At 51.2% G+C, this 113,707-nt stretch overlaps 5 protein-coding genes and 2 long non-coding RNA genes across 11 annotated transcripts; 2 read left to right on the forward strand and 5 right to left on the reverse strand.

Annotated features, from left to right (window-relative positions):
- Nucleotides 1–14,652: 14,652 nt before the first annotated feature.
- Nucleotides 14,653–41,922, reverse strand: EIF3L (eukaryotic translation initiation factor 3 subunit L). The gene is made up of 13 exons (NM_001251940.1): nt 41,861–41,922; nt 41,282–41,330; nt 40,122–40,332; nt 35,890–35,969; nt 34,043–34,104; nt 30,633–30,702; nt 30,156–30,229; nt 24,035–24,206; nt 21,816–21,970; nt 20,935–21,105; nt 19,397–19,894; nt 15,799–15,879; nt 14,653–14,872 (listed from the first exon to the last, which is right to left on the reverse strand). The coding sequence occupies exons 1-13, from the start codon at nt 41,891–41,893 to the stop codon at nt 14,834–14,836; spliced, it is 1,695 nt and encodes a 564-aa protein (NP_001238869.1). The 5' UTR covers nt 41,894–41,922; the 3' UTR covers nt 14,653–14,833.
- A 44-nt stretch (nt 41,923–41,966) lies between these two features.
- Nucleotides 41,967–43,471, forward strand: LOC111097654. The gene is made up of 2 exons (XR_005365601.1): nt 41,967–42,493; nt 43,354–43,471. It is a non-coding gene; the product is annotated as an uncharacterized LOC111097654 (long non-coding RNA).
- A 6,120-nt stretch (nt 43,472–49,591) lies between these two features.
- On the reverse strand, nt 49,592–51,275 carry LOC111097655. The gene is made up of 2 exons (XR_005365602.1): nt 50,157–51,275; nt 49,592–49,815 (listed from the first exon to the last, which is right to left on the reverse strand). It is a non-coding gene; the product is annotated as an uncharacterized LOC111097655 (long non-coding RNA).
- A 22-nt stretch (nt 51,276–51,297) lies between these two features.
- Nucleotides 51,298–62,770, forward strand: ANKRD54 (ankyrin repeat domain 54). Of its 5 annotated transcripts, none has more exons than XM_038550629.1 (8): nt 51,298–51,684; nt 53,271–53,318; nt 58,182–58,280; nt 60,181–60,252; nt 60,732–60,779; nt 60,855–60,979; nt 61,178–61,285; nt 61,649–62,770. In XM_038550629.1, the coding sequence occupies exons 1-8, from the start codon at nt 51,363–51,365 to the stop codon at nt 61,721–61,723; spliced, it is 897 nt and encodes a 298-aa protein (XP_038406557.1). In that variant the 5' UTR covers nt 51,298–51,362; the 3' UTR covers nt 61,724–62,770. The 5 variants fall into 5 exon arrangements, with proteins under 5 accessions (XP_038406557.1, XP_038406561.1, XP_038406556.1 ...); XM_038550633.1 differs by having other exon boundaries at nt 51,302–51,684; nt 58,187–58,280; XM_038550628.1 differs by having other exon boundaries at nt 51,310–51,684; nt 60,732–60,979.
- Nucleotides 62,771–71,602: 8,832 nt separating this feature from the next.
- On the reverse strand, nt 71,603–74,185 carry GALR3 (galanin receptor 3). Its single transcript, XM_038551573.1, has 2 exons — nt 73,030–74,185; nt 71,603–72,356 (listed from the first exon to the last, which is right to left on the reverse strand). The coding sequence occupies exons 1-2, from the start codon at nt 73,386–73,388 to the stop codon at nt 71,603–71,605; spliced, it is 1,113 nt and encodes a 370-aa protein (XP_038407501.1). The 5' UTR covers nt 73,389–74,185.
- A 3,596-nt stretch (nt 74,186–77,781) lies between these two features.
- Nucleotides 77,782–83,990, reverse strand: GCAT (glycine C-acetyltransferase). Its single transcript, XM_038550634.1, has 9 exons — nt 83,768–83,990; nt 81,752–81,882; nt 80,573–80,674; nt 79,987–80,133; nt 79,315–79,469; nt 79,101–79,183; nt 78,739–78,910; nt 78,381–78,502; nt 77,782–78,097 (listed from the first exon to the last, which is right to left on the reverse strand). Exons 1-9 carry the CDS (start codon nt 83,961–83,963, stop codon nt 77,946–77,948), a joined length of 1,260 nt encoding a protein of 419 aa, XP_038406562.1. The 5' UTR covers nt 83,964–83,990; the 3' UTR covers nt 77,782–77,945.
- A 418-nt stretch (nt 83,991–84,408) lies between these two features.
- H1-0 (H1.0 linker histone) lies at nt 84,409–86,618 on the reverse strand. The gene has a single exon (XM_038549524.1). The coding sequence runs from the start codon at nt 86,332–86,334 to the stop codon at nt 85,750–85,752; it is 585 nt and encodes a 194-aa protein (XP_038405452.1). The 5' UTR covers nt 86,335–86,618; the 3' UTR covers nt 84,409–85,749.
- Between the last annotated feature and the right edge of the window lie 27,089 nt (nt 86,619–113,707).

Raw genomic sequence — 113,707 nt, forward strand, 5'->3', positions numbered from 1 at the left:
CGTGGCCCGGCCCGGCCGCCCGCTCGCCGCCGCCGCCCCCTCGCTGTGGGCCGGCCGCGGGCGCCCCGCTGGCCCGGGTCCCCGCCCGCCGCCGCCGCCGCCGCCGCCGCCGCGGGGAGTGGGGTCCTGGCGCCCCACCCAGCCGCGGCTCCGCCCCCCGACGCGCCCCCGCCCGCCCGCGGGCCCGACCCCGCGCAGCCCCTTGCTGGGCGAGCCGGGTCGCCGCTCCTCCTCGGGAGCCCCCGAGAACTCCGGGACGGCCCCTGGAGCCCTGTGACCCACTGCGACCTCGCCGGCCGCGAGGGGCTTCTTCCACCCGACGACCCTCACCACGGTGCCCACCTGGAATCCTTTCTCCGCTCCTGCCCTCTTCCCGCTCCTTGGCCTAAGGACCTGCAGACCCCCCACACCGACTTTCCCTAAACCCACTGAGCCCTCCTGCCTGAAACGTTGGGCAGGCAGTGCCCCTGCTGAGCCCAAAGCACCCCAGATGGCCACCAGCTTCCCTGACCCCGTCTCACCCCTCCAAAACACCCCTGACCTCCACAGTCTGTCACCCTCCCCTCCCCCCATTGCCTGCCAGACTTCAGCCCCCACCCCCATCAGTCCAGGTGTGCACTCAGTGGTGTCTTGAGCCTGACAACTGGTCCTTCGGAGTGCGCTCCCCCTGTGTCGGCCCCTGTGTCGGCTCCTCCCGCCCCAAGAAGTGGTGGGGGGTGGGGCCCCGTGGGCAGAACCCATAGGAAGCAGGCCCTTGTCTGGTGGGGCTCTGGGCCTCAGGGCTTTGGAACCCCCAAGCCTCCTGCTCCCCTCTCCAAGACCTGGGTCAGCGGCTCCTCCCCCCAGAAGTCCCTCCTGACCTCAGATGAATCAGCTTTCCACTCAGCTGCCATGGTGGTGACGTCACTTTGACCAATATAATAGCTGGGATAGGTCTGTCGCTCCACCCCCAAGGGAAGGAGCAGGGTCTTAGTCACCGCTGTCACCCCTTAGCTGTTGGAGGCTGGGAAGAGCAGGGCTCTGGGAGTCCTATCCACCCAGGCTGGAATCCTGGCTTTCCCCAGTCCCTTGGCAGTATGATCTTGTGCGCCCTCGAACCTGTTTCCATAGCTTAAAAATAGGGATAATTCCTGAGTCAGGTATAGAATTGTTGAATCAGTATATTGTACCCCTGGAACTAATGGAACAATGCATGTTAATTATTCTCAAGTAAAGAAAATAGAAATAATTCTAGCTTTACAAAGTGGCTGAGAGGATTCAGATATAACACACCCGACCTTTCAATCACTTGTAAATTGTAATTATTGTTACCTGGTAACCTGGTAAATGTGTGACAAAATGGATTGAAAACATTTTATACCTGGCTTCTCACCTGGGGCCTTTTGGGTGTATTGTGGAGGAGAGAAGCCCCCTTGGGGATTCCCACCTCCTCAAACACCCATTAAGCCCCAGCCTAGAATGCCATTATGACCCCAGCCAGGACCAGCCTCACATCTTAGATCTGTTCAAGGTTAGACAACGTGTTCTTGGTCCAGAGTGTGGACTCTCTCTGGGGCCACCTAGGAAGTGGCTGCTGTAAGTGCCAGGCTGCCTAGTGATCCCCCTTGGACGCTTGGTCCACACCAGCCTGTGCTTGCCACCTCCTACCCTGCCCCCTGTGGGAAAGCAACTCCAGGAATGTTCCTTTCACTAAATCAGAGACTTGGCCTCAGGACCCACCCTGGCCTTCAAAGACCACCAGGACTCTTTCTTTTTTTTTTTTTTTTTAATTTTTATTTATTTATGATAGTCACACACAGAGAGAGAGAGAGAGGCAGAGACATAGGCAGAGGGAGAAGCAGGCTCCATGCACCGGGAGCCCGATGTGGGATTCGATCCTGGGTCTCCAGGATCGTGCCCTGGGCCAAAGGCAGGCGCTAAACCACTGCGCCACCCAGGGATCCCAGGACTCTTTCTTTAAAATCCAGGAAGGGGGGCAGCCCAGGTGGCTCAACGATTTAGCACCGCCTTCAGCCCAAGGCCTGATCCTGGAGACCAGGGATGGAGTCCCACGTCGGGCTCCCTGCATGGAGCCTGCTTCTCCCTCTGCCTGTGTCTCTGGCCTCTCTCTGTGTGTCTCTCATGAATAAATACATAAAATCTTTAAAAAATAATAAAATCCAGGAGGGGAGTGCCTGGGTGGCTCAGTGGTTGAGTGCCTGCCTTTGGCTCAGGTCCTGATCCTAGGATCCTGGGATCAAGTCCCGCTTCAGGCTCCCCTGCAGGGAGCCTGCTTCTCCCTCTATGTCTCTGCCTCTCTCTGGGTGTCTTTCATGAATAAATAAATAAAATCTTGGGATCCCTAGGTGGCGCAGCGGTTTGGCGCCTGCCTTCGGCCTAGGGCGCGATCCTGGAGACCCGGGATCGAATCCCACATCGGGCTCCCAGTGCATGGAGCCTGCTTCTCCCTCTGCCTGTGTCTCTGCCTCTCTCTCTCTCTCTCTCTCTCTGTGACTATCATAAATAAATAAAAATTTAAAAATAAATAAATAAATAAATAAATAAATAAATAAATAAATAAAATCTTTAAAAATAAATAAATAGATAAAACAAAACCCGGAAGAGATTCTATTCCCGTCCTCGCCAGCCTAAGGGGCTCCCTGAAGACAGCTCCAGATCAGACCTTGATCCCGTTGCCATAATAATAACTTATATGGCATAGCCCTCTGGGCCCCCATTAGCCCATTTGTGGGCCTTATAAACTCATTATCTGAGTCAGCTCACCACGAGAGGAAATAAGGACCTGCATGGACACAGCTGTGTGACTGCAGGCCAGACAACTAACCGCTATGAACCCCAATTTCCTACCCTAAAACATGGGGATAATAATCTTTGCCTTGCCTCTGTCCCAGGGGTGTGGGTAATCTGCTGAGACAATGGATAAAAAACTTGTACACAGGACACCTAAATGGCTCAGTCGGTAGAGCACTTGACTCTTGATCTTCAAGTTTGCACATTCAAGCCCCACGTTGGGCATAGAACTTGCTTTGGAAAAAAAAAAAAAAGAAGAAGAAGAAGAAGGGAAAGGAAAAGTGCCATGCAGACTGTAAATCCAGGGTTTAGGTGGGAGTTGGAACTGTGTTTACAGGTGAGGTCAGAAGCCACAGACGGCTAGGCAAGTCAAGTCACTGGCCCCAAATCAACCATAATTTCAGGATTAGGCCTGAGGGATCTGGGCCCTTAATTCAGTGTTTTTCTTTATTTTTTAACTACCAATTAAGTGATCACAGTCTCCTCCTCAAAAATTGAAAAATAAGGGATGCCTGGGTGTCTTAGCAGCTGAGCATCTGCCCTTGCCTCGGGGTGTGATTCAGGGGTCCTAGAGTCCCACATTGGCCTCCCTGCAGGGAGCCTACTTCTTCTGCCTGTGTCTCTGTGTCTCTCATGAATAAATAAATAAAATCTTTTAAAAAATTGAAAAATAAAAGCTAAAGTTCCAAGTTGTCTCATCAATCCCAATCCCCTTCTAAGAAATAGCCACAGTTGTCAGCTTGAAACTTTTCCTTTCAGACCTTGTACCTGAGTTTGAATTCATGCGTGGATTCAACAAATATTTCCTGAGCACCAGCTTCCCAGCATGGGTGTTCTAGGGGAGATAGGAGTAAACAAGACAGGGAATTCCCTCATGGAATTAACTTTCTAGCAGGGAAGACAGGCAGGGAACAAGAAAATGAAGGAAAATAATTTCAGATGGTGAGCGGTGCTGGGGAGAAAAAATATAGAGCAAGATGCTGTGCTAGAGCCATGGAGACAACCAGGGCAGCCAGGGAAGGGAACTTTGAGATGGGGATCTTTGAGTTGAAAAGCATCCATCCCCCAAGAAAGCAAATTCAATGTAAGCCAGTGAGAGATGCCACTGAAAGTAGAGTTTGAATCCTTTCTCATTTATCCCAGGGTAATAGCTGCAGGGGTCCCGGTGGCCGGGCAGGATCCTGGCAGGCAAGGGCTGGCTAGTCTGGTGAGTGAGACAATCTACTGGGTGATCTTTGTCCAGCATGATAAAGGGCAAGGGAAATGAAAGTGTCCAGAGGAGCTCCTGGATTTCTTTGGGAAAGAGCGCCATGCCTTCCGCTGGCCATTCTTCCTGCCAACCTGTTTTGTAGGAGGGCTGCGGAGGAGGCAAAGGCAAAGATAGGATGAAAAAACAGAACCCACTGGGGTAGGGGAAGCTAACATAGAATGAACACTGGTGGGAATGAAAGAGTGAGGAGATGACCAGGAATTAAGGTTTATCCTTGCTCCCCCACCACCCCCCGCCCCACCCCCGCCTCTTCCCCTGCACAGATCTCAAGGTCAGTGTCAGAGAGATGAAAGGAAAGGGATTGAGGGGCGCCTGGCTGGCTCCGTCTGTAGAGCATGTGACTCTTGATCTCTGGCTGAGTTTGAGCTCCATGTTGAGCGTAGAGATTTTTAAAAAAGAGAGAAAGAGAAGGACTGCCCTGGAGGGAACCTGGAGAGGCTGTGGGGAGAAAGAATTTCATTATTGCCACTGGGCACCTCTGGCTGTTGAGTTTCCCTGATTCTGCACCTGCTCAGAGGCCAGTAGACTGCTTCTCTCCCGGAGCCAGAGAGCGTTCCTGGGGGTGGGAGAGGATACCTGGTGGGCCCCATTTCACCCACCCTCTCCGTCAGGGACTTGCTGGAAGATTCTGGACAAAGATGTCATCTACCTAAGTTCAATGTCCACATCTATAAAAGGTGGAATATTCTGTCCTCCAAAATACTATCCCAGAGGCCCCGAGAGGTACACACAAATATGGTCTTTGTTTGCTAACAGCAAAGCAATGGAAACATCCTAAACATTCATTAGTAAGGGACTGGGTAATTACCTTTCAGGACAGCTACACGACAGAAAACCACACAACTGTTAAAAAGAATATCATGGGGATCCCTGGGTGGCGGAGCGGTTTAGCGCCTGCCTTTGGCCCAGGGCGTGATCCTGGTAGACCCGGGATCGAATCCCACGTCGGGCTTCCGGTGCTTGGAGCCTGCTTCTCCCTCTGCCTATGTCTCTGCCTCTCTCTCTCTCTCTCTGTGACTATCATAAAAAAAAAAAAAAAAAAGGGATCCCTGGGTGGCGCAGCGGTTTGGCGCCTGCCTTTGGCCCAGGGCGCGATCCTGGAGACCCGGGATCGAGTCCCACGTCGGGCTCCCGGTGCATGGAGCCTGCTTCTCCCTCTGCCTGTGTCTCTGCCTCTCTCTCTCTCTCTCTCTACCATAAATAAATGAAAATTGAAAAAAAAAATTAAAAAAAAAAAAAGAATATCATGGAAACACATCCTCAAAAGTGAAAAAAGCAAGCTGCAGAATAATAGGTATAAAAGGATCCCATTTTTGCAGAAGAAAATTTATATATATATGATAGATATGTAACATCATATATATTTATGTATCTCAACATTTACATGAACATACAGACGGAAGTTTTTTTAAAAAGATTTTATTTATTTATGCATGAAAGACAGAGAGAGAGAGAGGCAGTGACACAGGCAGAGGGAGAAGCAGGCTTCATGCAGGGAGCCCGACACGGGACTCGATCCTGGAACCCCGGGATCACGCCCTGGGCCAAAGGCAGGCGCTAACCGCTGAGTCACCCAGGCATCCCTACAGATGGAATTTTTAAACATGTGGAAGAAAGGGTACCTGCCTAAATGCTGGGGGTGGTTAACTCTGGGAGTGAGACTGGGCGTATGGCGGACTCCCTTTTTATAAGTTGTAATGGTTTGATTTAATGACAACAGCAGGTATAGCTTTTTAAAATAACAGCTTTGAGATATAATTCACATACCATAAAATCCACTCCTTTCAAATGTACAGTTCAGTGGTTTTTAACATATTCACAGAGCTGTGCAACCATCACCACTATTAAGAACATTTTCATCATTCCCTAAACTCTGTACCCACTGGCACTCCCTCCAAATTTTTCCCCTCCCCCTGCTCCCAGCCCCTGGCAACCACCATTTTACTTTCTGACCCCGTGTATTTTTCTTTAAGATTTTTATTTATTCATGAGAGACACAGAAAGAGAGACAGAGATACGGGCAGAGGGAGAAGCAGGCTCCATGCAGGGAGCCTGACATGGGACTCGATCCTGGGTCTCCAGGATCAGGTCCTGGGCTGAAAGCGGTGCTAAACCACTGAACCACCGGGGCTGCCCTAGTTCATTTTTCAACTCTTGTTCTGATCGCAGTATCAACCAATCACTTGGAAAAAAATCATTTTAACTTTCTTGTGCCGACACAACATTGTTTGCAATGTCGTCCGCACCGCTAGAAGAAAACAGGGCTCCGATTTAAATACAAAACCGGCCCCAAGTGAGCAAGACGAAATCTGTCCACAGGGCCACAGGGGGGCAGATCACTGGAAAGATGAGAAATCTGGGTAGGTCAGGTGGAGCAAGTATAACTTTATAGCGAAAAAAACTAAAATAAGACAAGGGAGTGTGGCCATGGAACTGGGCCATCCCTCCCCGAGTCTGGAGCCTCAGCACCCGTGGTGTTCTCATTCCAAGATTTCCTTCTAAACTTCTCTGCCAGATTCTATGATCCTCCAAGTTCCCTGTAGGTCTGACTGCCTAGGCTGTGCCCCCAGAAATCAGGGCCCTGGCCAGACCCTTGGCTCTGAGCTGCTCCCTGGGGGGAGCCTGGCAGAGCTGTGGACAATGGAAGCATTGTGGGACCTCAGAGCTGGGGCCTGGGAGCAGAAGGAGGCGCGTGGGAGGCTTGGGTGGCAGACGTGTCGGCTGCTTTGCTGCTCTTCGGGCGTGCTGGGCCAAGAAGCATGCCCGGAGCATGCCAGGACAGCATCCTGAGCCCCAAGCCTTGACCTGGGCCTGCCAGAGTGAGCTCGGTCCCCTGGAATCCCAGCTATGTCTGGGGATAGGCAGCTATCCCAAACCTTTTTTCAAAGGCTATGCCTCTCCCCACGCACAGACATTCAGGACAACGATCTGGGACTAGCCATGAGGGCTCATATTCTTACCCTAAAACCAAACAACCTTCCAACTAAACTCTCCAGAACAGAGAAGACCACACGCTGCCTGTCATTTGGAGGGTGCTGAGTGCCGAAGTACTCCTACTTTGCTATCTGGGTCTGTCTCAGGAAGAGAGGCAGGTCAAAGAAGCCACTAAATATCCAAGCTGGCAAGGACCATTAGGGGTTAGCTAGCAAAGCCCCCTCATAATACTGACATGACAGGCTAGAGCCCAGGGAGGGGAGATGTTCGCTCAGGGTGATTGAGACACTTAGGATGGGGACTGAACTCCACCTCTGACCCTCCTCTCTGTGCTACAGGCTGCCACCCTGCCCCGCACCCCTTTCGGCCATCCCTGAAACGCCTATGGCTGCTGTTCTAAATCCTGCAGAGGCTTCAAGGCCCAGCTCAGACATCACCTTCTCCCTGAAGCCTTCCATGATAGGCCCTGGCAGGAGCCACAACTCCAGGCCTTCTCACAGAATTCCACCCTTACAATTAGATGGAACCTAGAGGGGATATCCCTTGCTGATTTCAGGAAGGAATTTCCCCGTGCCTCCCCTGGAGGCAGACCAGTGTGGAAGACAGGTGTGTAAACAATTATAATAAACATTCACAGAAAGACAAGCAATGCGATGGAGAAATGAGGAAAGGGACAACAGGGCTTTCAGAAGGAGCCTCTCATCTCCTGCCTGGGGACTCAGGGTGCATCCCTGAGGGCTGCATGGAGGAGGTGGCATTTGAACAGTTGCTCACATTGTGTGGCATTTATTTGTGCATACACGTCTCCCTCAATGGACTATGAAATCCTTAACGTGTGTGTGTTGCTGTTGTTGTTGTTAAAGGGCATTATCTCTTTGACTCCTCACAGCAACTCTATGGGCTAGGGACTATCACGGGACCCCCAGTTACTGATAAGGTTTTGAGGGGTTAAAGCCTGTTGAAGCCATACTGCCTAGCTCTGACTTCACAAAGAACTTTTACCACAAAGGTGTCACTGGTGTATTGAAGCCGGCAATGTGTCCAGTTCACCACTGCACACCTAGTTTGTACTACAAATTCACTCCTTTTTATCTACCTGTGAGCTTGGTGCCCAAGAACCCTCCCTGGAGCATCAGCTGGAGGTCAGCCCTGGACAGGGAGCCCCTGAAGCCTCCAGCCTTGGTGTTCTTGTGACTTTCTTTTTTTTTTTTTTTTTAATAAGTTGCTCTGGAATTTTTTTTTTTTTTTATGATAGTCACACACACACACACACAGAGGCAGAGACATAGGCAGAGGCAGAAGCAGGCTCCATGCACCGGGAGCCCGACGTGGGATTCGATCCCGGGTCTCCAGGATCGCGCCCTGGGCCAAAGGCAGGCGCCAAACCGCTGCGCCACCCAGGGATCCCAAATCTTTTTTTTTTTTTTTTAAGATTTTATTTATTTATTCATAGAGACAGAGAGAGAGAGAGAGAGGCAGAGACACAGGAGGAAGGAGAAGCAGGCCCCATGCAGGGAAGCCCATGTGGGACTCAATCCCAGGTCTCCAGGATCACACCCCGGGCTGCAGGCGGCCCTAAACCACTGCCCCACCAGGGCTGCCCTCTTGTGACTTTCCACCTCACTTCCAACTGTGATACACATGACTGGTACTGGGATTCTCCTAGCAGCGTCCGTGCCTGGGTGCTGATACAGTATTTAAGACCCTAAATGTCCACAGGAGGGGCGACAGGAAGGAGAAGGAGGGAGACTGGAAGGCCTCAGAGTCGAGTCTGCAGAGCCCGCCCTGCTTGCGCTTTGACTCCTCAGGGATGGCCAGGGGTTATGGTGGAGATCAGGAATGCTGGAGCTCTCCCAACAACACCTCTTTATATAAACTCCCTGGCCAGCTCTGCAGATGAAAAGCAGGCAGAGCGGAAAATGGTTTCAGAGCCTTTCTGACACTGGGAGGTCACCTCTCCTCTGAGGAAAAAGCGACAAGGAAGGGGCTATCAGGCTGAAGAGATTTAGGTTAGCCACAGGCCAGACCACCCGACCAGGCTGTCAGACACTAGAAAAGGACTACTTGTCTCCCATTTACCTATCTACACGGAACTGTGAGCAAGGCAGCTCTTCCTGTCTGAAACAGAAAGTGAGACTTTTCTGTGGAAGCTCTGAGAGGGAGCTGCTTCTTCCTCTAAATACAACAGAGGTTAGAGAGGGGATGCCTCACCTCCAGGTGACACAGCACAAGACGGATGTAACACTCTAGCACATGCTGCAGCTTTGTATGGTAAGGCTAAGAGGGCCCGGGGCTGGGGGCAATTACTCTCTCCACTTGTCTGAGGAGGAAGCTGAGGCTCAGAGAAGTTCAACATCGTGCCAGAAACGTGCCCGCTTGCAAGAGGGCATGTCAGGCCTGGGGCCCAGGCTCCCTGCCGCTTCCTAACCAGGAGAGGAGCCCACCATCGCGGTCACTGGCCTCAGGGGAACACAGGGTAGTGGGGGTGAGGGCAGAAGGGAGGTACCTTGATCTTGATGAGCAGCTGGGACAGGGTGGGGCCAGAAATAAGGAAAGCTGGGATTTTTAGCTACCAGCTTGACAGGAATGTGAGCCACAGGAAGCAAGGATGATTTGCAGCTTCCCAGAGCCTCTGCACTCCCGGAAAACATCAGGAAATTGCTGGTCAGGCTTTGGAGCTTCAGGGTGCCCCTCCCCTGCAGCCTCTTCCTGATGCCCTACCCCCCACACCTGACCCGGAGCAAAGGCTCAGTCCAACCCATCTCCAGGCTGCTGGGCGGGCCAGGGGTGGGGACTAATGGCCACTGGTAGAAGCCGGCACAGTCACAGCCACCGCTTGCACTGGCTGAAGCTTGCAGGATAGTGCATTTATTCATTTTACGCCTCTCCGTTCTAGAAAAGATTTAAGGCACACTCTATCACTTATTCATACACTTATATTGTTTCATTCAATCCTTTCACTCCCTCAGGCACTCATCATTCATTCAGCTCAATTTTTAAAGATTTTATTTATTTATTTGAGAGGGGAGGGGAGAGGGAGCACGAGCAGAGGGAGGGGCAGAGGCCTTGCTAAGCAGGATGCCTGACTGGGACCACATCCCAGGACCCCCAGGGTTAATGACCTGAGCCACCCAGGCACCCTTCAGCTAATTCTCTTTATTGCAAAGGCCACTGCTCCTAAGTGCCACCTCTTTCCTCTAGTGTTCATGGGACTCCTAGGTTACCCAGGATGCTGCACCCTTGGAGCAGCTGGTCTCACTACCTCATTTTGCAGAGGAGGAGCTGATCAGTAGCCACCCAAGGTCAAAGCCCGACTCAGGGGAGAAGCCCCATCTTGGGTTTGCAACCGACCCAGTGTATGAAAAAGCCAGAGAGACACCGTGCAAAGGAAGCCAAGGCCACCAGAGGCTGGTCTATGTACCGAGGAACCAGCTCCAGCCTCGGGGTCTGAAGATCAAGCTTCCAGCCCCAGTTGTGTATTGCCTCTGCCCAAATTCTTACATCCTGGGCATCTCCACCTGGGTGCCCCACAGGACCCTTGAACTCATGTCCAAACCCAGTTCTCTACCCATCTGCACACGCCTCCTGTCCCAAACCTGCTCCACCTACCCCCATCTGAGAGTCTACTATCTCCCCAGCTGCAAAAGCCAGAGGACTCGGCATCTGTCCCCCACTCCCCCTCCTACCAAGTCCTGTACTCTATGACCTTCCCAAACCTCTCTTGAATTATCCCACTTGCCCCCATGCCGCTGCTTCCACTGCAGAGACCCAGCTCCTCTGTGGCCAGGCTATTCCAGACAAGTGCCTTAGCCTTCCTTTGAACTGGTCTTCAGTGTCTCCACACAGACCTGCCTTTGGGGCACCAAGGAACAGGTTGTGGAGAAAGCCCCTGGCTGAATCTGAAGGCTCGAAGTCCCTGTTCCTCCCTGAACTAGCCATGCTGATCTTTTTCTTTTTTTTTTAAGACTTTATTTATTCATGAGAGGCAGAGAGGCAGAGAGAGAGAGAGAGAGAGAGAGAGAGGGGCAGAGACACAGGCAGAGGGAGAAGCACTCCATGCAGGGAGCCTGATGCAGGACTCGATCCTGGGTCTCCAGGATCACGCCCTGGGCCAAAGGTGGGCACTAAACCGCTGGGCCACGGGGGCTGCCTTAGCCATGCTGATCTACACAGGACCTTTCTGCCTGTGTAGTGCCATCTAGTACTTTGACTTCCAAGGTCATGGCTAGCTAATAATGGCCTTCGTTCCCTCAACAAACTATGGCCAGGTGCTAAGTACTTCGTACAACTTCAACAGAGCAGTCCTGAGGCAGGTGCGTGAGACGGTGAGAAGCTAAATAATTTGGCTGTGATTCTACAGCTCATATATGGAGTTGGGACTCAAACCCAGATCTGACTGAGCCCAAGCCCACACACTTGGCTGTGCCGCTTTGTCTTGTCAGTGCAGCACTTTGGTAACGGGTACCACCCCATGGTCCCCATTCCCTAACAAAACTTGCACTGCCTGTATGTATGGGAGGATTATAACCCTGTCGCTTCCATTCTGGGCAAGCTGGGATAAAACCCCTGCAAGTTGGCTGCAGCTGCTGAATGCCCTGCATTCCTCGAGCCGTACCAGGCAGAGTTCAGCTGTGCCTGCCCCCTCCTGAGGGCTGCTGGCTGCCCGGCGCTGCTGCTGGGCCTGGACTGAGCTGCTGGGAAGTGGCCCCAAGCCAGGCGCTCACACACTGGGTCTGTGTGACCTTGAGCTGAAATGGCCTGTCTCCTGGCACAGCAAGAAGAGTGCTGAGAGGCTGTGTCAGACACAACACACCTTGACCTGGCATAGTTTTAATGATGGAGACAAGAGACTGTCATGAGCTATGAGACTCTGGAGCTGAATTCCAACAAGCTAACTCCAGGTGGCTGCTCAGGTGGGTCTGAATTCCTGAGCCATCCTAGCCGAACTTGAGGACTCACTGGGGGAACAGCCGAAGAGACGGTGCTGGATAAGCCGTTCTTTAGGAGGCCAGGGAACCACAGACAGGTGCCACATGGGTAAGGTCTGGTTGGCACTGGTCTGGCAATCAAAATGCGTGGCAGGATCCTGACTCTGCCACTTGTCAGGATCCAGCAAGGTAACAGATGAGTAAGTGTTTGGAAAGCTACCAAAAGCTCTGTGAATGTTCGGACTTATTACATATTACATATTAATGCTTTTGTTTTTTTCCCTTTGGGGAGTGAAGCAAAACTGCAGGATGGTTATCTCAGAGGCAGCAGACTGTAAAACTGGGCTGACCTGGGTTCAAATCCTGACTCCACTCCAGCTCTTAGCCAAGTTCTGTAACCTGCCTGGTGAAAACCTATCTCACTCAGATTTTTTTTTTTTTTTAATTTTTATTTATTTATGATAGTCACACACAGAGAGAGAGAGAGGCAGAGGCACAGGCAGAGGGAGAAGCAGGCTCCATGCACCGGGAGCCCGACGTGGGACTCGATCCCAGATCTCCAGGATCGCGCCCTGGGCCAAAGGCAGGCGCCAAACCACTGCGCCACCCAAGGATCCCTCACTCAGATTTAGTCATAGAACTTGCAGCCTATAGATGACTGGGAGTTTCACTCCACATCTGGCCTCTCCCTATCTCACACCCTAGCTCACTCGGCTTCCACTGGCCATTTCCCTACATTCTCTCAACACACAAAACATGCTCTGGCCTCATGACCTGTGCACCTGCAATTTCCTCTTCCTGGAAATTCCTACTTCTCCCAGGTAGCTCAACGTCTGCCTCCTTGCCCCTTTCAGGTCTCTGCCCAAATGACACCTATCAGTGTGGTCTTTCCTAACTATCTTATTCAAAATGCTAACTCCTACCCTTGACTTGCAAGGAGGGCCTTCTACCCTGAGAGCTGCACTGGTGCCCACCTTGGGGTGGTAGGTCTAGGGCTACCACCCAGATTAAGGAGGAAGCCATTCAGCCCAGCTCCAGGAAATGCCTCCCATCTAAGTCCCCATGATAGCGCCTATAGCAGGCCCAGCTCTGCTGGGGAGCAGGCATTAAGACCTCGCAAGGACACTGCGCATCAGTGGGTAACATGGCACTTCCACATCCACCCCACCTCACATCCTGAAGAGGGACCTCCATTTTCAGACAAGGCTACCAGCTCAGAGGGGCCACAGGGTGTATTAGTGACACAATTCAGACTCTAATACAGGTGTCAGTGGCTCTTTCCACATTATTTTTTAGATTATTTATTTATTCATGAGAGACACAGGGAGGGAGGGGGGGAGAGAGAGAGAGAGGAGAAAGAGAGGCAGAGACACAGGCAGAGGGAGGAGCAGGTTCCATGCAGTGAGCCCAACGTGGGACTCGATCCCGGGTCTCCAGGATCAGGCCCTGGGCTGAAGGCCGCACTAAATTGCTGAGCCACCTGGGCTGCCCTCTTTCCACATTCTTAAGCTCACTCATAATCCAAAAACTCAAACAGAAGCAATCATACATCAGGTGAGCCAAAGTCTAGCTCAAGAATTCCTAGCAACCCTGTCACAAGGACACACCAAGCAGCCTCACCAGCCATGTCCTGCAAAGTTCCAGAAAATGCACCTTCACTTTAAGGCTTATAGACCACACAGATTTTTATGGGCTTATTGCCACTTCGTCTCTTCCTGCCAGTCTTAGGGTAGGACTTTCTAAAGCAAAAGGAGGTTTTCACTACCTACTACCTTGATCTTGGACAAACTATGTGATTATCCCAAGCCTCAATTTCCTCATCAATAAAATCAGGATACCAAGTCTACCTGGCTCCAGAATAAATGAGACAATGCATAAACTTAATGAGACCTCCCTGAGGACTTACTCCTAATACAAAATTTCTGTAGTAACAAGAACATTTGACCATTAATGAATAGGTCCAGTGAGATGCCTGAGGCAATCAGCTTCAGTGAAGTTTTCAACAATCATACATCTGTGTTGTCTGTGCTTTGTTAGAAGATTAGAAATTGGCTCTGACAGTAAATAGTGTAGGCTGCTAGGTTTTGAAGTGGCTCTTCCCAGGGAAGTCCCCAAGATGGCAGAGCCCCACTATGCATTTAAGGAAGGAATGGCAGGAGTGAGAAAAACAGACACAACTCAGTTGTGACTGGCCATGAAGGTGCTGAGAAGCAGCTGTATCAAACTCACTGAGGGTGGGAGAGGCTGCACATAACATAAGTCACGGTTTCCAGCGTGAAGTATTAAAGACATAGGCAGAAGACAGTAGAAAAAAGTGGTCGTTGGGAGCCAAGTCTTGGCTTTTTGAGAACTACAGGACATCGAGCAAGTCACTTTACAACTTGAGTGCACTTCCTCATCTGTGAAGTGGGGATTCTACTGCCACTCCTGCGCTGTGAGGGGTCAGCAGCGTACCCGGCTTCCTCTTAGCACAGTTCATGGCAGCAGGAGGTGGTCCAAGCTTTTGCCCAAGACCCAGCACTTCCGTTAACATGCATGCAAATCATGGTAGGTCACTTACTGCCCACAGGTTTCTTGTGAGGTGCAAATAAGATACTGAAGGTGAGAATGTCCTGCAAACTGCAAATGCAATCGAAATACCAACAACTGATGATCAGGAGAAAAGTGTTAGAGGAAATCACATATTGTCACCCTCAACCAGATTCCCCCCAACAATGATGAGATGACAAATCTGGCTCCAAAGAAGATCTTTTACTGAGACTTATTTAAAATCCAAATAGTCCTTAATCCAAATAAACTTCAACTCAGCTGAATTGCTGATGGCTGATCTAGGCAAAGGCTTCATGGAGACAAAAATAGGCCCCACCTACAAAGACCCTAAAATGAGTTCCTAACAAGAGTGTGAATGTCCTCAGGGTCTCTGTCCCATCTTCTTCAGAGTTCGATTGAGCTAAAAGAAAAAGAAAAGCCAAGTTAGATATAGTTATTTCACCAACCCTTTCCCTCTAGTGTGCATGATCACCAACCAGGACAGACCCCTGGGCTGACCCCCTGAAGTCAGGGAGGGGTGTCTGATACAGGTATGGGTGTCCACTTTGTGTGTATAAAGCCCCAATTAGGTGCTCCACTCCTGATACTCCTATGGCCCTGCACAATTCATGCAGACTATTCTCCTACCTGCCCTTCACACGCCACACACACACACAGACACAGACACACACACACACACACACACACACACCCTATATTGCTCTGGCCATTTTATAGACACAGGGCTCAGAGTGGCTAAACTTGCCAGGACTGCATCATCCTGCAGGAAGAGCCTCATGGCATGGACCAGAAGAGCATAGTAGCGACCTCTGCTGGAGAACTCAAGACACCAGGACAAAGTGGCTCCAGCTATGGCCACAGAGACTAGCACGCACACACCCTGCATCCTTGTAGTGTCTGGCCTGACCCACAAGACCTCTCCTAGGGCAAGAAGTGAAATGCACCAAGTCTGTCAAAACACAGCTTCCTGTCCTCTGCCTTCAGGAACTGGCCAGACCTGTCTTAAGTCAGAGAGTAACTGCCAAATGGGGAGGGATGGGTAAGAGCAGGCAGTGAATCCACCCATATTAGGAAATACCAAGGAGGGAGGGGAGAACTGGCCACCCGCAGAGAGAGATCTTGGAAAGAGATGCTCTAGAGAAGGCTGACACAGCAACTGCTATAACAGGCCCAACCCCATTCCCCAAACCCCAAGCAGCCAGCCAGTCTCAGAAACTTTAAAGGGCCAACTTGGGGCCTTCTAGAAATGAAAAATAAAAAATTTCAAAACTCCCCCACCTAGTTCCTAACCTCTGCCTCCAGCCCACAAACACTGTGACTGCTCACCTCCTCAAATTTGTGAATCTGCCGGATGAAGAAATCCCCATAGCGCCTGGCGACCTTGGTGTCTGCAATGTGGATCATGTCCTGTGGGAAAAGCAGAGTCAGAGAGGAGCAGTGAGGTACAGCCACTTAAAGGACTTTCAAGTAACCATGCTGCTAAGTGCTAGATAAACCCCTACAGTGGTTTACAAAAGCAAACAGGAAAAAAACTCAATGGAAGAGCATTACCAGTTGATAGCAGCTCTTTCTAGATGGTTGATTTTAATTTTGTTAATTCATTTATTTTTATTTGCAAGTCTTTTTCAATGAACAGGAAGCTTTCAGCAATAAACACATTCTTCAAGACAGCATTTTAATCTCATACAATATTTTATGAGTGTAAGGTTGTGAGTCCAGATTCTAAATTTTGTTTTTAGCCCAAATGTGGTTGAATACCATTTTACTTGTAAATTCCTATGTAATCTAAGTTAAGACCCAAGAACTTTCTGCATCTATTTGATGGGATTTTTTTCAAGTCAAGGATAAAAAAAGAAAAGCCAGAAAGACTGAAAGCGGGGATGCCTGACTGGCTCAGTCAACAGAGTGTGTGACATGCTCTTGTTCTCGGGGTCACGAGTTCAAAGGGGGGGTGGGGGGGATGTGGGGGGGGGGAAGAACATACTTTAAAAAAATAAAATATTTATTTATTTATTTTTAAAGATTTTATTTATTTATTCATGAGAGACACACACAGAGAGAGAGGCAGAGACACAGGCAGAGGAAGAAGCAGGCTCCATGCAGGGAGCCCGACGTGGGACTCGATCCCAGGTCTCCAGGATCATGCCCTGGGCCAAAGGCAGGCACTAAACTGCTGAACCATCCAGGGATCCCCCAAGTTACTAATTCTTAGGAGAAGTGTTTTATTTATTTAGAAGTAAACTTTACACCCAACATGAAGCTTGAATTCACGACCCTAAGATCAAGAATCACATGTTCTACCAACGGCACCAGCCAGGCATCCCAGGAGAAGTATTTTAGTAAAGCCCATCCAGGAGCACCTGAGTCGGTTAGGCATCTCCCTTTGGCTCAGGTCATGATCCCGAGGGTCCTGGACTTGGTAGTGAGCCCACTTCTCCCTCTCCCTCTGTCCCAGCCCTGCTCCTGCTCACTCTCAAAAATAAATAAAATTGGGGATCCCTGAGTGGCTCAGCAGTTTAGTGTGTCCCTTCGGCCCGGGCTGTGATCCTGGAGTTCTGCATCAAGCTCCCTGCATGGAGCCGGATTCTCCCTCTGCCTGCCTGCCTGCCTGCCTCCCTCTCTCATGAATAAATAAATAAAATCTTTAAAAATAAATAAATAAATGAAATCTTAAAAAAAAAAAAAAAGACAATCTATGGGACACCTTGGTGGTTCAGCGGTTGAGTATCTGCCTTTGGCTAAAGGTGTGATTTTGGAGTCCCAGGATCAAGTCCCACATCGGGCTCCCTGCATGGAGCCTGCTTCTTCCTCTGCCTGTGTCTCTGCCTCTCTCTCTCTGTGTCTCTCATGAGTAAATAAATTAAAAAAAAAAAAAAAAAAAAAAAAAAAAAAAAGACCATCTAGATAATTGGGGCTAGTCCAGCTGGGTCACAAAGTTATGATAGGAGGATGGAGCAGGTTACCAATACTGCCAAAGAATATATGTCAGGCACCAAGAATAAATTCGAATAGGACTTTAAATAGTTGATGTGAGGGATCCCTGGGTGGCGCAGCGGTTTGGCGTTTGCCTTTGGCCCAGGGCGCGATCCTGGAGACCCGGGATGAATCCCACATCGGGCTCCCGGTGCATGGAGCCTGCTTCTCCCTCTGCCTATGTCTCTGCCTCTCTCTCTCTCTCTCTCTGTGACTATCATAAAAATAAATAAACAAATAAATAAATAGTTGATGTGGGGGGCGGGGACACCTGGGTGGCTCAGTGGTTGAGCGCCTGCCTTTGGGTCAGGGTGTGATCCCGGATTCCTGGGTTCGAGTCCCACATTGGGCTCCTTGCGTGGAGCCTGCTTCTCCCTCTCTCTGTGTCTCTCATGAATAAATAAATAAATAAAACCTATAACTTCTGCATTCATAAGCATCTATAAAATTATTACACACACAAAAAAACCCTTAAGTGGACCACTGACAGCCAGTCTCTAAAACCACATGTACTTTTTGTAATAACCTACACCACTCAAATGTCCATCAGCATTAGAATGGGAAAATCGCAGCCAACTACTGCAGCAGTGAGCACTGATGGACTGTTGTGCATGGCGATGCTCTCAAATGTAACACTGAGCAAAAGAAGCCAGTCACAAAGAAAGAGCACATGCTATGTCAGTCCATTACACCAAGTTCAAAACCAGGCAGCACTAATCTAGGTGCTAACTAATCTAGGGTGGGGACAAGTCAGGAGAATAACTCCGACTTGCTGAGTTACTTCCAAAAATCTGTACCATCCTCTCCTGCTTTCTTCTCCAATCTTCTCTTCTGCCACAATACCCTCTCACAGGCCACTGCAGCCACACTGAAGCTGTCCCTCAAAAATACTGGATTCACTCCTACCCCAGGGCCTTTGCCTTTACCGCTCCCTCTCCTTGGAATGCTGCTCCCCCACATACTTGTTTGGCTAATTTCTTCACCTCCTTCAAGTCTTAGCTACAATTTAACTTCCTGGACAAAGGCTACCTGGAGCACCTTATGTAATAATGCAACCTCTATCTTCTAGCACCATTACCCTTAAATGCATAGCACTTGGCAATTTCTACCTATGAGAAAATAAAGGAAATTTTCAACTTTTCACTGTGGGCCCTGCTCCTCGTAAAACATTTACCCAGGGTCAAAATGTCTTGGCAAAACCTCAAAGCATGGGTTCTGTTCCTGTCCCAAGTACACACTGTACAGCTGCTTCATTAAAAAACAAAAACAAAAAGCAGCATTCCAAACATAAAGAAAAAAACCCTTGCTGATTCCCATTAGACTCCAGTCTTACAGCCTTTCTGGAAAGTCTTTCATCACGACTTATAACTCTTTATGTAAAACAAAAACAAAAACAAAAACGTATATACTCTTGCCCAACTGTTCCTTCCCTGGAGCACTCTCCTCTTTGTGAAGACTGTGTATTTCCAAGCAGCCATCTTAACTTGTGCCCAAATGAAACTTTTTTCTTTAAAAATTTTTAAAAAGAGGGATCCCTGGGTGGCGCAGTGGTTTGGCGCCTGCCTTTGGCCCAGGGCGCGATTCTGGAGACCCGGGATCGAATCCCACATCGGGCTCCCGGTGCATGGAGCCTGCTTCTCCCTCTGCCTGTGTCTCTGCCTCTCTCTCTCTCTGTAACTATCATAAATAAATAAAAATTTAAAAAAAAAATTTAAAAAAAAATTTTTTAAAAAGGTGTGTTCATTTTGCATTGATACCTACCACATGGTCTGCTTCACGATAATGCCTGTTTTTTAACATTAGAATATGGGTGCGAGGGCAGAAATCTTTGCTGATTTTGTTCACTGCTAAGTCCCACCCAAATGCTCAGAATAGCAGGCACCTGGTAAACACTGCCTACTGAATGGATAGACAGAGGGCCCCAGAGGATGAGGCCAGGGGGCAGCCATACCTTATCAATGTAGAAGTCAACTTCGGATGCCGACTGAAATTCACCGTCAAGGGCAGAGATGCCACTGGTCCACACTAGGTTCTTCATCTTATGCTTGAAGACAAGGAGCTGGATCCTGAACTCCTGCTCTGTGAGGTCCAGGAAGCCGGCCAGCTTGGCCACAGGCATGGTAGTGTACAGCTTGAGGAAGCTACGGATGGTGGAGAGCTGGGCCTGCTGCTGCACTTCATCAGAAAACACCTTCAGCTGCTGCAGGAAGGGCTCCTTGTGGTAGTTGGGGTGCACATTATCATAGTTGGGCACCACAGGTGACAGGAATTTGGGGCACGAGTAACTGAAAAGTTCCTCATAGACCTGTGGGTCACCCTTCTGCATGCGTAGCATCTTATCCCCGTATTTCTCCCGCAGCTGCAGGTGAATGCTCTCATCGATTCGCATGGGGTACATGGTGAGGGCGATGGCCAGCAGCGCGTGCATCTGCTCATTTTGCTTGTTAATCTGGGGATGCAAGAGAAATTGGTGCGGGGTCAAATGAGATAGACTTTCTGAGGTCCCACATCCAACGTGGCTCCACCACCCTCCCAAGTACACTACGCTCAGACCTCTGATTTCTCCCTAGTTTACCTCGGTCAGTTAACTTTCCCGAAGTCTCTCCTAATCTGCCCTCTAGATCTACTGAACTTCTGGCCCACTTCCAGAGCCTCTGGAACTGGCTCCTAGATTCCTTTTTTTTTTTTAAGATTTTATTTATTCATGAGACAGAGAGAGAGAGAGGCAGAGACACAGGCAGAGGGAGAAGCAGGCTCCATGCAGGGAGCCCCACATGGGATTCAATCTTGGGTCTCCAAGATCATGCCCTGGCTGAAGATGGCGCTAAACCACTGAGCCACCCAGGCTACCCTGGCTCCTGGATTCTTTAGTAGAGCCTTCTTCTCACTCTCCCTGGCCCACCACACTTCACTGGCACATCAATCCTCCCACATCATTATGACCAAGTCACCCAGAAACTCTGATGGCACCATAATGCCTATAAAGATTAAATACTTCAGCTGGGAGTCTGGGTAGTGAAGGTTACCCAGAACCAAAACCCCAATTTGACTAATCTACGGCCCTCCAACAAAGTAGTTAATTGTGCTGCTACATCACTGTACTACAAGTTTCAGCACCTTTGCTCTGCCTAGATACCTTCCAATTCTATGCATGTCTTGGACCCTCCCTCCTCCATGGCAAACTGCTTGAGGGTTGTACCCCAACTAACTCACTTTAAAACACCCACAGCCCAGTGAACACTCAGCAAATTGTTGCTGAATAAATGTAGGCACTGCTGGGGGACAAAAGTAAAACAAAAGATACTGTCCTTATCGTCAAGGAGTTCATGGTCTGAAAATAATAGGCACAACAAAAGAAACTAAGAGTAGACCAGCCATTAAGAAATCATCCTACTGAAAGGACATATAAAAGGCAAAATTTTGGATAGCATTTACCAAAAACTGTTGGCATAGGTACCAAGACATCAAGCTGGTCAAAGGCTTCCTTACCATCTCATACTTGTATGTAGTCCTTTGGAACATGCTCTTGGTCCTTTGGATGTAGAGGAGGATATTGGCAAATACCCGGATGGCATCCTGGTAGCGACGCATCATCAAATATGCAAAACCGACATAGTAGTATGTGGTGACCTGACACTCAGGCACACGAGAATACATACTCTGTGGAAGGAGGCAGAAGCATCCGTAAGTCCCCAAATCAATACATCCCAGAGAGAGTCTGGAAGTTGGCAGGGTCCAGTGTCAGCTGAAGTAGAAGCCCCCTGTAGAAGCCCTGAACTACCCAGGGGAAGCCCTGGTTCTGGAGTTAGAGGCTCTGAATACAGATTATACCATTTACTAAATCATATGACCTGAGAACTCCATCTTGTTAGATATAATAAAAAGGGACTGGATCAGGTGACCTTAACATTTCTTTCAGCTCCATATCCCTCCACATCTCAGTTATGTATTCTTCCTTGCTTTCTACTCCTTGATTTTCCAGGTAAACCCAATAAAGAAACAGATCAACAAGACTGAATGATACATACACACGTGTCCAGAAAATACCAGTTTTTCTGTGGCTAAGAAAAAACCACCACAGCTAATCATCATTATACTATCCTAGAACTAAGTCTCTCACAAATTCCTTAAATAGTGAAACTGGAGTAATAAAAATCTACGTTATCATTGTTTTGAAAATAGAAAGACCGCTGAACATTTCAAGTATTACTAAGCAACAAAGAGAAAGCACCTTGTCCACATGCAAGTCTCAATTTTCAAATGGCCTGGGGAAGAATCTTCTTTTTGCTCCCTGAAACTTGTCCTTATAGATTCTCTCAAAGCAGAGTCTCTGGCTCTGGGTAGCAGGGCAGGGGGAAACAAGTAATCACCTTCTTATTCAGTTCAATATTCTCCAGCACCTTGATGGCCTGGTAGTAATCCCCTAAAAGGGAGTGCAGACGCAGAAGCCCCACCAGGCTGAAATACCCAAGCATCTTGTAAAGGGAGTGCCGTCCATACTCGCCAGCCACACTCTCGGGGTCACCTGAGAGAAATAGACATGGTGAACATTTCAGCAGGGGCAGGTGAAGGAAGGGAAACCTGAGCCTTGAATATTAATCAACTCTTCACCTACTACTGGCCTCTAAAGCTTCCTGCAACAGGGAATAACTGCCTTCAAAGGAACACCCAGAGGCAACATGCCTGACCTTAAACTAATCTTTTTAAAGTAATCTCTATACCTAATGTGGGGCTCGAACTCATGACCCCAAGATCAAGATCACATGCTCTACTTACTGACTGGCCAGGTGTCCCTGGCCTTATACTAATTTTAAATTTACCAACAGGAGTTGCGTGAGGGGAGTGGCTGTTGTGGTTTTTGGTTATTTTCTTGGTCCCAAGACACCTGAGAATATGGAGATGGCCCCTTTTATCAGGAGCAGTTACTCATCAAGGCAACTACTTTCAATAAGTTCATGGGGTCAAAGCTGTTTTCCTAATAACACTAAGATCCTATTTGTCTTTCTCACTAGAGTGAGATTTGCACTGATGGTGCAAAAACAACAGTGGGTACAAATGACTCACAACTTAGCATAAACCAGGCAGTGGTACCAAACTGCATTAGCAATTACTGTATTCTTTCCCTCACGCAGTAAAAGAACCAGCCACTTTTTTTCACGAAAACCATTTTTACTTAAAAGAATGACTGACAAATTATGGTTACTTAGAGTATCTGGCAGACATTTTCTTATAAATGAATGAGGTGAGCCTGTTACATTTCAGTAAGAACTGACAGTGCCACTGCCAATGAAAATGTGAGCTTTTTTTTTTTTTTTTTTTTTTATGACAGTCACACAGAGAGAGATAGGCAGAGACACAGGCAGAGGGAGAAGCAGGCTCCATGCACCGGGAGCCCGACATGGGATTCGATCCTGGGTCTCCAGGATCGCGCCCTGGGCCAAAGGCAGGCGCCAAACCGCTGCGCCACCCAGGGATCCCGAAAATGTGAGCTTTTAAGCAAAAATCATAGTTTCCCATCCAAGTACTAACCGGGACCGACCCTGCTTAGTCAAAAATCATAGTTTTAAAAACGTTTATCTGCTACCCTGAGTCCAATAGCTTCCAAATATAGATTTATTTGATGAGGCTGATGACCAAAGTATTTTTTTTTTTTTTTTAGGTTGTATAATAAAATATGTCAGCTAGGGCACGTGGGTGGCTCAGTGGTTGAGCGTCTGCCTTTGGCTCAGGTTGTGATCCCAGGGTGCTGGGGTTGAGTTCTGCATCGAGCTCCCTGCAGGGAGCCTGCTTCTCCCTCTGCCTAGGTTTCTGCCTCACTTTGTGTGTCTCTCATGAATAAATAAATAAAATCTTAAAAAAAAAAAAGCATTTAGAAAATCTTTATAACTCAATAAACCAGTATTTTACAAAATTGTGCAGCATAAAAAGATCCTTTCAAGCTGCAGGATAGACCAATACACCTTAACATAACAAAGTAAAAGTTCATTGCTAAGGTTCCAAATTCCTCACTGCAATTCACAAATACAAAACTCCCACTGTCAAGTTTGGATGTGGTAACAAAGAACATCAGAACCACCTGAAAAAGCTGTTAAGATACTCCTCGCTTTCCCAACTCCAGGTCTGAGTGAGGCCAGATATCCCTTATATATTGTACCACATACTGTAATTGCTGAATACAGTAATTGCTGAATATGGAAGTACACTGAGAATCCAGCTTCTTTACAGAGCCAGGCACTAAAGAGATTTCCAAAAATGGCACTCTTCTCACAGGGAAAAAGAAAATGTATATAGATAAATGCTGTGATTCTCACTCTTTAAAGACTGTACAGCAGTTCTGACACCAAAAAGCGTGAGAAGTGCTTGGCTACATAAAGGTCCTGGAGACACAGTAGAAGCGTCGGCAAATCAGACCTCCTGAGTGCTGGTCTGTCAACCCACAGAATGCCAAGCTCAACATTCCTCAACATCAGCACTTGGCTACTGTTCACACCCAACACCAAAGAGAAGCAGCCCACAGCCTAAGCCATGGTGATTCCCCTGGGCTGCATGTGGCCTCTATTCCACTGGACAGATGGCAAGCAGCACTCACCACCACTTGTGTACACCTCCAATTGCCGGTTAATGTTGGATTTGTCGACCAGGGAGTGGAGGACATTGAGGACACTGTGAACATTCCAGATTTTGGGATTGGAGCGAAGGAAGTCAATCTCTTCCTCTGACTTCTTGGCAGTCTTACAGCGGTACTGACTGAATGACTGAAACTGTTGAGGAAGAAGGGAGAGAGGCAGCAGTGGTACACGACAGGAAGTGTGGGGTGGCGCTGGGCGGCACGCGCACTGCATCTCATGCTAAACTGGTCTGTACACTACTTGTTTCTGCAAAATATCTCTGATTAAACTCAATTTGTGGGAAGCCTGAGTGGCTCAGTAGGTTAGGTGTCTGCCTTCGGCTCAGGTCATGATCGGGGGGTGGGTGGGGGGTGAGTCCTGGGATTAAGCCCACATCGGGCTCCCTCCTAAGGGGAGCCTGCTTCTCTCTCTCCTCCCCACTTAATGGTGTCTTAATCTCTCTCAAATAAATAAAATCTTAAAAAAAAACCTTAATTTTATTTAATACTGAATTCTGTCATTTCTCCGCAGCTAAGTAAAATCTCTAAGATGAAAGGTAGTCTGTGAAAAACATACTCAATTTGGGGTCAAGGGCACCTGGGTGGCTCAGTGGTTGAGCATCTCCCTTTGGCTGAGGTCATGATCCCAGGGTCCTGGGATGGAGTCCCGCACTGGGCTCCCCACAGGGAGCCTGCTTCCTCCTCTGCCTGTATGTCTCTCTCTCTGTGTCTCTCATGAATAAATAAAATCTTAAAAAAAAAAAAATTGGAGGTCCAACACAGCCTGGAGCCATGTAATGTCTCTAAGCTTCACAATGCAGTTAGCCTGGCTGTCAGAATGGAGTGGCTTATAACTCGTCTTCCTCAGGACGCCTGGGTGGCTCAGCAGGTTGAGTGTCTGCCTTCAGCTCTGGGTGTGACCTCGCAGTCCCAGGATCGAGTCCCACACTGGGCTCTCTGCATGGAGCCTGCTTCTCCCTCTGCCTGTTTCTCTGCCTCTCTCTCTCTCTCTCTGTGTGTCTCTAATGGATAAGTAAAATATTTAAAAAATGAACAAAAACCCCCTGATCTTCCTCTACATGGCTGGGCTGTGCCTGAATCAGGATTACGAATAATGACATGGTAGAGACAGGGTAGGTCTGTATGTGCATGTCTTGCCTACTGGAGTTGACCATCCATTCACTGGGGACAGGAACCCAGTCTGAGTTACCGCTGTACCAACCACAGAGCTTCGTCAAGTGGAAGGTACATCTCGGGCCCACATCACATGCATTTTTTAAGGCAGTGGTTCTCCATCAGTCACTCAGAAAACAGAGACCTACCCACTCAATCAGTGTTAGTTAGTTAGTTATAAAGATTTTATTTATTTATTCATGAGACACACACAGAGAGAGGGAAAGACACAAGCAGAGGGAGAAGCAGGCTCCATGTAGGTAGCCTGATGCAGGACTCGATCCCGGGACTCCAGGATCACGCCCTGGGCCAAAGGCAGGCGCTAAACCGCTGGGCCACCCAGGGATCCCCATCTCAACCAGTTTTTTTTTTTTTTTTTTTTTTTAAGGATTTTATTTATTCATGAGACACACAGAGAGAAAGAGAGGCAAAGACACAGGCAGAAGAGCAGCAGACTCCATGCAGGGAGCCCGACGTGGAACTCGATCCCAGGTCTCCAGGATCATGCCCTGGGCTGAAGATGGCACTAAACCGCTGAGTCACCTAGGCTGCCCTCAACCAGTTTTTAAAAGCTCTTGGGTAGGGGCACCTGGGTGGCTCAGTGGTTGAGCATCTGCCTTCAGCTCAGGGCATGATCCTGGGGTCCTGGGATTGAGTCCCGCATCAGGCTCCCTCTGGGGAGCTTGCTTCTCCCTCTATGTCTCTGCCTCTCTGTGTCTCTCAAGAATACATAAATAAAATCTTAAAGAAAAAAAAAGAGCTCTTGGGTCGATTCTGGTGTACACCAGGTTTATTTATTATGTATTTATTTTTAAAGATTCTATTTATTTGTTCATGAGAGACACACAAAGAGAGACAGAGATATAATATAGGCAGAGGAAGAAGCAAGCTCCTCGAAGGGAGCCCAATGTGGGACTCAATTCCCAGACCCGGAATCTGAGCCGAAGTCAATCGCCCTGAGTCGAAGTCAATCGCTCAACCACTGAGCCACCCAGGCATCCCATACACCAGGTTTAGAAACCTAGAATATAGGTCTTAGATGACCCAGGAATGCTCTTCAACTCCAAATTACCACTTTCCTCTAAGAACACAAGAAAAGGTTTCAAAAAAAAAAAAAAAAAAAAAAAAGAAAAGGTTTCCAAATTTATAACACAAGAGTAACCAGGATATAGAACAAATTCTCAAAATTCATTAAGCTAATCCAATAGAAAAATGGACAAAGGATCACTTCAAAGAAAACCAAGGTTGGTCAAATAACAGGGAAAATGCCTGATCTCTTACTGTTAGGAGGGAAATGCAAATTAAAATGAGATTACCATTTCTTTCCCAACAAACAAAAATTAGACCAATTACATCCACAGCAGAGAAAAATTCTCAAATGCTGCTGTTAGTTGTGTAATTTGATAAAAACCGTTAACAAGATACTACTATTTATTAAAATCCAAAGTGATTATGTTCTGTATGTTGACTATAGTGGTGTACATATTTGTTAAGTCTCATCAACAGTACATTTAAAACCAGTATTTCACTGTAATCAAGTTTGCTTTATTTTTTAAAGACTTTATTTATTCATGAGAGACACAGAGAGAGAGAGGCATAGACATAGGCAGAGGGAGAAGCAGGCTCCATGCAGGGAGCCCGACATGGGACTCGATCCCAGTTCTCCAGGATCACACCCTGGGCTAAAGGCAGCACTAAACTGCTGAGCCACCTGGACTGCCCTGTAATTAAGTTTTGACTCTATAAAGCTGATTTTAAAAAACTTAAAAAGTAAGGCACCTGGGTGGCTCAGTCAGCTAAGCATCTGACTCCTGATTTTGGCTTCAGGTCATCATCTCAGGGTTGTGAGACTGAGTCCTGCATTGGCTCTACGATGGGCATGGAGCCTGCTGGGATTCACTCTTTCCCTCTGCCCCTACCTGTCTCCTCCCTTGGGCTTATGTGTGTGCGCGCTCGCTCGCTCTCTCAAAAACAAAAAAAAACTTAAAAGCAAAAATCCTTCAACCAACAATTCTACATTTGGTGATGTCAAGATAGACCTATATGTGACACATACAAGGATATCACTGACTATTTATAGTAGTGGAAACTGAACACCCTCACGTTCATCACAAAAAGGGTGGTATATCCATATCGCGTACACGGCAGAAAAGAACAAAGCCATCTCTATGCAGACATGTTAAGTGTTTCAAATCAAAACAAATTACACAATATACCATTTTTAAATGGTGTATTTTATATATACACATTTATATAAATGCCTAAAAAGTGTGAACGTGGTGCCTATCTTTTCACACAGTAACCTATGCCTCTGAAAAGTCAAGGAAGACACTTATAGACAGTTTTCAAACAGTAACGACACATTCATGTTAATACCTGAACTGATAAAAATGAAAGCAGAGCGGTGGGGAAAAGCCACTTAGCCCATGTGACAGCTACCTGGCCTGCACTGGCCAGGTCTTTGTTATGAGTGAGAGCATGTTAAGTTCCTTAACAAGAGAATACCAGCTAAACCGAAGGGATTATGATAATCTTATGAAGGATGAAGAATCTCAGCACAGATGATCCTCCTTTGACTCGCTGTGAGTCTGAGTCGACAGGAACTGCCAACCTTCTAAAATTATGCCAAAGGGGCTAACACAAGCCTAGGAGCCAGAAGACAAAGGCCAGCATGGTTTGTGGTCTTCTCTGCACAAAGGGACTGAAGCCTTATCTTGAGCAGGAAGCCTCTCTCTCAAAGGGCCCTTGGAGGGCTCGCCCAGTGTACCAATCACAACTTACCTGTACTCTGTAAGCCTCTTTGGTCCCCGCAACTCAAATAATGATTTCTTCTGAAATACCCAGTGAGTTATATCATCCCCATAAAACTCATGGAAAACAAGTATTTTTCCAAATCCAATCATTCTTTTTTTTTTTTTTTTTAAGATTTTATGTTTTTATTGGGGGAGGAAGGGGGAGCGGGAGGGAGGAGGGGGAGAGTGCATGCGCACACACACCTGCACCTAAGAGGGGAGAGAGAAGCCTCCCCTCTGAGAATGGAGTGGACATGGGCTCAATCTCGGGACCCCAAGATAAGGACCTGAGCCAAAATTAAGAGTCAGCTGCTCAACTGACTGAGAATCCAGGCGCCCCTCAGTTATTGTTTTTAAGTCTACATTCTATTTCTGCAGAATCAATCTGAGAGGGATCCCTGGGTGGCGCAGCGGTTTGGCGCCTGCCTTTGGCCCAGGGCGCGATCCTGGAGACCCGGGATCGAATCCCACGTCGGGCTCCCGGTGCATGGAGCCTGCTTCTCCCTCTGCCTGTGTCTCTGCCTCTCTGTCTCTCTCTGTGTGACTATCATGAATAAATAAATAAAATCTTTTTTTTTTTTTTAATTTTTATTTATTTATGATAGTCACAGAGAGAGAGAGAGAGAGGCAGAGACACAGGCAGAGGGAGAAGCAGGCTCCATGCACCGGGAGCCCGACGTGGGATTCGATCCCGGGTCTCCAGGATCGCGCCCTGGGCCAAAGGCAGGCGCCAAACCGCTGCGCCACCCAGGGATCCCTAAATAAAATCTTTAAAAAAAAAAAAGAATCAATCTGAGAGATGCCTGGGTTCTCTGTCAGTTGAGCCGCCAAATCTTGATTTCAGCTTGATCCCTATCTTGGGGTCCCAGGATCAAGCTCTGTGTCTGCTCCACTCTGAGGGAAGTCTGCTCCCTCTCCCTCTCCCCAACTGCTCTCTCTCTCTCTCCCCCTCTAAAATAAATAAACCTTGGGATGCCTGGGTGGTTCAGCAGGTTGAGCATCTATCTACTTTCAGCTCAGGTCATGATCCCAGAGTCCTGGGATGGAGCCCCGAATTGGGCTCCGTTTGAATTGGGCTCCCTGTTCGGCAGGGAGCCAGCCTGCTTCTCCCTTTCCCTTGGCATGCTGCTCCCCCTGCTTGTGCTCTCTAGTTCTGTCAAACAAATAAAATCTTTAAAAAAGATTTTTTTTTTATTGAGCTAAAAGAAGGTGGTAAAGAATGATAATATTTATCAGTGTAAAAATAAGGCAATATTTCTTGATTATTCTATGGTAGGCACTGTACTAAGCACCTTTATCCTTTTACTCTATTTGTTTATTTTTTAGGTAGGCTCCACATCCAGTGTGGAGTCCAATGCAAAGCTTGAACTCATGATCCTGAGATTAAGATGTGAGCTAAGATCAAGAATTGGACACTTAACAGACTGAGCCATCCAGGCACTGCTGAACTAAGCAGTTTACATGTCATTTCCAGTAATGTTCCCAATAATCCCTATATTAGAGAAACTGAGGCACAGTGTGGTTAAGTAATTTGCTCGAGGTCCCAGGTTAGTGAACAGCAAGACTTGAAAATTATATCCCTAGGCTACACAGCCACCTGTACTTTACATCCGACACAGTTCTTAGTAGAACCTCAACAACAGCATCCAAGGTAGCTAACATTTCTGTTTTGATTATAATAGTCTTCTTTATTCTGACCTAGTATATACTCAAGTAACCACTACAATCAAGATACAGAACATTTCTGTTTTGTAGGAGAAGAAAATATAAATTGGAGAGCTTAAATAACAAGCCAGTGTTACCAGTGGCAGCCCCCAAACTAGCACCAACTTGCTTCTACCTGACTCCACCTGACTGAGGCTTCTGAAGCCTTTATTTTTCCAATCAAATCAACTCTCAAGATCAGGTTAAGAGCTTAGTCAAAGTCAGTTCAACTCTGCTGACTTCCAAGCTCACATCCAGAGGTCTTAAGCCTGACTCTTCAGAAAACCATGACTTCAAAGACCACCACTATGGGATATTTCCCACAGTGAGGAGACATTTTTATCCCAAGTATGTTTTTAACAATGCAAACAATGTTAACAGCTGCTCCTTTGTTGGACTAGTTATTTCAAATTAGACCAAGGCTGGCCAGATACCTGATAGATGAACTCATCAATGATATCCCAAAGCCACTGGTTAGGTAGTTCAAGGGGAGCAGGACCATCAGCATCTGTGTGGGAGATCACAGAAAAGTCAGAGTCAAAGCAATGACTGCTCACTCAGTAAGCCTACAGAATGCATTTTGTCATTATTCTCTTAAGACAACTCTGAATCACAAGATATTCCCCCTTCCCATTCCTATATTAAAATACTGCTAAAAAGAGCTGGAGGCCAACACTAGGCCTCATCATAGCCTCACATCCTTGGCCAAACGTCAGACTTACTAAGAATGGGGACGCCTGGGTGGCTCAGCGGTTTAGTGTCTGCCTTTGGCCCAGGGTGTGATCCTGGAGTCCCAGGATCAAGTTCTACATCAGGCTTCCTACATACAGCCTGCTTCTCCCTCTGCCTATGTCTCTGCCTCTGTGTCTTTCATGAATAAGTAAAATCTTTAAAAAAAGAAAAAAACTTACTAAGAATGTAGTTGAAGAGATTGCAGTAGTTGTAGTAGGATTCAAACCTCTGCTCCAAGGAGGGGCCCCCCTGTAAAGAGAACAGAAACATCAGGACGGATATTTATTTTTTTATTTTATAAATTTTTATTTATTTATGATAGTCTCACAGAGAGAGAGAGAGAGGCAGAGACACAGGCAGAGGGAGAAGCAGGCTCCATGCACCGGGAGCCCGACGTGGGACTCGATCCCGGGTCTCCAGGATCGCGCCCTGGGCCAAAGGCAGGCGCCAAACCGCTGCGCCACCCAGGGATCCCCGGATATTTAATTTAAATGTGTTTTACTCATGATCTGCCATGACAGCTTAACACACATGAGAACCAATGCCTACTCTTACCTTCTTAGTATACAAAGAGCGCTAAAGTCAGAGGGAAGACTAAGTACTAGAGCATTTCAAAAGGACACTGAGTACCTGACCACAATGATCAGGCCTTATAACAATCTCAACGGACTGTTTCAGAACAAGTACACAGACTTGAAGCAAAAAGATGGAAGTACAGACAAAAGCAAAGAAGTAAAATCACAGTGCTTAAAGGATAGTGAAGAAGAGCAAGTAATGCTACACTAGGCTACACTGGACTACAATAGAGGTCTTTCAGTCCCAACAGGAATCAAGGCCAGGGAGGTTCGGCAAATCCACCTGTTTTGCTCAACTGGAATATAGCCATGTGTACTCAATGTTTATGGCTGCTACAAAGGCAAAGCTGAATAGATTCAACAGAGACCATTATGGCCTCAAAGCCAAAAAACCATCTGGCCTTCACACAGAAGGCTGCTGATTGCCCAGAATCTAGACTTGATGTTGCTGGCAACTGAGAACCACTCCAGATTTCTGAGCTGGGGAACACAACACTATCTGTAATGAACTTAGAAAGAACATGGCCTTGGAATTTTAGTTCTAGTTCTTATTAACTGTGAGCTTCGGACAAGGTATTCCATTTCTCTGTAGCATGAGACTATGAAGTTAAAGTGCCCAATATAGTAAAGGTTCTTTCAATGAACTGCCCCCTCCCCAGGGTGGGGGGTGGGGTGTTTCAAAAATATGTTATATATCAGAGTACCCTGTCCAGTACCTGACAAAAAGAGACCATAGAGTCAATAAACTTCTGCTGAATCTTCCAAAGGGAAGATCAGAGGTGGTAACACCAGCTGTACTACGGGTTCTGATGCCATGGCCTTCCCAAAGAAGCTACGTTATACAGGTTAGCTAGATCCTCAACCTAGCCCACAAGGCACCTGAGCTAGAGTATCAATGATAGAAGGGAATCTTTACTTTCTATCAGATAAGCTAGTCAGAGATCTCACCAGGATGCCAGAAAATGTGGCCCCCTGCATTACTCCGACAATAGGAACTCCTCCAGCTACCACGGACAGTGTCTACTGTGGCAAGGTAGGAGCTCTAGCCAGGTCAAGTGGTCCTCAGGGGGATGAAAGCTGAGTAACTGTGAGAAAGTGGAAACACTCTAAGAAAAGATCATGATGCCGAGTTCCTTCATTTACACAGATACCCTCATGCTCCAACAAGTAACCTGTCACTATCAAGAATTAGGCACCAGATTATAGCAGTGACAACATAAAGTCCATGCACTGGTAGAGTTTTACCCTCTAGTAAGGGTAGCAAACAAAAACCAAGTAAACAATACAATGTTAGCTAGTGACATGTGCTCTCTGAAACACCAGAGTATGGCCAGGAGCCCAAGAAAGGAGGGAAAGTTGCAGGAAATGAAACCGGCAAGGGAGTCAGGGACCAGGTCAGCAGGACTATGACTAAGACCTGGATTTTACTCTAAGTGCGAGATGGGAAGTCATGGTACGATGAGGGCGGTCGTGACTTGATGAGACTCTTTCAAAGGAATCATGTGGTTTTAGGCTAAGAATAAACTCAGAAGAGTGGAAACTGACCCCAGGTAAGCAGCTACACAGTTCAGGCAAGAGATGATAATGCCTTAAACTAGTAGGGTAGTAATAGCGGTGGTGGTGAGAAGCGGGGTAGTTTCAAGAAGTATGTTGAAGATAGAGCTAAACAAGATTTGCTACAAGGTTGGAAGTCAAGTGAGAGAAAAGTCAAGAATGAGGCCAAGGTTTTTAGTCCAAGCCACTTGGCTGAATAGTTATTTATTGAGTTGACTGACATGAAAAAAGTTTAAAAGGAAAATAAGTCTTTAGTTTCAAGTATGTTAAACTTGAAATGGGGTGCCTGAGTGGTTCAGTCGGTTATGCGTCTGACTTTGGCTCAGCTCATGATCTGAGTGTCCTGGAATGGAACCCAACATTGGGCTCCCTCCTCGGTGGAGGAAGTCTATCTGTCCCTCTGTCCCTCTGTCTGCTCATTCTAAGAAATAAGTAAAACCTAAAAAAATAAAAAAGAGCTATACAGCTCTTTTATACAGCTAAGTGGAGATGTGGAGTAGGCAGCTGGATATACAAGTATGGATTTGAAGAGACGGGGATAGAGATTTTCAGTCATTGTGTATATAAATAGTACAAATGGTTACTTTAAGAGATTCAGGCATTCTAAAATTCAGAAATGACAGAAGAATCACACAAGTGCCCAAAGTTGGGAGAGTATGATATAAAGAACACTGGCATCATAGCAACCCAGGCCTGGGTTCAAATAGTTTTGCCACTTACTCCTTACATGAATTTAAGAAAAAGCAACCTCTCTGCACCTCAGTTTGCCTGCTTTGCAGGATTACTTTGAGGATTAGACTATAAATGGTTGCCAAGTGCCTAACATTATACCTGGCACACAGCCATAGTTTCATGTGTGTTTCAGAGAGCAGAAGGCTGGTAGCATTGAAGGTAAATTGCAAGGGCATCACAAGCAGAGGCAACAGAAAGTGTTTGGGAACACACCATTAAGATGGAAGGAATCCTTTTTTTTTTTTTTACATATTTTATTTATTTATTCATGAGAGATACAGAGAGAGAGAGAGAGAGAGAGAGAGAGAGAGAGAGAGAGAGAGAGAGAGGCAGAGACACAGGCAGAGGGAGAAGCAGGCTCCATGCAGGGAGCCTGATGTGGGACTCGATCCCGGGTCTCCAGGATCACACCCTGGGCTGAAGGCGGCGCTAAACCGCTGAGCCACCTGGGCTTGCCCAAGATGGAAGGAATCCTGCAACCAAATCAATGTAATGAATGCTGAGCCAGGAACTGCAGGGATGGAGAAAATTAAGGACAGACAAGCTCTGCCATGCTAGTTTGTTTAAGACAGACACCCAGCTTGCTGGATTCAATAATTCCCTCTGTCATTTCTTAAAAGAACCCTCAGAAAACATGCCAACCACTCTTGGACATTGAACCAATAGAACCTAATGATTGTGTTCTAAAGGCAAAAATGGCTTAGAACCAACAACATTCAGATACTCACACTGACTTTGGCATATATGTGCCTGTAGTATAATTCTTTGTACAAAATCAGGAAGACGGCATCTGAAAGAGATGGCAAAGAGCTGCTTTTAGCAATCCACAAAACGACTAGTCTTCAGGCAGTTTTAGGCCGCCCCCCCCCCCCTTTAAAAAGATTTTATTTATTCATGATAGGCTCAGAGAGAAAAGCACAGATACAGAGGGAGAAGCAGGCTCCCAGCAAGGAGCCCGATGTGGGACCTGATCCTGACCCCAGGGTCACTCCCGGAGCCAAAGGCACATGCCCAACCACTGAGCCACCCAGGCATCCCAAGCCCTTTGAAGGGAACAGAGGCATAAACATGATTTAAGAGACAAAATAACTTCTAAATTCTATACTTACACCCTAAGAATACACGCAACAAGAAAACTCCTCTCTCGCTTTATCTTTCAACCTCATCTTAATCTCATCCAGACCCATTTCCCTTCACCATTTAGAGATTTTTGTCATCCAGTTGCTTAATAAACACATAAATAAATAGTAATACCTTCAAAGATGGCAATGCAACATTATCCAAAGTGCAAATACATGGGTATTTTTGACTCAAATTCTACTTTAAAGAATTTATCCTACTGATATGATACAACCACTAAAAAGGAAGAGGGTAGAAAAAGAAGTTCTTTGGGTATTTTGGGTACTATACAGAAAAGAATTAACAAAGGAGGTCTGAGACTTCTATCTTCTGGCTAGTAAAGTCGGTCCTTGGCTGGCATGTGGAAACCTGGATTTCACGAGGGGGCCCAGCACACTGACAAGGGCAATCTGCTGAGGCTAAACTGTGCAACTCTATGGTTTATGCTGAACTCCTGCCTTCCTTCTGGGAGTGTGGAATTTTGGCACCTTCTAGGCAGAGGTTGTGCCCATATGACCAGCACCCAGTAAAATACTTGAGACACCAAGTGTGTTATAGGCTTCTCTGACAGACAAGTTTTCACACATGTCACAATTCCTTGTGTGAGGAATTAAGCACATCCCATGTAAAGTCACAGGAAAGGACGATTTGTAACATGTACCTGGTTTCCTTTGGATTCCACTGTGCGTGCCCTTTCCCTTTGCTGATTTTGCTTTGTATCCTTTTGCTGTAAACCTTCATACCTATAGGTACAGCTATACCCAGAGTCCTGGGAGGTGTCCTAGCAAATCATCAAACCTGGGAGTGATCTTGGGAATCCTGAAATGAAGAATACTCTCCAAAAATACAATAAACTTTAAAAAGGGAAGAAAACAGGGCAGCCCCGGTGGTGCAGCAGTTTAGCGCTGCCTGCAGCCCAGGGTGTGATCCTGGAGACCAGGGATCAAGTCCCACGTCAGGCTCCCGCATGGAGCCTGCTTCTCCCTCTGCCTGTGTCTCTGCCTCTCTCTCTCTGTGTCTCTCATGAATAAATAAATAAAATCTTAAAAAAATAAATAAAGTAAATTAAAAATAAACTAAAAGGGAAGAAAACGGCATTTGGTCTATGTAAAAAAGAAATAGGGATCCCTGGGTGGCACAGCAATTTAGCGCCTGTCTTTGGCCCAGGGCGCGATCCTGGAGACCCAGGATCAAATCCCACGTCGGGCTCCCGGTGCATGGAGCCTGCTTCTCCCTCTGCCTATGTCTCTGCCTCTCTCTCCCTCTCTCTCTGTGTGACTACCATAAATAAATAATAAAAAAAAAATTAAAAAAAAAAAAAAAAAGAAATAAACAAGTACGTACCAAGCCCTGGGAAGACTAAACAGCGAGCAAAACAGCTTGTCTTGAGCTTCCTCAGGACCCCTCAGTTACAGAATCCCATCCAGCATACAGAACACAAGGAACTCATACCTACCGTTGCCAACCTGTGGAGCTATGGCTTCAGCCTCAGGCCAAGGTGTATTCTTGAAGAACCTTTCAGTCAACTTGGTCCAGCTGAAAACAAAGCAGAAAAACTCTAGAACTCCAAAACATGAAGGACCAGAGAAAAGGCAACCCACACATTTTACAGATAAGGACCCAGGCTCACAAAGAGGAAGACATCATAGAAACAAAGTCAGGGCCAGAGCCTTCAAGTCTACAACTTTCCTCAATTCAACTTTGCACCTCAACTCTTAATACAGTGAATACTCCTTTTTATTGACTAGACAACCACCGTGTTCTTCAGGATCATTTCCTGCCTCTGTATCATGAACTCTCCTCATATTTACCAGCCTGCTGTTCCCTAATCTGGTAACCACTTTTTTTTTTTTTTTATGATAGTCACAGAGAGAGAGAGAGAGAGAGAGAGAGAGAGGCAGAGACATAGGCAGAGGGAGAAGCAGGCTCCATGCACCAGGAGCCCGACGTGGGATTCGATCCAGGGTCTCCAGGATCGCGCCCTGGGCCAAAGGCAGGCACCAAACCACTGCAGCACCCAGGGAGCCCCTGGTAACCACTTTTTAGATACTACCAACCTTCTCCCTTACCAATACTTTCCCTACTTTCCCAGAGCACTGTGCCTCCTCCTCCCCTGCCCAATCTTGGAAAAAAATCAATCTGTTTGTTGCTGTCTGATGCTACAACAGACCCACACCATCCAACCCTAACACTGCTACCCAAGATACCTCACAGCCCTCTAGGAGGTCTCTGTTCAATTTCCCTCCTGATCCCTTGAGGAGCGACTTCAACTTTACCCCACTTTCCTTAAACACCATCTGTCTTCTCCAGATCTTTCAGTTCAGCACAAGTCCCCCCTTCAAGACATGTAGCAAACACAAAGTATCTCGGGATGCCTGAGTGGCTCAGTGGTTGAGCATCTGCCTTCAGCTCAGGGTATGAACCTGGGGTCCTGGGATTGAGTCCCACATGGGACTCCCTGCAGAGAGCCTGCTTCTCCCTCTGTCTCTTCCTCTCTCTCTCTCTCTCTCTCATGAAGAAATAAATAAAATCCTTTTTTTTTTTTTTAAGATTTTATTCATTCATTCATGAGAAACAGAGGGGGGGGGGGTGCAGAGACACACGCAGAGGGAGAAGCAGGCTCCATGCAGGGAACCCAATGCGGGACCTGATCCCAGGAGTCCGGGATCATGCCCCCAGTCAAAGGCAGATGCTCAACCACTGAGCCACCCAGGGATCCCAAAATAAGTAAAGTATAAAAAACAAAACAAACAAACAAAAAAAAAACACCCACATACAATACATCTCAGTAACACTGTATTTTCTTTTTAAGAGATTTTATTAATTTCTTCATGAGAGACACACAGAGAGAAGAGACAGAGGAAGAAGCAGGCTCCCTGTAGGGAGCCCGATGCGGTACTCGATCCCGGGACTGCGGGATCAGGACCTGAGCTGAAGGCAGACACCCAACCGCTGAGCCACCCAGGCATCCCCATATCACTGTACTTTCCAAGGCACCAGCCATTCTTCTCACCACACGTTCTCCTACGAAAAGATCTACCATGTACTTGCCTTCAACTCTGGTCCCTACCTGCCTGTACTGTCCAATACAGTAATCATTTGCCACATGTGATTATTCTGCCTGAAGAATCAAATTTCAAATTTTGGTTAATTTTAACAATCAATCAATCAATCAATCAATTTAATTAAAAAACCAGTACTTAACTCAGTTACTGGAAAGCTTTCAAGTACATTTAGAATCACCCGAATCTGCTTTTTCTATCATAAATGTTATGAAATCTAACCAGAGATCAGGTATTTCCAAAACACATGAATTGAGATGTCGTTTATTTATTTATTTATTTTTTTAAAAGAGTTTATTTATTCATGAGAGACAGAGAGAGAGAGAGAGAGAGAGAGAGACAGGCAGAGGGAGAAATAGGCTTCCTGCAGGGAGCCCGACATGGGACTCGATCCAGGGTCTCCAGGATCACACCCCAGGCGGCAGGCATCACTAAACAACTGCGCCACCAGGGCTGCCCTGAGATGTGGTTTAAATACAAATGATGTGGTTTAAAAGACTTGATTTAAAAAAAAGTAAACTCATTAACAGTCTGATACTAATTATGTGTGGTGTAACATTTAAGATGAAGTAAATCATTAAAATTAATTTTACCTGTTGCTTGTTAGTTGGCTTTTCTAAAAGATTTTATATATTTATGTATGTGACAGTGAGCGAGAGCATGTGCACACACAAGGAGGCAGAGTGGCAGGCAGAGGGAGAGGGAGAAGCAAGCTCTGAGTAGAGAGCCTAACGCAGGGCTCAATCCTGGGACATTGGGATCATGGTCTGAGCCAAAGGCAGACGCTCAACTGACTGAACCACCCAGGTGCTGGTTTTTTTGTTTTGTTTTGTTTTTAAAGATTTTAAGTAATCTCTACACTCAAGTGTGGGGCTTGACCTCACCACCTTGAGATTAAGAGTCACGCTCCAACTGAGCCGGACAAGCACCCCTCTTTTTACATTTTTTAAATGTAGTCAATAAAAAAAATAACACATGTAGCTAGGATTACGTTTTTTTTTTTTTTACGATTTTATTTTATTTTTTTTAAAAGATTTTATTTATTCATGAGAGGCAGAGACACAGGCAGAGGCAGAGGCAGAAGCAGGCTCCATGCAGGGAGCCCGACGTGGGACCCTATCCCAGGTCTCCAGGATCAGGCCCTGGGCTGAAGGCGGCGCTAAACCGCTGAGCCACCCGGGATGCCCAAGATTTTATTTATTTATTTGAGACAGAGAGAGTGTGAGAGCGAGCATGAATGGAGAGAAGAGCAGAAGCAAAGGGAGAAGCAGACTCCTTGCTGAGCCGGGACCCTGACTCGGGGCTCGATCCCAGAACCCTGGGATCCTGACCTGAGTTGGAGGCAGATGCTGAACCAACTGAGCCACTGATGCTCAGTATTATTTCTATGGGACAGCACTGATCAATACACTTCTAACTAGAAAGACCTGAAGATGAAGGAAAAAAACAGTTCAGGGATTAATTCTATTCAATGATCCAGTCTTTGGCCATCTATTTTGTCCACTCTTCCTCCCAGAAAATTAATTTTAACATTAAGTTTATTTTTAAGTAATCTCTACACTGAACATCATGCTCAAACTCATGACCCGAAATCAAGAGTCACATGTTCTTCCAACTGAATCAGCCAGGCACCCCTCCCAGGAATTGTTTAAATTCTGTATCTTTGGTGAAATCTTTACTGACCATCTCAACCCTGACTATCCTGTTTCATCTCTAATGCCAATTACACAGGGCAATCCCCTCAAAACAGAAGCAACCACTCAAAGGTTGGCTCACCCTGCTATGCATTAAGTTGTATAGAATTTAAAAATTAGGCTCTGGGGGCACCTGGGTGGCTCAGTCACTTCAGTATCTGCCTTCGGCTCCGGTCATGATCCCAGAGTCCTAGGATCAAGCCCCACGTCCAGCTCCCTGCTCAGCAGAGAATCTGTTTGTTTCCCTCTGCCCCTCTCCCTGCTCCTTCGCTCTCCTTCTCCCTCTCTCTCTCAAATAAATAGTATCTTGAAAAAACAAAGGGCTCTTATGTCAGACTGTGCAGGTTCAAAATTCAACACAGGGGATCCCTGGGTGGCGCAGCGGTTTGGCACCTGCCTTTGGCCCAGGGTGCGATCCTGGAGACCCGGGATCGAATCCCACGTCGGGCTCCCGGTGCATGGAACCTGCTTCTCCCTCTGCCTGTGTCTCTGCCTCTCTCTCTCGGACTATCATAAATAAATAAAAAAATTAAAAAAAAAAAATTCAACACACGCTCAGCTAGCTATGTGACTTACACTTTCTATGCTTTGTTTCCCTCATCTGTAAGGTAAAGAAAACAATACTACCTACTTCATGGGGTTACTGTGAAGAGTAATGAGTAAATATGGGAAAAGCATTCTGAACACTGCCTAATCTATACTGATCAGACATACTAATACCTGCTATAATTACTGATAGTGATGTTATTATTTTAGGTCCTATAGGAGTTCGGGGAATACAGTCCAACAAAATAACATTTCTCCCTCAAGGAGTCACAGAAACCCCTTGGGCACTCTCTTTACAGAGTAATGATTAAACAGCCCCTTTTAAGGGGCTGCATCAGTAAACCAGCCCCACCCAGGAAGAAGGCATTTCAGTCAGCACTCTGTACCTGTTCTCATAGATGTCCTGGATCTCATATACTTTCTGATCAATGACATCGCTGGATACACGACTAGCCTGCAGCTCATACACCTTCTGGTCAATCAAATCCGAGACGGTTTTGTGAAAATACTGGATGAAGTTTTTGATCACTTCGGGGATCACCTGATAGGTCTGCTGTTCATACTGACGTTCGTAAGCCAGATCCTGCTTTGGGTCTCCTAGAGATCAGATATAATACTTTAACAAGTGTTTTCAAACCCACATGTTACAAAACAAAAGAGTAAGACCATCCCCCAAAGTAAACTCAAGTCTATAAAATCAGGTATAATTCCCTTTTAAACACTCAGTTATAACTGTCCCCAACTCACTCTCAATTCCATTACCCTGTTTCTTCAGAACACTTACCACCATTTACAATTATTTATTTGCTTATTATCGGTTTCTTCCACTAGAACCTAAATCCTATGAGGGCAAGAACCTTTTCTTTCTCGTACTCAGGTATACCCAACACCTAGAACAGTTGTACATATACTGTAAGAGAAGGGAAGACTGCGGGAAAGGGAAGTAAGTAGTAAACACTTTATATAAACACATATTTTAAATATATGTGTAAATAGAAATATATTTTTAAAGGGTTTTTTTTAAAGATTTTATTTATTTATTCATTAGACAGAAAGAGAGAGGGGAGGGGGCAGAGACACAGGCAGAGGGAGAAGCAGGCTCCATGCAGAGAGCCCGACATGGGACTCGATCCCGGGTCTCCAGGGTCACGCCCTGGGCCAAAGGCAGGTGCTTAACCCCTGAGCCACCCGGGCTGCCCTAGAAATATATTTTTAAATAGACATGTATATACACATATACATATTTTTAAGTAGGCTCCACACCCAGTGTAGAGAGCCCAACACAGGGCTTGAACTCAAGACCTGAGATCAAGTCAAGATCAAGTCGTTTAACAGGGAAACCACAGCTAGATGAGACTTTGACATGAACCATGAAAAAGGCCTAATTTATTAGGCTGTACCACCCTCCTTCTGAGAATAACTGACTCCAAACCGAGACCATGGAGAAACAGTGTTTAACAGACGCCCCTTGGGGCTGTTCAGAGGCATTCAACAAAGTGCCAAACCCTAGAAGTACCCAGCGCGCCAGACAAGCCCGTAGTCTCACCTGTGTGCATATCATAGTCGCCTGGGTAAGCATAGGGATCATAAGCAGCCTGTTAACGAAACAGATGGGAACAGTCACCAATTCGTGAATCCAAAGCGCTCGTTCGAGGATCTGTGTGCCAAGCAAGGTACTAAGGATACAAAAGTGGATAAAACACAGTCCCTGGCTCCGAGAAACTCACATGCTTGTGCAGAGGGAAGACTAAGCAGACAACGTTATGGGGCCATAAGGTAGAGCAAAGCACCAGAGGCTGTGGGAACCCACGGGGTTTGACAAGAGTGAGCCAAGCCCACAGGAGCTCAGTTACGGAAACAAGCCCATAACCAGCCCCCGTCTCCGGTCTCGGAAAACTTGAGGACGAGGAGACCGGCCATGCGAAGTGGTTGGGCCGAGAGGGCCGGTGAGGAGCCGCCAGCCATGGGAACAGCGCGAGGGCCGAGCACGCCGGGAGGCAGACTGCAGCGGGCGCGGCCCGCGGGGGCCCCTAGAGAGACCCAGACCCCTTCTCACCGCGGAGCCCAACATCCAGAGGACACTGGCCCGGTCGCGGAGCCCAGAACACGCGCAGGGCCGGCTTACCTCGGACTCGTAATCATCAGCGGGGTAAGACATGGCTTCTGGGCTCACGAGCACCCCCGGAGAGAGCGAGAAGGGCGGCCCGCGCCTGCGTCGTGAGGCCGGAAGTCCAGCCCCGCTCGGGCCTGCCGGGAAGCCGGAAGTCTACAGGAAGCCGCCAGCCATAGGAGACCGCCACGTCGAGAAGGGCGGAGACGACGAATACCTGACTTCTCCTTCCTTCTTCAATTAGAGGCTTTACGAGGAAGGGCGACTCTATAGTGCTTGCGCCAACTCAGAAATAAGGCTGAACCGCTTCGGCATAATAAAGACGGGGCAAAGTTAAGAGACCCTAGAAACGAAGCCACACCAAAGATGGCTGACAGCCTCCTCGGGCGATTTCTCGCGAGAAATAAAATTCGGGTGTCGGGGGCCTGAGGTTGGATTCAGGTCTAAGCAGTTTGCCTGCGGCAAGAAACTTCAAATGATCGGCCTCAGAAGACTAAACGTACCGGTGTAAAAGTTGAGACTTGGTCCCATGCAGCGAGAGGTCATTGAAAAAAGGCGCCTGCCAACTTTGGACACTGAGGCTGGAGCAGGCAGCGTGAAGCCAGCTGTGGTTTGGGGCTCGCCCCTGCAGCATCCACTCTGGCTGAGGTCAGTTTTCAAAACGGACGTTGGGAGGCCTCGAGCTAGGGATCGGGTTATAAAACCAGCCGACACCGGCAGGTGGGTTCAGGGCCTCAGTATGGTCAGCTGCGCATCCGCAACGCCTAATAGAAATCTAGATTCCGGGGGATCCCTGGGTGGCTTAGCGGTTCAGCGCCTGCTTTCGGCCCAGGGCGTGGTCCTGGAGAGCCGGGATCGAGTCCGGAGTCGGGCTCCCTGCGTGGAGCCTGCTTCACTGTGAGCCTGTGTCTCTGCCTCTCTCTCTCTCTCTCTCATGAATGAATAAATAAAATCTTAAAAAAAAAAAAAAAAAAAGAAATGTAGATTCCAGTCCCAGCTCTGCTGCTGAGTTGCTGTGTGACTTGAAGCATGGCTCTCTCACCTTAGGTGAGCCTCCGCTTGCTCTTGTCAAAACAGCTCTTCCTGTTTTTCCCTGTGAGGTACACTCCGCCTTTGGTCTTTCGGTTTCACATTTACCTGGTGTGGATTACCGAATGCAGTCCTCCCAGGTATCTGCAAGGCCGGTTCTGTCACCCTCAGTTCTCTGAGATCCTGTTTAGGATTGGGGTACCCTGCCCCGCCCCCCCTCGTGCCGCGTTTTTGCTTTGCTTTTTTACACCGGAAACTAATCTGACACCGTTAACTACTGAAATTTAAAATACAATAAAAATAATAAGTAATGAATGTTGGTCTAACATGCTAGAGGAACGACTAAATTATTTTTTCATTCTCATTATGGAAAATGATATGAAATTGTTGTCCTCTAAAGAGGCGATCAAAGCATTATTCGGCCTAAAAAAATATTATGGAGGTGTTTAAGAAACTTAACAAATATGTTTGTTTTCCAGATTTAATGACGCTTCTCTTGTCAGCTTTTGGAAGTTACAAATTGCAATATGTGATGGGCTGATTTCTCCCACAATTTGTGTTGTGATTTCTTGTTCTAAATAAATATTCTCTCTCCTACCTGGTTTTGTTTTTGTAATTTCTAATTCTTTTATTCTTCAGGTAAGTTTCAGTCAACAAAAACTTGGATCCCTTGTTTATAACCACCTGAGTGTCTATATATATATGTATTTATAATTTGTATATTCATGTATATATTCATGTACATATGTGTATTTGTTATTTTCTATCTCTTCCAGGATTTACACTCTAACAGAGAATAGTTGGTAAAGGTTTTGAAAGGACCTTCCTCACTGGCTACTCTTGCTCATTTTCTTTTGTTGATCCTCCTCAGCTCTCCAATCACTAATTAGCGGACTGCCTCTTCTCCCTGGGCTTGGTCTCTTTCTCTGTCTTCACCCTCTGGGTGGCTTGTCTGGTCCAGTAGGTTTAAATATCACTCATATGGGACGCCTGGGTGGCTCAGCAGGTTGAGTGTCTGCCTATGGCTCAGGTCATGATCCTGGAGTCCCAGGATCAAGTCCCACATTGGGCTCCCTGAGTGGAGCTTGCTTCTCTCTGCCTGTGTCTCTGCCTCTCTCTTTCTCTCTCTCTCTCTCTGTCTCTCATGAATAAACTAAAATCATAAATAAATAAATATCACTTATATGCTGTTGACTCCCCACATTTATGTCTCCACTCCATCCCAGAAGTGGGCTCATTGGCCCATGTAAATACCTGCATGTCTGAAGGCACTTCAAACTTAACACATCTCTATGGAGCTTCTGATTTTCTGTCTCAAACTTGTTCCTTCCACAGTATTCCCCATCTTAATTAAGGGCAACTTCAACTTGTTCAGTTGAATTGAACCACCCTTGACTTGACTCTCATGCCACACCTTTCAGTACATCTGCATTTTGCTGGCTCCTCCTTCAAAATATTCCCTCTCAAATGTTACCACCTTGTTTCCATCATTCTTGTCCAAACCAATATCATCTCACTGGTAGTGTAATACTACCTCACCCTTCCTGCTTGCAATTCTCAATCCATATTTGGAGAACTGCATTTGAAATGAAATTTAGACCATCACTTGGCAGCATCTTAAGCCCACTAAGAAATGCAACTTTGAGGGGCACCTGGCTGGCATCTGCCTTCGGCTCAAGGCCTGATCCCGTGGTCCTGGGATTGAGTCCAGCCTCGGGCTCCCCGAATGGAGCCTGCTTCTCCCTCTGCCTGTGTCTCTGCGTCTCTCCGTGTCTCTCATAAATAAATAAATAAATAAATAAATAAATAAATAAATAAATAAATAAATAAATAAATAAAATATCTTAGAAATGCAACTTTGAAAAAATAAATAAAGGAATAAAGAATTGCAACCTGACCTGAAAGCAGCCAGAACCCCATTACAGACTATGAAATGTCTGATCACATGGTGTTTGATTTTGAAAGGGTCCCTTGTTAATGGAAAAGCAGTACCTCAAAGGCAAAGAAACTGTGGACAGACCAAAGCCCCTGGGATAATTCTAGCTGGGGGAGCCATCAAGAGGATTCAGCAGCTGAAAAGCCTTCCTACTTCTCTTGATCTTCTTTTGCCTGGGATCTGAGGCAGGAAACTCTGACTCAGAAAAGCCATTAGTTATATTTTACCATCTGCCTGGTCTCTTCAGCTGGGTTCATTCCAAGCTCCACTTCCCAAGAACTCTGCGTCTCTCCATAGCTCACTTACTGTCCTGCTTATTTGGGTCTCTTGAGCATGGTCTCACAAACCCCTGCTACCCCTCATTTACTGCGGTGGGAGGTGGACCTTGGGAGAGCAGGAGCTCAGTCTCTACAAGTCAGAAATAGAGGCTCCTTAAGGGATCATCTGGTACAAGGAGTCAACTAGACAAAAACAAAGAATGGGCGCCTGGGTGGCTCAGTCTGTTAGGGCGTCTGCCTTCAGCTCGGGTCACGATCCCAGGGTCCTGGGATCAAGTCCCGCATTGGGCTCCCTGCTCAGTGGGAAGTCTGCTTCTCCCTCTACCTCTGTATTCTCTCTCCCTCTCTCTCAAATATATAAATAAATCTAAAAAAAAAAAAATCAAAAAACAACAGTGAAGTAGCAGGCTATTTCCTGACCTGCTAAATTCTATCTTCTCTTTCACCATGGACATCAAGACTATTGTTCTTGCCCACTGTTCACAACACACAAGTTGAACTAAGTAAATTTAAGGATCAAATTGGCTTTATTCAACAATTCATGTAGCCCATCTAGTGATAGAAAAGAGCTCCATTCACCTGGGTGGCTCCGCAGTTGAGTGTCTGCCATTGGCTCAGGGCATGATCCTGGGGTCTGGTATCAAGCCCTGCATCAGGCTCCTTGTGGGGAGCCTGCTTCTGCCTGTCTCTGCCTCTCTCTGTGTCTCTCATGAATAAATAAATAAATAAAATCTTAAAACAAGAGCTCCACTGAGCTGTAGGCAAGGAAAGGTTTTATTTTTATATTTTTTAAAGATTTTATTTATTTACTCATTAGAGACACAGAGGCAGAGACACAGGCAGAGGGAGAAGCAGGCTCCACGCAGGGAGCCCGACTCAGGACTCCATCCCAGGTGTCCAGGATCGGGCCCTGGACTGAAAGTGGCACTGACCACTGAGCAACCCGGGCTGCCCAAGGAAAGGTTTTAAAAGGCAGAAAGGATGGAGGGGGGGTGATGCTTGGGTGGCTCAGATGGTTAAGCATCTGACTCTTGATTTCGGTTCAGGTCATTATCTTGGGGCCTGGGATTGAGCCCTGCATTGGCTCCCCACTGGGGATTTTGCTTGAGGATTCTCTCTCTCCCTCTGCCCTTCCCCCAATTGTGCTTGTGCACATTCTCTCAAATCTTTTTTAAAAATCTGTTTAAAAAATAAAAGGCAGAAAGGGGGCAGAAAAAGGAAAGTATTTGCAAAGAATGTACACTTGCAGGCAAGATCTGCTTCCTAAGACGAATGGAAAGGCTCTATCTGGCAAATTATCTCACTAGTGCTGCCCATGTAACTCCATGGTGACCGGTTAAAGGCTACATTCCAGGTGGTGAGAGAGAGGTAGACCGGGTGGGTTTGAAGCTGCAATTAGGTTAGGTATTAAGTCGTGGTTTACAGCTGTGGGGCTTAGCGCAAGTGACTCTCTTTGGGGCCTGCTGTCTCTATTTTATTGTTTTTTTTAATATTTTATTTATTTATTCACAGACACACAGCTAGAGAGAGAGGCAGAGACACAGGCAGAGGGAGAAGCAGGCTCCATGCAGGGAGCCTGATGTGGGACTCAATCCCGGGTCTCCAGGACCACGCCCTGGGCTGCAGGCGTTGCTAAACCGCTGCGCCACCCGGGCTGCCCGCTGTCTCTATTTTAATACCACAAATAAATAATCACTTTTAAAAAAAATATTTTATTTATTTATTCATGAGACACACACACAAACACACACAGAGACGCACAGACACAGACAGTGGGAGAAGGAGGCTCCAGGCAGGGAGCCAGACATGGGACTCGATCCCGGGGTCTCAAGGATCACACCCTGGGCTGAAGGCGGCGCTAAACTGCTGAGCCACCCGGGCTGCCCTAAATAATAACTTTTTAAAAAGATTTATTTATTTATTTCAGAGAGAAAGAGCATGAGTGAGAGGGAGGGGCAGAGGGAGAGGGAGAGAGAATCCCCAAGCCGACTTTGACATGGGGCTTGATCCCAGGACCCTGAGATCACAACATGAGCTGAAATCAAGAGTCAGACCTTTAACAAACTGAGCCACCCAGGTACCTCAATAATTATTTTCTTTTCTGAAAACACAGGGCCCTTTCTAGCCTAAAAGAGCAACTCTCTAATTGTTTATATATATATATATAACATTGTCATGTTCTCTATCTTGACTGGGGTGGTTGTTAACCTAAGTATATACATTTGTCAAAAATCATCAACCTTGCGCACTTCAAATGTGGGAATTTTACTATAGGTAATTCATATCTCAATAAATGTGATTTTTAAATTATAATTAACAATAACATAACAAATAACCAAAACAATTTTGGAACTTACACAATGACAAAAGATTAATACCCTTAAGAAATTAAAGATACAATTCTCATACAATAAAGAGGAAGGTTATTTATTTGCTAATGAAGGAACCAACAATATGACAGAGCTGGTTTGGAAAGAATTTGAAGAGTTAAAGAATACACTTGGGTGGCTCAGTGGTTGAGTGCCTTTGGCTCAGGTGGTCTCCCGGGGTCCTGGGATTGAGTCCCACATCGGGCTCCCTAGGGGGAGCCTGCTTCTCCCTCTGCCTATGTCTCTGCCTCTGTGTGTCTCTCATGAATAAATAAGTAAAATCTTAAAAATATGTATAAAAAAGGAATACTGAATTATAATTGCTAATCATACTTCATGCCCTATGGGATAATAAAACTATAATCTTTGGGATTATTTTCTTCATCAGACGTGCAAAAATTATTGCATCTTATCAGTTTCCTACAAGCTAACTTCTAACTTTACAGAGTTGGAAAACGTCACTGGATGCTAATCAATTGCTGTCAAAGTTAGATTTCCCTAGAGAGTCAGATGGCTCTTATGTGGGTTTACAAGCAATTCTCTAGCATGCTATTAAAAAGGCATGCAATCACCATATGACATATTTTCAGATACTAGATCATTTCCCTCCACATTCGTTGCTGTTATTCCACATTTAATGAAGACAAGAAATATATTAATTTCCTATTAGCTCTGCCTAAGAAAAACAACAGCAGAAGTATGGCAATAAATGGCAACTGCCTATAAGGCTCAGGAGGGAGTGGTGGGGACTGTGGCAAACCACAATACTATATCCCATCTAAAGGGGAGAGTTGTCTGCAGGCACCCATGTGCCATGTGGGAGGGCTGGTCCTGTGTTGCTATATCTCCCGTTTTTAAAAGAATCTGAAGATTTGGGCAGCCCCAGTGGCCCAGGGCATGATCTTGGAGACCTGGGATTGAGTCCCACGTCAGGCTCCTTGCATGGAGCCTGCTTCTCTCTCTGCCTGTGTCTCTCACGAATAAATAAATAAAATCTTAAAAAAAGAAAAAGAAAAAGAATCTGGAGATTTTTTTTTTAATGTTCATAAAAGTTCTCCATTTTTAAATGTTGGCATTCAGTTCAGATTGCTCTAAAATACTGTGCAGGCCAACGTAATGAGAGAAAAATGAAAGGAAAGTCCTACTGAATCTGGAACTGAGCCGGTGTCAATATCTGACCTAGAATAATACCTTCCTACAGGAAGACAAGACTGAGGCCTAAAGAAAGGAAACACTTAACTCCAAATCAGGAGGTGAGTTTGGTCCAGACGGGACTTAGAGCCCAAGTCCTGGATTCCCAGGTGGAAGCTTTTCCCACAAGGCAAGCATTATAGGCATTTTCTTTGTCTCCCACCAAGTACTCCATATTTTATTTGCTGATTAGCTGAATAAAAAGGACTAGTATGAATGATTGTCAAGTTCAAGGTCAAGTTCATAGGTCATAGGTCAAGTTCAAGCCAGTGTGATGGGCCTAATGTTGCATAGGATCTGCATGGGCCATAGCTTGCATCCTATCCTTATTTATAAATTTTTTTAAATTTATTTATGATAGTCACACACACACAGAGAGAGAGAGAGAGAGGCAGAGACACAGGCAGAGGGAGAAGCAGGCTCCATGCACCGGGAGCCCCACGTGGGATTCGATCCCGGGTCTCCAGGACCGCGCCCTGGGCCAAAGGCAGGCGCTAAACCGCTGCGCCACCCAGGGATCCCCTATCCTTATTTATTATAATAATGGCAATAGTTACCATTTTTTGAGCACTAACTCTGGGCCAAGCTCTGTGCTTTACTCACAGCATATCACTTAGTCTTGTGATAACCACATGATATAGGTCCTACTAATACCTCCACTGAGGCTCAGAAAGGTAAAGTCATTGCTTGAAGCCATAGCCCCACATTCTTAAGCCTCTAAAGTTGATGGTTTTAACCACTGGGGTATACTATCCTTTCTCATTCAGTCAGTCAATGGGTCAGTCAGCCAAATAGTTACAATGCAGTGGTGCCCATTGCTGAGCCAGGCATTTTGGGGAATACAGCTCAAGTTCCAGTCTAAAGCCTTTAGCATAACTTGATTCACATTCAACACACATCCCATTCTTCTAATCCAAAATAACAAGTGGTTCCTGAAACACACTGGAAGGTTGGGCTATATAATTAATACGCCAACAAAGTTGGTTTTTAAAATGGGAAGTAACAATTAACTCCAAATGTTTAGAGAGTCTGTTCAAATGAAAAGATTGTGACATGTACACATATTTAGTTGACCAGATTGCTCGAAGACCGGACCCACTAGTAGGCGGAAGACAACGGCTGACTGCTAGAATAACGGGTTTGCACTTTAACCTGGGTAGGCAGATCCTACAGACACAAAAAGAATTGTACCTTAGCCAGCATATGCACCTTGAATTCTACAAAGAGAGGCTGGAGGGATGAAGACAACTTTGGAGGTTATTACACGGAATGAATAATAAAGTTATTTCCAGATACATTCAGCAGGAGTAAGGTATAAACACCCAGATGTCCCTTAAGCTTTCTGGAACTAGGTTCCCAGCAGGCTCTTCATTAAAGAAAACAGTATGGTGGAAAGAGAGGACTTTGAGGGGCTCAAATCCCAGTTCTTTCTAATCCTGTACATGGGTTCATATAACATCTCCAGACCTCAATTTCCTGATGAGCAAAGTGGGTATAATAACATCTACCTGCTAAGGTTCTTGTGAGGGAGAAATCATATAAAATACATCAAGCAGTTGGTAAGCGATGCGTGTTCGGTGTTCATTTCTTTCCTCGGTTTCCTTGTAACCACAAGGGGAGTAGGCATACGTGGGGCAGAGATCAAATAAAACAGCGCTTTTCTCCACACAGTATCACGAGAAACCTCACGGTGGTGTTCCGAGAGCACCGCAAATTCTGAAGGTGTTTTTCAACTGTCAGGGGAAAGATTACATTTTTAGTGGGTTGAGGGAGAAGGAAGAACTTTCGCCTGGACCCAGGCCGTGGTCCGGGGCGCGCGGCATCCGCACGCAAGTCGCTGGTGTCCGGCGTCCGCTCCTCCCGCTCCTCGTCCAGCGTATGGACGTCCTGCTGGGCGGCCGGGTGGTGAGAGGGGTCGCGGGGCCGGTCCGCCGCGCGGAGCCCCTGCGTGTCCCGTGGGCTGTGCGCATCACCGCGGGCGGCGCGGGCGGCGGGGCTGAGCCTGCGCCCTGGACACACGGTTCCTGGCTCGGTGACCGGCTCGCCGACTGCGGCGTCGCTGTGGGGCAGTCACGTTGAATTAAAATTCTTCGTAAGTCAGTGACTGGAACCCTCACCAAAGGGATCGTTCCGCTTCAGAAGCTATTACTCCCCCCTTTGCGGAAGAGCCCCAAACGTTGACACATTCTTACTTTCTTACACTACGCACTTCCACCGGGAAGACCCCCCTCTTTCGTTCGCGATTTAAAATGTAGCCCTGTTTATCCCTGGAGGGCGGCTTCTTCGCTTTCCTCAGTGATTGGCTGCAGCTCCCCTGAGGTGATTGGTTAAAGCATCTGCCCGTTATCTTTCGGGAAGTTGGTGAGAGTTTAAAAAAAAAAAAAAAGAGAGAGAGAGAGAGAGAGAGAGAAAAAAAGTGTCCTAAACTCAGCTGTTTTATTGGCTCCGGTGGCGACGTACGGTGAGGGCGTGGGCGGTTAATATTTGCGATTGGTTGTTCTGTCCGTCAATTACGCCGCCGGAAACCAATTCTCTCGCCCGAACCACGCCCGATTGGCTGTTGGCGGCGGGAGCCCGCCCCCTCCCGGTTGCCGTGGTTGCGGGCCCGGCCCGCCCGCTCGCCCGCTGACAGCGAGGCTTAGGGCGGAGGAAGCGGGTCGGTTGGTCGGCCCGGAACGAGGCTCCCGCGGCCAGGCCCGCGCAGAGCCGTTGCCATGGCAGCCGCCGACGGGGGCGCGGACGACGAGCCGCGCTCGGGCCGCTCGAGCTCGGACGGCGAGTGCGCCGTGGCGCCGGAGCCGCTGACGGGCCGCGAGGGCCTCTTCTCCTTCGCAGACTTCGGGTCGGCGCTGGGCGGCGGCGCGGGCCTCTCGGGCCGGGCGTCCGGCGGGGCGCAGTCCCCGCTGCGCTACCTCCACGTCCTGTGGCAGCAGGACGCGGAGCCCCGCGACGAGCTGCGCCGTAAGATCCCCGCCGGGCGGCTGAGGCGCGCCAGGCCCCACCGGCGGCTCGGGCCCACGGGCAAGGAGGTGCACGGTGAGCAGCGCGGCGGGACCGCGGCGGGACCCCGGGGGCCCCGACTGCCGCGGCCGCTCGCGACCGGGTCCGCGGACGGCTGAGCTCCGGGCCCGCGCCGACCGCGAGCACCGAGGACCGCGAACCTGGAGGGGACGGCCTTTAAGCGCTCGGGGATTCCTGAACAGAAACTTTTCAGGACTCCAGGCGTTTCTTAGTAGATTAAAAAAAGAAGGGCGGGGGGGGGGGTGTTGGGGCGAACGCTTTTAGCGTCAAAGAGGGGGGGAGGCCGGAGCCTGTGGCCAAGCTCCGGCAACTCCTTTAACTGCACGGACTGGGATTGGACTCCTCTACCTCGAAGCCTTAGGCAAACTATAGAAACTTCCAGCCTTAGTTTTTCCGTGTGTAAACCACTACAATACTTGCTTTACGGGGATGTTGCCGGAGTTAAGTCAGGGGGTGAATCAGTACAGGTTATCCTGCTTTGGTGGTGTGCCAAACACTGTTGGGCCGGCATGTGTTCATTTCCAGTCCTCACAGTAACTCAGTGAGATCCAGATACTGTTCCCATTATATGGAAGAGGAAACTGAGGCTCGGAGAGATTGCCTTGCTCCAACCCCCGGTAGCTAGAAAGTGGCTGTGCTGGCATCAACCCACATGGGCCAGGTCAAACTCCTGCTCGTGTGTGGGCTCTATTGTCTTTTACATTTGGGGATGACGCGGAAACCAATGCCTTGAAAGATTTAAGAATGGAAATGTTAGTGTCCCTTCTAGGACTATCTGTGATTCCACCCTTATCTAAGTCATGCTGTTAAGATTAAATGAAAATTTGAACGTGCTGTGTAAAGCATAAAGGGCTATACAGAAGTAAGGAATCATTAAATGTATCTGCTTGCAATTTTGACCATCCCTCCGATGACAAAGGCATTGTTCTCTAATACAGAGGTAGCGTCCTTATAGGAGAAAAGCGTTTCTGCTTCGGAATTACCAAATTTAACTCAGTTATTTGGGAATGGCCTCTTTTGGAGAATATAATTGCAACAACTTGGGGCTGTCAGGATAGGGCTCAACCTTTTTTTTTTTTTTTTTTTTTTTTTCCCAGATGATAAACCTGAGGCCCAGGAGGTTTAACTAACTTGCTCAAGGTCACCCAGCTACTTTAAGTGCCAGAGCCAAGATCTGGCTCCAAAGACCTTGAAGGATTTGCTACAGAAAGTGGCTTTTTGCACTGTGTAGCTGTGATACATTTCAAGTTTTTCTTGTTCCCAGGGTAGCGTCTCTTGTATCCTGGTGCCTTTCCTTCCCTTTAGATGTTCTTGTGGGTGAATGGTGGATCAACTAGGAAGCCATCCACTCTCTGCTTCATCATGACTGTTTTATTTATTTTTTTAGATTTTATTTATTTATTCATGAGAGACACACAGAGAGAGAGGCAGGGACACAGGCAGAGGGAGAAGCAGGCTCCCTGCGGGGAGCCCCATATGGGACTCCATCCCAGGACCTGGGGATCACGTCCTGAGCTGAAAGAAGACACTCAACCACTGAGCCACCCAGGTGCTCCTGTTTTATTTTGTTTTTAACTGGAGCTCTCTTGCTCTCTTCACAGCTCTGAAGAGGCTGAGGGACTCAGCCAATGCCAATGACGTGGAAACAGGTGAGTGTGCAAAGCAGGTCTGGCCCCACCGGCTGGTTAGGAAAAGAAAAGAAAAATCCAGGCAACCAATTCCTGGGAAGACAGTGCTTGAATTCAGTATGCCAGCTCACACCCTGGACTAGGCTCACTATATATATCATGTAACTGTATTCATCTTACAAGAGATAAGTCTGGCTTATTTTTTTTTAAGATTTATTTATTTATTCATGAGAGACACAGAGAGAGAGGCAGAGACATAGGCAGAGGGAGAAGCAGGCTCCTTGCAGGGAGCCCAATGTGGGACTTGATCCCTGATCCTGGGATCAGGCTCTGAGCCAAAGGCAGGCGCTAAACCACTGAGCCACCCAGGTGTCCCATTAGTCTTGCTCAGATGCTCACTCTTCCCATGCTTCCCTGTCACTCTGAACTTCCTGATGTCATAGTGTTTTTCAGTCTGTGGGCTCCCTGATGTGGGGACCATGTCTGCTTTTGTATCTCTGGCACCGAGCAGCAGGGTAGGAGCTTTTTAGAAGTTTTGGTTAATGGGAACGAACAGTCAACTTTAACTGCCAGAAGAGCCACCACCCGAACAGAACCACCACCTTCAATGCTCACTGAGGCTTTGCAGTAGTTGGGTCAATGGTTCTCAAACTTGTTTAGTTGACGGAACACCCAAATGGAATGAGAGGGGCTCCTAGCAGGACACCACCCTGGTTTTTTTTTGTGTGCATGGTTGCTCTCCAGTGTCCATTGGCTGATGGGAGTAGCAGCATCAGAGGTACAAGGACAAGTCCTAGGGGAAAGCTTCTCATCATATCCATATATTAGTTTTCTATGTCTGCTGCAACAAATTACCACAAACATGCTGGTTTAAAACAACCCAAATTTCTTTTTGAAGAATTTGTATTATTTTTTTAATAGCACAGATTTCTTTTTTTTTTAATTTAAAAAAAAATTTTTTTTAAATTTATGATAGAGAGAGAGAGAGAGAGAGGCAGAGACATAGGCAGAGGGAGAAGCAGGCTCCATGCACCGGGAGCCCGACGTGGAATTCGATCCCGGGTCTCCAGGATCGCGCCCTGGGCCAAAGGCAGGCGCCAAACCGCTGCGCCACCCAGGGATCCCTAATAGCACAGATTTCTTAGCACATAATTTTGGAGGTCAGAAATCCAACACAGGTCTCACCATGCTGAACGTCAGGTGTCAGCCAGGCTGCATTTCTTTCTGGAAGCTCTAGGGGAGACTCTGTTTCCCTGCCTTCTCTAGTTTCTAGGGGTTACCCACATTCCTTGGCTCATAGTCTTCTCCCTCCATCTTCAGAGTCAGCAACAATGGACTGAGTCCTCACACCGCTGTCTCTCTGGCTCACACAGCAGGGAAAGGGACTATGATTTAAGTACTTATGCGATTAGTGTGATTATCCTAAATAATCCAGAATAATCTTCCTAGTTCAGGTGCCTAACCTTATTCACATCTGCAAAGTCTTCTTTGCTGCATAAGGTAACCTATTCAATAAACTGAGGATTAGGGCATGGACATCTTGGGGGCTGTGATCCTACCTGCCTCAAGTGGCCATCATTCTGTTTTGGTGGTGCTGTGCTGTGGTCAACAGAGAAGTTGTGAGCATCGCTTGAGGGCCATGGGATCAGAGAGCCCATTTACAGCCAGCACAGACAGGAAGTCGTTTACCTCAGGGGGCTGGGTGTTAAACTGTGGGCCTCAAGATGGTTCCCTTACCCCTGGTGTAGCATGGTGAGCAGGCCTGGCAGCTGGAGGGCTAACTCTTTTCACTTTGGTCTTTTTTCCATGAACTTTAACATTTTCGAATATTTGAGCAGCAACCTAGATAGCTTTTTTTTTTTTTTTCAAGGAAAAACGATAAGTGTTCTCTTTTTAATACCTCTTGTGTGTGGCCAGAGATTGTTTGAATTATACTTCCCTTGCACAGAAAGCCTAGTTCATCTTGAATCAAGTACTCACATGGTGGTTTCAGTGTTTTGATAGAAATACTGTAATGTTCCAGTCAGAGTCTCTAACACACCCACGTTCATATCTAAATGGCTGTCAGAATGATCAGGCTTTTGCTGACGGTGACCTTGGCTGTAGGGTTAGCCTCTTTACTCCTTTTCTGTTATGGTTTGCATTTCCTTTTCCTTTGTTACACATTTGTTGGGGTTTTGGTGTGTTCAGCAATTATAGTGGACATAAAACTGATGTTTTGCTATTGTTAAATCATAATATATTTTCATATATATGAAAATCATACACACTTAAAATGTTTGGAAGATGAGAGAAATATGCAAGAAAAACATCCATAATCAGCAAAGGAACTAATTTCTGTATATATATTGGTGACTATCCTTATCCTTTTTCCTATACAGAGAAATTTTCTTTATGGACTTGCAAACTGTGCCGGATACACAATTTTGTAGCCCATATAACTTTTCATAGTCTTTGTAACCATTCGTTTTTTTTCAAAATGGAAACCTCTTTTTTTCCTTACTTACAGAATAAATACATGACTATATGACTTTTTGAAGCTTATAAGGTAAAAAGCAGAAATCATCTCATAATTCCATTCTCCAGTTATAATCACAATTTGTAATGGTTGCCCACTGTCTTCAGAGGAACAAAGTGAGAGTTAGTCATATATTTGCAGAATGATTTTTCTTTTTGGGGTGGGGGAGGGACAGAAGAAGAGGGAGAGAGAGAATCTTAAGCAGGTTGCATGCTCAGCACAGAGCCCGATACAAGACTCGATCTCAGGGACCTTAGATCATGACTTGAGTCGAAATCAAGAGTCAGACGCTTAACCCACTTAACCTGCTTCACCCACCGAGCCCAAGTTTTTCACTGTTAAGATAATTAACCAGGTGTATGGGGTTATCCCATCAAAAGATATGCATATTTCGATGACTTCTGCCAGATGCTGCTTCTAGTGCTTTCCAATAAGACTGTAACTGTACAAATCATGAAAGAGAACTGACTCTTAGTTTTATCTTATCTCTTTGGTATGGTTGTCTTTTGGTGAATGTCCTGAGCTGACTGGAAACTCTTCTTTCTCTTCGACTCTCATAAACCTTTTCCTATCACCTTCATTCATTTCTTCAATTAGTCAATAATGTTCATGGAGCTGAACAAATTCGATCATGGTCCTAGGTATTATTTTTTTTAAGATTTTATTTATTTATTCATGAGAGACAGAGAGAGAGAGAGAGAGGCAGAGACACAGGCAGAGGGAGAAGCAGGCTCCTTGCAGGGAGCCTGACGTGGGACTCGATCCTGGGACTCCAGGATCACACCCTGGGCTGAAGGCAGGCGCCAAATTGGTGAGCCACCCAGGTCCTAGGTATTAAGTAAGATAAAACCAAAAAATCTACAATATAATTGGAGAGAAAGAAAGTGATAGCATTTCTGAAACAAAACCTCCAGAAAAACCAAAGTTATGTATTTCTTGTAAGTTCTGGAGCCGGAGAAGCCAGAGAAGCCTGGGTTTACATCACAGCTTTGCCTCCTGGTAGCTGGGTGAGTGTACCACTCTACAGACCAGGACTCTTCTCCTGGTTTGCTAAATGGACACGACACCTGGCCGGGTTGTCGAGGGGCATAGCAGACAGGTGCCTGGTGCCAGGTAGCTGCTCGGCGTACAGCTCCCATGCTTTAAAATGGCACAGCTTGGGATCCCTGGGTGGTGCAGTGGTTTGGCGCCTGCCTTTGGCCCGGGGCGCGATCCTGGAGACCCGGGATCGAATTCCACATCGGGCTCCCGATGCATGGAGCCTGCTTCTCCCTCTGCCTATGTCTCTGCCTCTCTCTCTCTTTCTCTCTCTGTGACTATCAGAAAGAAAGAAAGAAGGAAGGAAGGAAGGAAGGAAGGAAGGAAGGAAGGAAGGAAGGAAGGAAGGAAAGAAAAGAAAAAGAAAGAAAGAAAGAAAGAAAGAAAGAAAGAAAGAAAGAAAGAAAGAAAGAAAGAAAGAAAGAGAAAGTAAGTCTTTAAAAAAAAAAAAAATGGCACAGCTTGTTAAAGTGAGAGTAGCAGGGTGAACAGGGCACTGAGGAGATGGATTGGTACCTGAGCCTGAGAAGAAAGAGGAGGGGATTCTGGGCTTTGTCTGGAGTCCTTGAGAGGTTTGCTACCAAAGACAAAAATGTTGGTTGCTCCAAAATGATATTTGGCATCAATTTCTACATTTCAGTTGGACATACACATGTGGCAGATAATGCCTCACAATTTATAATGGCTCCACATTTCGCAAAGAAGACATTTCACATCCATTATTCCCATCATAGCAGCTCTGGAGATTGGCAGGGCGATTATTCCCATTTGCTGGTGAATCGGGACCCAAATTCAGGCTTTCCTGCCCCCAACCCAGCTCTTTCCACTGGCCCATGCTGTGGGCAACATCCTCCTTTCTTCCTTACTCAGCTTAGCCTGGGACTTCGCGTGCATGGCCCCAGGCCTGTGCTCTGGGCCACTAAAGGGCTGCCTCCCAGGAGCAAAGGCCCAACAGCTCAGGCCACTGTGTCCAACCAAAATGGGAGTGTATCCAAATGGATATGGGGCCAAAGTCAGCCAGGGATTTTTGTGATTCTAGAATTCCTGGCTCTGGGGGCCAAGATCCTTCTATGATCTATCCCTAGACACAGAGCCAGAGCAGCCAGATTTGGTGGTCCTCAGTTCTGCCCTCAGGAGGACAAGTCCCTTGTCTTGGCATCCCCTGTGAGGCCAGCACCCAGGCGTGACTCGGTCTCCCCTGCCTCATGGATGCCTTACCTGGAAGCTTGCCCAGAAGCACCCCGAGCATCTTTCTTTTCAAGTCCAGGGACTGCCGCTTAGCTAACACTGTCTCTGTCCCCCTGTTATCTGTGTCTTGGTGGTGTCAGTGCAGCAGCTTCTGGAAGATGGCGCGGATCCCTGTGCAGCTGATGACAAGGGCCGCACAGCTCTGCACTTTGCCTCCTGCAATGGCAATGACCAGATCGGTGAGTCCTGGTCAAGGGGGAGGGAGCGGGGCTGGCCAAGCAGCATCTGTCCAGAGGTGCAGGGGGGGAGACCTGCTGTCTGCACAGCCAGGGTGGGGGCCAGTCTTTCAAGACATTTAGGCAACATTTACTTAGTGCCAAGGGCAGCAGCAGGACAATCCCTTCTCTCCCTTTTTAAAGTCCTTTTTTGCATGTGGTATAATGTATAAACAGCTTTCTGTATGTGTCCACTGGTGTTATCACCATCCAGATCAAGTTAAAGAATATTTCCAGGAAAAAAAAAAAAGAATATTTCCAGGGGCACCTGGCTGGCTCAGTTGGTAGAGCATGTGATTTGATCTCAGGGTCATGAGTTCAAGCCCATGAAAAGAAATAGTTTCAGCATCCCAGCAGCCTACCTGATGCCCCATCTAGTCTTTAACCCTTTGTAGACCTTGTTCACCATAGATTTGTTTTCCTGGTTTTGAATGTCACATAAATGGAAGCATAGAGTATGTACTCTTTTGTACTGTCTTTCACTCAAACTTACATCCTTGAGATTCATCCCTGAATGTTGTTGTATCGGGAGCCTTCCCTTTCTTATTGCTGGTTGGTATTTCATCGTGTGATGTCCCACAGTTCATCCATTTTACTGTTGATGGATGTCTGTGTTGTTTGTAGGTTTGGGCTATTATGGATAAAGCTGCTATGAACATTCTTGTACATGTGACTTGGTGGATATAAGCGTTGTAACTGTGTTAGATTAAAATGCAGGAGTGGGGTTGCTGACTTGCTAGGGTACACGTACACTTAGCTTTAGTATGTAGTTCCACACGATTTCCCACCATGTGGCCCAATATACACTCCCTCAGCAGTGTAAGAGTTCCACATTTTTCCACATCCTTGCTGATGCTTGGTATTCTCTTTTTAATTTTAGCCATTCTGGTGTGGTGGCGTCTCACTGTGGTCTGATTTGCATTTCTCTGGTGGCCAATAATGTTGTGCACGTGCTCATGTATATATTGGCCATTCTCGTATCCTCTTTTGTGTTCAAGTCTTTTGTCTGTGTTTTAAATCAAGCTGCCTGTTTTTTTTTTTTTCTTATTGATGTGTAGAAATTCTTTGTATATTCTGAATACAAATCATTTGTCAAATATAAATGACTTAACTTTTCTGATCTTATCTTTTGTTCTCTGAGTGGTATCTTTTGATGAATGTAAGTTCTTAATTTGAATGAATCCAATGTATCAATCTTTTCTTTTTTATGGTTAACATTTCTGTGACCTGTTTAAGATATCTTTGCCTATCCTGAGGTCATGAAGATGATGTCTCATTTTCTTCTATGAGCCTGACTTAGAGCTTTCACATTTAGGTCCATGATACCTCTCACATTAGTTTCTGTATATGGCGTGGGCCTTAGCCTGGGCTCGTCATATGCATTAGTCTGCTAATGATGGGCCCTGGCAATACCACAGCCCACCCTTGAGGTGGCACAGAGACTCTCAGGGAGGAAGGTGCTCAGCATCAGCTTTTGGCCTAATTCCCACTTTGGCACGTGGCTATGGAAAGAGCAGGAAGCCTCCTTGAAAGCCTTTACAAGCAGCCACCACTGTTGAAAGAGCTTTCTTTTTTTTGAAAGAGCTTTCTTTAACCCTTAAAATCCCAGTCCTTTCCAACCTGCATAGGCCAGAAGGCTCTCCCAGAATCCTCAGTCCCTGTCCCTGAGACTCCTGCACATGAACCCTGTAAGTGAACGAATAAATGAACAAATGAATGAACGAAACAATATAGAGAACTGTGTCTGCTTTCAGTGTCCCACACTTTGATTTGAGGAAGCCTCTTTAGTTAGGTTAGGGGTGGGGGCTTGGGTCCAGTCCTTTGAAGTCCTCCAACAACTCTTCGTGGGTTTTCCTGTTTCCAGTACAGCTGCTCCTGGACCATGGGGCTGATCCCAACCAGCGAGATGGGCTGGGGAACACGCCACTGCACCTGGGTGAGTGCCTGAGAAGCTGCCAGGACACCATTCTCCGCAGCACAGACAGGCTCCTTGGATGGCAAGCCTAGGGTCCTGCAAGCTCCCAGCAGGATCTCCTATCAGCCAGGGAGAGCCCGGGCCCCCTGGGGCCTCACTCCCCTTGGTCTGTGTCTCCTGGAATTCTCCTTTGGTCAACCACATGGTCGTGCCCTGAGCATAGCTGTTTTAGTAACCTAAACACCTCAGCAGAGCTTGTTCCTGCCTGTGGCTGACCCACACTGTGGCTCACAGGCAGGTCCCGTCTCCAAGCCTCAGTCTCCCTAGCTGTACAGGGAGGGAGATGGATTGGACCTGCCCCATGGCTGTCTTGGTGATGCCATCTCTGGAAGTGTGACCTAGAGCGGGCACACTTGGGAGTCTCATTCCCCTCCCCCAGCAGGCACACAGGGCCAAGCCTTGGTGTCCTGGACTCTCAAGTCCCTATTCTTCTTCCTCAGCGGCCTGCACCAACCACGTCCCTGTCATCACTACACTGCTACGAGGAGGTATGTGCTCCCTTCCCCTGCGCCCCCCTTTCCTGCCCTCACCCTCCACAGTACTTACTCCACCTGCCCCTTCAGGGGCCCGTGTGGACGCCCTGGACCGAGCTGGCCGCACGCCCCTGCACCTGGCCAAGTCAAAGCTGAACATCCTGCAGGAAGGCCACTCCCAGTGCCTGGAGGCTGTGCGGCTGGAGGTGAAGCAGGTGAGTGTCCCTCATGCTGAGCCCACAGCTGCAAACAAGCACAGGGCAGGTGCTGCCCTAGCCACAGACACACCTGCCTCCAGCACTAGGGCTCCTGGTTGCTTCCCGCCAACCCCGTTTGGCACCTGCTCCACCCCCAGCTCTCTCTGGGCCTCCTGGCTAGAACCCCCAGCAGCTGAGCCCAGCCCCTTGTTCCAGATCATCCAGATGCTGAGGGAATACCTGGAGCGCCTGGGGCGGCACGAGCAGCGGGAGCGGCTGGATGATCTCTGTACCCGCCTCCAGATGACGAGCACCAAAGAGCAGGTGAGCTGCAGCTGCAGGGCTAGGCCCAGGGCCTGGCAGGAGCCTCAGGCCAGTGCCTCTCTGCTGTGACACAGTCACTCCTAGTGGAGAGAGGCCGCGGTCGTGGGGTTATAGCGCACTGTAGACCTCAAAGCCTCTGTCTACTTCCTTTGAAGCTACTTGTGGCCTTCTCTCTGGGGCCGTCTGAGACCACCTGGAGTCAAGGATTATCTGTTGCGTAGTCCCCACAGTGAGGCCACCACGTGCCCTGGGAGGAGAGACAACCCTACCTTCCATGTCTCTGGCACTGGGGTGGAGATCTGGGGGCTGAGACCCCTGGGCCTGGTGTGGCACCTGTGACGGAGCCTTGGTTTGGTCCTACAGGTGGATGAAGTGACCGACCTCCTGGCCAGCTTCACGTCCCTCAGCTTGCAGATGCAGAACATGGAGAAGAGGTAGCAAGAGAGGCTCCCTGCCTTCCCTGCTCTGCCACTGCCCCACCCTTGCCCCCCACTGCTCTCTCATTACAAAAAAAAAAAGCCCAATGCCTGGGACTTCGGAGCCGCACCTCTCTGGTGAGGCCCTTGCCCCCAGATGCTGCCGGGGCAGAGATGCCCTCTCACTGACTTCAGACCCACTCCCAGCCGCGGCCTGTCTCATCTTCATGGGCTGGGACCACAGCTCCAGCTTCCTCCTCTGCTCCCACAGCACCACAGCCACATCTCAGCTCTGGCCAACATGCACTGTCCTAGCAGGCCTCACTTGTCTTGTGGCCTCCTTGGCACCCTCGGCAGGTCCCAGACCTTTCTCTGTGTCTCTTCCTGGCCAGGGGCTCTTTACAGCCAGCAGGGTATGGGCTTTGGGCAGTCATCCTCGGGGGCTTCTTGGCTGGCCCTGCACCCCTCACCAGCACTTAGATTTAGACTTGTCACCTGATGTTCAAGGAGACATTGCAGTGAGTTTCTCTTGGTTGGAAGGGAGGGTCGGTGAGGCCTAGACCTTAGAAATACAAGGTTAGGAAGGATCTCGCGGAACCCAAAGCCTTTCTCTCCCTGGCGCTAAAACACCCGGAGGGCCTTGTGGTCCATTCTGCAGCCTAACTGTAGTAGGCTGAATAGTGTCCCCCACCCCCCCGATGTCCATGTTCTTATCCCATGAACCTGGGAACATTACTCTATCGGGCAAAGGGGACTTTGCAGATGTAATTACATTAATGATTTTTGGACAAGGTGACTCCTGGAATAACCCCGTGGGCTTCATGTAATCCTGGGGATTCCTTCCTTATGGGAGGAAGGCAGGAGGTCAGAGAGGAAGTAGGAGATATAGTGGGAAGGGGTCAGAGCTGTGGAATGCAGGCCGGCGCCCACAGAGGCTAGAAAAGGCAACAAATGGATTCTCCCTTCAGAGCTTCCTGAGGGAACCAGCCCTGCTGACACTTTGACTTTAGCCCAGATCTTAGAATTCTGACTGCCAGAACTATAAGAGAATAAATACGTGTTGTTTTAAGCCGCTGGGTCTGTGGACATTTGTTGCAGCAGCGACAGGAAACTAACGGAGTCATGGAGGTGCAGAGCTTACTGTAAAGGACGCAGCCCACTGCTGCCCCTGCAGGGGCAGACTCTTCCCTCCTTGTGGGCAGTGGACACACCAAAGGCAGGGCCTGGCCTGGCCCTCTCCCAGGCGGTGACTACAGTGTACACACAGACTCTCCCCAGGTCACTGTCCAGTCCTCCCTGGACGCTGTCCAGTCCCACCACTGCCATCTGAGCACACAGGAATCCTGGCTACTTTGCAAGGGGAGCTTGTCCCCCAAAGCCCAGCTTGATCAGATGGGAACTGAACCCATGGAGCCCAGCTGCTCCCCAGACCCTGAAGACAAAAGGGCCGCTGTGGGTCAGAGATACGGGAGCGGGGCGGGGGTGGGGGGGGCTGCCTTTAGCACCCTGTGAAGGGAGTAGACCCACCAGGTCAGCAGGGTTGGCAGCAGGGTTGGGGGGGGGAGTGTGTTGCCAGCCCCAAGACTTGGGAGAGAGGGGGGCGGAGGAAGCAGTCAGGTTTCCACAGAGCCCAAGATGCTGCTGCAGAGAAGTGACTGACTATCTTGTCTACATGGTGGAATGGGGGTTGGAGCACCGTGGGGGAGGGAGGGACTCCTAGGGGGAAGGGTGTCACAAGGGGGTGGGGGGCGCTCTGGGGGAGGGGTTGAGGAGGGAGGTGCTCCTGTGAGGGAGGGGTAGGCTGAGGGGGGATCCGTGAGGTAGGGGTGGGCTGAAGGGAGGGGTGCCATTAGGGCGGGCGGGAGTGGGGGGAAGTACAGAGGTGGGGCGGCTTTTCTCACTCTGAGGAAGCCTGCTTCCCTCAAGTCCAGGAGCACGTTTGAGTTTGCCCTCTCCAGGGGCTCTGCTGGGGCTGAGTCCTGGACAGGGCCCCTTGGCCCATGTCCTGGGGGCGAGGCTGCGTAGGGGAGAGTCACCGCAAAGGAGAGGCAGGGTGGGAGGGAATGGACCTCAAAGTCAGTGGGCCTCTTCCCTTGGGACCTGCCTTCTCTGGGCCTCCCATAACCACACCCCTGGGGCTGATCACCCTAGAGAGAAGTGAAGAGTTTCTCAACCTCAGGTCTAAGGGGTTCAGTGAATGGGCCCTCAGAGAGGTTTGAATCCCCTGAAACCATACACGACTGTGTGGAGAGTGTGCATGTGTTGCTAACAAAAGTGACCACCTCAGCAGGGTCCACACAGAGAGAGTTGGGAACTCTTGCTATAGAACTTTGGGAGCTGATAGGGCAGGGGCCTGCCAAGGGCATCCTGGGGACTGCTTGGGGACTTCTGAGATCAGTTATCCCCTAGGGCAGGCTGCTTTGCACTGGCATAGCCAAGAGGGTGGGCAGTGCTGGGACTTTGTGAAATGGCCTTTAGAGGACTTCCGGTGTTTCTAGAACAGTCTGACAGACACTCACTGGCTAACTCCTAACAAGTCCTTGGCCTGGAGCAAACCAGCCCCACCTGGAAAGCGGGTGGCATCCCTGCAGCATCCTCCGCCCCTGTGGTGCCCCATCCACCCACTTCTGGCCCTGTAACCACATAACCATGAGAATGAGCCATTGGGAACAGCGAAGGGACTATCGTCCACTCCCTCCCAAGCCATATAGGCCAGTCATCAAACACTTGCCAGACAGCCAGGCAGCCAGCCAATCGGCCTCACCCCATTTCCAGCCAGGAAATGTCGGCACCCCCAAATCTGTCTGAAAAGCCAGCCCATTAAAGTCTGCCCCAGACGCTGGAGTGAGTCAGAAAGCACACAAGTGGGCCGTAAGCTGGCTGAGTTGGGCAGGGAGCAGGAGAGAGCACTCATCAGAGGTTGCCTGCTTCAGAGTTAATTCTGTTACTAGCCAGCCTGGGAGTTACTGGGGAGGCAGGGAGGGTAGAGGGAGCAGGAGAAAGGGCAGATGGGGAAAAATCCACCTCTACAGATTTCACCTTCTGGGTAGCAGCCTTTGCTTTATACCTCACATTTCATTCGGGTTAGAAATACTTATTGAACACTGGGCTACACTCTAGGTGGGAATACAGCAGCGAACGGGAGATCGAATCCCTGGCAAACAGTGGTAAGTGCTTAGGGAAAAATATTCACAGGTTCTCACAACCATCCTTCCAGATAACTAGCCTCGGGGTTGCTCTTGATACCGGAGAAAATGCAGGTTTGCGGGGGAGACCCAACTGGGCAACTGGGTGGGAACCACCCCCAAAGCTCATGCTGTTTCCACCATGCCCGAAATTAGAGCCTTCTCAGAAGCAGAGTTTTCTAAAACTAAGGGTGAGGACATTTGCTGAGTTCCCACTAGGTGCCATCAGGCCCTTTATACACAATCCTTTGCTTTCTCGTGCTTGCAAAAAAATGTTAGGTAGGCAACATAGTGCAGCTGCTATCTTATAGATGCAGAAAACTGATGCTCAGCCAGAGAAAGTACATTCCTTGAGGTCAGATAGCCAGCGAGGCCCAGCCCAGGTCTAACATAATTTCTGCTAAGGGTTTCCAAAGTGCAATGTTCACCAGTGTCCCTGGGTCACCATCGGAAGGAACTGACCTACTGAGTGAACATCTCTGTTTCCATGGCCAGTCTCAGGTGCTCAGTCTGACCGAGCACATGACATAGCACACTTGGTAGACGAAGCAGGTACCTGGTCACTAGGGGTCAGAGAAAGGACAGTACGAGGTGGAGAGGCGGGAGTGGCCCTTGCTGACCTTTGGTGGTTGCCTCAACTATTTCAAGCCCTCCGGGGTGGCTGGAGAGCTGGGAAGGTGGAGGGCACACCGTGAGCCAGGCCTGGAGGCTGGAGGACAGGCGTAGGCTGGTTGTGGGACCAGGAGACTGGCGTGGAGAGTGCTAGGGCCAGGAGGGTGAGAGGTTGGCCAGAGAGGGAGTTGGGACGAGCCTGCAGAGATCTTGAGGTCTGAAGATTTGCCCTCGTGGCAGAAACCAGGTGAGGCAGGCTGTCACCTCCACGCTGAGGTCAGGGGCATTCTTACCCAGAGCAGGAATTGAGCTCCCAGGGGATCCCTTGGGTGGCTCAGCGGTTTAGCGCCTGCCTTTGGGCTGGGGCGCGATCCTGGAGTCCCGGGATCGAGTCCCGCGTCCGGCTCCCTGCATGGAGCCTGCTTCTCCCTCCTCCTGTGTCTCTGCCTCTCTCTCTGTGTGTGTCTATCATAAATGAATAAATACATCTTTAAAAAAAAAAAAAAAAGGAACTGAGCTCCCAGAAAAAGCCCCTCTGGGAGGAAGCCACTATCCCTGACAGTGCTGCCTGCATCCCAGGCTGCTTCAGATGCTGAGCCCAAGGCAGGCTTAGGAAGTCAGGAAGCTGATCTGAGGCCTGGGCGATCCCAACAAAGTCCCTGGCTCCCCCCATCTTATGGGTCCCGAAGGGAATTACAGCTCCAACCCCCTGATGCTAGCTCTCAAATGAACACCGAGACTTTGGTGCATCAGGGAGATATGATCAACTCCCTTTACACATAAGGAAACAGGTTCAGGGAAGCAAGAGTCTTTCCCCCAAAGCCCCAGCCCTGGGATCAGAGTGTTCTCTTGTCCCTGGGGCTGGTCCCATGCAGCCTGGTGACTTTCTCCCACTTTGAAAGCCTGGGAGACAGCGTGTACCATGGACACATCCCCCACCATGGACGCCCAGAGGGGCAGAGGTGGGTAAGTCACGCCTCTTCAGCTGGATTGTGAAGGGTTTGCTGGAGACCAGTCTCTGCCCGGGCAGCCCTGGCAACGTCACACACAGGTGGCAGCAGCCAGTGAGCAACCCAAGGTGGCCTGCCTCAACGGGACTCGGCTCTGACAGAGCAAGGGCATAGAGAGGCCAGGGGCATGGGGCACAGAGGCCAGGATTCAAACCCAACATGGGGGCCCAGAGTCCACGCCCTGACCCCTGCACCATGCCACCTCTCTGAGTAGACCTGGCAGGTCTATCAGATGCTGAGGCCAGCACCCTCCCCAGGATCCCAGGTAACCTAAGCTCGCACTCTCGCCCCGCAAGCCCTCCTCACCACCCCTCCTCTGCTTTGGTATCACCCCTGCACTGAGCCTGAGCTACCGATTGGCCCTGAGCAAATGCTTCGATAAATCGGAGTCTGGTTCTCTTACACCAGAAACAATCCCACCCCTGCATGGCTTTTTCCTCTGGCCTCGTGCCTTCTTAGATCCAGCCGGTGGCTCACAAATGAGCCCTGCGTCAGAGCTGAGGAACTGGTGTTCATTAACACGAAGTGTCGGGTGGTTAATTGGGATTTATGTCCCCAGACACACACCTCGTAGTTGATGGATGACGTGGGTCCTGGCAGCCTGAAGCAGGGGGAGGGGTTGAGCAGCTCTGCCAGGGTCCTCACCCCAGTCACCTTGCCCAGGACAGAGCTTGAGCTCCGGCTACAGCTGTTACACAGGGTGGGGTAGGGGGGTGGGGGTCACCTTTGCACATGCCAGTTCCTCCCTCCATGCTTCAACCACTCCTTCCTGCCCCTTCTCCCTAAAGACCATGGAACTGAAATCAGACAGACCCGAGGGGGGCTGTTTGGGGCCAGCTCTGTGATCTTGGGCAAGTGGCACAATCTCTCTGAGCCTCAGTTTTTCCATCTCCAAACTCTAAAGCAGATGAGTCATGTTCCAGGGCCAAGCACAAGGCTTGAGTGCAGCAGGTGCTCCACGGAAACTCCCAGAGAGCCCCCGGGCCCCTCAGTCTCAGCGTGTCCCCCCCAAACCTGTGCCCCCATTATCCCCTCTGCCACCCCCAGTAGCCCCAGCCAGAAGTCTGGGATGTCATCTGGGACACCCCCTGAACATGTAGTCACCAAGTCCCGACGACTGTACCTTGTAAGTGGTTGTCCCGGCGGTCCACACATCCCCAACTGCTATCACCGTCTAGACACTTTCATGTCTCCTAACTGGTCTCCCTACCCCACCCCATCTCATTCTGCCCTCCTCCCCAGGAAACCTGCCTTGCAGCCAGAAAGTTCCCTGTAGAGTGAATCTGGCAAGTTTCCTCTTTTGTTTACAACCTTTCCGTGGCTCCCTCTTGCCCTCAGGACAAAGTCCAGCATCAGTTTCAGAGAGGACCTACAGAATCCTTTGTGACCCTCCCCCCGCCCCGCTCCCACCTCACTTCCTGCTGGGGCTCCCCAGTACCCTGTTGCAGCTCCTCAGCCCACCATGCTGCCCGACTCCAGGTGGCCCATGCCCATGTTATTCCATCTTTCCCTTCCCCATCTGCCCTGATTAACTCCCACCTTAGGACTTGGCGTGGGCACCAGCTCCTCTGGGAAGTCTTCCCTGCCTGCCCAGGGTTAAGGCCTTATGGGCTCCCCAAACCCCCCATGCTTCTGCCTTTTCTTCCTGCAGAAGAACTTTGTACCTAGTAAGTGCCTAGGCGTGAACACTGCAGACCTATCCCTAAGAGGTCTGCACAAATAGGAGGATGAGAGGCCTGCAGGATTCAAACCTCCTTCCACCTAAACTCCTGCCAGGACCCCCCAGGCTGCCCCCAGGCTCACCCAGAGACCCTGCAAGGGGGCTCAGGTTGGGTGGATTCTCCTGGGCCTCAGAAAATGGCCAGGGCTCCCTCAGCCTCTCCTCCAGCCCCCAGTGGCTGCCTGTGGCCCTACAGGACTCACAGCTCTCTCTGAACCAAAGTACTATGACCATCTGCTCTTCCAAGCATTTCATTAGCCCCTGAGCAGGCCCAGGAGCCTCTGAAGCCAAGCCCAAGCCCAAGCCCAACAGCAGGCCATCAATCTTCCTGCCAAATCCAAGGCAAAATAGTTTCCCAGTCCTAGGCCAGGCCCTTGGTGGCAGCTTTCCTGGCCAAAGGCTTGGGGGATGCCTGGGTGGCTCAGCAGTTGGGCATCTGCTTTGGCTCAGGGCATGATCCTGGAGTCCTGGGACCGAGTCCTACATCAGCTCCTTACATGGAGCCTGCTTCTCCCTCTGCCTGTGTCTCTGCCTCTCTCTCTCTGTCCAATCCCTCCATCTCCCATGAATAAATAAATAAAATCTTTAAAAAACAAAAGAAAACAAAGGCTCACAGAGCAGCCTTCAAGTTGGGCTGCTCACTGCCACCCTGGCACCTCCAACCCAGCCTCTACATGGCAATGCTGGGGGCTTTCTAACCACACGTTTGATGGGGCCCATCCTGAAAACCTTCAGTGGCATCACTACCCACCTGAAGGAGGAAGTCCCCACTCCCTGACTGGCCCAGGAGGCTGCCTGATCTCACTGCACTCACCATCCCGGGCTCCCCAGGCCACTGTCACCCCCCTTCCTCCAGCTTGCTTCAACTGCATAAGCCCACAGTTGCTCCTGCCTGAACCCTGCCTTGGCACAGGTTGTTGCTCTACTTGGCAGACCCTTTGCACCTTTTTCAGGAAAAGGCATGGCAAATGTCACCTCCTCTGGGACTCCTGCTTGGACTTCCCAGGAAGGCAGAGGTTAGCTCCCCTATGCCCTTTCAGGACCGGGTGCTCACCCATTATGACCCACCACACGGCCGCTGTCTTTTCATCTTTTGGTGTGTGGCTCTGCAGCTAGACAGAGCTCCTGGAAGGAGCTCACAGCAAAGCTCGAGGCAGGCACTACCATGGCTGGGGAGTAAAGGAAAGAAGGAAGGAAAGGGTCATTTCCGTTTCCATGCATCAAATACCTGCTGTGTGCCTACTGTGGTCCAGAGGCTCCATTAGCCGGAACCCGACGACTCGCTTCAGAAGCAGGCCCTGGAGTCCAGGCAGGGGCTTGAGCTGTACAACTGTCACCTGCCAGGTGAGCAGAGCCCCAGGCCATCGTGGAGGACCCCCCCGGGCCCACCGCCCCTTCCCCAGGCCTGGGGTCTCACGCAGGTTCAAACTGGCCCTGCCACTCCCTGGTGGGGTGATCTGACCTCTCTCCTGTCCTAGACGGAGGCTGTGGTGGGTCAGCCGCTTGTCCACACTCACAAGGCTGACCGGAGGAGCGGCAGCCCCGCTCGTTGGCCGGACCAAGCATAGCATAAGCACACCCGGGAAGATGTTCCCCATTCGGCTTTGAAGGCACTCACCGGTGTCGTGTGGTGAACTTTGTCAGATGGTCTAAGATGTTTCCTTGGGCTGCTGGGCCTGCCACGGGAGCTGTCGGTCGGGCCCAGTTAGGATCCCAACTCTGCCGCGAATTTGCCACTTGGCTTTGGTCAAGCTACCTGTTTCTACTTCTGAAAGTGGAGGTCTCCTGTCTCTGAGGCACAGAGCAGCCAGCGGAGGTGTGAGTGGTGGCAACAGGGAGGTAGAGGCCGTGCTGGGTGCTGTAGAAGCGGGTAGCATCACGCCCCTGCCATCTGAGAAACACTCCCACTGCTGCAGCCTGAGCCAGCCATGGGAACCTTGGCAGACACGTGGTAGAAAGCGCGCCGGACCTGCTGTCAGGCCCTTGTTCTGGGCCCCCCTGTGAAGGGTGACTGACACTCTGACCCCCAGGGTCTATGGCAGGTGGCAGGCAGTGAGAAGGACTCGGCAGCTGCCTACTGTCAGGGAGGGGCCTTCCCAGCGTGCCTAGCAGCCGGGAGGTGTGCCAAGGAGACAAGGAGGCCGAAAGGTCTCAGGCCTCTGCCTGAAGCTAATAAATATATTATTGATGTGTGCGGAGGGGAGAGAGGGAGGGAAGTGGGTAGCTCTGCAACCATCGGGACTGATTTATTGGTTAATTAGGAGGCTTCCAGAGCCACAGACTACCCTGCTGTGTGCATGGACAGGGAGAGAGAGGGCCACAGGGCAGCCAGGGCTGCCAGCTGGGACCCGAGTGTGGCTCAGTGTCTCACCTGAGCCAGGAGCACCAAGTGGCTGAAGGAATAATGCAAGGGGTTTGGGTCAGGCGACGGACCTAGGACTGCGTGGCTGGGGGGGGGGGAGGGGGGAAGCCCACAGGACTTGCTGGCCTGAGTACCTGAACAGAACAATCCTAAGGAAAGGGACTGGGAGCTCTCTGAGGTTTCCACAGCATCCAGTCAAGTCTGGGGAGCTGCCTGTTTAGGGAAGAGTGCTGATGCAGAACCAGAAAGAGCAGAGGAAAACCTTGGAAACGATGCAAACTGACAGCAGAGGCCCCAAAGGTGGAGAAGATGGTTCCATTGAACAGGGAAAGCTAAATTGCAGTGGATCTGAATCCAACTTCTGCTAGACACTAGCTATGTGACCTTGGGCAAATCATTAAACCTTTTTTTTTTTTTTTTAAAGATTTTATTTTTGAATAATCTCTACACTCAGGGGGCTGGAACCCACAACCCCTAGATCAAAAGTCATATGCACCACCTACTAAGCCAGCCAGGTGCCCCCAATCACTAAACCTTTTCTGATCCTTGGTTTCTACGTCTGTAGAAAGGGAACTAATTGAATCTACCTTGCAAAGCTGCTTTGATGCTTAGATTGAAGAACGTAGCACCGCAGAAAATCCACAGTAAATGCTTCATAACTATGCTGCTAGTGCGAAAACGCCCAGGACGCCGTCTGGAAGGGAGAAGGGGCCGGTGAAGGGTAGCGGAGGAAGCCGCGCCTAGAAGGTGCTGACCAAGCCGGAGGCGTGGGCAGAGGCCTGCTCTCAGGCCGGCTGGCTGTGGCCAGACTCCAGCCCCGGGGGCTGTCTGGCCCGGGGGGGGGGGGGGGGGTGCTGCGCTTAGCTGGGGTGACCCAGTGTCACCATCCAGGGGTGTCCGCCGGGCTGGAGCCCCAGCTCGGCCAGGGCGCCTGGGGGGACTGCCGCCATCCGCCCCGGGGGGGTCGTGCGGTCGTGCCCGGGGTCACCGGCACAGCCGAGGCGCACGAGGCTCACTCGGGGCCCAGGGCGGACGGGGCTCGGCCAGCCCCTGCGGCGCGCGCGGCCTCTCCCCCGGGGGCCCCGCCGCGGCCGCCGCCCGCCGCCAGCCTCCCTCGCGGCCGTGCGTCCCCGGGGCGGCCGGCGGGGCCCGCGGTGGCGGGGCGGACGCGGCGGCGGGCGCGGTGGCGGCGGTGGCGGCGGCCGCAGGGCCACAGGCGGCGGAAGCGCGCGCGGAAGTGCCGCGAGGCGAGCGCGTAGACGAGCGGGTTGAGGCAGGAGTTGGCGTAGGCGAGGCAGTGCGAGGCCAGGCGGCAGGCGTAGGTGGCCGGGCTGAAGGCGAAGCGGCCGAACCAGAAGCAGAGGATGAGCGCGTGGTGCGGGCCCCAGCAGAGGGCGTAGAGCGCGGCCACCGCCAGCATGGCGCGCCCCGCGCGGCCCGTGGCCCGTCTCCGGGCCTCCGCCGCCGCGCCCGCGGGGCCCACGGCCGCCCACAGGAAGCGCAGCGTGCGCGCGTAGGCCAGGCTCACCACGGCCACGGGCAGCAGGTAGCCGGCGGCGAAGGTGGCCACGTCCAGGGCGCGCCGGCGCGCGTCCTCCCAGGCGGGCACGCAGAGCTCCAGCGCGCCGTAGCGCACCGTGCCGTAGTAGCTGAGGTAGGGCGCCGAGAAGAGCGCCGCCAGCAGCCACACCAGGCCCACGGCGGCGCGGGCGTTGCGCGGCGTGCGCAGGGCCCGCGAGCGCAGCGGGTGCCGGACGGCCAGGTACCTGCGGGCGGGCGGGCGGGCGGGCGGCGGTCAGCGCGGCGGGGGCCGAGCGCCCCGCGCCCCCGCGCCCCCGCGCCCCCGCCCTGCACCCGCGTGGACGCTGCGCCGGGACCTGGGGCCGCTGGCCTGGCTTTCCGGCTTTCCGGGTCTGGGCAGCAGGGGCGAGAGGGCGCCGCCCGCCTGCAGGGGGCTGCAGGGTGAAGGGCATCGACAGGCCAAGCGCCTAGGGCAGTGCCTGGCACCCAGCAAGGCTGGGTTAGAGGCTCGGAGGGAAGGGACAGTGAGCCTGGCTTGGACCCCAAGTTCGGAACGGCGAAGGCAGGGATGACCGCAGACCGGGTCAGGTGTGGGCAGTAATAAAACACCTGATGAATTCATTCATGTGTTCTTTTTGCCATTCATGCGACACAGGGCATCTACTACGTGTAGGGCTCTGTGCCCACACGTGAGACACAGAGATGTCCCCTGGAGGCTCACAATGGAGTGGGGGGAGGGCAGGATGGTCCCCTCAAGGACACTCTGCTGCCGCCCAGAGACTGGTTGGTGGGGGCCACAGAGCTGACCCTTCTCTCCCTCCCATTTCCTTTTTGGCTCCCTGTTCTCTCCTTCCTAAGGAATCTGTTCAGGTCTTCCCTCCCCAGCCCAGACCCAGCCAGGTCCCGGGCACAGCCCACCTGTCCACCGAGACGGCGGCCAGCGTGAAGCTGCTGGCATACATGGTGAGGTAGATGAGCAGGTGCACAGCCTTACAGACGAGGGCCCCAAAGAGCCAGGCGTCCAGTGTGTAGATGGCGGCCTGGAAGGGCACGCAGCACAGGATGAAGCAGAGGTCGGCCACCGCTAGGTTGAGGATGAATAGGTCCGTAGTGCTGCCGGGCTCCTGCCAGGCGCTCGGGCTGGGCTGCAGCAGCACAGCCAGCACCAGCCCATTGCCCACTGTGCCCAGCAGAAAGATGAGGGCAAACACCACGGGCACTGCCACAGCACCCACGCTCCCTGGGCTGTCTAGCGAGATGTTCTGTGCATCAGCCATCTCCCCATCTGATGGGCACCTGAGGAAAAGAAGCTGGAGTCCTCAGACAGGAGCCCTCCGGCTCTGGTCACTCGACCCAGGGGTCTCAATCCAGGCCCCTGGCCTGGGCCCAGCCAGGTCTCCTGGGCATGGAGCTCATGGGGGTCGGGGATGGGAGTGGGGAGACGGCCAAAAGTTATCACTGAGCTCCCTCCACTTGTGCAAGCCTGGCACAGTTGCATATGCGTCTGAGGTGGGTTTCTCAGTTTCCTAGGGGACACTCCCATGAATTAGGTGATGGACACCTCCAGGCAGGATGGAGGGTGAGGACATAGCAGATGGGAGGGGGGCAAATCCAACCCAAGTTGCTGATATATCTACCTTACTTCTCCATGAGGGTTTGAAGCCCAGGGAAGAGTCTTGGACATGGGTCAAAGTCAGCAAGACTTGGGTGATATCCCCGAGTCATCATAAAGTCCAATTTAGTGAAAGCCCCACAGGGCACAGCAGGGAAATCCATATCAGTCACTACGCCCTTTCTGCATGAGAGGAAATTGAGGCTCAGAGAGGGGACATGGGAGGTTAATATCACACTTTGAGTGGCAGATCCGGGGCTGTTACCACCCTGGTAGCCTGACGCCCAGGCTGGAGCGCTCATCTGACAGCCTGTTAACAGGTGGTACCTCTGACAATGTGCAAGTATGTGTGAGTGCATTTATGCCGGCTGTGCCCCCTCTCACACTTGCTCCACCCCACGGCCCAGATCGGCCACTACCTGTGGATCCCCTTGCATGCCTGGGATCTCTGGGTTGGTGAGACAAATAGAGGGCATGGTGGGGTGGGGGGGGGGACGGGAAGGAAGGAGAGAAAAAAGGTAGTATCTGCGCCCCCAGCCCCCAGCATGCAGCAAGCCCACCCTGCCCCGAAGCTCAGGATGGGCAGCACCCACCTCAACTCTGGGCGCTGGGCCCTGCTTGGTCCTGGGTGAACCGGCCAGACTGGGGCTGCCTCTTGGCTCAGGGGCTGCCCCTAGGCGCCTCCCTGCAGGTGCAGCTCTGCCTCCCAGTTCTCCCTCTTCTCCTTTAAGGCACCTCTTCTGCCTAGCCAGACTTGGGCACTCCCTCCGGAGTAGACACTGGCCACCTCCTGCTCGGTGCCTGATTTCCCTCGGGTGGCATGCTCTTCTGCCTGGTTCTTTTCTACCTCCCTGCGTTGCATCTGCCTCTTTCTGCAGTGAGGAACCCATTGATCTCACTCTGAGATTCGCTTTGCAGTTAACCCCTCCGTGCCCAGGGCCCAGCCCATTCCTGGCACTCTCACCTCCTGCCTACTAACTCCCTCTCCATCTTCCCTCTCCCTGCCCCAAGTAGGGCTCTAATCCAAGCTCAGAAAGGATTCCTCATCTTGAATAGGGTGTCCTAGGCTAGGAAACCAGAATGAGTCTCTTTTCTGGAGACCAGATAGGACTCCTCCCCCCAGGCCCTGAAAATCCTGGGGCCCATCAGCTTTCCGAAGCTTATTTCAGAGGTTCTGTCTGGCTGGAGATGGAATGCTTTGGTGCCAATCCAGAGTTTGGCTTTAGCCTGAGGGCAATAGGAAACTAGTGAAAGTCTTAGAGCAGGGACATGTTCTGCTTATTTAGTTTGTAATTAGTTTATTTTGGCCTGGGGTAAGGATGAAGAGAAGGGGAATGATCTAGTGACTGATCTGTTAGAAGCCTCCTGTCCCCACAAAAGCCAGAGATTAATCGGTCTTGGTGAATGGCTGTGTGGTTTAGCCATGCACAGGGTTCTAGCCTGGAACTTTTGAAGGAGTAGGCCACGTGGCCAAATGCTTCCAGAGGGTTAGAGAGACTAGTCAGGGAGTGGGGTGGGAAGGGTAAGGTACACTGAATTTCATAACAGTGAGGTTGTTGGTAAACTGGACAAGTGTAGTGGGGACAGAACAATCTGCAATGAGTTAAGGGAGAGAAGAGGTAGTAGGGACTGTGTGTAGTCTTTCTAGAAGCTGGGACACTTTCTTGGGACCGATGGGGCCAGAACTTGCATTCAAGACCCAGGATGCTGGGGAAGGGACTCTTCAGGACTAGCTCCTCCCAGGCCCCTGGGATTTTCCCCAGTGCTCAGAGGTATTTCTTGAAAGCCTGATGTCACTCACGCTAGATACAGAACATCCCTGGAATTCTTAGAAATATTCACTAAACGGTAGATATTAGGACTCATACCTACACTGCCCTGAATTCAGAGCTATCAGAATTGAATTAAGGAATTAGAATGGTAGAATGTCATGATCCATGGAGTGCAGAATTGTAGGATTCCAGCCCGAGCACCGGGGTTTTAGAATCCTTGACTGTCAGAGGTCTACCACCACCCTGAACCCTGAAAGCCCCCCAGATCCCTGGCACACTATCCTGTTTTGGGGAGCCTCCGGCCCAACCGGCTCCTGGCCCAGGGCAGGGCTCTGGATGCGCTGCTACAGGAGGGCGAGAACTCCCAGCAGGGCAAGGCTGATAGGATAGCAGAGCCCGAGGGAAGGCGCGGGGACGGGTGGGGCCGGCAGGAAGCACGCGTCAAGGTCGGGCCCCAGCGCGTCCCTGGCGCCCCCTCCTCCTCTTGCTCCGGGCACCGCAGCCTCGAACCTGGGGCCCACGCAGAGGACGCGGAGCGCGCCGTGGGGGCGGCCTCGGGACGAGCTCCGGCCCGCGGGAGGGGGAGGTGCGGCTGATCCGCGGCCCTTCGACTGTCGCGGGCGTCGGGCGGCCACCGGTACACGCGCCCAACGCTGCCGCCGCGCGGGGGAGCTTCCCACCAGCCCTTCCGGAGGGCGGCGGGCGGAGCCGGCACAGGTCGGCACAGGTCGGCACGCTGAGCGGCTATAGCTGACCCATGGGCGTGGCGCCGCCGCCGCAAGGCAGCCTCCCACGCCGGCCGCCAGGGGGCGCAGCGCCAGCGGTGGCGGCCGGGAGCCCCAGGCAGAGCCCCGCTCTGGCTTGTCCTGCGCCTCGGGCGGTGGACCTGGGCCCGGGTTTCTGGCCCCGCAGGGTACGCCACACCTACTACTGGAGCGCGTGGCTGGTGGCTGCTGGTGGCCACCCCGTGTAACCGCCGGCCTACGCAGGTCACGCACGCGTGCATCAAGCCGCTGGCTTGGCCCGGGCCGGTGCTAGGCCTATGCCCTCGCCGCTGCAGCAGTGCGCCTGCGCCAGGCACACTACCCGGTGGCGGCGGCCTGCGCCTATTGAGGCTGCTGATGTGGCCGAAGCAGTCCTCTTCCTTGGGCTGCCATCTCCCAGCACCCGGAGCTCCTGGTCCCAGCTGCAAGCTCCTCCAGACCACAAGCTAGGATTCCCAGAATCCCAGAGTTAGGATCCCCGCAGCTCGCCCAGACCGTTCCAGGCTACAGGCAGGGCTGAGGTTCAAAGGCACGGAGAAGGGGGTCCCAGTTCCTTGTCGTGAATGAGGAAGGGCCTTCTCATCCTCTCTGCTCTACCTTCAGCAAGGTATGAGTTCCCCAAGGCTACACCACGCTGAGGCTGGAGCTGGGGTGAATCTGAGCCTATCCCACCTGGCCTCCCACCCCCAGTCCATAAAACCCAGAGGGGAGGCCACTGAAGAGACAAGGACCAGGGACAGCGACTATGGGAAGGGGGTTCTCATCATGTCCACTAGGGAGCAGCGAGTCCTAGTTGGGGACAAGTGTGGATGGGGCCTTGGTGGCAGCAAATTGCCTATCCTGAGAGCCTTGCCTGCGGGACTGCCCAGTTGAGTCCAAGGCCTGGATTCCGGAGCCTGGACTCACTGCGCTCCCTGGCGCCTGATCAGCCGGCCACTAGACCTGGAGTGAGAAGAATGGAGGGACCCCAGCTGTCTATGTAACATTCATTCTTGGTAAAGTGCGGGAAACTGAGGCACACACAGGTGAAGGGGCTTGCCCAAGGCCACCGAGTCAGGGACAAAGTGGCATAGAATACATGGTTCCAGACTGTCAGGGGCTTTTCCCATAGTGACCCACATGCTTTCCTTTGGGGCCTGAATCCTCTGCCTCTCCTTCCACACATGGGTTTGGGTGCTCAGCTCCTCCTTTATCTGGGTAGCTGTATGCCATCTTTTGAATGGGGAGTAGGAAATGAGGTGTTCTTCGGGGGCTGAAGAATAAATGGGGTGGGAAAAGGCCTGCAGGGTTGGTGCGCAGCTGCCCTCTCCAGCAGCACAGAATCCAGTTGTGCCACATGGGGGCCCCTGCCTGTATTACCGGTGCTGCCTGGGTCTCATCTTCACCTGGGGTTAACCTCAGAGGTGGTCAGCACCGACATCTATCTACTCAGGAGCCTGCCCTCAGAGCCCAGGCTCCTGCCTGGTTCTTCAGCTGGTCACAGGGCTGGGCCTGCCCAGAGAGAATAAAGCACACCGACATGTCAGCCTGTTTCCACATTGTTGCTTGACACTCTTGACTACACACTTGGCCCAGCCCAGCCCGAGGATTTTGAGAGGACTCAGTGCCTCAGGACTGGGCTGACCAAAGGGCCCTTCTGTCAATGTGGAGGGAGGGAGACCTTGGCTCTGCTTGTCACCAGCTGGGTCAGGGTAGTGCCCCATGCAGCCGCCCCACCTCCACGAAGGCCTCCACACAGCGGTCAATGTCCTCCTCGCTGTGCACGGCTGAGATCTGCACCCGGATCCGGGCCTTGTTCTTGGGGACCACTGGATAGCTGAACCCGATGACAAAGATGCCTGGTAAAGTAGAGAGGGTCAACCCGGGGCTCACCAAAGCTAAATAGGCTTTGGGAGACATGACACATGGTGCCTACTCTCCTGAGGGTCACAGAGGGCAAGGGAGGCACCCAAGGTCTCACAGACATGAGACTGAGTCACGGCCTGGGATTTTCGGCTTGGACAGACAGCTGGTCTAAAAGGGGTAGTAGGGTGAGGGTATGGGGGAGCATTCACAGTATAGGGGTTCCCTCCTTTTTCCTCTTAGGACCCATAACTGGTCCTCTTGCCCCAGCTTCCTTACCTCGCTTTAGCATGTCATCTGCCATGCAAGAAGCCAGCCGAGCATCACCCAGCATCACAGGGCAAATGGGGTGACTGGCTCCCAAGACAGTGAAGCCAGCAGCCTCCATCTTACTGCGGAAACTGTAGACACAAGCTGGGTGTCACAGGGAGCCAGGGGGCTGTGGAGTGTTCACATGCACTCCTGATAGGCATGTGATCCAAGATCTGTGCCTGAGTCTGCAGGATGGCCCAACAGAGACAGATGCAGACCCAGAGAGGCAGATGGGGAGCCGGGCAGAGGAACAGGCAGACCAAAATGGGTGATGAAAACACAGCTCCCCCACCCCAGCCTGCCCCACCCCTGCCAGGCACCGCACCGCTTGGTCTTGGCTGCCATAGACTGGACAATGGCATTGCTCTCCATGAGTAGGTCCAGGGCCTTGGAGGCACAGCCTACGACAGCAGGTGGCAGACTGTTGGAGAAGAGGTAGGGCCGGGCGCGCTGCCGTAGCAGGGACACCAGGGGCCCAGGCCCCGTCGTGTAGCCCCCTGAGGACAAGGGGAGAAGGGTGGGAGTCAGAGGCCAGGTGCCAGAGCCTACCCCAGGGCCCTCCTGACAGGACAGTCCCTGCTGCTCTCTTCTGTATGGTCCCAGCTCTCCCTCCCCCACCTTCCCTGAGACTCCTCCAGGGACCTGCAAGTGGATAAGGGGATCCCAGGGGCACAACTCTGCAGGTACCTGAGGCTCCACCCAGTGCCTTCCCCAGTGTTGAGTTGATGATGGTGACCTGGTCCATCACGCCCAGCAGCTCATCTGTGCCTCTGCAGAAGGGAAGCTACCATTGTTACCACCAGCCGCCCAAGTATCATGGGTTAGGTTAGGGGCTGACTTCCTGGTTTCCCACCCACCCTTAGAAGCCCAACCCAAGGCCCTAGGTGACGCATGCTCCCACCGTCCTGTGGCCCCCAGGAAGCCAGTAGCGTGGCATTCATCCACAAAAACCAGGGCACCATATCGAGAGGCAAGGTGGCAGATCTCCTGCAGGGGTGCGATGTCCCCGTCCATGGAAAAGGCCCCGTCAGTGGCCACCAGGCGCAGTCGATGATTCTGCAGGGAAGCCATGGACAGGTGATGGCTCATGTCCCAAGTTGGGCCAAACCACCCATTCTCTATGCTGCTTGGGGCTCTAAGAGCTCACCCTGCCCAGTGTCTGGCACAGAAGCAGACACATAAGCATTACTGTGTTGGGGCTGGCACATCCTGGCCCCCATCTGTGCTTCCCTGAGCCTTGCCCACCTCTTCCAGGGCAGTCCTAGCCAGTGAGAGCAGCTCAGTCTCCCCTCCGAGAGGGAGGGCGTGATGGGGCCATTTCCATCCCTAAGCTCATCCCCCTTTATGCCTAGCAGGCCCTGCCACACATGAGGTGCTTGCTAAAAGTCAAGGCAGCATGGCACAGTGGAATAAAGCCCTGGGGCTGAGGGATTTGGATTCAAGTCTGTTTCCAACTTTCATGTTCTTTGCCGTGAGTGCCAAGTTGGTCCTTCCAAGCCTCAGTTCATTCACCAGTGGCAAGGCTGAGGATAAGCCCAGTTCTCGTCCCTGGAACCCTTGGCCCTTGTCTTACCTGGGCCTCCTGCAGCTTGGCCTCCAAATCAGCCATGTCCAGGTGGCGGTAGCGGTACTTATGGGCCTTGCACAGACGGATGCCATCGATGATGGAGGCATGGTTCAGCTCGTCTGAGAGGACTGCATCCTGTGGGCTCAGCAGGGCCTGGAAGGAAGAAGGCAGTTGGGAGTGGATCAACCACCTAGGGGTTTTCCCTCCCCATGTCTCCTGGTATAAAATTTCACTGCCATCCAGGATCTTCCTCTGGGCAGGGAGGCAAGGAGCCCCTACCTGCCTCTATCTTGGTCCTCAGATTACCCTCCAGGCCTGGGCTGGATCAGGTCCCAGCCCCTATGAGAGCAGGTGAGAACATGTTTGGTAAGTCCCTGATCCCTGCTATCTCCAGCCTTCCCGTTGATATAGATTATCCCCCCAGGGCCCTGGAAGATTCCTCCTGGAGCACCTACCTGGCCTGACCTTAGCCTCCATATGAAATGGGCACTGGAACCTCTAGGCATCCTGCCAGGTTCTCCTGACTGCCCACTACCAAGCCTTCCACAGCCTAGCAGTCCTCACCAACTCCCACCTGAGGCCCCACACACACCTCAAAGAGGCCAGCGTTGGCATCAAAACAGCTAGGATACAGGATGGCATCCTCCCGCTGGTGGAAGCGGGCTATCTTTGCTTCTAGATCCTTGTGGATGCTCTAAAGAAACAGAGTGAAATAGGTGTTGATTCCTGCGGGGTCACATGAAACAAGTCCTGGGGACAGAGGCTTAGAGGGTCACAGACTCAGCACAGAAGGCCTACAGCCTGGGCCTTTCCCTTTCTTCATAACAAGGGTTTCTCCCCCACAGCCGACAGGAACTCAGCAGATGGTTCTCACTGAGGAATCAGGCTTGCTAGGTATCTCTTCCTGGTTGGATCTTCCTTTGTAATGGGGGTCTAATGTGGAATTATGGGTGACAGTGGCCAAGGCATGACATCTTCCTGACATCAGACTAAGTACCTTTTTTGGTTGCTTAATGGCGAAGAAAAGGATTATGTAAGCTCATTTGGGCCTCAAATTCTTGCGTCTGAAAGCTGTTCAGTCCAAGTAAGGGTTTTGTTGGGAAGTGCCCTGGCTGGGAGTTAGAGTTCTGCCTCTGATATTCATTTCATCGTCCCCTTTCTGGGAAGATGTGTAATAATAATCACAAGTGGTCAGGAGCACAGACCGTTGAGCCAAGCCACCTGGGTTAAACTCCTATCATAATAGGCTGTGTGCCCTAGGGTAAGACACTTAACTTCTCTGGGCTTCAGCCTCCTCATCTCTGTAACAGAGACAAGAATATCACCTATCACGACTGTTAGGAGCATTATCTTTTTTTTTTTTTCCTGTTAGGAGCATTATCAAGTTAATATTTGTAATGCTCATAATACATACTTGGTATATAGTAAGCACTAGAAGTTTCACATTTGTATGTTTATTTTGTAACATTTACAAAATAAACTAATCAACATTTCTTGAGCACTGCTATGTGCCAGGCACCGTTCTAAGCACTTTTGCATGCAGCTCGGAAAAGCGATGCCCAGAGAGGTCAGGTTTCTATTGCAACAAAACAGAAGCCTGATCCTGGCCTTTCTGGTGTACAGCTCCAGGCTAAGAGTGGGCCCAGGGCCCCGGGGATGAGCTGAGCTGGCCAAACCAGCCCTGCTGACTGGGGGAAGCAGCCCGTTGGAGTCAGAGCCCAACACTAGGGACGAGGCACCCCCACACTCCCCCGTAGAAGCCACTGTGTACCTGGGTCCCACAGATGAAACGGGTAGAGCTAAGGCCAGCTCCAAATTCCTCCAGGGCCTGCAGACCTGCCTGGATCACCTCAGGGTGGCTGCTCAGGCCCAGGTAGTTGTTTGCGCAGAAATTCAGTATTCCTGAGGTGGAGGATGGTGTGGACACAGAAGCTCAGGGCAAGAAAGGGCCTGGAAAAGCATCAGTGCCAGGCCCTGGGGACTCCGAGAAGAAACAAACCTGGATTCAGCCTTGAGGCGGCAACCACTGCACCATGTGATCCACTCTGGGGCAGAGGCCAGGACAGGGAACTAGGGGCCCCAGGAGGTACCGTATCCGACAACCACAGGAGAGGAAGGTATGGAACGGACACTCAAGGTGGTACTTTGAGGGATAAGAAGTTTAAACCCTGGCTCTGACTCCCATTCCACCCAAAGGGGAACGTAGCCCTACCTCACAGGCTTCTCCTGTCCCCGAAGACTACCAACAGCCCCTCATCTGGGCCTTGGTTCCCTCACAGGTGAAAGAGGGCTCAGGTGCCCACCCTGGTTACCCCAAACTCCACACAGAGGACTCTGCTGCCTGCTACAGAATCATGTGCTTAAAGTCCAAAGTGAACACAGCTGACCTGAGGAGGAAACTAATGCCCATAAAGGGCAAGGTTCACTCAGCGTGGGAGACTCAAAAGTAAGATGAGAACCTGTGTCTCCCATTTTGATCTGCTCCAGGCTTCCCCCAGGCAAGGGCAGGGTGCGTGGGAGGGAGGGAGTGGGGGGTGGGAAGAGGCAGAGATTTTTTAGGACCTTGATTTACAAATGAGTACAATAGCACCAAGGATCCCAGGCCTATTTCCTGAGCACACGGTGGGTTTGGGAGCCTGTTTATAACCAGGACCCACCTGGGGCCTGGCGCAGACAAGATAGGTAGTGACTACAAATTAGATAGAAATGAGGAAGGCCTGGGTGTGCCTGGGTGGCCCCATTGGTGAAGTGTGTGCCTTCAGCTCTGGTCATGATCCCAGGGTCCTGGGATGGAGTCCCATATCTGGTTGCCTGCTCAGGGGGGAGCCTGCTTCTCCCTCTCCCTCTGCCCCTCCACCCTGCTCGTGCACGCTGTCTCTCTAATAAATAAAATCTTAAAAAAAAAAAAAAAAAAAGAAATGAGGAAGGCTCAGTGGTTCAATTCATGGTGTGATTTCTGCAGCAGCCAAGCCTTGCTCCCTGTGACTCTGGCCAGAAAGTTGGTTTCTCTGACACATTAGCTAACCTTCCAGCTCCAGTATGGGGAAGCATGTGGACCAAAGCTCAGCCTGCCGCTAGCAGGGGCCTTTTTTTTTTTTTTTTTTTAAGATTTTAAGATTTATTTATTCATGAGAAACACACAGAGAGAGGCAGAGACAGAGGCAGAGGGAGAAGCAGGCTCCATGCAGGAAGCCCGATGTGGGACTCGATCAAGGGACCCCAGGATCACGCCCTGGGGTGAAGGCAGATGCTCAACCGCCGAGCCACCCAGGCGTCCCTAGCAGGGGCTTTTGGGGAAGCCATTTCACATCTCTGAGCTTCAGCGTCTTTAAAATGGGTTGTTATTCCTCCGTTTGGGGGTTTGCAGGAGTCCACGTGCAGCGGGTAGTGGAGACCCGCACAAAGCAGCAGGTGCAGAAATGCGGGGCTTCTGGCCGCCACCTTGGCACCGCCCTTCCTTGAAGCAGCCCGGTGGGAGCCAGCCGGGTGCCTCTCTTTTTCTCTCACGCTCTCACAGGCCCGGGTTTCACTCCAGCCCTACCCTCTGAGTGGAAAAGGTGCTCAAGGGCAAATCACCGCCCCCCGTGGAAACAGGTTTAGCGAGGTTCCAGTTAACTTTGGGAAGCCGAAAGTCAGCCTGATAGATCGGGAAAGGTGCCAGCGGCCACGCGGGGCCACCCGCCAGGCGCCGCCCCGGCCGCCCCTCCGCCGTCGGTTCCAGCGCAGGCCCCGCAAGGGCCCAGGGACCCCCGGCCCGCTCCGACGACTCCCAGGGGCGGACGGTTACCTCCGGAGACGCCGTCCACGTGGATGCGCGGCCCCTGACGAGACGTAATGACCCGCTCGCTCTTCCAGGTGCCAGCCCCGCGGATGGCGTCCAGCTCCTCCTCCAGGACGCCACGCAGCTGGGTGAGCGCCGACAGCGCGCGGCGGCCGCGGGGGGCCGCGGAGGGAGCAGCGCGGAGCACGCGTCCGGCCCACATGGTGCCCGCTCCGCCCGAGCGCGCCCGCACTGCCCGCGGCCTTGCCGCCGCCGCCGCTCGGTCAGGGCCCGGAGGCCGGGCCGCGGCAGCCAATCGGGGCGCGGGGGCGGAGTCCGAAAGGGGATTGATGGGCGCGCGGCGACTCCCCGTGGGGGAAGGGGAGGCGGCCCCGCCCACCAGCCCCCCGCCCTCTTCCCAGCCCCAGCCTACGCACCCGGCGCTCGCGGGCTAAGGAGGTGCAGCCGGGACCCCAAGGCGAGACCCTAGAAGCAGGCTGAGGCACGCTCTGCACCCTTCAGCGCCGTTTCCTGGTGCCCGTCCCACTCTTGGAGCCGGCTCCACTCTCAGGTGCACACGCCGCCCGGATTCCACCCTAGCTCGCCGGCCCGATTGCTCCGCATTCGCCTCCGGCCATAAAAGTGAGGAAAAAAGGCACCGCTCAGGGTTTCGCTTTTTTTTTCTATTTTATTTTAAAGTTTTAAAATTACAAAGACAGCAAATTCTTCCCGGCACAAATAACACTTGTTTAAAAAAAAGGGGGGTGGGGGGCGGACCACGCGCAAGTGCGCATTTTCCTATATTATTAAAAATAAAAGACGACTGTACAGGTTTTTTTCTCCCAGCTCCCGGGTGTGAGACGAAAGTACTAGCCCTAGATAGGTATATATACATATACACACAGACACACAGACCTAGCTCTGTGAAACTACTTAGCAATTCAAAATCAACTGTAGTATGTCTTACCGTCCACTTCCCGCCCACTCCCCCCTCCCTCATCTACAACTACTTTTATAAAAGACGCAAAAGTAAAGAGGTTGGGAGGTTTTTAAGTGGCAGGTGGCAGGTCTGGTGCCCCACCAGGCCACCAAGCAAAATCACCTCTTTCTTCTACAGGAGGAACCAAAAAACCAGGGGAAAAGGAAAAAGTCCTCCTAGGATACAATCCAATTGTGTGGAAAAACCCAAGTTTTAACAGGGCACACTGAGGCACTTGGCTGAGTCCCCACCCTTCCCCCAAAATTTCCACTCCAGTTTAACAGGAGACTTTCTGAAGCCACAAAGACCCCCCAATGGCTAGTTTCCAGCTTACTGAGAGAAGCCACAGCTTCTGGGACCAGCTGTCACTTCGATCCCCTCCTTCTCTTCCCCAGGACAATAGGGAGGCCACAGGGGCACACTCACAGTGAGAAGGAAACTGGATTTGGACCCCCCACTGCTCACTATTGGAAGGTGGAAGTCAGCCGCCCCCCCCCCCAGGGTTTTTTTTTTTTTTCCCCCCCCACTTCCCTCCTTTGCCATCCAGCTGCTACCACTCCTCCCCTCTCCCCACCAAGGTTCTGGAACTCTCAGGGGTGTGCCACCTAGATTAGGCTGGCTGACCTTAAAGTACTCCTGCAAACCTTACCATTTCCGGGGTCCCCCTCATCTCGTCCCAACAAGCGGCCTTGCCCATTCTCTCCCGCCCCTTTACCTTCATAGTGAACAAATCAACCAAACAAAACACAAGCCCACCCAAGTCCCTAAACCCATTAAGTAGATTAATAACAAGTCAACAAAACAAAATAGAAGTACATTCTCATCCTTAGGGATGAGAGTTGTGGCTGCTGTCCTTGCATGATTGGTTAAGGAGAAATGAATTATTCCCTAATTTCTGAGGAATCCAGATTCTGTCTCTTAGGAAGTCAGAATACAAAGGGGCAAATGAAGATCAAGAGAGAAGAAATGAGAAAAAGTATTTACAGAAAATAGGAGACAGGCAGGAGTGTCCACAAGAAAAGCCTCATTGTCACTTCTTCTTGCCGGTCCTCTTGGCACTGGACTTGGCTTTGGGCTTCACTGGTTTGGCCTTCTTAGGCTTGGATGCCTTGACCGGCTTGGCCTTGACAGTTTTGGGTTTTTTGGTTTTCTTGGGCGTGGCAGCTGGCTTCTTCTTGGCCTTCTTGACTGGGGTGGCTTTGGGCTTCTTGCTTGGGGCTTTGGAGGCAGCCTTCTTGGGCTTGGCTGCCTTCTTTGGCGTGGCCACCTTCTTGACTTCTTTCTTCGTCTTCTTGAAGGCCACTGACCTCTTGGGCTCGTCGCTTTTGGCCAGCCGGAAGGACCCCGAGGCACCCACCCCTTTGGTCTGCTTGAGGACCCCAGTGGTGACCAGGCGCTTGATGGACAACTTGATCTGCGAGTCGGCGTTCTCACCCACCTTGTAGTGGCTCTTGATGTACTTCTGGATGGACTGGCGCGAGGAGCCAGCACGGTTCTTCTCTGCCTGGATGGCAGCCACGATCATGTCTGAATACTTGGGGTGGTCTGTGGACTTCTTGGAGGCCTTGGCCCGCTTGGGCTTGGCCGCAGGCGTGGACGTAGAGTTCTCGGTCATGGTGGCCTGTCTGGTCCTGCTGTCGAAGGAGGCGCCTTCCAAAGGGCCAGCCCTCGTCGGAGGCCGAGGAAAGCCTTACTCGGGATCTGCTCTGGCGCTCCTCCTGACTCCCGGGCCGGTCCGGGCCCGGCTCTCGGGGACCTGCCTCGGGGCGCGGGAGGACTCGCGGGAGGACTCGCCGGGCCGGGTCTGTGCGGCCCAGCCCCGCCGCTCTGTCGGTCGGTCTCGGCGCCCGGCTCGGGCTCGGGCTCGGGCTCGGGCTCGGGCTCGGGCTCCGGCTCGGGCTCGGACTCGGGCTCGGGATCGGGCTCGGGATCGGGCTCTGCCTCTGCCTCTGCCTCCGCCTCCGCCTCCTCTGCCTCCCTATTCCCAGCTCCGCGTCTGGCGCTCGGGCGGCGCATCCGGGTATTTAGCGGCGGCGGGCGGACCGCGGTGAGGACAGGGCTGCTGGCTGCCTGCTCCCGGCCCGGAATGGCGCCGCGCCGCCGCCATCTGTGTTTCTTCCGCCCAGCAAATCCGACCTTTCCCCCCGGCCCGGGCCCTCCCGCTCCCCGCCGCCGCGCGGGACCGCTGCCTGGCTCCCTGGGCTCCCCCGCCGGGCATCCCGCCGGCCCGGCCGCCGCCCCCCGCGCCCGCCACGCGCCCCAAACGGCGCCGAGGACCGCTGGTGCGCCTGCACATTTCCCCTTTGCGGGGGGCTGGCTCTGCGGGGCCGGGGAGCCCCGGTGCGGGAAACCCCTCGTAGCAAAGCTCCCCCCTGGGGCTACCGGGGACCCCGCTTCCGGCCCGCGGCGGGACCCCCCAGCCCGGCGGAGCGGCTGGAAAGCGGCCCCAACTAACACACGCTGCCCCGAGCTGGGCGACTCCCAGCCGGGCCGAGCCGGGACAGGGGGGAGGGGTCGCTCCCCCGGGGTCCGGTCACCTCTCGGGGGGCTCACCCCACCACCGGGCCCCTCGCACCCCTGCCTCTTCTCTGTCCTTGGGGCCCCTGAGCAAACTTTCCCTGGAAGAGTTGGAAGGGCACTTTCAAACTTCGTCCCTTCCCCCTCCTCGGCAGGCTCTCCCCCAGCCTGCCCCCCGACCCCTGCGTGGGGGTTCTCTCCCGGGGCCGAACCCCCGGCACTGCCTGGGACCCCCCAGGGAGTGAGGGCGGGTCTCCGGAGTCCTCTCCTCTCAAAGAGCCCCACATCGCCCGCATATCCTAATCGGGAATGCATTTATATGCCTCTTTCAGCCTAGGAGTTTCGGGGTCTCCGAGGCAGAACCTTGCTGCCCCCACCCCCGAGGCACGGCCTGGGGGGCAAGTCCCCCTCCCAAGGTCCCTTGAAGGCAGTGGGGGGGGGCGGGCTGCAATGCAGGAGCTGTCCCAAAGGCTCCAACCAGACTTGTCCTGGGGGCCCTTGGGATGAAAAGAGGCCCTGGTGCTTTGGGAACTTGGGGAAACGGCGCTGGGGGGGGGGGTCTCGCTCCTGGGGTCCTGACTAATCCTCTGAAAGTGTGCAGTTGCTCAGAGAGCCGTGGCCGGGACCACCGCCATTTTGCTGGGAGGATGGGATGTCTTTGTTAAAATGTATACATCTTTGCCAGGCTGCTGGGCAGGTATAGATGCGGGACAAGGGGCGTCACCCTCTGAAGGGAATCTTGAGGCGGCTCCGAGGGACTTTAGGGGCCAGAGGCCAGCAGAGGGGACCCCAGAGTTCCGGGGACCCCTTGTCTGTGACACACATCCTAATCACGTGCAGAGCCCGCTTGGCAGTGGCCCTGGGTTGAGATTCTGGGATGCTCCGGGCCCCCTCCCGCAGCAAACCGGTGGCTTTTATTCCCTAAGCAAAGAGGCCAGGCACTCCTTATTTAAACAATACCCTGGGAGTGGGGGTTTATAGCTGGTCAAAATGATGAACGTGTCTCTGGTATGGTCCGGGAGCTGTTTGCAGACACTGGCTGTTGGGAAGGGGAGTGGGGGAGGGTTAGGAGGGTTTAGGTGGGGGATGGGGGGGTCGTTGCTGCGGGTGGGAGGAAGGGCTCCTACTGGACTTGGGGCGTCTCTGAGGCCAGAAAAATTAATAGGCTTCCCCCCACATACACCAAGGGATGGATTAATCCAAATGATTGGGGAGGCGAGAGAGAGACAGGCCTGAGACTTGCTATCAGATGCCTTCTCGGGGCTTATCTCGGTGGCACAGGCAGGGGAGGGAAGCCACTAAGGGCCAGGTTAGTTCAAAAGGTCAAGGTTCTTATTTGGATGATGTCAATTACCCGAAAGTTCCCTGATTTGAAAACAGCATTCTGGTGGGCTTGTTTTGGCTATTTATGAAGACAATTCTAATTCCCACCAAGATCTGCACGGGAAAATAGGCAATCCAAATAGCCACCCCACCCCCCGCGGAGATGTGTACACACACCCCCCACCCCCCGCCACGACCCTGGGTGTCTGAAAATAAGGACTAGATGAATCCTTTGGCACGATGATGAAATCATTTTATTTACACAGCGCCGTACAGTTTGCAAAGTGCTTGCTCTCCACTCGGTTCTGGATTCTTTGTGCCTCCAGCCTGGGGAGGCAGCCAACCTGATCACTTCCCCAGTGATCCCCATTTTACCGGGGAGGCCGCGGGATTCGGAAGGATGGATATGGGGGCGCACGTGAGGCTCAGCTCCCGGCGCCCCCAGGCCTTCATTTTGTAGCTCTCACATCCCATATGCCTGCCCATCCCAGAGACCTGTAAATTCTCGCCGGGAACTGAAGCCAAAAGTGGAGGGGAGGGGTCGCCACGGAGCCGCGGGGGGCTTCCCGCCTGCGGACAGCCTACGTCCAGCCGGCGAGATTCACCGCCCCAAACCGCCCCCCCCCCCTCCCAGTACGGGAGAATTGGAGAAGGGACGGGGCCGGGACTTGGGCGCAGAGGCCGACGCCGAGGGGGATACGATGAGGAAAGGCTGCCTCCAGATTGGCTTGGCCTCACCTCTCCTGGCTGACACTGCAGGGCCTGCGGGCTTCTAGACTCCGGCCCGCCGGGTACCTCCGCAGGGCGCTCTCGGGTCCGCACCAAGTGCCGAGCGGCTTTCCGGCCGGTCGACTGCGAAACTCACACCCCCACCCCCGCCCCCTATAACGCGAGCCCTTTAAAAACCCGGGAGCCACAGAGCTGCGGGCAACTCCTCCTGGGAAATGTAGTCCCCGGGCGCCGAGCCCCTGCACTGTTCCCCCATCCCCCGCCCGCCCGGGACCCTCCCGAGCCTCGGAACCGCCGATCAGCCCCCCGCGTGGGGCGGGGGTCAGACCTCATCTGTCCCGTTGCTCGGGGAGGGGCCCTGGCCTCCCCGCTCTTTTTCCATCTGTCAAAAAAAGGCTTCAGTGTTTCCACCTGTAAAAAGGTGAAAGGTGGTCATCTGTCCTACCTACCTCTGGGCTTGTTTTAAGGTGGAATGAAATCCTGTATGGAAAAGCGTCAATTGCGTTAGAATGCCAGCGGTCACGTTTTTCTAATGTTCGTATGTTTGCATGTGTCAGGCTCTATTAAGCCCTTGGTACACACCTAACATCTCCATTTTTCAAGGGGAGGTGTAGAATGACTTGTCCAAGGTGGGTCAGCCCGAAGGAGGGTGGCAGGGCGACACTCCCAAGCCAATGACTCCCACGGCACCACCTGTGGTCTCATGAGACCTTGCAAGACACACACTCATTCTGGGTTTTGGAACCTTAGGGTATTCACTTGATAAATGCCAGGCACTGGGGCAGGCACTGGGATATGGCTGTGAACAAGAGATAAGAGATTCCTGCCCTTGTGGAACTGACATTCTCATTGAAAAGATAGATAAGCAATAGACCAAATAAAGAAGTCAGTTATACAGTGTGTTGGAAGGCCATAATTGCAAAGACAAAATTAGAGCAGGGTAAGGGGGAGGTGGTTTGCAGTTTTCAACGGGGTGGTCAGAGAAGGGCTCAGTAAGAGGCTGATGTGAGCAAAGATTCAAAGGAGGTGAGGGAAGGAGCCATTCTCATTCTTGGAGGAAGAATCTTCCAGGCAAAGGGAACAGCCAGTGCAAAGGTCCTGTGGCAGGAGTGTGCCAGGTGGCTGCATTAAGGAGGACAGCAGAAGAGGAATTTTAAAAAGGTAAGAGTTGGAGAAGTAAACGAGGCACAGGTCAGAGGGGGGTTTTGTGGGACTTTGGCTCTTACTTGAATGAGATGGGAGCCATTGGAGAGTTTTGAGCCGAGGAGGACATGATGGGATCCACAGTCAGTTATCGACCCTAGTTAACTCTGGTTGCTGTGTAGACGCTGCAGAGGGCAAGGACAGAAGCAGGGTTAGGAGGTGATTGTGATAATCCAGGTGAGAGATAATGGTAATTTGGCCCAAGTGGCAGCAGTGGAGGGGGTGGGAAGTGGTCAGGTCTCAGGGGCACCCCAAGGACTTTGGCTTGAACCCTGGCAAATGGCGCTGTCGTGAGCGGAGGTGGGGAAGACCCGAAGGCAGAGCAGGTCAGAGGGGTCTGGCTGGGTTAGGTTTGAGACATCTCCCGGGTGTGTGAGTGGAGATGCTGAGAAGGCAGGTGAAGAGGAGACTCCTAAGTCTGCAGTTCCGGGAGTGTGCAGCCTCAGATGCATATTTGGGAGCTGTCGTAGACAGCTGGCATTTAAAGCCCTGAGCTGCACGTGATTAGAGGGAGAGCAGACAGGAAGAGGACAAAGGACCAGGCCTGGGGACACCGACATTAGGAAGTGGGAGTGAGGAGGAGCCATCAGCAGAGAAAAACAAGAAGGAGCTACCAGAGAGTTGAAAGGCAAACCAGGGGAGGAAGGGTGTCCTGGAGGCCAGTGAGGAAGGAGAGTGTATCAAGGTGGGGAGGGAGAGCCCAACCTGCCCGATGCCACCAGCCAGTCATCTGCCCTCCTGGCACAGGGGTTGCCCTCGTCTGGAGAATGAAGATGTTGACCAGAAGGTCCTCAAGAGCCCTTCCAGGTCTCTGAGACTCAGGTAGGACTGGGGTGGGGGGGCACAGGTTCGTCCCCCAGCTTTTAAACATAACTCCTTTAGGGACAAGGAAATAAAGACCTTGGCAAGAGGCTTGGGATGAGGGAGGATTCCCAGAAGAGAACACAGGAGCGGGGCTTTGAAGGATGAAGGGAATTCCCACAGGTAATGGGGGCAGGTGGCAATGCAAGTCAGATGGAATGGCAGGAGTGAAGGCGTGGCCATGGGAATGTAGGTGACTTCACAGGCAGAAGGGAAGTGACCAAGTGGCTCAAGCCAAGATCCAGCAGGACTAGGATCCAGGCTGGGCAGAGAGGGCATGGAATGTTTTTGTGCAAGGAAAGGAGTGTGCGTGACACGATCAGGCTGGCATTTATGTATGTATATATGTGTATATATGTATGTATGTACATGTAAGTAAGTTACCAAGCTCTGCGCCCAGTGTGGGGCTTGAACTCATGACTCTGAGATCAAGAGTTGTGAGCTCTACCGCTGAGCCAGCCAGGTGCCCCCAAGGTGGACATTTTAGAAGATACGTGGGCTGCAGCGTGATGGTAGGCCTGAAGGCGAGTGTGCCATCAGGTGTGGGGCAGCGTCACCAGCTGTGGGCATGGAGAGGAGGTGCTGGATTTCATTTAAGAGGTCAAACCAATGAGTCTCAGAAGGATGAGGTTGAGCAAGCTGAAGGTGTGAATGGGCTGTCAGTAGGGGAGAGGGCAACTCTGGCCACATAGGGCTTGCAGAGCCTGGAGGGCTCCAGGTAGAGGTGTCTGGAGGCAGCTGGATGAAGAGTCAGGGACTCAGGAGAGAGATTGGGGCTGGAGACCGGGAATTGGAAGGGTTTGCAGCAAAGTGCTGCCATTCCCAAGGGAAGTGTGGAGCGAGAGGTCCATGGTCCCTGAGATCCCAGCATGTTGGCATCAGGTGGCGGAAGAGGAGCCAGCCACAAATACTGGGGACCCCGTCCTCTGGAAATTTTAGCCAGGCTCTAGGCTCAGCCCCTGGAGTGTGTTCTCCATGAGGCTGTGCTGACTTCCCAGCCTCCCCTGCTCTAAGCACTGTCTCCAGAGCCTTCTGTCTTGCCATGTAGCTCAGTGGTTCTCAAAGGGAGGCGGTTTTGTGTCCCCAAGGACATCTGGCAATACCTGGACACATTTTTGATTGTCACAGTGGGGGGTTGCCTCTGGGAGCTAGTGGAAAGAGGCCAGGGATGCTGCTTTAGCATCCAACAAGGCACAGCACAGTGCCACCCGCCCCCACCCCCAACACACTGTCCAGCCCCAAATGTCCATAGTGCCAAGGTGGAGAAAATGTGATATAGTCAGAGAAAATCTGGGAGGTCCAGAGTGCCATGAGGGTGGGAGATCCTACCTCACTTGTCCTGTCCGTCCCCAAACTGAATATAGGGATTTCCTTAGAGGATGTTAAGTGCCACAGTATGAGCTCAGATGCATCCTGCCCCTGGGATGGCCAGCACGTAGCATGTGGTAGTGTGTGCCAAGCACTGGCCTAACTTAAGACTCATTAAGTCCTTCCAGCACTACTGAGGAGTGGACTATCATTACCCCTGACTTCACAGATGGGAAAACAGAGGCAGAGAGGAAGTAGCATGCCCAAGGTCACACAGCCAGTGTGTGGCAGAGCCGGATTTCAAACTGAGGCACATCTGACATCAAGTGCCTACGGCTTTGCTCAGCTGCTTCGTTTTAAAGAGCACACGCAGAAGGAAATGAGCAGTGGATGGGGTCCTCGGGCCAGGCTGATGGCTCAGGGGACAGGGGCCCCGTCACATCACCTGTGGCCATCCTTTCTGCTCTTGCAAGTTCACCAAATGAACAGATTATCACCATTGTCCTTAAGTCAAGGAGCCCTTACTTAATTCCACCGAATGAATGGTGTGTCCCTTCCTTTTAAACAGATTACCTGGGACGCGTGGGTGGCTCAGTGGTTGAGCATCTGCCTTTGGCTCAGGGTGTGATCCCAAGGTCCTGGGATCGAGTCCTGCATTGGGCTTCCTGCTCAGCGGGGAGTTTGCTTCTCCCTCTGCCTATGTCTCTGTGCCTCTCATGAATAAATAAATAAAATCTTTAAAAAAATAAACAGATGATGCATACCACACAGGGAAAGAAAGAAACACCTGCAGATTTTTCTTCCTGGTGAGAAATCCTTCTTCATTTAAGGTGATGCTCACTTCTTTCCACATTTCTCTTGCTTTTATTTTTTTAATTGTGGTAAAAGACACCCAACATGAAACTTCCATCTTAATCATTTTTAAGTGTATGATAGCGTTAAGTATGTTCACACTGTTGTGCAACTGACCTCCAGAGGTCTTTTCATCTTGCGAAATCAAAGCCCTGTCCCCACTGAGCAGCAACCTGTCCCCACTCCCCCAGCCCCCGGCCACCACCATTTTACACACTGTGTCCATGAACTTGACTCTTTCAGGTACCACACATGAGTGGATCATACAGCATTTGTTTTCCATGACTGACCTCCCCCAGCGCCATGTCCTCAAGGTTTATCCATGTTGTAGCATGTATCGGAATTTTCTTCCTTTGAATAATAATCATTATTGATGGCGGGACAATATTCCATTGTATGTATGTATCACATTTTGTTTATCCATTCATCCACTGATGAACTCTTGGGCTGCTTCCACCTTTTGACTATTGTGAATAATGCTGCTATGAATATGGGTGTATGCATGCTGCTTCGAAGAGTAGAGAATATTTTGCCCAGCAGTGCCCCGGATGAGGTCAGAGTTATCCCTGGCTCTCTCACTTGTACCCCGAGGAGAGAGAAGAAAAGAATAAATTACCCAGGGTATAAACTCCTGCTGCTCCTGTAGCAAATTGTCCCAAAGGTGGTGGTTTAAAACAACACAAAGGAGTCAGCAGATGTGTGTTCCTCCTGGAGGCTGGAGGGGAGAATCCGTTTTTTTGTCTTTTTCGGCTTTTATTTATCTATCTATTTATTTTATTTATTTTTTTTTTCTTTTTCAGCTTTTAAAGGCTGCTCACATTCTTTGGCTCGTGGGCTCCCTTCCTTCCTCCCTTCCTTCCTCCCTTCCTTCCTCCCTTCCTTCCTTCCTTCCTTTCTTTTCTTTCTTTCTTTTCTTTCTTGTATTTGTTCATGAGCCCCGCAGAGACATAGGCAGAGGGAGAACAGCTCCCTGTGGGGAGCCCAGTGCGGGACTCGATCCCAGGACCCCGGGATCACGACCTGAGCCAAAGGCAGATGCTCAACCACTGAGCCACCCAGGTGCCCTTCATGGGTTCTTTCTATCTTGAAAGTCAGGTCAAGTCACTTTCATGACATCATCTCTCTGGTTCAGACTCTTCCCTCTCCCTCTTCTCCCATGTAAGGACCTCAGTGATGACACTGGACCACCTGGATGATGCAGGCTCATCCGTCATAGGCATGCAGCATAACATGTCCAATTTGTGGGGATCAGGCCTTGGGTATCTTCGGGAGCCATTAGTCCTCACACACCGTTACCTCACGCATCCCCCATCCATCCACATCTGCCCTGCAGCCCAGCTCTCGTCAGGGCTGTTCTGTGTTCCAAGAAATCTCACGTGGACAGAGAGCTAGAGGCAGGGTGGTGCTACCCGGTCATCTCACAGCAGTGTGACTCGTAGGGAAGGAGGGGACATTTGTAAAAACCCACTGGTTTTTACAGTGTCTCTGTCTCTGTCTCTGTCTCTCTCTGTGTGTGTCTCTCATGAATAAATAAACAAAATATTAAAAAAAAATTTAAGGAGTCTAAGCGACCTCTAGCCCAGGTGGGGGTGAGGAGCATCTCTTATTTCTGGCAGGTCCCCAGGTCCCCAGGCAAAGGGTTACCCCAGAACCTTGTTGACAGGAGAACACCCAGCCCTCTGGGGTGTAGCGGCCAGTCCTGAGTGAAGGGACCACCGTCTGCTGGCCCCTTCTTCCCCCCAAGGCCTTGCTTTCTTTTCTTCTGGAGACCTCGTTTTCCCTTTTGTGTCTACCTGAGTGTGAGCCTTGACTCAGCCAGTACAAGTGAAAGCCCTTCAGACATGGAGGAGGCCAGGCAGTGCTAGGACAGACCCTGCGCTCAGCCTCTTGAGGCTCAGAGCCCAGGGCGCTGACAACACTGCAAGTTGGGGTTGTGTCAGGCTTCAGGCAGGAGAGCAACACGGGCTGTGAAAGGCTGTGACGGGCACGTTCACACCACGGAAGGCTGCGTAGCTGGCTAGAGACCGTGCTGGGGAGTGTGGAGTGAGCCGCCAGCGGAGAGGTGAGCTGCCTGGAGCACGGGGGGTTTGGGGCCTGGATTCGGTTCTGAGTCCACCAAGAAGCCACTGCAGCATTTTGAGCTTAAACTATTTTAAAATCCATCCCAGACTGTGGTCTGTTCCACTAGAGGAAAAAGCCACAGTTGATCTCTGTTCTCCTTGTGATAGAATGTTCCCGAAGATCTCTGTGCCCTAATCCCTGGAACCTTTGGGTGTGTTTGGTTATGGACCAAGGAGGAAGTAAGGCTGCAGATGGAGTTAAGGTTGCTGATCCTAAGATGCAAATTAACCTGGATTATCCCGGTGGTCTAGTGTCATCACAGGGGTTCTTTTTTTTTAATTTTAAGATTTTATTTATTTATTAGAGAGTGAGCGAGAGCATGCATCAGCAGGGGAGAGGGAGAAGCAGATGCCCCACTGAGCAGGGAGCCTGATAAAGGGCTTGATCCCAGGATCCCGGGATCATGACCTGAGGCAAAGGCAGACACTTAACCGACTGGACCACCCAGGTGCCCCATCACAGGGGTCCTTAAGTGGGAGAAGAGGGAGGTGAAGAGTCAGAATGAGAGAGATGGCACCATGAAAGAGACTTGGCCAGCCGTTGCTGGCTTTTAAGATAGAAAGAGTTCACAAGCCTCTGTGTTTGGAACAATATTTTCCTTCCTTCCTTTCTCCCTCCCTCCCTCCTTTTCTCTTTTCCAGAAATGAACATCAATTGAACACTAGGCGCGTACATCTGTTCTCACATACATCTATCTATCTATCTATCTATCTATCTATCTATCTATCTATCTATTTAGATTTTATTTATTTATTCATGAGAGACACAGAGAGAGAGAGAGAGAGGCAGAGACACAGGCAGAGGGAGAAGCAGGCCCCATGCAGGGAGCCGGACATGGGACTCCATCGGGGTCTCCAGGACCAGGGCCTGGGCTGAAGGTGGCGCCAAACCGCTGAGCCACCCGGGCTGCCCTGCTCTCACATTTAATTCTCCCAGAAAACCTCTACGATGGGCATTATCAGTGATTAGTAAAGGGGGGAGTTCAGGTAGGAACTCTGGCCTGTCTGCTTCCCACACGTGTCCCACCTTCAAAATGTTCAATCCTACAGAACACAGGGTGTCTGTGAGCCATGGGACACCCCCTCCCCCGAGCTGCCCCTGTTTGGGTGTTTGGGGGTGTTTGGTTCTAGGAGACCCCCAGAAGCTGGAAGAGGCAAATCCCAGATCCTCCCTGTAGAGTCTCCAAGGAACAGACACGTGCTGACACCTTGGCTTTAAGCCTGGTGACACCCATTCTGGACCTCTGACCTCCGGAGCTGTTAGGTAATAAGCTGTGTCACTTGAAGCCACCAAGTTTGGGACAATTAGCTGAACTCACACTACTGTATTGGCTGCCTGGTTGGGTTGTTTCTAGTTTCTTGTTTCTTGCTTTCCAGACAACACTGCTGTGACTTTTCTACAGCAAGAGTCCTGGGGCAAACAGGAAGGAGCTGCAATATGAGTAGCTCCAGCTTTCCCGGGTCGTGCCAGCTGCCTCCCATGGGCAGCAGTATGGACGGTGGATTGGGGAAGGACAGAATGAGGGTGGCCAGGCCCTGGGGGCCATCTCCACTGTGCGGGCACTGAACCTTCAAAGAGGCGGCCATGGAAGTGGAAAGAAGGGACAAGTGTGTGAGAAATATTTAGAGGAACGAGTCCACAGGGTTTGCTAAAGGGTTTGTTGTTGGGGGTGAGGGAGGAACCAGAGAAACTTCCAGGTTCCTGGAGCAGAAAAGCAAGGGCAGAAGTGGGTCTGGAGATGTGGCGGCTGGGGATTCTGACCCCAGGACCCTTGCTTGGCCGGGCTTCCCCTTCCCTGCTCTGACAGCTCTCCTCATCCCTCCTCATGCTGTGGAAGCTGATCTCTCACCTGCTTCTCCCAAGACATGAAAACAATCACAGTCCCACACGGACTGAGAACCAAATGTTGGAGAGACAGACAACTACTCCCCAGGACAAAGGAATAAGAATGCAAGTGACAGGATGCTTAGCTGGCTCTGGCTCGGTCAGTAGAGCATACGACTCTTTTCTTTTTTCCTTTTCCTTTTCCTTTCTTTTCTCTTCTCTTCTCTTCTCTTCTCTTCTCTTCTCTTCTCTTCTCTTCTCTCTCTTCTCTTCTCTTTTTCTTTTCTTTTCTTCTCTTTTCTTTTCTTTTCTTTTCTTTTCTTTTCTTTTCTTTTCTTTTCTTTTCTTTCTTTTCTTTCTTCACCAGTGGGGAGAGGGAGAGAATCTTAAGCAGGCTTCCCACCGAGCATGGAGCCTGACATGGGGACTTAATGTCATGATCCTGAGATCATGACCTGAAACCAAACCAAGAGTCAGACACTCAACCAACTGAGTCACCCAGGCGCCCAAGAGCCTGCGACTCTTGATCTCTGGATTGTGAGTTCAAGCCCCACAGTGGGCATGGAGTCTACTTAAAAAAAAAAAAATGCAAGTGACAGCTTCACAGTTACACTTTAACTTCCTAAGATTTAATGCGACAGGCAACATCACCAAGGAAAAGACTAAGGTTTTGACCTCACAGAAATGGTTTAATCTGCTTGGTGGACGCCATCCTTTGGAGGGCTATTCGCCTCATATTCGGGAGCAGAAGCTACAGGTGTAGACATGGGAAGTGGATACTTGAGAAAAGCAAGCTAAGAGAAATGTGTGTGTGGGATCTCATGTTTATAAACTAAGGAAATCGGAGAGTTCCCGTATGTATTAGGGAATAAAATAATTGTTTGCATTTATTGAGCAGTTTCTATGTGCCGGGCACTGCTAAGTGCTCTATCCATAGGTCCTGGTGCATTGATCTTCTGCCGTTGTTCTAACTTCCTTTGACAGATGGGGAAGGAACTTGCCTAAAGGGTGTCTGGCCCCGTGCTCTTAACTGTCAAAGCTGACCCTCCTTAATCTGGGAATGAATAGGCAAATTTGTAGCTGGTGTGGGGCAGCCCCAGGCTCTCCTTTGAGCAGGTCAGTGGGTCAGATCAGCTGCCATCTGAATTGGGACAGTCCTGGCCAAGGGCAGCTGGCAAAGAGGACACCTCTGCCTCAAAAGAGGGAATTCGCTTTGTGGGCAAAGCGTATAGACAGGTGACCCAAGGCCAGGGCCAGAGGCTGGGTATTTCACAAGGCCTCACAGGTGGGGGTGGGGAGACGCCCTGTGTGGCTTGGGTCAGAGGCCATGCGGGACCCACCCATTCTGGCATCGTTCCCACTTCAGGGAGCAAGGCCAGAGCTCCTGGTATGAACGGGAGGGCTGTAACCCTGAGAGCCACGGGCAGGACTGAGCCTTGTGGAAGTAAGACTGGCCTCCTCTGGACTGAATGATCCCCTGGGATTCTCAGACTATTCTGGAAGAAACCTCAAGAGGGAGACACTGGGCTTCTTACCAATAAATGCATGCTGATGCATGAGAGATTGGCTAAAAAAAATAACCTCACCACACTGGGACCAGGGGGATTCTCCGAGCTGGGCAAGTGGGCAATGGATGTGTGCGCTCTCCCTCCACATTATATACTGACTGTTTCCTCTGACCAGGGGACCTGGGGCATGGTGGCTCTTATTTTTTACTTTATACAGTTCTATTTTGTTAAACTTTTTTTTTTTTTTAAGATTTTATTTATTCATGAGAGACATAGAGACACAGAGAGAGGTAGAGACACCGGCAGAGGGAGAAGCAGGCTCCCTGCGGGGAGCCTGATGCGGGACTCAATCCCAGGACCCTGGGATCAGGACCTGAGCCAAAAGCAGACACTGAACCACCCAGGTGCCCCTATTTTGTTTGACTTTTAATTTAAGATAGTTCCGTATTGTTTTAATTTGGTAAACAATAAGCACATATTTTGTTACTGAGAAAAGAACCTTCATAATGTCCAAAAACATACATATGATGAAAAGACAACAAAGCATATAGAAAAAACCCTCCAGAGGAAATATGATGAATAGTAAATATCTGTAACATAAAGAATAGTACTTGCAAATCCTTAAGAGGAAAATAATTAACACCCTGGTGGGATAAAGGACATAAACGGATCATTTATAGACAAGTAAGTACCAGCATCTCCTCGACCCCATATGTAAGCAGATACGCACCTTAAATAACAGCAATAATGTTACTGTTGTCATTTTTCAGATTGACTAAGACTTTTATTTATTTTTTTTTATTTATTTATTTTTTTACTTATTTATGATAGTCACAGAGACAGAGACAGAGAGGCAGAGACATAGGCAGAGGGAGAACAGGCTCCATGCACCGGGAGCCCGATGTGGGATTCGATCCCGGGTCTCCAGGATCGCGCCCTGGGCCAAAGGCAGGCGCCAAACCGCTGCGCCACCCAGGGATCCCTGACTAAGACTTTTAGAAATGATGACAGTGCCAGAGTGGGGCGGGTCCCCCTGCCCCAGGCCACAGGCATGGACATTAAGTCACTAGGTCTGGATAACAACGTCCCACTAGGAATTGGGGACCTTACACTGTTCAAAGTCAGCCTGGATTTAATCATGAGCAAAGAACTAGACAAACCCAAACTGAGAGACATATTCCAAGATAAAAGGCCTGGACCTGGGATCCCTGGGTGGCGCAGCGGTTTGGTGCCTGCCTTTGGCCCGGGGCGCGATCCTGGAGACCCGGGATCGAATCCCACGTCGGGCTCCCGGTGCATGGAGCCTGCTTCTCCCTCTGCCTATGTCTCTGCCTCTCTCTCTCTCTCTCTCTCTCTCTGTGTGTGACTATCATAAATAAATAAAAAAAAAAAAGGCCTGGACCTTCCAAAAATGTCATTAAGTCACGAAAGACTGCAAAAGGCAGGAGGCATGTTCCAGACTGAAGAGGCAAAGAAATCTGCCAACTAAATACAACACGTGATCCTTGCTTAGAGCTTGCTTTTTTTTTTTTTTTTTTTTTTTAAGATTTTATTTATTGGGGCATCTGGGTGACTCAGTGGTTGAGCATCTGCCTTCAGCTCAGGGCGTGAGCCTGGGGTCCTGGGATCGAGTCCGGCATCAGCTTCCTTGCAGGGAGCCTGCTTCTCCTTCTGCCTATGTCTCTGCCTCCCTGTGTCTCTCATGAATAAATAAAAATGTTTTAAAAAGATTTGATTCATTTATTTGACAGAGAGAGTGCACAAGGGCAAGCACAAGCTGGGGGAGAGGGAAAAGCAGTCTCCTCACTGAGCAGGGAGCCCGATATAGGGCTTAGCATCTCCGGGCTGGAGACCCGTTGCTGGCCTCTCTGGGGACTCGTGCCAGGGTCACCTCCCCCGCCCCGGGCCCCATTCCAGATCCTTAGGCCAGTCCTTTCTAACCACTCCTCGTCTCACATCAGGCTCAGGATGAGGCCAAGCCCCAGCCCTGGCCCCGATCGGCACTCACACCTGGCTTGCATGGAGGACAACACGTCTCAGTCCCAGCTCTGCCTGCGGTCTTGCCTGAGTACCCCTCAGCCCTGCTCTGGGACCATTTCCTCCCTGGACTTGCCCGACTGTCCTCCTTCCAGGGAGGTCACGGAAGGCTCTGGAGGTGGAGGCCTCCCTGAAGAGGCCGCGGAGCACCCTGTCCTAAGCCTGAGGCCCTGCTTCTGTCACTCAGGGCCCGGACCCAGCCGATGAAGCCCGAGGCCCAGGGAGGGGCCGTGTGTGTGTGTGTGTGTGTGTGTGTGTGTGTGTGTTTTCAAACAGTAACAGGCAACATCAGCACCAGCTGTTTTCCTAACCTCAGGGCACGTGCTCTACTATCAAAGTGGTCAGCCAAGGTTGACCTTGGGGCCCCTCACGTGAGCAAGAGCCTGCCTGGAGGAGGACATAAGGAGGGGTCCCTGGGTGGGGGGTGGGGGTGCCCAGGGCATCTGAAAGCCACACACACACAACCAGACCAGAGGTTCCAGGAAAAGATGGCAAAATACCCAGGTCAGGTCCCTTTTGTCTGAGAGGCCTAAATGCTGTCTCCCACCGCATCAGGGTCCTCCAGGCAGCCCACTTCCAGGAGGCCCGTGGGAAGGAGCCCAGGCCTTCCTTAGCCCCAGCTTTTGGGAATGAAAGACAAAGATTCCTAGAATCCAAGAGTGCTGAATAATCAAATTATGGAAGCTGAGAACTCTGTACTCACTTATATTAGATTTTTTTTAAAAGATTTATTTGTTTATTTATTTATTCATGATAGACACAGAGAGAGGGAGGCAGAGACACAGGAGGAAGGAGAAGCAGGCTCCATGCCGGGAGCCCAATGCGGGACTTGATCTCAGGACTCCAGGATCGTGGCCTGGGCCAAAGGCAGGCGCTAAACCGCTGAGCTACCCAAGGATCCCCTATATTAGATTTTTAACTTGATATTTGAATTCTAAAATGTGGGACGCCTGGGTAGCTCAGCGGTTGAGCATCTGCCTTCGGCTCAGGTCGTGATCCTGGGTCCAGGGATCGAGTCCCACATTGGGCTCCCTGCAGGGAGCCTGCTTCTCCCTCTGTGTCTCTGCCCCTCTCTCTCTCTGTATCTTTCATGAATAAATAAATAAAACCTTAAAAAAAAAAAAAAAAGAGGGACGCCTGGGTGACTCAGCGGTTGAACGTCTGCCTCTGGCTCAGAGCGTAATCCTGGGGTCCAGGGATCGAGTCCCATGTCTGGTTCCCTGCACGGAGCCTGCTTCTCCCTCTGCCTGTGTCTCTGCCTCTCTCTGTGTGTGTCTTTCATGAATAAATAAATAAAATCTTTAAAAAAAAAAAAAAGAGTCTGACACTTAACCAACTGAGCCACAGAGGCGCCCCTCTCCCCTTTAGAAAAAAAGAATTCTAAAATGTAAAATATTAGAATCATGATCTCTGACAGCCAGAAAGTGGTTAGGCAGATAGGAAAACACTATTCTTCTACTCCGTGCACCACACTCAGATACACGAACCGGTGCCCTGACCATCACCAGTGGCCAAAGAGTCCTGGAGCCGAGGCCGGGAAGGCAAGGATGGCAAGGAGGCCCACACACCGGGCCTGGCTGCTAGCTGGCAAGGGCCGTGCCCACCGAGGCCCAGAGGCAACTGGCACCACCTCCTGCAGGTGTTCAAAACATACGTAGGTGCTGACTGGGGTAGAAAGCAAAGCACTGCTTCCAGGGAGGAGTGGGCGTAAGGTCTGGGTAACTGGTGCTTCTTTGGAAAGGCATAGGGTTCATTTCCCATGGGCACTGAGGGGGTTCAAACACTGTGAAAGGCAATTTGGGTGAGCAAAGCACCCAGATCTGCTGTGTGGCCCAAAGTAGCTCTCTAACCCTCTCTGGGCCCATGTGATGGGCAGTTCCATATGGTTTTGCTTAAATTTTTTTAAATGTAGGGATTTCTTATTTCTGAATGTAGTCTGTTAGAGAGACCAAAACTTTTAAAACATGGAAGAGGCCCACGTACAAGAGCTTCGCCTAAGGAAACAACTAGAAATTTTCATGAATGTTTGTGTACCAGGATGTCCACCACTGCATTATTATTTTTTTTAAGATTTTATTTATTTGAGAGAGAAACTGAGTGGGAGGGGGTGGTGAGGAGGGGCAGAGGGAGAGGGAGAAGCAGGCTCCTCACTGAGCAGGGAGCCCAATGTGAGGCTAGCACCCAGGACCCCGGGATCACGACCTGAGCCGAAGGCAGATGCTCAACCCACTCAGCCACCCAGGAACCCCTGGGTGATGCGTTTATTGATGATTCTTTTTTCTTTTAGCTCCTTTGCTCATCCTCACTTTCAAACATTCACGTAGCTCCCTTATATAGTAAATAAGTCTTTTAAATTTAGAGGGGTTGTAATAAAAATGGCAAAAAAGTTGTGTTTTTTTTTTTTTTTGCCATACTCAGAGAACTCCGGGTCCCTTCGTGGCTGAGCCCCACCTCAATTCCCCAAGACTTGCCGGATCAGGGAGCGCCATCCCACTCCCCTCAAGGGTAGTTTTCTGAGGGTCTTCTCGGGGCCTGGTTCTGTGCTAAGAACCTTGCGTTCACGACATCATTGCATCTTCATGACCTTCTTTTGAAGCAGGGAGGACTCTTCCCATTTTATAGATGAGGTAGCGGAGGCTCAGAGAAGGTAAGGGACCCGGCCAAGGTCACACAGGCGGAAGGTGCTGAAGTCAGAACCAAAATATACTGGATTCTAAAGAGCATGCCTTTAACCATTACCTGGTCCTTCTCGCTCTTCCTCTGAGCACTGGGTGGCAGGATTTCCGGCCAGCCCCTCTGCACAGGCCGTACAGGCCGGGCTACCATTAGCGTCCCTACTTTTTTTTTTTTTTTAATTTTAATTTATTTATTCATGAGAGACACACACACACACACACACAGAGAGAGAGAGAGAGAGAGAGAGAGAGGCAGAGACACAGGCAGAGGGAGAAGTAGACTCTATGCAGGGAGCCCGACGTGGGACTTGATCCAGGGACCCTGGGGTCATGTCCTGGCCCGAAGTTGGTGCTAAACCACTGAACCGGGATCCCTGGGTGGCGCAGCGGTTTGGCGCCTGCCTTTGGCCCAGGGCGCGATCCTGGAGAACCGGGATCGAATCCCACGTCGGGCTCCCGATGCATGGAGCCTGCTTCTCCCTCTGCCTGTGTCTCTGCCTCTCTCTCTCTCTCTGTGTGACTATCATAAATAAATAAATTAATTTAAAAAAAAACACTGAACCACGCAGGCTGCCCATCATCCCTCCTTCTTGGAGTACAGCTGATGCGTCTCCAGCCTGACAGGTCCCCAGATGCTCTGCATCTGAGACAGTTGAGTTAGCACATCCTGATAATGGCAGAGCCAGTATCCGTGTCACCCTCGGAGCACAGCGATACAGCCTCTGACGTCTGGCTCGGGGCATGGCCAACTAGAGAGGAGATAGCCTTTCCCAGCGTCTTTGCGGCTAGACGTGGCCATGTGACCAGGTTCTGGCCAAAGGAATATAAGTGGAAGCATTGTGCTGGAGCTTCCTTAAGAGAAAGCTGGCTTGTGGCACCGGGGTGGCTCAGGGGATTGAGTGTCTGCTTCGGCTCAGGATGTGTTCTCGGGGTCCTGAGTCCCGTATCAGGCTCCCTGCTCAGTGAGAAGTCTGCTTCTCCTTCTCCCCCTGCTCATTCTCTCTCTCTCTTGCTCACTCTCAATCAATCAATAAAATCTTTTAAAAAGAGAGAGAAAGCTGGCTTAAGTCCTTTGTCCCTCCTTCATTTCATTTCTCCTACCTGCTGGCTGGGATGCAGATGTGTTGAACGGAGCTAGAGCAGTCATCTTGGACCATGAGGTGCATTTGTGAATGGAGGCTGTGGCTAAGGGAGTCTAGGTCCTAGTTATAAATATATAAGGAGCTCAGGTCCCAGACACTGTGGCTCAGCCTGGGATCCCTCCCTTCAGACTTTTCTGCATAAAATAAATAAATGGCTCTCTTTTTTACTCTCATTGCCACTCACAACTAAATATATCCCAGCTAATACACTCCTGATGACCACTCTGCCAGAAGCTGGTTCTTCGGACAAAGAAGCCACACACAAGCCCCATCTCCATGACACTCACAGCTCAGAGGGGAGCTGAAGATGAAATGGGCAATCCCAAAGCCAATTCTATTTTCAATAGAGTTCTCACCACAATCTGGGCCTTCTGCTCAGCACCCCACACTGTGCTGGGTGCAGGGACACCTGTGCTGGCCCTCAAGGGGCTCCCCTGCTAAGAACACACCCCATGATCCTGGAGCCTTCTTTCTATCCGCAGCAGCTACCTATGACCCAGCAGCTCTCGAATGTGGTCCCTGGACGTCCATCAGTCTGGGTCCACCCTTGTCAGCAGGTCTGAGAAGGCAGACTGGAGCCTGAGGAAACATTGTGGACCCTCTGTCACTGCCCTGTGTGGACGTTCAGCTTGGGAGGAGAGGGCAGAGGCAGCATGGGCATGTGGAGGGTGTGTGTGTGCACCGACACACATGTGTCTGCACGTGCGTGTGCCTGAAAACGTGTGTATGTGTAACAAACATGCATATAAGTGTGCATGAGATGTATGGAGGGTGCATGTAGGCTTTTGTGTGGATCTCTTACATGCGTGCACACTCAGCTTCCGTGTAATAGAACATTAACATTTACTATGAAACATGAACACACAGTGTAGTGATAGTAATATATTATGAAATATTTGAAATGTGCTCGAAATGGGACCAGCAAACAGCTGCTGAACCGTCTCCGCCGAACCGCACGGGAACCGGCTCATGCGCTCCGGAGTCCCCAGGAGGCCGGCGCTGTTGCATTCCCCGGGTTAGAGGGAAGGGAACTGAGGCACAGAGGGGTTAAGTGCCCTGCCCGGGGTCACGCAGGCAACCCGCAGTCTGTCCCCCGCCCACACCCGGACCCCCATGCCACCCTGCCCTCCTCGCGCAGCCAGCTTGCGAGCACCTGGAACCCCCGCAGGCAGGTGCGAGGGCTGGGCGTGCACTCAGGTGCTCACGATCGCCGCCTACTACTCTGTGTGGTGCAGCTACAGTGGGTCCAGCCTGCCCCCCACCCCCACCTCGAGCCCGGAGCGCCCTCCCTCCCCTCTGTCCCCGGATCCTGCCTGCTTGTCTCCAGGGCCTGGGCGCGGGTGTCACCTCTGCCGGCGGCCCATGCTGGCTCCTCCAGCTGGGTCAGGTGCGTCATCAGCCCTCCCCGGTGTTGTTGTCTTCCAGCAGGGTCAGGGCGTGTCCCTTCATGGCTGTGTCACCTGGGTGTGGGGAACAGGCCCGACCGGGACATCCACAGTAACGCCAGTCGCTGTGACTCAGTGGGCGCGGTGGCCGTGAGGCGTGTGCGGCAGTGGCGCCCTCCTCACCTCCTCAAAGCCCATTTATGATTTCATCCCAGGTGAGGCAGAAGAGGCCTCAGAGGGTCACTGACTGGAGCAGGGATGCTCAGAACCAGGCTCTGGCTCTGTCTTCCCCATACCATGCTCCCCTTGGGGCTAGTTATTATTTTTTTTGACATTTATTTATTTATTATTTTTAAAAATTTTATTTATTTGTAAGAGACAGAGAGAGAGAGAGAGGCAGAGACACAGGCAGAGGGAGAAGCAGGCTCCCCGCGGGGACCCTGATATGGGACTTGATCCCTGCATGGGAATCATGCCCTGGGCCTAGGGCAGATGCTCAACCACTGGGCCACCCAGACATCCCAACCTTTATTTTTTAAAAAAGATTTATTGATTTGAGAGAGAGAGAGAGAGAGGGCATCCCCGGTGGCGAAGCAGTGTAGCGCCGCCTGCAGCCTAGGGTGTGATCCTGGAGACCCGGGATCGAGTCCCACGTCGGGCTCCTGCATGGAGCCTGCTTCTCTCTCTGCCTGTGTGTCTGCCTCTCTCTCTCTCTCTCTCTCTCTCCCCCTGTCTCTCATGAATAAATAAATAAAATCTTAAAAAAAGAGAGAGAGAGAGAGAGAGAGAGAGAGAAAACGAGACAGTGAAGGGGGGAGGGGCAAAGGGAGAGAGAGAAACTCAAGCAGACTCCCTGCTGAGCGCGGAGCCCCATGTGGATCTTGATCCCATGACCCTGAGATCATGACCTGAGCCGAAATCAAGTCAGATGCTTAACCGACTGAGCCACACAGATGCCCCAACTTTAACTTATTTTGGAATAGGTCCGCGTGCACCCGAGGAACAGTTCAGGCTCTATGGAAGCCTATAGTCTCGAAATAAGTGTCCCTCTACCTCTGTCCCCTGCCTTCCCGCCCCCTCCCTGAGGCAACCACTGTGCCAGTTTCTGGTATGTCTGGGGCCCCTTCCCACTGGTTTTCTCACCCTGTGTGTGTGTGTGTGTAGATCCCTCCTCCCCCCGCCCCTGAAAGGTTTTAAACAAATATGAACACACATGCGCATCTGTGCCTCCCTGCTTCCCTCCCCGACCGCAAGTAGTGCCACATCCCGCAGCTGGGCCCTTGGAGTCGGCCCCGGCCGGCCGACAGGGCTTCCTCTGCTGTAACCGCGGCCCTGAGGTGGCACTTCCTACTCCGGGCTGCAGTGCGTGTTCTCGTGTAGACACCGACGGTCACTGAATGAAGGGTCAGTGGATGAACGAGGGAATCAGCCACCGAGAGTGTGACGTTGGGGCCTGAGTCATGGGGACCCTGGCACGGGGCCGCGCTCGGGAGGCCAAGCCAGGCCTCGGGCCCAGGGACCAGCTCTGGGATGCAGGCCCCTCCCCTCGCACTGGCGGAGGACGGGGAGCCCCAGGGCCGCCCCGGCCTCAAGGAGCTGCAAGGGGCTTGCAGAAGGCAACCGGCTGCGGCCAGGCGGCCCGAGCGGGGCGGGCTGGCGGGCGGGCGGAGGAGGCCCGGCGGGGACCTGGCACCCTCCATGACACATGGCGAGTCGGGAGCTGCAGGACGGCGTGGGGACGAGGGCCAGCCCATGACGTGGCGACGCCGGACGGCCTCCTGCCCCTGCAGGGCCTCCAGCCTTCCCGGCCCCCCGGGGGGACCCCCTCGCTCTAAGGGAGGCAGAAGCGCAGGGCTCATCGGGGTCAGGCCGGCAGAGGTGCCCCCAGACCTGTCCTCACGCCTACACCCGAGGCGGGACCTGAGGCACCTGCTGTCCAGGCAGCCGCAGTGAGACGACCTTGGTGGGCTCAGGAAGCCGCCTGCACAGTGGGACCCCCAGACCTGACCAGCTCTGTGCCTGGGGGGCTCTGAGCCCCGGGCCCCCCAACTATAAAGTGGGGATAGTTGTGCGCCTCCCTCACTGGGCTGTTCGGGAAATTAAAAGACATCATGAGGGGTGCCTGGGTGGCTCAGGGGTGGAGCGTCTGCCCTCGGCTCAGGGCGTGATCCCAGAGTCCCGTATCCGGCTCCCTTTGAGGAGCCTGCTTCTCCCTCTGCCTGTGTCTCTGCCTCTCTGTGTCTCTCATGAATAGATAGATAAAATCTTAAAAAAAATAAAATAAAAGAGACTGTGAATGCACAATGTTTGTTACGGGGCCTGGCACACAGTGAGTGCTCAACGGAGGGCAGCTATTATTACCGTCAGGGGAGGCGGTGTGAGGGAGGAGGCTTGGGTGCCAGAGACAGATGTGCCAAGATGTCAGTCGTTGAATTATTGACCTGGGTGAGTCATGACCCCTTTCTGAGCCTCAGTTTCCTCTGTAAAATGGGGACAGCAACAGGTACTTCAAAGAGTTATTGTGAGCATCAACAGGGATGCGGTCCAGAATGTTCCCACGGCAGGAGCTGTCAAAGCCGGCCCCTCCCTGCCTGGGCTCTGAGGCTGCAGGGCCCTCATAAAGTCCAGAAGGGACGCTGGGATGACAGGGATGACTCGGGCTTCCACCCTGGCCTTTGAGGTACCAGAAGCTACCATCAGCTCCCAGGCCCCTAGGCTGGCTGCCAGGCTTCCCAGATGGTTTATGAGGAGACCCAGCCCATGGCAACTTGGGGTGCTGGAGAGGGGGCTGAGGCTGTGGCTGCACCCTGGCTAGAGGGCGCCTGGCTGCCTGCGTGGTCACCTGCTTCTGGTCAGTCGGTCAGCCAGTCAGTCAACACACACACACACATCCAGCTGAGACTCCACGTGCTCTGCGCTGGGCCCTGGCCTCAGGGGTCTCACAGTCTGAGAGAGCCGAACGGAAAGAACACGGCGAGCGGAGGAGCTGTGGGAGCCAGAGCCGTTGTCCAGCCCCATCGGGGGCATCTGGGAGGGCTTCCCGGGGGTGGCAGATGATGACTGATCTGAGTTCTGACTCTCCCAGGGGAGGTGCGGGCAGGGGGCAGGTGTGTGTGGAGGAGAGCCGTGAGGACAGCGAGTGTGGCTGGGCACCCCGGGGAGATGTAGGCGGCCTCGTGGGGACGGCCCGAGCCCAGGGAGCCCAGAGGGGCAGAGAAAGGTGCGGGCCGGCTGGGGGGCTCATGTGCCAACATCTGGGGGATCGGGCAGACCTTCGTGAAGAGAAACAATGGCCAGCTCTGTTCTAGAAAGCCCATGCTGGGGGTGTGTGGATTGGATGGGAGGGGAAGAAGCCAGGCTGGGGACGGGGACAGGGAGGAGGCAGACAAGGGGGGGGCTCAGCGGGAGGAGCTGTCGTCCTCCCGACCGGGTGCTGCACCTGCCGGCAGGTGAGATGCGCAGGGAGCTGCCGTGAGCTCCTTAAGCAGACCCTGCTGGAGGCGGATTCTGCCCCAAGGGTCTGGCCTTGAACCTGGCAACACATCCTGCCTGAGAGAAAGGAAGTCTCAGGAAATCCTGAAAAGCAACAGGTGGGAACCGGCCAGAAGGGAAGGAAGAGGCCTGGATCCTGATGGGCCTTGGAATTGGGGTTTGGACCAAGTGTAACCAGACCTCCTGGGGAGGGCGGGGCAGGGGCGGGGTGGGGGGGGCAGGGCAGGGGCAAGGGGAGGGGCAGGGGCACCCAGCTGACTCCTGACAAATAACCAGTAATAACAGCTGCTGCTTCCCTAAGTACCTTAGAACATGACATTCACCTGACCTGGAACACGCTCTCTGCCCTCCTAGCCTGGCTAGTTCCTGCTCAGCTCCAGCACCCCCTCCTCCAAGAAGCCTCCCCTGACTTCTCAGGCCAGGTCTGCTGCAGGCTCTGTGCTGACTGTGGCTCCTTGCAACTAACTGAAGAGCAGCAGGTTGGAGGGAAGACCAAGCCTTGACAGTGGCCTTGAGACTGAGGCCGCTCAGGTCTGGGGTTCCTGAGCAAGGTCTGGGCTGGAGACACACAAAAGCCAAACATGAGCAATCAAGGTTGTCACAGAATACATAGAAGGCTGGGCAGGAGAGCTGGGGACAGACCCCAGGAAGCTCCAAAATTACAGGGCTGGTGGGAAGAACAGAACTGCACAATGGAGGCCGAGAAGCAGGAGCTGGAGAGAGACGGGAGAAGCAGGAGTGGGGAAGAAAGATGGCGCCCAAGGAACCACTTCGAGCATTCAGGCCCCAGTGGCATCCCCTTCCCTTGAATCAGGACTGACCCTGCGACTTGTTTCTGACTAATGTGATAGAAGTGATTCCACAGCACTTCCAAGCCTCAGTCATAAGAAGTGTGAAGATTGCACCTGGGTCTCTTGGAACTCTCCCTCAGGGAAGTCAATCACCACAGAAGAAGTCGGACTACAGACTCCCTGAGGCCGCCATGCTGCGAGGAAGCCCAAGCTAGCCACATGAAGCGGCCACGTGGAGAAAGGGAGAGAGCTGTCCAGTGCCGCCCACCCCCGATGTCACAGCCACCCCAGCTGAGGCAGCAGACATATGTGTAAAGAAGCCATCTTGGGGCAGCCCTGGTGGTGCAGCAGTTTGGTGCTGCCTGCAGCCCGGGGTGTGATCCTGGAGACCCCGGATCGAGTCCCGCGTCGGGCTCCCTGCATGGAGCCTGCTTCTCCCTCTGTCTGTGTCTCTGCCTCTCTCTATATATATCTATCATGAATAAATAAATAAAATCTTTTTTTTTTTAAAAGAAGCCATCTTGGATGTCAACCCAACCGAGCCTTCAGATGACTCCCACCCAGTCACCACTTGACAGTGACTGCAAAAAAGACACCATGAGAACTGCCCAGTTGAGCCCAGTCCATCCACAGGACATGAGTGATAATTTAAAAAACTTGTTCTAGGCCATGAAGTCTGTAGTAATTGGTTATACCACATGGTTGTTGAAGCAGTTGGTAATTTAGAGCCCTCTGGGGTAGACATCGTCCCCATTTCACAGATGGGGAAATAGAGCCCAGAGAGGGATGTGACTCAGTGAGGGTTATGTAGCCAGCTGGAGGCAGCGGTTGGGCTTGGAATGCAGGCAGGTTTGTCTGGTAGCTCAACCCATGCTCTCTCCACTGCCTGGGACCAGACCTCACAGCCCCATCACATGGTTTGGGCCAAATTCCCTGTGTGACAGGCCACTGGGCTTTCCCCAGGGCAGCTCACCTGGGCACCCGCTGGAACCCTAGGGTTTTTTTTTTTTTTTTTTTTTGCTTTGTTTTCCATTGAGACATGATTCATACACAAATGCACAAATCGTAAAGTATATAGTATGGGCCATTTTACATGTGTATACACCCCTGTGACCACTACCCAGATCAGATCTACAACATTGCCGGCACGCCAGAAACTCCCCTTGCTGCTCCCTGCTGGCCCATGTCCATCTCCCACCCCAGCCCAGAGGTCCTCCAGTTCCGATGACCTTCACCATAGCGAATGTCGCATCAATGGAATCGTACAGCCTGTGCTTTTGTGCCTGGCTTCTTTTGCACATTATCTGGAAGATTCCCCCATGTTTCTATGTGTGGCACAGGCATCCTGTCCTCTTACCATGTAGGATTCTGACGTCTGAATCTACCACCAACTCATTCGTTGGGACGCTCGCATGGTTTCCATATCCCGGCTACATCGGAACATCACTGTGCTAGTCATTTTGTAGACTTCAGCACTCATTTCTCTGGGGTGTATAGGAAGGAGCAGAAATGCTAGGTCACAGGGAGGATGCCCGCGTCACTCCACGGAGAGACTGCCAGCCTCCCACAGTGGTTGTATGAAGACCACTCCCCACCCCGCTTCTCCATATCCTAGGGGACATTTGGTATCGTCGGTCCCTTTATTGGAGTCGTCCCAGTAGAGGGGAGTGCTAGGTCACTGTCTTTAAAGGTGTGCGGTGGAGCACCTTTGCCCGCATTGGCCTGATTTTTTCGCTTGTCCCAGCAGTTGAGGAGGGGGTGGGTGGGACCCATCGCTGCCCAGGAGCTAGATGGGCGCCCCCTCCAAGTTGGGCTGAGTTAGTCCTGGAGGCAGAAGATGGAATCGAGCACGTCAGGAGGGCTGGTGGGAGGTAACAGAGCAGGTGCAGGTGGGCAGGGCTCTGAGGTCAACTGGGTGCCGGGGGCCAGTGGCAGACATCACTTCAGAGTGGCTCAGGGATGCTCCTGATCTGAGACTAGAAGTCCTCAAACAGGGTGGCGCCAAGCCTGGGAGATTTGAAGTTTCAGGGTTCTGGTTCTTCCTCTTTCTACTTGGCCTTTTTTTTTTTTTTTAAAGATTTATTTATTTACTAGAGAAAGGGAGAGTGTGGGAGAGGGAGAGACTCCTAAGCAGACTCCCCGCTGAGCATGGAGCCTGGCTGGGGGCTCCATCTCACGAACCTGAGATCATGACCTGAGGAGAGATCAAGAGTTGGACGCTCAACTGACTGAGCCCCCCAGGCGCCCCTCTACTTGGCCATTCTAGTATATTGACAAGGCAAAATGATGGCAACATGGGAACTTTACCTGACACCGTCTGAAGCCCAGGAGAGGACTCCCTCTTTTGTACCTCTTTTTTAAGAGCAAACACCTCCCAGATGGCCCCCTCCAGCTCTCCACCCCACTTCAAGACCCCTCGGCATCTCACCGACTGAAACTGCCTCCTGGGTGCATCCCTAAACCCATCACTAGCCAGGGAACGGGTATATTCTCCCCACAGCTGACACGGTTGCTCCCCTTGAGTCTTTCTCTGAACACATCAGGGATGTTTATAGGGCATTTGCTCATGCTGTTCCCTCACTTGAAAGGCCCTTCCTGATTCTTCCATGTAGAAAGATCTATTTCAAAATCACCTCCAAAAACCCTCTTCTACCTGCAGGTTGAGTAGGGGGGTCTTCTCTGGGACCCCAGTGTCTGGGACCCAACTTGTTTTTGTGGCCTCAGTTGGGGCAGGGCCAGTCCTTGATCACCTCACCCAGTACCCAGCCCAGATTGATTAGCAAAGCTGAGGGGAGAGGAGCACAAGGCCGGCTCACTTGTTACCCCATCTTGGCCATAGCCCTGCCGATTTGACAGCTGGGGCTGGGCTTGCACTGGCTCACATGGGGACTAAGGCTGAGGCCTCCAGCATGGATGTGTGGCCACATCCACCACCCCACCAACCTTGCCCAGGCTGGATGTGACCTCCGGGCACAGCCTCAGTATAGGATTGGGGCTGAAAGGCACCCATTTGACAGAGAAGCAAAATAAGGCTTAGAGGTGGGGCGTGGCTTGGCCGGTCAGCAGGGGCAGAGCCTCAGCTCCCACCCTTTCTGAGGGCTAGGCCTTCTTGGACTTGGAGAAGTCACTGGGGGTCTGAGTCACAGTGTAGATTCTGACTTAGTGGGTCAGGGTGGGACCTGGACTTGGTATTTCTTTTTCTTTTTTTTTAGGTTTTATT

This window comes from Canis lupus, chromosome 10 (genome assembly GCF_011100685.1).
Source record: "Canis lupus familiaris isolate Mischka breed German Shepherd chromosome 10, alternate assembly UU_Cfam_GSD_1.0, whole genome shotgun sequence".
In the NCBI taxonomy this organism is placed as follows: domain Eukaryota; kingdom Metazoa; phylum Chordata; class Mammalia; order Carnivora; family Canidae; genus Canis; species Canis lupus.

Bases quoted from the DNA above. Each gene is read 5' to 3' on its own strand.
- EIF3L (NM_001251940.1), bottom strand. From the start codon at position 41,893: ATGTCTTACCCCGCTGATGATTACGAGTCCGAG. The intron at 30,230-30,632 runs GTAAGTTTTTTT...TCTCCCACACAG, and splicing joins TCTCTTCAACTACATTCTTA to ATGCTGATGGTCCTGCTCCC. The intron at 21,971-24,034 runs GTGAGTGCTGCT...TATTTCTCTCAG, and splicing joins GGAGGTGTACACAAGTGGTG to GTGACCCCGAGAGTGTGGCT.
- ANKRD54 (XM_038550628.1), top strand. From the start codon at position 51,363: ATGGCAGCCGCCGACGGGGGCGCGGACGACGAGCCGCGCTCGGGCCGC. The intron at 51,685-53,270 runs GTGAGCAGCGCG...CTCTCTTCACAG, and splicing joins CACGGGCAAGGAGGTGCACG to CTCTGAAGAGGCTGAGGGAC. The intron at 61,286-61,648 runs GTGAGCTGCAGC...TTGGTCCTACAG, and splicing joins TGACGAGCACCAAAGAGCAG to GTGGATGAAGTGACCGACCT.
- GALR3 (XM_038551573.1), bottom strand. From the start codon at position 73,388: ATGGCTGATGCACAGAACATCTCGCTAGACAGCCCAGGGAGCGTGGGT. The intron at 72,357-73,029 runs GTGGGCTGTGCC...GCCCGCCCGCAG, and splicing joins GCCGCCGTCTCGGTGGACAG to GTACCTGGCCGTCCGGCACC.
- GCAT (XM_038550634.1), bottom strand. From the start codon at position 83,963: ATGTGGGCCGGACGCGTGCTCCGCGCTGCTCCCTCCGCGGCCCCCCGC. The intron at 78,911-79,100 runs GTACCTGCAGAG...CCTTGTCCTCAG, and splicing joins GGCACTGGGTGGAGCCTCAG to GGGGCTACACGACGGGGCCT. The intron at 78,503-78,738 runs GTGCGGTGCCTG...TTGTGTCTACAG, and splicing joins ATGGCAGCCAAGACCAAGCG to TTTCCGCAGTAAGATGGAGG.
- H1-0 (XM_038549524.1), bottom strand. From the start codon at position 86,334: ATGACCGAGAACTCTACGTCCACGCCTGCGGCCAAGCCCAAGCGGGCC.